The sequence below is a fragment of the Carex rostrata genome, chromosome 20 (assembly GCF_964058835.1).
Source record: "Carex rostrata chromosome 20, lpCarRost1.2, whole genome shotgun sequence".
In the NCBI taxonomy this organism is placed as follows: domain Eukaryota; kingdom Viridiplantae; phylum Streptophyta; class Magnoliopsida; order Poales; family Cyperaceae; genus Carex; species Carex rostrata.
In genome coordinates, this window is record NC_135937.1 from 8,311,401 (window position 1) to 8,416,615 (window position 105,215).

Below are 105,215 nucleotides of genomic sequence, written 5' to 3' on the forward strand. Positions count from 1 at the left end.
GTGTCTCTATATGGTAGGAGAATAGGGTATTTACAACCCTAATACAAAAGTCCAATTTGAGGTGTTTGCAGCACTGTAGTAATGTCACTTTATGGCAAGATAATAGGGCATTTACAAACCTAATACAACACTCCAAATGAATGTGTTTGGAGCACTCAAGTAGTGCATCAATATGGCATGAAAAGAGCGCAGGTGCACACCTAACACAACACTCCAATTAATGGTCTTTGCAGCACTCTAGTAGTGTCTCCAGATTGCAAGATAATAGAGCATTTACAACCCCAATACAACACTCCAACTGCAGGTGTTTGTAGGACTCATGTAGTGTCTCAATATGGTAAGATAATGTGGCATTTACAAGCCAAATACACAACTCATATTAAAGGTTTTTGGAGCACTGTAATAGTATCCTGATGGCGAGATAATAGGGATTTACAACCCTAATACCACACTCCAATTAAATATATTTGGAGTACTCTAGTAGTGTCTCTATATAGCAAGATAATATGTCATTTATAACCCTAATACAACACTCCAATTGAAGGTGTTAGGAGCACTCTAGTGGTCTCCAGATGGCAAGATAATAGGGCATTTACAACCCTAATAGTACAGTACAATTGAAGTTGTTTGGAGAACTCTAGTAGTGTCTCTATACGGCAAGATAATAGGACATTTACAAGCCTAATACATCACTCAAATCGAAGGTGTATGGAGTGCTCTAGTAGTGTCTCCATATGGCAAGATAATAGGGATTTACAACCCAAATATAACACTCCAATTGAATGTATTTGGAGCACTCTAGTAGTGTCTCTATATGGCAAGATAATAGGGCATTTACAAACCTAATACAACACTCCAATTGAAGGTGTGTGGAGAACTCTTGTAGTTTCTCTATATCGAAAGATAATAGGGCATTTACAACTCTAATACATCACGCCAATTGAAGCTACTTGGAGCACTCTAGTAATGTCTCTATATTGTAAGAGATCAGGGTAGTTGCAACCCTAATAGGACACACCAATTAAATGTCTCTGCAGCACTCTAGTAGTGTCTCTATATTGCAAGTTAATAAGGCATTTACAACCCTAATACAACTCTCAAACTCAAGGTGTGTCGAGTACACATGTAGTGTCTATATGGCAAGATAATTGGGCAGTTACAACTCTAATACAACATTCCAATTGAAGGTGCTCGGAGCACTCTATTAGTGTCTTTATATTGCAAGATAATTTTTTATTTACTACCGAAATACAACACACCAATTAAAGGTGTTTGGAGCACTCTAGTGGTGCCACAATCTAACAAGATAATAGGGCATTTACAACCCTAATACGACACTCCAATTGAAGATTTCTCGATGACACTTGTATTGTCTTTATATGGCAAGATAATAGGGCATTTACAACCGTATTACAACACTCCAATTAAAGGTATTTGGGGTACTCTAGTAGTACCTCCAGATTGCAAGATAATAGGTCATTTACAACCCGAATACAACTCTCCAATTGAAGGTGTGTCGAGGACTCTTGTAGTGTCTCTATATGGCAAGATAATATGACAGTTACAACTCTAATACAACACTCCTATTGAAGGTGTTTGGAGCACTCTAGTAGTGTCTCTATATGGCAAGATAATAGGGAATTTACAAGCCTAATACAACACTCCAATTGAAGGTGTGCCGAGGACTCTTGTAGTGTTATATAGCAAGATAATTGGACAGTTACAACTCTAATACAACACTCCTATTGAAGGTGTTTGGAGCACTCTAGTAGTGTCTCCAGATGGTAAGGTAATAGGGCATTTACAACCACAATACAACAGTATAATTGATGGTTTGGAGAACTCTAGTTGTGTCTCTATCTAACAGGATAATAAGGTATTTACAATCCTAATACAACACTCCAGTTGAAGGTGTTTGATGCACTGTAGTAATGTCTCTGTATGGCAAGATAATAAGGCATTTACAACCCTAATACAACACTCCAAATGAAGGTGTTTGGAACGCTCTAGTAGTGTCTCTATATGGCAAGAGAAGAGCGTAGTTGCAACTCTAACACAACACTCCAATTAATGGTCTTTGCAGCACTTTAGTAGTGTCTCCAAATTGCAAGATAATAGGGCATTTACATCCCTAATACAACACTCAAATCAAAGGTGTATGGAGCACTCTTGTAGTGTCTCTATATGGCAAGATAATAAGGATTTATAACCACAATACAACTCCAATTGAATGTGTTTGGAGCACTCTAGTAGTGTCTCTATCTGGCAAGATAATAGGGCATTTATAACCCTAATACAACACTACAAGTGAAGGTGTTTGGACCACTCTAATAGTGCCCCCAGTTTGCAAGATAATTGGGACTTACAACCCTAATACAACACTCCAATTGAAGGTGTGTGGAGGACTCTTGTAGTGTCTTTATATGGTGAAAGATGAGGGTAGTTGCAACCCCAATACAACACACCAATTAAATGTCTCTGCAGTACTCTACTAGTATCTCTATATTGCAAGTAAATAAGGCATTTACAACCCTAATACGACGCTCAAATTGAAGGTGTTTGGAGCATTCTAGTAGTTCCTCCAAATTGCAAGATAATATGGCATTTACAACCCTAATACAACACTCCAACTGAAGGTGTGTCGAGGACACTTGTAGTATCTCTATATGGCAAGATAATAGGGCAGTTATAACCCTAATACAACACTCTAATTGAAGGTGCTTGGAGCACTCTAGTAATGTCTTTATATCGCAAGATAATTGGATACTTACAACCCAAAACACTCCAACTGAAGGTGTTTCCAGGACTTCTGTAGTGTCTCTATATGACTAGATAATAGGTTATTTACAACACTAATATAACTCTCCTATTAAAAGTGTTTGAAGCACTCTAATGGTGCCTCTAGATTGCAAGATTATAAGACATTTATAACCCTAATAAAACACTCCAACTGAAGTTGTTTCGACGTCTCTTGTATTGTTTTTATATGGCAACATAATAGGGCATTTACGACCCTAATACAACACTCCAATTGAAGACGTTTTGAACACACTAGTAATGCCTCCATATTGCAAGATAAGAGGGCATTTGCAACCCGAATACAACACTCCAGCTGAAGGTGTTTGGAGCACTCCTGTAGTGCCTCAATATGGTAAGATAATATGGCATTTACAAGCCTAATACACCAATCAAATTAAAGGTTTTTGGAGCATTCTAATTGTGTCTCCTGATGGCGAGATAATACAACACTCCAATTGAATATGTTTGGAGCACTCTAATAGTGTCTCTATATGGCAAGATAATAGGGCATTTACAACCCTAATACAACATTCCAATTAAAGGTGTTAGGAGCACTCTGATAGTGTCTCCAGATAGCAAGATAATTGGGCATTTACAACCCTAATACAACACTCCAATTGAAAGTGTTTCGAACACTCTAGTGGTGTCTCAAGTTGGCAAGATAATAAGGCATTTACATCCCTAATAGAATAGTACAATTGAAGTTATTTGGAGAACTCTAGTAGTGTCTCTATATGGCAAGATAATTGTGTATTTACAACCCTAATACAACACTCTAATTGAAGGTGTTTGGAGAACTACAGTAGTGATATGGCAAGATGATAAGGCATTTACAACTCAAATTGAATACTCTAATTTAAGGTGTTTGGAGCACCTTAGTAGTGTCTCCATATTGCAAGATAATAGGGCATTTACAACTTTAATACAACACTCCAATTGAAGGTGTTATGGAGCACTCTAGTAGTGTCTCCACACGGCAAGATAATAGGGATTTACAACCCCAATACAACACTCCAATTGAATTTGTATGGACCACTGTAGTAGTGTCTTTATATGGCAATATAATATGGTATTTACAACCCTAATACAACACTACAATTGAAGGTGTTTGGACTACTCTAGTACTGCCTCCAGGTTGCAAGGTAATTGGGATTTACAACCCTATTACAACACTCCAATTGAAGGTGTGTGGAGGACTCTTGTAGTGTCTCTATATAGAAAGATAATAGGGCATTTACAACTCTAATACATCACTCCAATTGAAGGTACTTGGAGCACTCTAATAATGTCTTTATATGGAAAGAGATGAGGGTAGTTGCAACCCTAATACAACACACTAATTAAATCTCTCTGCAGCACTGTAGTAGTGTCTCTATATTGCAAGTTAATAGGGCATTTACAACCCTAATACAACACTCCAATTGAAGGTGTTTGGAGCACTCTAGTAGTGCCTCCAGATTGTAAGATAATAGGGAATTTACAACCCTAATACAACACTCCAATTGAAGGTCTGTCGAGGACACTTGTAGTATCTATATATGGCAAGATAATGGGGCAGTTACAACTCTAATACAGCACTCTAATTGAAGGTGCTTGGAGCACTCTAGTAGTGTCTTTATATGGCAAGATAATTGGGTATTTGCAACCCAAATACTCCAACTGAAGGTGTTTCGAGGACTTCTGTAGTGTCTCTATATGACAAGATAATAGGTTATTTACAACACTAATATAACTCTCCAATTGAAGTTGTTACGAGGACTCTTGTATTGTCTTTATATGGCAAGATGATAGGGCATTTACAACCCTAATACAACACTCCAATTGAAGGTGTTTGGAACACACTAGTAGTGCCTCCATATTGCAAGATAAGAGGGCTTTTGCAACCCTAATACAACACACCATTTGAAGGTGTGTGAAGGACTCTTGTAGTGTCTCTATATGGCATGATAATAGGGCGTTTACAACTCTAATACAACACTCCAATTGAAGGTGATTGGAGCACTCTAGTAATGTATCTATATGGCAAGAGAAGAGGGTAATTGTAACCCTAATACAACACTCGAATTAAAGGTCTTTGTAGCACTCTATGTAGTGTCTCCAGATGGCAACATAAGAGGGTAGTAGTAACCTTAATACAACACTCCAATTGAAGGTGTTAGGAGCACTCTAGTAGTGTCTCTAGATGGCAAGATAATTTGGTGTTTACAACCCAAATACTACACTCAAGTTTAAGGTGTTTGGAGCACTCTACTAGTGTCTCTGGATGGCAAGATAATAGGGCATTTACAACCCTAATACAACAATAATATTGAAGGTGTCTGGAGAACTCTAGTAGTGTCTCTATATGGCAAGGTAATAGGGTATTTTCAACCCTAATACAACACTCCAATTGAAGGTATTTGGAGAACTCCAGTAGTGTCTTTATATGGCAAGATAATAAGGCATTTACAACTCTTATACAACACTCCAATTGAATGTGTTTGGAGCACTCTAGTAGTGTCTCTATATGGCAAGATAGTAGGGCATTTACAACTCTAATACAATACTCAAATCGAAGGTGTATGAGACACTCTAGTAGTGTCTTCATTTGGCAAGATAGTAGGGATTTACAACCCCAATACAACACTACAATTGAATGTGTTTGGAGTACTCTAGTAGTGGTTATATGCGGCAATATAATAGGACATTTATAACCCTAATACAATACTCTAATTGAAGGTGTTCTAAGAACTCCAATAGTGTCTCTATATGGCAACATGATAGGGTATTTACAACCCTAATACAAAAATCCAAATGATGGTGTTTGCAGCACTTTAGTAGTGTCTCTATATGACAAAAGAAGAGCGTAGTTACAACCCTAATACAAAAACTCCAATTAAATGTCTTTGTTGAACTCTAGTAGTATCTCCATATTGTAAAATAATAGGGCATTTACAGCCTTAATACAACACTCCAGTTGAAGGTGTTTGGAGCACTCTAGTAATGTCTTCAGATTGCAAGATAAGAGGGAATTTACATCCCTAATACAACACTCAAATTAATGGTCTTTGCAGCACTCTAAGTAAAGCCTCTATATGGCAACATAAGATGGTAGTTGTAACTATAATACAACACTTCATTTGAAGATGTTTGGAGCACTCTAGTAGTGTCTCCAGATGACAAGATAAAATGGCATTTACAACCCAAATACAACATTCCAATTGAAGGTGTTTGTAGCACTCGAGTTGTGCCTCTAGATTACAAGATAATAGGGCATTTACAACCCTAATAAAACACTCAAATTGAAGGTCTTTGGAGCATCCAAGTAGTGTCTCTAGTTAGCAAAATAATAGGGTATTTACAACCCTAATACAACACTCCAATTGAATGTGTTTGGAGCACTATAGTAGTGTCTCTATATGGCCAGATAATAAGGCATTTATAACCATAATACAACACTCCAATTGAAGGTGTTTAGAGCACTCTAGCAGTGTCTCTATATGGCAAAATAATAGGTCATTTACAACCCTAATACAACACTCCAATTGAATGTGTTTGGAGCACTTTAGGAGTGTCTCAAGATTGCAAGATAATAGGGCATTTATAACCCTAATACAACATTCCAATTGAAGGTGTTTGGAGGACTCTTGTAGTGTGTCTATATGGCAAGGTAATGGGGTATTTACAACCCTAATACAACACTCAAATTGAAGGTGTTTGGAGCACTCTAGTAATGTCTCTATATCGAAAGAGAAGATGGTAGTTGCAACCCAAATGCAACACTTCAATTAATGGTCTTTGTAGCACACTATATAGTGTCTCCAGATGGCAACATAAGATGGTAGTTGTAACCTTAATACAACACTCTAATTGAAGGTGTTAGAAGCACTATAGTAATGTCTCCAGATGGCAAGATAATTAGGCATTTACAACACTAATACAACACTCCAGTTAAAGGTGTTTAGAGCACTCTAGTTGTGTCTCCAGATGGCAAGATAATAAGACATTTACAACCCTAATAAAACACTCAGATTGGAGGTGTCTGGACCATCCTATTAGTGTTTCCAGATGGAAAAATAATAAGACATTTACTACACTAATACAACACTCCAATTGAATGTGTTTGGAGCACTCAAATAATGTCTCTATATGGCAAGATAATAGGGCATTAACAACCATAATACAACTCGTCAATTGAAGGTGTTTGAAGCACTCTAGTAGTGCCTCAAGATTGCAATATAGTATGGCATTTACAACCCTAATACAATACTTCAATTGAAGGTGTTTGGAGGACTCTTGTAGTGTCTCTATATGGCAAGATAATATGGTATTTACAACCCTAATACAACACTCCAACTGAAGGTGTTTGGAGCACTCTAGTAGTGTCTCCATATGGCAAAATGATAGGGCATTTACAATCCTAATACAACACTACAATTGAAGGTGTTTGGACCACTCTAGTAGTGTCTCTATATGATACGATAATAGAGTATTTACAACCCTAATAGAACACTCCAATTGAAGGTGTTTGGAGAACTCTAGTAGTGTCTCTATATGGCAAGATAATAAGGCATTTACAACCCTAAGACAACACTCCAACCGAAGGTGTTTAGAGCACCCTAGTAGTGTCTCCATATTGCAAAGGGCATTTACAACACTCCAATTGAAGGTGTTTAGAGGACTCTTGTAGTGTCTCTATATGGCAAGATAATTGGGCATTTACAAGCCTAATACAACACTCAAATTGAAGGATGTAATAGAACTGGAGGAAGATAAAATACAACTAGTAGGAGATAAAAGACAACCAGTAGAACTTGAAAGACAACTAGTACAATATGAAAGTCAACTAGAAAAGAATGAAAAACAATTACAAGAAGATGAAAGGCAATAAGATATGGAAGACAACATATATAAGATGAAAAAAACAAGAAGTAGAAGATGAAGATAACTAGAATAAAATAAAAAATAACAAGTAGAAAAAGAAATACAATCAGTAAAAATGAAGGACAACCAGTACAAGGTGAAATAAATGAAAAATAATTAATAGAAGATGAAAGATAACTATAAGAAGATAAAATATAATTGAAAAAAGATGAAATACTACTGGAGAAAGACGAAATACAACTAGTAGTAGATGAAAGATAAAAATAAAAAAGCAAATATAAATATAAAAATATAACTGGAGGAAAATATGAAATATAATTAGTAGTAGATATTTTACTGATTGTATTTTATTTTCTACCAGTAGACAAAAAATATAAAAAAATATTTCTAATATTTTATTAGAATAAATAAAAAATAAAAAACATAATATCTTATATTTAATTGAATTAAAAAAATTCTATTTCCGTTGAATTATTCAACTGAAAGAGAATTCCAAATCCGTCAAATAATTTAGTGGAAATTTCGTTAGATTTGAAATTATTTTAAAAATAGATGTAAATTGTGAAATTTGATTATTTTTTGAAATATTGATAAAAATTTAGACAACTTATTAGTAAAAAAACTATATATGTTTGAAACTTTTATGAAAAAAAGAAAAACAATAAATTATATAAATTTTGCATGTGTACTTAAACGTGTTGTCGAGAAATGCCAAAGTCTAAGACTGAGCTTCAGAAATCATCCAGAAATCATATATAGAGAGGAATAGGGGTGATTAATGAGCGAGCATGAGCGAGTTAGGGTATGCTCATGCTCGCTCATTCAGTAATGAGCGAGTTGTTAATGAGCGAGTTTAAATGAGCGGATAAATGAGCGAGTTGTAAATGAGCGAGTTTTTAATGAGCGAGTTATGAGCGGCTCACGAGTTATGACTTATGACTCATAACAAAATTATATAGTGTGCTCACGCATAACAAAATTTGTTAAAAGTCATTATAACAAAATCCAACAAATTGTCATAATTCATTTAAATGAGCGAGTTGTTATGACTATTACTTGTTTTGGGCTTTAGGCGGAGGTTTTGGTTCTGCCAATTTACAAAAAAAAAAAATGAATATGAAACTATGAATATTAGTATATTACACATGATTAAATGTTACATTATACTCACTATATTACACAGGATTAAATATGAAACTATGCTCACTATCTATCAATCTTAATGAGGCAAGGTTGATGTTACACATAATTACATAGGATTAAATGTGGCAGGGATTAGATGTGGCAAATTCTTAATGAGCGAGTTATGAGCGAGTTGGGTCATGTTCATGCTCGCTCATTAAGTAAATGAGCGAGTTTAAATGAGCGGATAAATGAGCGAATTTAGACGAACTTTTAATGAGCGAGTTATGAGCGGCTCACGAGTTATGAGCGATTTACTCACCCCTAGAGAGGAAGGTGATCATCGCACCGCTCACCTCCGCACAATATTTCATACATTCTAAATCTCGGTAAAATACAGAGCATCGTTACTTCTGAATAGTATCGGTTCTCTTCCACTCCTCTTTACTTTTCTACTACTTCTGAAGCAGGTGATAGAACCCGAACACCTTAGAGTCTGATCGCTCTTCACCTCCTCTCTCTTTGCCTTTTCTTTAATAAAAGTCTTTCTCCTCCTCTGGAGCATGGCCTAAGGCACTGATATCGCCCAAGTCGCCCAAGGAAGCTGGATACAAGTAAAGCACCTCATGCACTCATGTCACATGATCTCCACTGTACCATTGACTGCCTCATCTCCTCTCTCTCCCACCGCCGTCATACTCGCCTCTCTATCCTCTACGCTACACGCTGCCTTGTGTCTCGCTCCTTTCCCTTCCTTTCAGACACCTACCTCTCCAACCGCCTTCTCTCTCTTTTATTAAAACTCGGCAGTATAGAAGACACACAGAAACTGTTCGACCAAATGCCGCACAGAGATATCTGCTCCTACAATACCCTCATTTCTGCCTGTTCCAATGCAGGACAAATTGATAATGCACGCCATCTGTTCGACAAAATGCCCCGTAGAGATCATTTCTCTTGGAGTACTATTATCTCTGCATACAACCGTAATAGATACCCTTTGGAAGCTCTAACACTCTACCGCCAAATGTTTCAGACAACTCAACCGTGTGAAATTTCTGAAGTTGATAACAGGTTCACAGTTTCTTCTGCACTGGTTGCTGCCACAGCTATTATGTGCATCAATTACGGAAAGGAGATTCATGGTCATGTGATTAGATCAGGTTTTCAATCTGACAAGGTTGTCTGGAGTGCACTGACTGACATGTATTCCAAATGCGGATATATGAAGTATGCATGGCATGTGTTTGATCTGGCGGCTGACAGGGATTTGATTTCTTGGACAACTATGATGGGGAGGTATTTCGATAATGGTTTGTGGGTTGATGGATTTCAGGTTTTCTCTGATATGGTAAGATGTGGGTTTAAGCCAAATGAATTCACCTTTACAGGTTTATTACATGCATGTTCCGAGCTATACCTAGAGGAGACCGGGGAACAAGTGCATTGCCAAATGGTAAAGCTGGGTGTATGGGGTCCGTCCTCATTATTTGGAGAAAGTGCACTGGTGCATATGTACTCCAATTGTGGGAGTATAGATGAAGCACGAAAGATGTTTGATGGAATGCGCGAACGGGACCTAGTCTTATGGACCTCTATAATAACTGCATGTTCTCAGAATGGACAACCTGAAGAGGCTCTCAGGTACTATGATATGATGGTACAATTACGCATCATACCCGACCATGTGACTTTTATTGGTGTACTCACGGCATGCGCACATGCCGGGCAGGTGGATAAAGGCCACATAGTTTTCAATTCAATTAAAGAGGTGTATGGTATGAACCAAACCTCTGATCACTATGCTTGCTTGGTCGATTTGTTGTGTCGTTCAGGCCAGGTGGATGAAGCCGGGGACATAATTGACAATATGCCAGTCAAACCCAACAAATTCTTGTGGGCTTCTTTGCTAAGTGGAGCACGAATCCACAAGAATCTTAAATTGGGTAAACGGGCTGCGGAGGCCTTGTTCAAGATTGAACCCGATAACCCCACAACTTATGTCACCTTAGCTAATATGTATTCTTCAGCTGGTTTATTTCATAAGGTAGAGAAAATTTGGGAGACAATGGAGAATAAAGGTTTGATAAAGAAACCAGGTTGGAGTTCGTAGTAGATGCACTAAAGAAGAACTTAGAGGTGCAGGTAATTTTTCAAAATTAAACTCTACATGTACTGCCCAGTAATTAATTAAGAAGAGAAAATAACTGATATATCATGCTTTTAACTTTCGTACCATGTTAACTACCCAGGTTTAGGCATTTAAGCTAACCAAAAAAAAATGATACTTCAAACAGTCACCATTCTTAGAACACAGCAGTGTTTTAAATGCTATATAATGTGCCACAAAGGACACTGCATAGTGCATATACAGATCTTATATATATGAAGATTTATATGCAGATAAATACAGTTTATTTTACAATTGGCTTATTTTTATTTTTATTTTTATTTTGGATGCACATGGTATGCAAGCAAATATATGTATATGTCGAATTTTTTTTTTATCTATGCACATATAATGCTTAAACTTGATTATGTTTTCAATATATTTATCAGTTAATTGTAATCTTTTAATTTATGATTAGTGACAAACAAATGAAAAAAAGAAGAAGATCTATTGACATACATAGCATAACATGTTAAAATACAATTTTAATTTTTTTTTTTAATTTTTATTCAATTTACATGAATATTCATGATTTTTAAATTTTTGAACGGATAATAATAATGAGAATGTTATTTGTAGTATATTTGTTTACAAAGGAAAAAAAATAAAACTTTATTTCTAAGAAATTTATTTTTGTTAAGTTGATATGCTTAGAATGTTCATTTTACATGTATAAGCTGGATTTATGATAATTATATCTATTTAGGCTAAAAAACATATGTTTTCAGCAACGGAAAAGTGACGCATATGTCACTTATTTCACAAAATAAAGTCTGAATGAAGTTATATATTATTTTTATTAATCATTAATATATCCATAATTGTATTGATATATAAAATGTAATGATAAATTAAATTATTATTACGTATGAGATTGAATGCAAAATATTTCATACATTATATGATTATGTTATATACAATCTCAATATCTCATGAACTATTGTTTATATTTCAAAATTTTGAATGGCTAATGATTATGAAAAATATTTGAGCATATTTTTAATTTTATACGGTTAAAATGAAGCTCTGTTCTTAAAACAGAAAAATAGAGAGACATTGACTTAGAGGATACTAATTTGGCTCTAGGTCTATCTCAATTATCTACGCATGAAAATTTCATGTATAATTTCCAATTCGTACTAATGGTACCAAGCCTCCTAATTAAATCTAAACTTAAAAAAGTTATTAATTTGAATTATCTAGAAGTGACTGGTACACGCATTTTTACCGTACCATATTGTACCGAACTGACTGGTACGCACTGCACACCTGATGTTTGAATAAAAATTTTAATCACTCTTGCTTTTCTATAGAAAAAAGGCAAACTAAATTCATTCCATGTGAGGCCAACAGTCCAATAATTGGTGTAGGTACTATGCTAAATCAATCGTCTTCCTTGCAGACTCAAACAAATATCTCAAAATCCTTTCGTCTCATCCAACAGTAAACCTCTACTGCCGATTCATCTCCCCTAAGGTACCCCACCATTTGAGTTTGAATTCGATCGGTTCGTCATGTATTGGCACAAATCTTAAAGCAACCCTTGGATTACATGTTTGGACGGACCAGATACAAAATTAAAAGGCGATGTGATGCAGAAGATTCTGACTCAGTAAAATACCAGGTGTTTTCTAATCAAGGGCAATAAAAAAACAAGCGTATTTTTTTTATTGAATTTCAAAGACAAAACTTGTATTATTTATCCATTTCATACATAGTTCAAACAAATCTATTGGAGTTCTCACTAAATGAACAACAAATTACACATAAATTACACATCAATTTACCATATTACTCGTGAAGAAAAGCCTATTTACTCACTCTAGCATTACATCACACCTTAGGTGCACAAAGGACATGGTACCAGTCCATTCTCATTGCAACCGAGACATGGTATTTTGGTCTCCTCCTCTCTGTCATAGAGACTATGACTACCGTTACATGCCGAACACATCATAAATTTCATCCCTCCACACCCCTCGCACGAAGCACCGTTACAACCAACCAAAAACTGCCTTACTAAAGGCCGCAGTCGCCCGTTTTCATGCAATCCGACCACCTCCTCTGCCCCTCCTATATACCGTCCAGTAATGAAAAGCCGCGGTGGAATTGCACGGAAGCCCAGTACTTCCCATAATTCTTCTCTGTAACCCAAATCCATGGAGATATCCCTTTCATGAAAATTAACACCCAAATTCTCCAATAGGAACCGAACCCGGTTGCATTCCTCGAACGTCTTTCTAATACCACGAAGTGAAGTTGTGTACAAAATTACACACTCCTTGCCACCTTGTGGGCATCTGATCTCAAAATCTGCTAATGGGTCCGACGAGCTGCTCTCTGTCTCGGTACGTGCTACCTTAGTTGGGGGTTCAAAGGTTTCGATCAGGTCTATATCTTCACTCATAGACCTGGTACGGGTTCTTGCTTCCACGTAACTCTGGTTATGGTCTGATACTGCTTGTCTGAAAGCTGCTAGCAGGTTCGGGTCAAAAAGGGTTGAAGAATTCAAATCAGGGCGGCGGTATGAAGGGAACCCGGATCCAAGATCAGCTCTTTTAGGGCTATTTTGCTCGAGTCCAACCGGCTGCTCAGATTTTTTGCTGGGTGTGCTTGGACCAATATTCTCTTTATCACTTGATTCTTCGGTGGCGACTTGAATCGGGTTGATAGGCGTGTTATGAAGCTCGAACTGGAGTTCTTTTTCTTCTAGTTCTTCTACTTCTTCTTCTTCTTCTTCTTTGGTGGTAATTGGGAGAGTAGAATGAGATGGAGAGGTGACCAGAGAAGGGGATGCATCGAAGAACTCATCTGACGGGGCTTCGATTAGGAGAACTCGGCCGTTTCCCTGCTTGATGGGGCCCACTTGATGAAAAGATTTGAGAGTTCTTAGAATTCTTGAGCTGAACCCCTTCATCTCCTCCTCTGTCCTTTGTTTTTGCGATGAGAATTGCGCATGGAAGAATGAAGAAGGGAATGAAAGAGAAGAACAAGAGAAGAAAAAGGAAAGTGCAAAAGGAAAATCTTCAGAGAGAGAAAGAATAAGAGAAGCGAGGTTGTGAGGGAGCTTTTTCAGAGAGGTGTGCTTTCTTTGTTAAGAGCTGACTCAAAGTGGGTAACGGCTATAAAGCTGGGTCCTTTATAAGAAAATAATAAAATATCCCTTCGAAAATTCGGAATAACGGGTCGGGGGAGCTAATCCTCTCCGGTTCGTAGTTCAATTGACAGCTGAAATATGTCTGCGATAGAAAAGAATTTGGTAGAAATGGATAACTCCGGTATTTAAAAATACAGAGGATTTGGAAAAGGTCAGTCTCGCGTGATTGCAACGGTCATGATTTATGGGACCCACAGAACATTGGATGCCCTCTTTAAGATTCCTGCTTTTTTGTTACACTTTTGTAGAACAGATTATCCTTGATTGTCTCTGATGATTGGGTCCCACATAATCATATTGCTTGGCAAACCTAAGATACATATTGGGCAATACAGTTGATTGGAACAGATAATCCAAGTAGACTGCTGGAAAAATAAACTATATATTATAGTTGGGTCTTCTGAGACTGGAACACGGTGATTTTCTGTACAGCGATACCGTTGATTGAAGTTAAAGATTTTCCTATGACATTTCTCAGAAAATAATAAAAAGAATAACGGTAAGAATAATAGTAAATTTAACGCTATAATTTATCTTAAAACATGTGATTACATGAACAAAGAATTAGTTATGGTAATAAAATTGTCGAATATTGTATTACATTCGTATATAAATTTATTACAGTGTATTTCTAAATTATCTTCGAGTTATGATAATTGTACTTAAGAGGAGAGAAATCACTTATCAATGATTAATTTGATAATTTTGACAACACTTTCTCAAACAATAATAAAAAAACATTGTTAATTAATCTATAGGTAATTTATTGGACCTATAGCAACTTTTTTAATCTTAAGTATCGGTCACAAGATAAAGAGAGAAAAAAAATAAGAAAATCAGTATAAAAGGCGGATAAATATTTCTCAGCTTTGAACCGTGGTCTTTCATTTTTGCAAAAAAGTCACTATTGAAGACTGAGAAATACTTCTCAGCTTGGAGTTGCGGTCTTTTATTTTTCTTGTTGTTATAGATCAAAAGTATCTGTGGGGCTTAAATTAGAACTCTCGTATCATTTTAAAACAATTTTGATGCAATTTATATACTGAAACAATAAGATAATACACATCCTCAGTCAGTAATTAAAAGGTACTTTTTAAGAGTGAAAACGGAGCGGATAATATTATATATGTATTTGATCCGTATTCAAAAATTAGATACGGATATTTGTGTGGATATGGATACGGATATCTATTTGGAAATGGACATAGTTTTAAATTTTAATTATCTGTATTTGAATAGTAGCCCACTTCTTTCAAAAAAATATGTTATTCACAGTTATAATTAGATAAATATTATAAATTTTAGTAATTTTTTTATAAATTTTATATATTTTTAAAAAGTTTGATCTTATCAGTATCTGTATTTGTATTCCTATCCACGTCTGAAAAATAAAAACGAATATGAATATAGGTTTATCACTATTCACTCCTTATCTGATTTGTTTTCACTCCCAGTGCCTTTACTTATTGAATAAAAACTCATTTATTTTTTCAATTCTTTAATATTATCTTATTGTTTTATATTTCCTACGAGGCAATATCTGTATATTAAGCTCAATTGACACTTTAGAAAGTTGTTTATGGAATAATAAATTGCATTGTTAAATAAAACGAGATAATTTTTGTACAGGTAGTGAACATAGAACTAAAGAAAAAATGCTATGTTTGAACTCTGATCGAGAGAGACTTAAAATAATTTTTAAAATCAAGTTGTGCCCTTTTTTCCGGCTTGATTTCAATCTCAGCTAAGAGTTTAAAACTAATTAGAGCAATGCTAAACAGTAAACACAACCCAATTATTTATTAAGAACCCGCCACAAGTGGGTACACAACAGGGAGTCCCAAAAATTTCAGCAAAATTCTGTAAGAATCTCACTAGAACTTTCTTTTTTTCCAAATAAGCTTTTAAATGTTTAAAATCATGAATTTTTTTGCTTCGACGTATAAAAACAGAAGGAACCAAATCTCCTGTCTCATGCGTGTGCCCCATACGCGGGGCACGAAATTTTTGCGCACATGATCAAGCCATCCATCCATATTATATTTGTTCTGATTTGAACGGTTATAATTAAAAAATAGAAAGTATTTGAGTTTTGAAAAAAATACAATTAACATTTAAATACGACCGTTCAGATAGAACATAGAAGCAAACATGAAATCGATGGATGGATTGAACCTGTGTACAGGAATTTCCTGCCCATAGGAGAGCAGGTGATTTGATTCCCCAAAAAAAAAATCTCCACGATCAAACTGCAGGATTGATTATTAATTTTGGGGAGGGCCGTAGCCTGTAGTAGGTATTATGGAGTGGAACTAGGGTTTCATAAGTTCACCAAGTTTCTTTGTGAACTTAACTCCAAAACTTATTAGATTGGAATTAAACGATGATTCCAAACTGTTTAAATCCTTCTACCTTACGAGTGATGCATCTACATACAAAAATTTTAAATTTTAAAATTAATTTTGTATAGAGTCAAATGGTCAAAAAATGTTCAAAAAAGAAATGCATTCAAATTAATTTATAAATCTTCTAATTTTGCTCACTTGGTTTTATATTAAATTAATTCGAAAGTTTAAAACTTTTGCATGTAGACTCATCATTCGTAAAGTAAAAGAGTTTTAACGGTTCGAATTCTTTGTTTAAAACCAATCCGATAAGGTTTTAGAATTGAGTTCACAAAGAAGTTTGATGAACTTAAGAACATCTACTATGTACCATATATTAAAAGTTTATTAATGATGGATTTTTGTTAAATTAAAATTTAGAATAATTAAAAAATAATAATTTGATTATATAAACTAATTATCTAGTCTCAAAAGAAGAGCAGGCTCTCTAAATTAAGAATGATCCTGTCATAGCATATTGTGCAATCTTGTCTGATGGTGTATATATAGTTTGTGTGTTTTTGGTATCAAGTTTGGTAGGATGAAATAGAAGAACAAATCAGGTAATCAATTCATTGTACAGGATAAGGATTGCTAGTTGCTTTTCATGGAAGAGAACAAACAGCTGGGACAATGGAAAGGCCCAGGAGTTCATTCTTCTTCGCTTTCAGTTATTTGACAATACATTGTGTTTTTTTGTTTTTTTTTTTAAGAAAAAAGTTGTACAGGTTAAGTTTAAGATAGCAGACTAAAATAGTAAATTTTACATTAAAAACAAACATTTTGAATATTCATTACCGGAATAACTAATTAAGAATATCAACTTTTCTTTTACCGGAATGGTTAATTAAGAAAATTAAATTACTGTATTTGAGACCAGAACTTGGTGCCAAATATTCAGAAGGAGAAATTGATTGTTGAGATAACAAATTATGGTTGGCTTGTTGCAAATGATTTTTCTGAGCCGTCTGATCAGTTAAAAATTATCAGATCCTACTTTTACTATGATCAATTAACAATCAAAATGGGTTAAATAGTAACTATGGTCGCTCAATTACACTTTAAATTATCCCAAATTAACCGTAGATAACAACGCACGGCTCATAGTTAGATCAGAATCAACTAATTAAATTAATTGGTCACAGAAGAATTTAAGCAAAAATTCCTTTTCCTATTAGCAATTTAGCATAGTAAAATTTAACCAATTTAATTTAATTGATCAGAATTCCAACTAATTAAATGCTTCTCAATGGATCAAGGCTTACGAACCAAATCATGAATGTTGAACTGTTTGTGCAAGCGGCACAACCTCGGCAAGTGGTGTCGGCACCGGGCTATTCAATGGTGAAGTCCGACAAACCGGACATGTCGGCCGTGACTTCAGCCATGTATCGACGCACTGCACATGGAACAGGTGACTGCACCCCGGCATTGATCTTAGTACCTACAATAATTACCAAACTTTTTCATGACCAATTCGAAAAAATGTACATGTAAAATTATCTGAATTTTATGAAGAAAATTACCTCCCCGTCCTTATAATCCACCAAACAAATAGAACAACACCCATCATTGGACGAACTGTTGCGTGTATAGGCCACCGTCGGATACGCCTTGAGCGTGTCATCGTCGATTCCGATTACCATCGTATCGTCATAATTCTCATACAATTCGACATCATCAGTTGCACCTGTGCTGCTGCTGTTGTTAGCAGTGGTACGGTTGCACAATGCGAATGCAAAAATGAAAGTGGTGATCAGCAGTAGTACCGCAACCGGGATGCCGACTGTGTAGACCGTTAGCATGGTTAGGTAAGAGGTTAAGTTCACCTTGTTCGCCGGGGCCAATGCCGCAGGACTGATCGATGATGCGTTCATTTCATTTCTTCATTTCTTCATTTGTTCTAGGTGAGATTGGTTGTTGGATTACTATGGTTTCATTTTGAATTTGATGAGAGCTTGTGATGTGGATCTGAGAAGTGGAGAAGGGAATGGCTTTGCGCCTTTGCGGGGAGGGGAGGTTGGAAATGTCAACGGTTTTGTTACATTGGATTGGAGTATATATTATGCGAGATTTTTGGGATTGGATGTCTCAAAAAATGTGTCATTTAAAAAGAAATGCCATTTTTCTTCCCGCTTTTATTTTTATATTTTGCCTCTTGAGTCTTGAGTCTTGAGTAATAGCAATATCTCCCCTGAACTAACAAATAAATAAATAAAGAGCTTTCGTATCCGCAAGCAAAAGCCCATTATATCTCATCCCACGCTACAAAATTATAGTATAGAGAGCAGATAAATTCCAACCGCTAGCACAAACGACAAAAAAATTAAAAGACAATTTCAATGGGTCAAGACTCTACTTGAATTAGTTTTCAAAAAAAAAAAGACTCTACTTGAATTGAAATGACAATGACTCGATAATTCTTGACCAGAGTTACCGAATTGATTCAGACTCCAAGCTACCGAGTCAAAATTAATTGATTTTTGTTCAATCAAAACCAGATAATCTAGATCTAGGGTTGTTACGTTTAGCTGACTGGAATACATATTTTCAGTTGTTTGTAATTTTTAATGTACGAAATTCAGTCAAAATTACTAACAAAACACATTCAGAACTAGAAATAATCTTATAGCAATCCTCCTTGAGGGAGTTGGGATTAAAAATTTAATTGGAGTGATTGTTTGGCTACGAAAGTTGCAGAGAGGATGAACTTTCTTTGCCTAGGGATTCGTTCAAGCATAGGAGAGACTTAGGACCTGTTCGGCAGACTCCTTGGGAAAGGGAACAGGGTATGAGCTGTGCAAAAATTGAACTGATTTTTACTGTTCATCTAGGAAAAAAAAATTTAGTCCAACTGAATTTTTGTTTTCCCACGTGAACAGTGGCGTTGAGAAAGTTGGCCGAACAGGTCCTTAGAAAATAAGTAAATAATAAAAAGACCTTAAGAAGCTTTTTAAACGAGGCAGAACTGTCAAAATAAAATATTATTTAAACATTAAAAGGAGACACTAAGGAATAAGTTTATCAAACTAGTATTCATTTTTGGAGAAAATTTTATCTACTCTTGAACAACTTAGGGTCTAAATTGATTAATTTACAGCAATTCACAACTCCCTAGTTGTGCCAGTAATTTTTTTTTACCTATTCTGATCAAAATTCCAGCTACACCCCTAGTTTGCTGGAAACTTTTTGTAATTATAAACCATTATCCTTTTTAATTTTACTCGAGCATTTAATAAATTAGATTTTATTTGTTGGGGTAGTTAAGTCAATAGTTATCCGTAAAATAGAGATATAAATATAATTGTGCATAACGCGAGGTTATCTGAATTGTCTAACCTTTTAGAAAAACTTTTAAATGAAAAAAAAAAGTTGGCAATCATAATTGGTACTGTTGAACTAAGGGGCACCTCTAATTGCTCAAAAACTGAAATTAAATTGCAATTGAAAGTAAATAAATGAGTTTAGAGAAATTTGACACGCGGGATGATAACGGAGTTCGGCAAAACAAAGGCCTACGTCTCCGGGGCTTCGCAACCTTGTGTGGTGCGCCTTTCTATTACCCAATACGAAAGGATTACAACTTGTGAACCGTTGAGCCCTTACACACCAAGCGGGAAGTCAAACGACCAACTCAAAGAGATGAGAACAAGGTCTCGATTATCTAGAAACACAAGAGAAACACTCAATAGATCACTCTAACCTAATCTATATCAAGATTAGTGAAGTAGGTTTGAGGTTGCTTGAGGGATTTTGAAGTTTTAAGCTCTCACAACAATGGAGTAGGCTAAGCTCTCAGAAAATCGCTTTAAAAATGATTAGGGTCGGCTGAGATACTTTGGGAAGAGATCCTATCACTCTATTTATAGTGTCAGCTCAAAAATGAGCTATTTAACATAAAACGTTACAACGTTTAATTCAAATGCGATTTTAGGGTTTTAATTTTCTGACAGCTTAGCAAAATGTTATAACGTTTGCAAAACGTTATGACGTTTTAACCTGTAAAAACTTGATCAAAATAGAAGTTATTTGAAGCTTAAATATACTTGAAACGTTACAACGTTTTATAAACGTTGCAACGTTTAATTTGAATTTTCAATCTTTGGTACAGCTGTACTTAAAATTCTGACATCCATAAAACGTTACAACGTTTCATGTTGGTACTGTACAGCTGTGCTTCAGTAGTTCTGTAGCTATTAAACGTTACAACGTTTGTATAATGTTATAACGTTATAACTTGTTTCTTCTTTTGATCAGTTTGTTGTTTCTGACCAGTATAAAACGTTATAACGTTTTGAAAACGTTACCAACGTTTTATCCCAGTTTAATCAACCTCACACAATTATTTACCAAGTTTCTGATTTTACAATTTGTATTCTTGATAAACGTCTTCGTGATTTCTTCAATCCAAGCATATTATACTGCAGTTCTTACTCTTTTTGGACCTACATAATCTCAAAATAGACGAAATCGTAAAATTCAATAATTGTATGTTTTTGCAAATTAGTCAAATAGACGTAAAATATTATTGTACGAACAACAGGTACTGCTCTGTAATCTGTTATGTATAAGTTGGTGAGTAATTGAAATTATTGATTGCTGTTGCTTGCACATTTTTATCAATTTTTAATGATACATGTTCCAGGCAATTACAGTTGCGTACAAGTTGAGCGTTCAAAGTGCATATATATTAATCAATTGAGAAAACCTGATCACGACATGGTTAATAAATTCCAATTCATAGTCTTCAAAGTTTGAACTTATTTAGTCAACAACTCAAGATTCATTCGTTGAATTTAATGGAAAGGATACATCGGCTTTTGGCTTTTGGCTTTTGGGGCTTTACCAATAATATATATGCCTCTAAAATTATCCAAGGTATAATTTATCATGGAATATTTTGGCTGACTTCGGATGCTTTGTAAATTGTATAATCATGAGTTATATAGTTATTAGATAACCAACCACCTATACCTATAATTATCTCTTTCCTCCTTTTTGTTCTTTTTATTGTTTTTTCATTTTTTTTTTCCTTTTTTTTTTCCTTTTTTTTTTTTTTTTCCTTTTTCGAACGTGCAAACGAATGACCTATACGTACTTTAGAAATAAGGCTAAACTACACAATTTTTATGCCAAGAGTAAGCATCTAACCCGAAATTTTTATTAATATCCAAAAAAAATTCTAAATTTATAAATCTACACTCTATTTGCAAAACTTTCGGAATCTATTCAAACCGGAAAATAATTTTTCAGATCCAGGCTTGACTTTCTGAGAAATTATTTCCAATTTTGGGAAATTATTTACCAGATTTAGGATTTTTTATTTTTATATTTAATTAAATAGAAACTATTATGATTTATTTATTTTTTGTATTAAAATATTAAAAATATTTTGTATTTTTTTAAATAGATGGAATAATATAATTAAATTTATTAGAAAGATTGCGACAAAACGCGGATCAACATTTTTCAGGCCGAATTTTTTGCGGTTGTAAGAGAAATTAAAATATTTCTTTCTATTTCATATTTACCTTTTGAAATTATAGATGCAACTGTCAGCCTTTAGTATATTTGGAATTTCAATATACTTAATGTAAAGAGGATATAATGAATACAAGTTGACAACAGCTGTTTGCATTTAATGACTGGGGTGTGAGAAGGTAACAAAAGAAATAAAATAAACAAATTGGTAGTGGGTTTTGCGGAGCAGAGAGCTTACCGGATATCCGAAATCTAAAAATTTACAGATACGGATAAATTATCTATATCCGCTTCTGAAATTGAAACTGTATCTGTATCCATATCCGTAAATTATTGTATTCGAATATCTGAATATGCAAAATTTTGGATACGGATCCGGATCCGGACGGATAATATCCAATCCGTTTGCACCCCTAATTTTGGCTCTGTCAAAATGTCATATCAAATTGTGTTTTATCGAAAATAGAAGGACCACAATACTTTTATTTATTTATTCAGAAGTGACTTTTGAACCGGGATCAATAACTGGGATCTACAACATTTTTGTTTTTTCAGTAACACACAAAGAAATATTTTAATTTTTCTTACATCTACAAAAAAGCTAGTCTGAAATATGTTGATTCGAGTTAAGTGTCACAGTCTTTTGAATAAATTCAATAATATAGTTATTCCATCTATTTTTAAATAAATATAAAAATATTTTTAATATTTCAATACAAAAAATAAATAAACCATAACATTTTCTATTAATTTAAAAAATTAGAAAATCATATATCCGTGAAATTATTTTCTGAAAAGAGAATTTTTTTAATCCAGATTTGAGCAGATTTTAAAAAAATTTGCAAATAGAGTGTAAATTTAGAAATTTAGAATTCCTTTTAGATATTAATGAAAATTTCGGGCATCTAACCTTTTTGTCTATGTCATGTTTCTGAGGTTCTCTTAAAAATAGATTAGAGATGCATCAAATTGAGTTATATGCTTCGTTCAATGTGAATGAAGTTGAATTTTTATTTTTTGAAAATTTTTAGTGTACCCATCCAAAATTTTAAAATAATCAATTTTCTCATTAATATGACATAATATTCAATATCTTCATATAAATTTAATTTTTTTTCTTCTATCTCCATTCATTTATTTTATCTTTAATTTAATTATTTTCAAAAATATATTGACCAATATACACTCCTCTACTCGTCTCTTCCACTTCTCTTTCACCGACACAGGTGCTTTTTATTTGAGGTTCTTTATCACAAATTCTGCTCTCTCTCCCTCTCTCTCTCTCTCTCTCTCGTCTCTTCTACCATCCTACACCTATCCTTTTCTTCTATTGATTTTTGGGCTCTCCTTCACAGTCTTCTACCTTTAATTTCATCTCTACACAAGGAATAAGTGAATAACAAAATGGCAACACTTTTTATTCTTGCAAGCTGAGTAGTGTACGTGTATGTAGGGCTGGCAAAAAAGTTCGAGGTTCGTGATTCAATTCGGGTTTGATTTGAGTTTAGTTCGATTCGAAATGGGTTCGAATTGAAACGAACTAAATCAGGTTCGGTTCGGAATTAATACAAATCAAACCCAAACCTAGCCTAGTTCGATTGAAATGGGTTCGATTATTTTTATGGTTCGAATCTCATAATAACATCGGCCGTCCATTTACCTGATGAAATTAAAATCTAAGATAGAGAGTCATAATTTAACTTAGCCGACACTCCCTCGCTCTCAAATCTCAATAACCTAGTTCTCTCTCCACCTCTCCCTAACTCACTCTCCCTCTAGATCTAAAATCTAGCTGACGCTCTCGGCGACTGGCTGTCTCTCCGACTGTCACTCCTCTCTCTTCGGTCGTCTCTCATAGTTCATACTAGAAAAGCCGTCTCTGATGTATTTTTTCAAGAACAATTTTTCAACTTAAAAACACTCATTTCATAGTTCATACCGGTAAAAGGAAGCCATGTGAATTGTCCCGCGAGAAAAAATTAATGTATAAACTACCGGTATAACTAGGACTGCTAAAAAATAATTTAGTTCGTGATTCGATTCGGGTTCGATTCGAAAAATGCATAGTTCGAAATGAGTTTGGTTCGAAATGGGTTCGGTTCGAAACGAATCAAACCAGGTTCGGTTCGAAATTAATTCAAACCAAACTCAAACCTAAGATAAGTTCGGTTTAGTTCGGTTCGTTGCCACCCCTACGTGTATGTACTTGCTTATGTTGTACTAGAGCTCTTAAACATACTCCAAGAACAAAGTGTTTCAAATATATATATATGCATAAATCTTAATTCTCTTCTTTCTTTGGAATCTTCAACAGTAAGAAAATGGGCGAGATCAGTGATATTACCTGCTCATATAAAAAAGTACTAATTTTCCATGAAATAAGATTTCATGCTATTTTTCAAAGTTGCTCGTTTGGATCCGTGAAAGAGAAGGGGAAGAGAAGGAGAGGGAACAAAGGTATATTGGTAATAAATTTTGTAAAATAATTAAATAAAAGAGAAAATAAATGAATGGAGATAAAAGAAAGAAAAATAAGTTTATATGAGGGTATTAGATATTACGGCCATTTTTATTAATATCTCTAAAAAAATAAAAATTTTAAAAATAACCCTGTCCCTCATTTTTTTTTTTTAAATGCCCTGACCGCCTGGGCCCAAGGCGGCCCAAAAACCATGTGAGGCGCCAGCCCCTGGGGCGGCCCACAAGACAAATGAGGCGCCACACCCTGGGGTGCCCCATAAGCCAAGTGAGGCGCCACACAGCCGGGCGCCCCATATTTAATCTGATTTAAACCCTTCGTTTTCTGCCTCTATCACTTACCGATTTGAGAATTTCGCTCGAGGCGAGAAACTGAGTGAATAGGTATGTTTTTTAATTATAATAATTAGTCATGAAAATGTAGCATTATACGAAACTAAGTGAATGCTACATACCTGCACCCGATTTGGGAAGCTGATGACTTATCAGATGGTGATGCAAATGTACCAGGTTTATCCAGGGCAGAAAAATTCCCGATTACAGGTCGGGGAAGTAAGCATCCGGTCGCCACATTCAACGACACCACAGCTTTCGAAGAGGCAGACATTAGTTTCTTCGGTCCTCGTGTTGAATACAATAAAGAACTTGCCGCAGGGCAAGTTTATACCAACATAGACGAACTTGTAAAGAAAATAAATGAGACTCATGTTCACGGCAACTGGGAATGTATAATACACAAAAGGGACCGAACAAGGTTAGTTGTGCTGTGTAAAACTCACCCGCGCTGCGAGTTCCGCCTTTTTGCAACCCCTGCGGGTTCAGGAGAAGCATGGATGATTAAGAAGTGTGAACCACCTCATACATGCAAGTCTGCGTCCACAAGGACAGACCATGCGCAGCTGACGACATCACTAATTGCCGATGCAATTGAGGAGGACATTAAGTTGGATCCATCGATGAGCATCGAGGCGGTGACTATGACCGTCAGACACAAATACAAATATGTAATCCCAAAATACAACAGGCTGTGGAGAGGTCGTGAACTTGCTATCTGCAGGATATTCGGTAGTTGGAAGGATTTGTATAGCTATCTGGCACCATTGCTCTAGGCCATGGCAAGTACAAATGGCTGCAATTGTAGAGGACACATTCTACAAGTTAAATGTCTGGTTTCAGGAACGGCGTGCTAAGGCCGCAGAATTAATAAGGATGAACCAGTTATTTTCAACAAGGGTGGAGGAGAAACTAAGACGACACAGGGACAAAGGTGCAACTATGACCGTTATCCCGATGGGTAATGATGGAACAGAATTCGAAGTGAAAAATTCAAATGAGTACGTTCCTACTAGCCGTAAACCAGATGGGACTATGGCGTTTGTCAAGAGGGCTTGCAAGTACGTCTCCGTGCCAATCATCTAGTTGCCAAGCCTCTACAAGTAATGCCGCACCTGCAGCTCATACCAGTACAACTAGTCGTTTGTTAGGTTTATTGAGACGTCGTGGTAGGGGCAGATAAACTTGCTATTTTGCTTGTGTGAACTTTTTTGTTTATTGTAATATATTTCTGACTGTAGTATTTTTACTATGGGACTGCTGTATTACATTGGCGCGCTTTATGTTGAATTTTTTAATGGTGCAGAATTTTAATAAAAACAGCGATTTTCAAACCATCTTAATAAATAGTAAAAAAATTCCAAAAAATGTAAAATTTGGTCTCCAAGCATATTTTATAATAGATTGAACATCTAACGGTTTAGATTTGTTGTTTGATACACACTAAAATATAACCCCGGAAGCACCTCGGCCGAAATGCTTCCGGTAGCCATACACATAATATTTTATTTTTTGACATACACATACACATACACATATACATAAACCCTAAACTTTTTTCACAAAATTATTCAAATCAAAATACTAAGATTTCTCTAAAAAAAAAAAAAAAAAACACACATGAGGCACCCTGGGGGCTGGCGCCTCACTTGTGCTATGGACCGCCCCAGGGGCTGGCGCCCCATGGGGAATTTTGGGCCGCCCTGGTCCCAGGCGGTCAGGGCATTTTTAAAAAAAAATGGGGAACAGGGACATTTTTAAAATTTACATTTGTTTTAGGGATATTAATAAAAATGGCCGTAGATATTATGTTGTATTTATGGAGAAATTGACTATTTTGAAAGTTTGAATGAGTACACCAGAAATTTTATTTTTCTTTTATTTTTTTTAACCCAGTAAGAATGTCATTAAGCTTCTTGTTTGTCATTTTGACATGTTTTCCAGTTAAAAGTTTGTAGAACTCCGTTGTACTTGGGCGGCAGACCACCTCTACAAAGCATAACTCGATTTGATGCAATAAAAGTTAAACCAACTTATTATATGACTATGAAATTCTCGCAACAGTTGCAACCAATGTTCTAAATAGCTAGCTATAGCTATACTATAGCTTTTTCGAACCCTGAAAGCTATGGCGCTATGAACGATATATAACTAACTATCAGCACTATAGCTAACTAAATCGCTAACTACTTAGTGCAATTGCTTATTTTTAAAACAAATTCCACTATACCACTATAATTGCTATTTAAATCATTGGTTGCAACCGAATCTCATGTAAACAGGAACTATCCATTCATATCTGAATGGTCATAATTGAAGTGCATAGTATAATGTCAAGTAGAGTAGCATCATCTCAAAACTTAATATTCTTCGTAATTGAATTATGACCATTCAGATAATGAATAAATGGACGGCTAAAACTACATTAACAAAGACAGAAGATCAAATGAGTGTATTCTAAACTAGTATGTTCTATAGATTAAGGCAGAATATTAAAGACTTGGAAAAAAAATGCTCTAAAGATTGCAGTTGCAGATAACAGGCCGTAGTAAAACTATTACTAACTACAAGAGCAGACAATATTTAAAATTGTATCCACCTAACACCGTCGTAAACCAGGTAAGTTATTGCTCAAATAATCTATAACCAAGGCTACCCATCAATAGTTTGTCAAATCCTCATTAGAATTGAACTTCACCGGTCGTCCTCCATTATAGTCAAAACAAAGCTAACAACAACAACAGTAAAAATAATTATAACCCATCCGATACAAAAAGAATTTCAAAGTTTCTACTGCTGAGCACACTGGACACGCTGGCCACCGCCATGCATGTCTTCATCGTCCTCATCATACGCCTCACGGGCCTGGTGTTGCTTGCGCCGCATCTCCTCCTCAATGTTGACATCGTGCAAAGTTGTCTCCTCACACTCATCCAGCTCCATATCAGTCATTGTTGAGGCAGGTTTTGGCGGTAGTACTGTCTCCAGCGCCTTAACCTGCTCCAGGGACAGTGAGTCGGGGAATTCAACAGTGAAGTGGATGTACAGCTTGCCCTTCATGAATGGGCGCTGGTACATTGGCATCCCCTCGTCATTTATGGCCTTAAATGAATCTGTGCATGTCAAGGCAACAAAACAAGTAATTAGTCAGCCAAAAAAAAACAAAAATCCAAACCAACAACAGATAGATAAATAGAGAAGTTGATGAGTTTCATACCAGGCTTGATGACCTCGCCGGGGTTAGATTTGATCAGGAGTTGACGGTTGTCGAGGTGCGTGAGCACAAACTGGAAGCCGCAGAGAGCCTCAGTGAGAGACAAGGTGTGCTCAACAAAGAGGTCATCTCCCTTTCTCTTGAACTTGGAGTGATCCTTCTGCTGCAGTACAAACACTATGTCCCCAGTAACTGTATCCGGCTGCACCATAAATCATTCATCAAAAATCAACCAATCAGTCCAAATTTCTATAGCTGTTCAACCAGTGGCAATCAAAACATAAAAGACAAATAATAAATCAATAGAAGCTTACAGCTTCATCGGCCTCGCCAGGGAAGGTGATCTTCTGGCCGTTTTGCATGCCCTTCTCAACAACAACCTCTAGAACCTTCTTCTCCTGGACAACCTTCTCGCCCTTGCACCCCGGGCAACGATCCTTGTCGGTGATCGTCTCACCTGTGCCCTTGCACTCATTGCATGGGTGCTGCATCTGCTGGATCATCGACGGGCCCAGCTGCCTGATCGTCACCTTCATGCCCGACCCCTGGCATCCCGGGCACTTCATTGATGCCCCTGACTTTGATCCCTTTCCCTTGCACTTCGAGCACAGCACATTGCGTGACAGAGACAGCTTCTTAGAGGTACCGTTGTACAGGTCATCTAGCGACACCTTCAAAGGGTGCACCACGTCTTCACCCCTCCTCTGCCTCCTACCCCTGCTGCTACCACCACCTGCAATGACACATTAATTTCATGTGTTATTAACTAGCCAAAAGTATAGTTGAGAAGTGTTAGTAATATACAATAAGGGAAAGATATATTACCGCCAAAACCTCCACCGCCAAAAAAGGAAGAGAAAATGTCAAATGGGTCAACACCACCCGCACCACCGCCTCCCATTCCTTCCTTGAGAGCATCTTCACCATATTGATCGTAAATTTCACGCTTCTCAGGGTCGCTTAGCACCTCATAAGCCTGAGCTAGCTCCTTGAACTGAAAATTGTACACCACATTCAAAGTTTTAGCAAGAAGTACTTTTAACAGTTTTTTACTTCACAAATTTAAGTTCCATTTTTGTAAATCAAGGTTCAGATTTTGGGATATTTTAACATCTCCTTTTATACTTGTTAGATGTTCATAAACAACATAGTGTCTCTCATTCTTCCTTAATTCAACCTCACAATATACCAGCTAAATCTTGTTCTAATTCTTGGTACAATCCTAAATGTTTAATTGCGATCAAAGACTACGGTTAAGTAACACCTATTAGATCTAGAACAGAGAACTGCAGAGCCTAAATTGTGGACAAATCCAACAAGTAAAAACAATACGCCCTTCAAAAGATCAAACCCGATCCCGTAAAAAGTTTTCTATCGTAGATCCATAACAAACAGGGGAAATTACTAAATTTTCCAATACAAAATGAGCACAACTAACGCACCAACGATCCGATTCTAACAACAATATGAAATCAAGAAAAAGATCCAAACTTTCTTCATACCTTCTCAGGATCGCCTCCCTTGTCGGGGTGGTTCTTGATCGCCGCTTTACGATATGCCTTCTTCAGATCTTCCTGAGAAGCACTCTTGGGCACGCCAAGAATTTCATAATACTTGGTATTATCGCTCTTTTTCATCCCTCTTCCAAACATCTTTACTCTCTCTTTTTGTTCAAATCTCTTGCTAAATTAACGCGATTCTGACGATTTAAACCGATCTCAAAGAACAACCCAACAAATCTCAATTCCCCGATCAGAGAAGCTTGGTAGAAATAGCGAAGAAATTCTCGCTTTCTGATCGGTCAAAAGTTGGGTACTAATAAAAGCAGAGTTGGTTCCAGGAAACTTATAAGAATACAGAAGAGAGGCGGTCGAGTAGAAGGATCTAGAAATACTCGGTTTCAGGGGAGAAAACGATATCTAAACCGTTGGATGGTAAATATACGGTCTGATATTCGACTCCAGAAATTTCGAGGTCCCATATTTCCTGTTTGAATTCAGATCCCCTAAAGTAGCACAACATTTAAGTTTCGATCGAGACCGTCCGATAAGTATTGGTAGGAATATTAAAGGGACGAATTGGTCAGGATTCCTATCGTGCGGTCCTGATACAATCTCAAAATTTTAGTTACTTGAGAGGAAACGCAACTCGTTTGTTTGGGGAAGGTTTCTATTTTGTTAACCCTAAAGATATTTTCTTTTTCTTCTAAAGTGGGCATTGGTTCCATAAACAAGTGAAATTGCCGTATATAGGTTTCTTAAAATTGGAGAAGATTCTTTTCTCAGATGTCTCTCCGAAAAGTCAGGAAAAAATATTTTAAGATATTCCAGAAAAAACACAAAATTAGGGTTTCAATACCATAGTCCATATATATCCAAAAAACCACAAAATTAGAGCTTGTTCACGTGGAAAAAAAAATTCAATCAGTAAAATTCAGTTCAAAAATTTTGTATTTCTATTCCTATATGTACGCCGAATAGGCCCTTAACGTTTCGAAACTTGCGAGTTTGCTGCTTATAAGTCATACATTTTTAGGTAGTCTAGTTTATCATATACCTAGCTAATATTTTTGTACTTGCAATATTTACTATGATATTAAAATAAGATTTTAAATATTTAGTAGTGATTAGTGCTTTAATACTTTTGTACTTTCATATTTACTTTGAATGTTTAAGATAAGATATTAAAATTTAGAATGCGCCATACTTCATAAACTATGATGTAAATTTTGATTTACTTCAGCTTTTCTAAAAGAATTAAGAAAAACTCACTAAAACTATATCTTAAAAAAATTCAAATTTTTATATAAATGGTTAAATAAATTTTTTAATTTGGAGGTTGACTTGGGTGAGCCATCGAATAAAACACGTTTGTACTCCACACCATATTTTCATTTTGAAAATTCAAACAACCAATTCGAACCTTCCAACATGTTCTATATATTGAAATGTGCTTGGAGACTAAATTTTACATTTTTTGAAATTTTTTTACTATTTATTAAGCTACTTTGAAAATTACTGTTTTACTATAAACAATAAAAAAAGTAAAAAAAATTTGGACCACCGTATCAGCGATTTTCAAAGTTGCTTAATAAATAGTAAAAAAATTTCAAAAAATGTAAAATTTGAACATCAAGCACATTTCAATATGGAGATCGTGCTGAGCGGTTCGGATCGATTGTTTGGATTTTTAAAATAAAAATATAGTGCCATGGAATAAAAACTTGTTTTTCTCCATGACTCATTTTAGCTTATCTCGTTAATTTGGTTCAAATTAATATTTTTAAATATCTAAAAACATAGTACAACTTAGTAGTGATTAAGTGCTTTAGGATATTTCAAGTATCGGATAAAAGTGTTTCGAGGAAGAACAAAGTTAAAACAACATAGTTTAAACATCAATTATCAAAATCCTTAGTTTTTTATGCTTTAATTTTCATATTTACTTACCACATAACATCTGAGGATTATTTTTTTATTTAAAAGTAATTAATGATTGATCAACTTTATTAATTTAATATGAATTAACCTCTACCCGGCCATTTTTATTAATAACCCAAAAAAAAAAAGTTTTTTACAAAAGTAACCCCAAAATCTGAGTTTTTCCAAATATAACCAAACCGCCAGGTATGCTGGCGGTCCACTTCTATAGCGGACCGCCAGGGACATGGGCGGTTTGCTAGGGACTAGACCGCCAGCGTTCTGGGCGGTTCGCTTTTTTTTTTTTTTTTTTTTTAGATATGATTTTTTTTTCTTAATATTTTCATTTGTGAAGTTTTAGTTTTTTTTGCTTAGAGTATTTGCCAAAAAATAAAATGATATATTTATAAGTGATGTCGTAACTCTTTATAACTTTCAATTGATTTGTCAGTTGGATATCACGAGTCTAAAGATAACACTAATTAAGGACTTGGCCTTGATTCAAAAAATTTCAAGCTCTGACAGCTTGTTGATCTTCTTCTCTATATTTATGGTACTAAAACAATAGTTTAGAGATACCGAGGCGTGTGCAGCCGGACAGGGAGCTCAAAGGCAAAGCAGCTGCTAGGTTCAGTCCCTCGGGGAAGAAGCATAAGAAATGATTGCAGTTTTTTTATGATGTATTTATTATGATTGCAGTTTTTTTATGATGTATTTTGGACTGTAGTATTATTATGATGAGTTAGGCTAATATGACACTAGTGTTATATCAAACTAAATAACACCACATCTTAAACTCTTAGATCTGCTTTAAGATTCGTACAAAATGAAGTGCTTGAACAGTAAAAGCGGATAGTACGAATCTTAAAACAGATCTAAGGGTTTAAGATGTGGTGTTATTTAGTTTGATATAACACTAGTGTCATATTAGCCTAACTCTATTATGATTGCAGTTTTATTTTATATTTCATATTGGTTTTTATGTTTTTTCTGCTTTACATCGAAACGGTCTTATGAAATTACAACGTATCTGTTTCGTCAAATTATAACTAATCAAGTGTTAAAACTAAGCAATTCCATCGAAACGGTCTTATACCTGTAGCAATCGCCTCAAAATCGCCCAAAATTATCCAAAATTGAAACAGTCTGCTATTTTTTTGGCAAATCAAATCAAACTGACAAATCAAATCAAATCACATCAAATCAAATCAAATAATAAGTTCATCTTTCACGACGTCGGAATAATAAGTTCACAAATACAATTAAAGTTCAACGATACAACTGAAGTTCACAAATATTCATAACTTAGTTCACCTAAGCAAAATAATAAGTTCATCTTTCACGACGTCGGAATAGACCCAATAGACGAGAAGATTTTCTGGTGCCAGCTGCAGGAGCAGCAGTACTTGTAGACCCTTGGCTACTAGATGATTGGGTCACAGGAGGTGGTTGTGTTCTACCAGTTGCTTCAGCAACAACTCTCGTATTTTCTCTTTCATTGTGTTCGTTTATGGCATCTGAACATAACAACAGAATTCAGTTATTACTATAATAAAATCATAAATTAATTCTGAAAAATGCTACATACCTGCCCTGCGCCTGTCAGAAATGGAACGGCGAGCCTGATTTCCCGATGGCCTCCTACCACCCATCTCGTCCATGGTCATTATAGCACGTTTGTGTCTCCTCCTCCCCTTCCTTATCCATCCTTCTGAAGGGAGTATTCTATCACCGACATACGCAGGCCACTCATGCTGGTTGGGATAAGAATGGAAAGATCCACCCCAAGTAGAAGCAAGGTAATCGGTACGATACATGTCAGCGACATAGTGATCCTCGCAGAAGTTTCTAACTCGGCATACCGCCATTACGTGACTACAAGGTATTTGTGTTAGTTGGGGTCCTTGGCATGTACAGATCACCTCTCTTGCCTCTCGGAATTGCACTACGTACTTGAAAGTCCTCTTCACAAACTCCATAGTGCCATTTGATCTACGGCTGGAAGGAACGTACTAATTTGGATTGTGCACTTCGAATTCTGTACCATCATTACCCATCGAGATCACGGTCATAGTTGCACCTTTGTTCCTGTGTTTTCTTAGTTTCTCCTCCACCCTTGTTGAAAATGACTGGTTCATCCTTATTAATTCTGTGGCCTTAGCACGCCGTTCCTGAAACCAGGTATTTAACTTGTAGAAAGTGTCTTCTACAACTGCAGCCACAGGCAACGTCCGGCTCTCCTTGAAGACTGCATTCAGCGATTCAGAACCGTTGGTGGTCATAATTCCCCAACGGTAACCTCCATCACGTGCTTGATATATTTTCTCGTATGCTGGTGGCTCTTGGACATCTCTGGGATTATTTTTGCCCACCTTCATTAAGTAGAGATTTGCTTTCGGCATATACTACATATAAATAAGGAAATAAAATAATATAAGTAAACAATTAAAATAAAAATATGTCCACGAAGTACAATAAGACATGTAAACAATTAACAAACACATACCTTTGCAAATTCTCTACTCATCTCTTCCACCCTTCTCGGCTTCTTCTTTTTGCAATTACGTCTGAATGTTTCTAGGACCCATGTATCGTGTCCGGTTGCCTTGCTAAGGTTCTCCACAACGTGTTGCATACACAACCTGTGCACACACTCGCCAGTATGTGTTGACCAACCATATTCTTCCCAATCAAAAACATATTTTATTCCTTTGTGCTGGTATGATATTACAGAGAAAAACTTTGTTGGCCCAATCACCCGTCTTCTTAAAAACTGCATAAAGAATCCCCAGTTCTCACCATCCTCTTTCTGAACAATTGCAAACGCCAAAGGAAACAGCTGGTTCTCAGCATCATATGCACATGCTATCAGTAGCCTCCCCTCGTAACGGCCAGACATGAAGCATGAATCAATGCTGATAACGGGTCTGATGAATGGCACAGCTTGGATACAAGGACCAAAAGCCCATGCTATGCCCTTGAATTGTTGAACTCCCTCTATTAGTACTCCATTACTGTCATAAATGGGGCCATGCCACCGCTGAAATACAGTGCCAAGATTTGTACTTGTCATGGCCTGGAGCAATGGTGCCAGATAGTTGTATGAATCCTTCCAACTACCGAATATTCTGCAAATCGCAAGTTCACGATCTCTCCACAACCTGTTATATTTTGGAATTACATGTATGTATTTGTGTCTGACGGCCATAGCCACCACCTTGATGCTCATCGATGGGTCCAACTTAATGTCTGCCTCAATTGCATCGGCAATTAGTGATGCTGTCAGATTTGAATGGTCTGTCCTTGTGGACGCAGACTTGCATGTATGAGGTGGTTCACACTTTTTAATTATCCATGCTTCCCCCGAACCCGCAGATGTTGCATAAAGGCGAAACTCGCAACGAGGGGCATTTTTGCATATCACAACCAATCTTTTTTATTCCTTTTTTTGTAATATACATTCCCAGTTGCCGTGAACATGAGTCTCATGTATTTTCTTTACAAGTTCATCTATGTTGGTATAAAGTTGCCCTGGGGCAAGTTCACGATTGTATACAACACGAGGACCAAAGAAACTAATGTCAGCCTCTTCAAAAGCTGTGGTATCATTGAATGTGGCGACATGATGCCTATTCCCCCGACCCCTGATTGGGAATTTTTCTTCCCTGGACAAACCTGGTACATTTGCATCACCATCTGATAAGTCATCAGATTCCCAAATTCCTTGGTATTCATCTCCAGTTTCCATTTCTCTTTCCGGTATGGCATCAATAGCATCAACATCAATATTAGTATTATTTCGATTAACGGATAACTGTATCGGTACTGACTCTGGTATAGCTGGAAATGTAGGGATTATGGGTGCCTGTCTGGGTGGTGGTGGTGGTGGTACAACTTCAGTAAACTCACGGGAGTTATGGTACCCCAGGTTGTCATAACAGGGACTGTGGTACCCTTGGTTGTCATGAGGGGAGTGGTGGTACCCCTGGCTGTCATGAGGGGAGTGGTGGTACCCCTGGCTGTCATGAGGGGAGTGGTGGTACCCCTGGTTGTCATAAGACGAATTGTCATAACCTGAAGGTCCAGCAGGGGGAGCCCTAGAAGGTCCAGCCCCAGCCGCACTAAAAGGTCTATCCCCGACCTGGGGAACCCTCCTGGAATATAAGTCTATCATCGCGACCCCCCTAAACTCAAATTGTTGGTACACAGCCTTCCAAAACTCCTCACCTGTTATAGGAAAACTCACAAAGTAAGGTCTACCCGCCCCAGCCCGTTGTGTGTCAATTCGGGTAGCCAATTCTAAGTCATACCGGTTGGGGTTTACACCAGTCTTTTCGTATACTAGTTGCTTAAGTTCAATAAATGTGGTTCTTTCATTAACCTGCAAGCCGAATGAGGCATCTTTCGAGTAATACACGCCCTCTACACCCTTAGTTAGCTTACCGCCCATGTACAGTGCAACCAGCATTTTTTCCTTAACAAACTACATTTAAAAAAAATCATAAGAATTACAGTATAATAGATTCATTATTTTTTGCAATTTAAAAGTTAATTATAATATTAATTAAAGAATAATTTATAGTATTTACATACTGCGGGTATAATAATTATTAATTAAAAATTAATCAGAAAATAATTAAATAAAAAATAAAATACCTGTAGCAATCGCCTATAAATCGCCTAAAATCGCTTCAAAATCGCCAAAATTGCTCTCTCTTTCTTCTCTGTGGTTTAACAAATGAGACTGTGTGCTGGAGAGAGAGAGAAAGCGTGCTTATAAGACAGCTAGCGGACCGCCAGGGATACTGGCGGTCTGGTCCCTAGTGGACCGCCCAGGTGCCTGGCGGTCTGCTATGGAAGTGGTTCCTTAACAAACCAACATGAAATATAAAATAAAACTGCAATCATAATAATACTACAGTCCAAAATACATCATAAAAAAACCGCAATCATAATAAATACATCATAAAAAAACTGCAATCATAATAAATACATCATAAAAAAATTGCAATCATTTCTTATGCTTCTTCCCCGAGGGACTGAACCTAGCAGTTGCTTTGCCTTTGAGCTCCCTGTCCGGCTGCACACGCCTCAGTATCTCTAAACTATTGTTTTAGTACCATAAATATAGAGAAGAAGATCAACAAGCTGTCAGAGCTTGAAATTTTTTGAATCAAGGCCAAGTCCTTAATTAGTGTTATCTTTAGACTCGTGATATCCAACTGACAAATCAATTGAAAGTTATAAAGAGTTACGACATCACTTATAAATATATCAAATGTTTTATTTTTTGGCAAATACTCTAAGCAAAAAAAACTAAAACTTCACAAATGAAAATATTAAGAAAAAAAAATCAGATCTAAAAAAAAAAAAAAAAAAGCGAACCGCCCAGAACGCTGGCGGTCTAGTCCCTAGCAGACCGCCCATGTCCCTGGCGGTCCGCTATAGAAGTGAACCGCCAGCATACCTAGCGGTTTGGTTATATTTGGAAAAACTCAGATTTTGGGATTACTTTTGTAAAAAACTTTTTTTTTTGGGTTATTAATAAAAATGGCCGACCTCTACCTGACTTTAATATTACTTCAATTGGCAAATGCATGATTATTTTTTAGTCTATACAATATTTTCATAAAAATCATAATTGATGTATCAGGAAAGATAAATCTATGACAAAATTGTCCAATATACATAATTTTTTTGTTCAAATTGTTTGTTCTAATTTTACCGGCAGTGAGATAGATGAGGGTTCCATATCACATATTTTATATATTTATTAAAAAAAACAGAAATAGTTATTGACCGAAACAGAGTCTGTTTTAGGCCAAAACAAAAATGCAGAAATGTGGGTAGTTCGGGAATGACCGAAACAGTATGTTTTTGGACGAAATAGAGGACAAAACAGTCTGTTTTAGGCCAAAACATCTCTGTTCCTGGGCGGACCAAAAATGCAGAATTGTGGGTAGTTCAGGAAATGCCGAAATTGAGTCAGTAAACAGTTTTTAGTATATTAAAATTTAGAAACAGTTTTTTTAGTATAATTTAGCATATTTTGGATAATATAGTTTGTTTTAGTATAATGTTGTTAGCATATTTCAGTATAATTTAGATATTTTTAGTCTAATGTTGTATAACTTAGTTTAATTTAATATATTTTAGTATAACTTAGTATATTTTGAATAATGTAGTTTGGTTTAGTATAATGTTGTATAATTTTAGATAATTTTAGTATGATGTTGTATAATTTAGAACAGAGCCAATGAGGCCTGGCCAATTAGACTTCTACAAATCGGTTTTCTATGGACGGTCCAGATTAGATTAGACACATCCAAATTTAGATCGGATGGCATATGAACATATCACAGTCACAGAAAGAGAGAGAGAGAGAGAGATATATATATATATATAGACACAGAAAGTGTACCAGTACATATGTAATTACATAATGTTTTGAGGCTTGTGGAACATGAGTACTATTAATGAAAAATATGTTCCCACTAAATTTGGCCAATTTTTTTTCAAAATTAAACAATAAAATAAACTGAAAAGAAAGTATTTAAGGGAACAGTGCATATTAGTTTGTAAAGGTTCAAATTTTCCCAGAAAGTTTACTAGGAATTTGTGATTTCTGAACCATACAAACTCCACTACAAGAAATTAACTTATAGTTATAGGTAGAAGAATTGAATTGATGATACAATAAAAGATATTTCTTTATTTTTAAAACCAAGCACGACCGGTTAAAACTTCATTGCATACATAAAAGCAACAGAAAGTATAATTTTGGTTATTCACTGAAATAACTATTTAAATACTGAAACAGCATCCCATATAAACACAACAGGACTCTTCACTTGATGCTCTTTATTCTCCCAAATAACATACGCAAATCCGTACTCAACCGTTGTATTTGCACCGACCTTGCTTTTGAACTCGACCATGTACTCTCTCTTCTCGTACGCTCCGACAAAATCCAACATCTCTGGCCTCACTTTCACCAAAACCTTCTCTGCAGCCAAATTGACCACCCTTGCTGTATAGTTCTCAGGAAAATCCGACACCTTCATCAGGCTCCTCCTCCTCACCACTCGATGACCGGTATGATTTTTAAATGCAACTGCGAAAGACGGGTAGTTCAGGTCCCAGCTATGGTCATAGTGTACATGGCTGCAATTTATGGGCGTACCAACAAACCGTCTCATTTGTTCGCTTGTGTAATTTAGTTTGCACAGCCACTTCGCGTAGTCTTCAAAGCCGGCATCATACACTAGCCCGGGATCAAGTGCCGCTTGTGGATAGACATGACCGCCTCCAAACAACAACGGTGTGGCATCTTGCGAGTTATCGGTCGCTACTATAGGACGGTCTCTATTGTCAAGCACTAAGGCTGTGGTCATCATTGCAGAACGTATCATGGCCGGAGACCATGTTGGTTTCAGATGCCGAAGTAGTGCAGCAGTGCCTGCGATGTGGGGACAGGCCATAGATGTGCCTGACATTATGTTGAAGTCAGATCGTCTCGGGTCTGAGGGGTCACCTGATATGGGTGTTTCTGATGGCCATGCAGCGAGGATGTTATTGCCAGGTGCTAGTATGTCGGGTTTGAGTAGTTCCGGCATCTCATAGTTCGGTCCACGAGATGAGAAAAAGGCCACCTGTGGGGCCCGATTCTTGCCAATAACCGTATGGCCATCATACTCGAGTTGTGCCATTGGTTCCATTGTCGAGTTCAAATACGCTATTAACTTTCTACTCTCCTCATAACCCAGCGAAAGAGACGGAAAAGTGTAGCTCTGAGCCACGATATTTTCCCCTAATGAGGGATCGACATTAATTGAAACAAGCCCGGCCCCACCAGCAGCTTGAATGAGGAATCCTGTGCTCACGGTCGCGTCTCGGCACACAACTATCTTGCCCATAATTTCAGAAGCTATCAAGACATCACTGTAACAAAAGCTGATACTTATTATTGGGAGCATTTCCATACCACTGATAACCCCAAAATAGAGCGATTCACCATAAAGCACTTCACCAGAACCCAATGTTAGATTGGCTTGTAATGTTCGGTCAATCGAACCGGCAGCAACAGTAGTGATCCAAGGCGCTGTGTTGACCACTGTGGTGAGATGTGGTCCACTGTTGCCGGCTGAACATGCAACAAAGATCCGATGCCGCTCTGCTGCAAATACTCCAATCGCTATAGCATCATTGTAATATGGAATAAATTGAATTGAACCGAGGGATAGTGAGAGGATGTCGACACCATCTTCTATTGCTTTATCAACCGCAGCAAGGATGTCAGAGCTGGCACAGCCGATGGCGTCCCAGCACACCTTGTACATTGCAATCTTGGCATTGGGTGCCACCCCCTGGGCTGTCCCGGTCTCTTGGCCATAAAAGTTAGCTCCGAGAACAGGAGACCCAGTAGCGGTCGAGGACGTATGGGTCCCATGTCCCACATGATCTCTTGGTGACAGGTAGTCATTGTCACTGACCTGAGATCCAAATATCGCTTCCGCTCCAGCTCTGAAAAATCTTGCACCGACGAGCTTGTTGTTGCACATGCTTGAATTGAAGCGGATTCCGACCTCACATTCCCCCCGCCACCTAGTGCCCACAGGGTTTAGCCCGGAGTCATTGAAACTTTGGCTCTCTGGCCAGATGCCAGTGTCTAGTAGGCCGATGATGACATCATTGCCTAGATTGGATTCTTGCCATATGCCGTAGTCAGGATTAAGGCCAATGAATTCAGGTGAGTGAGTTGTATGGATGTTAAACATTACGTCTTCATACACCCCGATGACTCCGTCATTTTCAGAGATCATCTGGGCTTCTTCAGGTGTAAGTGTTGCGGCAAAACCTTGTATGGCTGTTTCGTATATGTAAAAGATACGCGGTTTGGGAACAGTTGCATCTGGCTTGTTTGAACGGGGGAGCGATCTGATAAGGAATGAGTACCACTCATTTTGAGTGAGGAAGTGTGCGGGGCGAGATATGTTAAGGGTGTGCACAATATAGGAGGTACGTTGAGGGACGAGTACTGGTTGTGAAGGGAATGCGCTCGACTTCCATGCGGTAACAAAAGTTAAATCGAAGAGCATGGTTAAAAAGATGGTTCGGAGGAAGAGGTTTATATGAAGGTGTAAGTAGGCCATTTTTTATGAACTATGTTGTGTATGTTAATAATGCTTATAGTTTGAGGAAGAGTGGGGGTATTTATATATAACTTTTGTAGGGTTTGCATACACATTAATTATAGCTGGAAAGATAAGTGCACACTTATTTCAGGTAATGTATGGAGTTTGAAAGCTATTACATGCTTAATTTGATATTAATCCACCAATTAACAATGCAGTTAGCATATAATTATTTGAAAGGAAAAAGAAAACTTCAATCTGTTAACAATAAAACATAGTTAGATCAAAGATACATTTCTTCGTTTTTTTTTAAATTCATTGTTACCATCTCCACTAGTTATATGTACTCATATCAAAAGTATCAAAACTATGTTTGATTCAGCTCAAATTGTTAGGAAATTCATTATCAAGGTAGCGCTTGATATGCTGCTAAAGTTGAGCATTTTTTGTAAGACAGAATGACCTTCAAGCTTCTTATTTCTATTCATGCACATACTCTCTCTCTCTCTTTTTTTTTTTTTTTACAAATAGTGGGAGTTACCCACTGATTTCATTATAGATTGAAACCATTCAACAGAGTACCGGTACCGAACAACTGGTACACAGCCTCTGAAAAATGTCTTTACAACACAACCTCACATAATGTTCTTACAAACAACATCACACAAAGTATGTAAAAAAAAAGGCATAACAAAGCCAAATACATCACAGAAAAAGAATTGTATCTTCAAACCAAACTTGTTTAAAAAAAAACAAATAAACCCTGAACTAAGTCAATTTCACAGAAAGGTTGATAGAGCATCGGTCTTTCTTTTCTTTTTCCTGCATATCATTCCCTGAACTGAATCAAAATCACAAAAATAGTTATTGTACTACTCTTCATTTTTAATTGACTGAAATGTTACTCAATTTTACCACATAAATCAGATTACTCTTAGGACCTTTTTTTTTAACATTATAGAATTAGATTTCAATAGCAGTACAAGTAGCGCCTACATATGAATGTTAACAAAACCCTGAATGCATTGACAATTCTTCTTAACTTTTTTTTTTTTTTTAAATTAGAGTTTGTTTCTTGTCACTGTCCAAAAGGGTTAATCAAGCATGAATCATGGAAAAATAATACAAAAATAATATGGACCCAACATAGCTAACATTATCCAACAAATTAAGCTGTTTGTTACATATATATATATAGTGGATTCTATATTAACTAGGAAATGGTGGGGATGCTTTCTTGAAAAAATATTACTAAATCACATGATTTCTATTAAGATCAATAAAAATAGCAAGTGCAGAAAGAGTTGTGGAGAAGAGTGAGCCTAATTGGGATATAATATGCTGATGCAATTGGCATTATACATTATTAATTAAGGAGAAATTATATGTGATCATATATATATATATATATATATATATATATATATATATGAGATAGGCTAATGTGCATTCGAATGTATATGGTCCGAAGTGTTTACGGTTCCAATTTGATTTTTCAAAATCCAAACGGTCGATCTGAACCGTTCATCTTGTTCTCCATATTAATATGTGCTTGGAGACCAAATTTTACATTTTTCTGAATTTTTTTACTATTTATTAAGCCACTTTGAAAATTACTAATCCAACGGTTTTACTGTTTTGTGCAGCCACCGTTGGATCAACAATTTTGTAAAATACTTAATAAATAGTAAAAAAATTCAGAAAAATGTAAAATTTGGTCTCCAAGCACATATTAATATGGAGAACAAGATGAACGGTTCAGATCGACCGTTTGGATTTTGAAAAATCAAATTTGGACCGTAAGTACTTCGGACCATATACATTCGAATGCACATTAGCCTATCTCATATATATATATATATATATATATATATATATATATATAGAGGAGGGATCAAGTTACAACATTTTTTGAGTTACAACAAGTTACAACAAGCATTGTTTACATTTTCAAAATCCAAATCGTCGATCCAAACCGTTAGATGTGATTTCTACAATAAAATGTGCTTGGAGACCAAATTTTACATTTTTTGGAATTTTTTTACTATTTATTAAGGTGGGTACAAAAACTAGTCAAATTCATACCATTGAATTTTGTACCCATCTTAATAAATAGTAAAAAAATTCCAAAAAATGTAAAATTTGGTCTCCAAGCACATTTTATTGTAGAGATCACATCTAACGGTTTGGATCGACGATTTGGACTTTGAAAATGTAAATAATGCTTGTTGTAACTTGTTGTAACTCAAAAAATGTTGTAACTTAATCCCTCCTCATATATATATATGCTATGGCTAATTTGCTGCCGGCAGCATTTCTGCCGGCAGTGCTGTCACTATTTTTTTATTTTGTGATGTCCAAATAATAAATCCAAACCGTTAGATGTTTAATCTATATTATAATCTACTTGGAGACCAAATTTTACATTTTATTAAGCTGGTTTGAAAACCGCTGATTTCAATGTTGCAGAAATTTACTGAAATCAGCAGTTTTCAAACCAGCTTAATATATAGTAAAAAAATTCCAAAAAATGTAAAATTTGGTCTCCAAGTAGATTATAATATAGATTAAACATCTAATGGTTTGAATTTGTTGTTTGGACATCACACGGCTAAATATAGCCCCGGCAGCACCTCTGTTGAAATGCTGCCAGCAGCAATTTAGACAAACCATATATATATATATATATATATATATATATATATGAGTGTTTGCAGATGCATCCTTTTCACTTATAGATACCACATGCAGTACTATTTGTTACTAATTTAAAATGTTAATGCCTTCAACATTTCAAAGTTTGTGGCTTTAGCTATATATATACACACACATATTAAAACTATAATACACTTTGCCAATTAACATGTTAACTTGAAAGCACTTGTCTATTACTATATTGCTTAAAAGCAAGTGATGCAATGTATATCCTAACATTCTAACAATGTTTTCTTTTTTGAAGGATAATTGATAATAACAAAGACCATTTTGATTTTTTTGAAGGTATAACATTACAAATATATACTTTATCAAAAAAATTTATTGTTATGAACACCACAATGCAAACTAAAAGAAATGAACTGTCATTCTATATTTAGTGCCAATCATAGTGGGACTATATTCTTGGTTTGATAATTAATTTGAAGAAAATAAAAGAGAGTTCCAATTCATCAGGTCACAACTGAAAATGCATGTCTCAGAGCTCTTTACTAGTACGACAGTTTGTTTGTTGGTTTTAATCTTACCTTAAAAAAACACCTCCTATTTTTAAACGGGTGAACAGAAAGCATGATATATCCTCTTATCATCAATTAATTAATTAAGCATTCTAAAATGACCTTCCTTTATATATTCTCCAAAAAGGTGAAGTGTGTTACCAATCTACATGTAACTATTGCCTAGAAAAGAAGCTCATCACCTAAAATCGAAAATAAAGGAAAGTACCAATAGCTGGTATGGCACTGGGTGATGTTATTAATTAACACTATTTTTTTTTATTAACACAATATGATCTAAACATTTTAATATATAGATAATTTTATCTTTTATTAATTATTCTTCAAAAACTGTTTCTCTCTCATATATTATTATAAGATTTTCTTTTCTTAAAAGTTATGTTCATAAACTATGTTTTCTTTAAATTTGTCTCTCTAATATAATATTATCATACGATATTTTCAATAAAAGTTAGATTTATAATATAAGAATTGGGAAGTTTCGTTATTTTAATTTCGCTACATCTTTAAGATTTTTAGAGAGAAAAAAATACAAGAGTGAAAGAATATATTATATTATAAAAATCTAGCAATATTGTATATATTGATTTATTTATTTTACCAACTACACAAATTTTATTGAAAATTTACTTTTAAAATGATATTTTGGCAATTAAATTTTTTGTTTTTTTTTCAAAAATAATTAAAGAAAATGACATTGTTACTTGTATAAATAAAACGTGAATTAATCATAAAAACATATTGAATGGGAATTATCGTGAATAATTTTGACAATTAACTTATGAATAAAGAATAAAAATAAAAATAAAAATAAAAATACAAACCTAATGCTAAAACTAACCTTTCGTCTAGTGGCAAAGGCACGTGTTCTCGGGTGGTCGTGGATTTGAAATCCGAATATATATATTTTTTTAATAACAAAAGTTTGAGAGTAGAACTAGGGTGTTCTTAAGTTCACCAAGCCTCTTGGTGAACTCAAGTCTAAAAACCATCGAATTGGCCTCAAACGACGAATCTGAACTGTTGAAATCCGTCTACCTTACGAGTGATACGTCTACATGTAAATTTTTTTTAATTTTGAAATTAATTTTGTATAGAGTCAAGTGATCAAAAAAGGTTCAAAAAATGAATGCATTAAAATTAATTTATTAACACTCTAATTTTGACCGCTTGACTTTATACTAAATTAATTCGAATGTTTAAAATTTTCACGCGTAGACGCATCACTCGTAAGGTAGGCGGATTTCAACGGTTCGGATTCATCATTTGAAGCCGATTCGATGTGTTTTAGACTTGAGTTCACCAAAGGACTTGATGAACTTAAGAACACCCTAGTTCTACTCAAATTTTGAAAAGAGCGTTGGTGGCTTGACTCCCAACTAGGGGTGAAAACGGTATGGATAATATCCGATTTGTATTTAATTCGTACTCAAAAAATTAGATGTGGATATTCGATATCCGAATATCCGTGTAAATATGTTGATATGTATTTACGTTTCAATAAAGAAACATGTATTCAAATAGTGTGTGTATATATATATATATATGAGGAGGGATCAAGTTACAACAATTTTTGAGTTACAACAAGTTACAACAAGTATTTTCTACATTTTCAAAGTTCAAATCATCGATCCAAACCGTTAGATGTGATCTCTACAATAAAATGTGCTTGGAGACCAAATTTTACATTTTTTGGAATTTTTTTACTATTTATTAATATGGATACAAAAACTAGTCAAATTCAAACCATTAAATTTTGTACCCATCTTAATAAACAGTAACAAAATTCCAAAAAATGTAAAATTTGGTCTCCAAGCACAATTTATTGTAGAGATCACATCTAACGGTTTGGATTGACGATTTGGATTTTGAAAATATAGAAAACATTTGTTGTAACTTGTTATAACTCAAAAATTGTTGTAACTTGATCCCTCCTCATCATATATTTTAATATATATCATATATTTTAATATATATTATGAAAAAAATATGTTATTCACCATTATAATTGAATAAATATTATGATCTTTAGTATTTTTTAATATTTTTTTAATAAATATCTGTTCTAATCCATATATGTATATATATCCATCTAATATTCAATCTGTATCAGTATTCAAAAAAAAAAAAAAAAAATATAAGTATAATTTTACTACTATCCGCTCCGTTGTCACCCCTACTCCCAACTCTCTCATTAAAAAAAAAATACCACCTCATGCTATAATAAACAAATTACATTGTTCACGCTAAAATTAAGTAAAATCAACTTCACCCCTAATCTGCTTCTTGTAATGCCCTATTGGTTCAAAATTTTCATACATATTCAATGTAAAATAAATAAAAAATGAAAAAACTATATAGTAATTATGGAAATTAAATAATTACTAAATTATCATAACATTAATTATATTTTGGAAAATTATGGCAGCTGGAAAGATACATAGGATCAAAAAAATTTATGCATTTAAATTTGCTAAAGAGATGTGTAAATTTCATGATGAACAACATAATAATATTTTTAATTTTTTACAATAACTGTCTTGTAGATAGGTAACACGATTCATGTCAGACACAAACTGGTGTATTAATAGGATAAATTGATAAGACATTATTACTACATGAAGATTCGCACATAATTTCAACAGCAGTAAAAAAAAATAGAAATTATGTGCAGGGTTTTGAAAATTAAAAATTATTCATGTGTTTTTGAAGTAGCATGCAGGCTTACCTGATAGTAATTTCAATAAAATAAATTAAAATTCTTCATGTATTTTACTATTTATTTCAATAGGAAATCAACCAGACTATTAAATGGTCCAAAATTTTTAAATCAATATAATTTCTCTTTCTAAAAAAGAACAAAAAATCTATAAAATATAAAATTTGCTTTTCTCCAAGATTTCAAATTTCGAAAATGAAGATTGTGAGTCAAAGCACAGATTCAGAAGCATTACAGAGCATATTTTTAGAAAAGAAAAACATATTAAATTTCTATAAGCCCTTCGTCAAAACTAAATTCAAATAAACGCGATGAGGGCAGAACTAAAAAATTTGAATAGGAGATTAAACTATAAAATACATAATATTGTGAAAAGACAAAAAAAAAAACAAATGTAATTAGTGGTAATTGAAATATAACACATACATTTGTCAATTTATAAAAGAAGCTAAACTATCTAAAAACTTTAAACAAAAGACAACCTTGCCATTAAAGGTTGGGTTGGGAATCCTAAGTGCCAATTTTGTTTAATGCATGAATCCATTAGTCATCTGTTTATTAATTGTACACTAGCACAATAAGTCTGATTTTGGTTAGCTAAAAACCAATTTGTAATGCACACATAGACAACTTGGAATAGTGTACTTAAATTTGTCTATTCTCTTACTGTCACTTATAGAACATATTTTTTTTTTTACTTAGTGCTGTTAGTTGGACCTTATGCAAGCACATAATTGACGTTTGCTTTACTACATGTGCTATCACAAGTGCTAAAACTCTAATCTTGCTATAAATTTTTGTGTTGTTATTGGACAGGGACCATGAGCAAGAAAATCAAAGATGCTATTGGATAATGACTTTCAATTATAGAGGATGTCATCCCTCTGAATCAATACATGCCAGTGGAGATGGTGCCTTTCCAACCAGATGTAGAGGCTCCTACCCAAGGAGGAGATTCCTGGGATGGCTTAGTAAAGATGAAGATACCTTATAATTTTGTCAAATAGTAGTAGTTAGCTTCAGTCCAATACTTTGTGGTTTAGTATTAGCAACTTTAAAATACATCTGTGCCTTACTAATAGCAACCTTTGGCTACTGTATTTCTTTCTCATTAGCTTTCGATATGTAATGAGTAGATTGTAAATGTAGTGATCTGAACTCTAGCTTACTGGATCGTGTATTTAACCAAATTTTAGAAATGAAATGTGCATACTTTGTCTCTTTTAAAAATATATATATATATATATATAAACTTTAAACAAATAAAAATTTAATTTTAACCGTCTACACTAGCAACAACGTAGTTACTACTATACAGTCTACACTATTCTGGACATGTTGGTTAGATTTCCTGTGATTTGCCAGATGCGCTACTGTACGAAGTGAACTCAGTATTAGCTTATTAGCTATTGGATACGAAAGCAGAAACACCAATTGATACAAAGAAAAGGAAACAAAAAAGAGTAGAACTAGGGTGCTCTTAAGCTCACCAAAGTTTTGGTGAGCTTAACTCTAAAACTCATAAAATTAATTTCAAATGACAAATCCGAACCGTTGAAATCCGCCTACCTTATGTGTGATGCATCTACATGTGAAATTTTTAAATATTCGAATTAATTTAGTACAAAGTCAAGCGGTCAAAAGACGTTCAAAAATGAATGCACTAAAATTAATTTATTAACCTTCTAATTTTGACCGCTTGACTTTATACTAAATTAATTCGAATGCTTAAAAATTTCACATGTAGATGCATCACACGTAAGGTAGACGGATTTCAACGGTTCAGATTTGTCATTTGAAATTGATTTTATGAGTTTTAGAGTTAAGCTCACCAAAACTTTGGTGAGCTTAAGAGCACCCTAGTTTTACTCAACAAAAAATATTAGAACATCGGATGGCGTGGGTCAAAATGCAACCAATGACCTTTTTGACCCGCTTCATTTTTTGTTATACCACAGGAATAGTAAAAGAAAACCAATAAGATGGTCAAATCCTTTTCTTTTTTCTTTTTTTTTTGTTGTGAAAATCGTCAAATCCTTGTCGTATGTTAGTTGTAACTTGTAACCTGATTCGAAGCCTTCTCTACCCGCCACATCTTTAGTTTCACAGTTTTGTCATTTGTGTACTGATAGATGTAAGAAAAAGAAAGGACAAATCTGATCCGTTAATTCAGATTCTGACACGAATCTCTGGGTAATGTACGGTCCAGATAAATCATAGATGAACGTCGTTCTCATGCCAGATTCTTTTGTATTGTTTTGTTTTTAAACATTGACAATGTGTGCCAAAAAATTTGTATGTAACAGCTAAAAAATTTGGTAATTCAAAACCTAGGCCTGTTTGGGAAATAATTTCAAAAATACCAGGCCCCTGTTAAGAGAATTTTCAAAAATAACTGATTTGAATTAGTAGGAATTCTATCAATCTAAATTTTTAAATTATTAAGAATAGTACAATTTCTACTAATCTTTCTACGAATAAAAAATCTAATATAATTTTTTTATTTTTCTCTCTTCCTTTTTTTAATTTCTATAGAAAAAAAAAATCTCTCCGGTTAATGTCAGATATATCCTTTAATCCTTTTTGGATTTCGCATTAATTCATCAACTTTTTATACATCGTACATATTTTTTAACAATTGAACCATTTTTATTAAATTTATCTCATAGATGCTTCAACTTATTAATCATTGCATAATTACTCATGAAATTAAATAATCATTTATACATCAAAATATGGTATATGAGATAATTTAAAATAAAATGAAATAATAGTCCCTTTCCTGACCAAAGAAATTAACTTTCTCTAATTGTTTTAAATTTTTCTATGAAAATAGTTACAACAAAGGAGCTTTTAGTAAAGGACATATATATTTTTAGAAAAAATATAAAATAAATACAAATAAAAATAGTTATATTTAGATAAAGAAGAATAACTATGTCAAATCATTTTAAAACCATACATAAACTATATATAGATTTTGAGGGGGGTTCAAATGCCTCTATGTTTTGTGTCTCCACCATGCCTTCATTTTTTAAAAGTTTAATAACTCAAAATTTAAAACTTAAAAGTTAAAATAAAACTGTTAGATGTGATATATGTTATTTTTTCTATGTGCTCATAAAAAATTATCACATTTCAATTTTGTTTTTATGTGAATCAATAAGTTGAAAAATCAATGTCTATAAATTATCCACATTAGTATATTTTTACAAACTCTTGATGACAACCAAAATAAAATTGAAATGTCATAATTTTTTACACGAGCATAGATAAAATGATGTAGATCATATCCAACGTTTTTATTTTGACTTTAAAGTTTTAAATTTTAAATTTTTAAAAAATAGAAGCACGATGAAGACACAATAAATGAAGACATTTGAACTCTCCTCATAGATTTTATGCATACAATATTTTTTTTTAATAAAAGGCTTATAGGCCTATAGCCCATTTCATTAACATGAAACAATTAAAATTACAAAAGTGAAGCCTAACAACTACCGATTTTATGGATACTAACTAGAACTATATATGAATTTAACTTCATGGATAAATATGAAACGATTCAAACAATTAAAGGATGTACAAGAAATCAGCAAGTTATCAAAGTACCAATGGGCCTCAAAATATCTGAGCTAGTGTGACCTGAGGCCCATGATCCATGCAAGCAGTTTGGGGCCGATACAGATGCGTCTGGGGATTGTATGAAAATTAAATAGGTGTTTGTTAATTGCACTTCTATATCATTATAATTATAAAAAATAAACAAAATTAATTGTTTCAATCATTTGGTAAAATATAAAATTAGCAGCCATTTTAAAATCCGCAAACTTGCCTAAAAAGTTGCACCTATTAGCATGTTGAAAATTTGCTCAAGATATTAATCATCAAACAGTGAAAAAAAATACATGAATCCTATTAATCATCAAAACGTGACAAATACATGAACATCGATCGATCCTATACTTAGAAAAAGGAAGAGGAGGGGTTTTGACTACCGGTTATTTCTCTAATTTTGCACCTGGTTCAATTCATAAGGTCCATTCATATTTTATTTCAAATTCTCATGGTTTCGGCACTAATCAGAGAAGGCACCTTTTGGTTTAGCACAAGAGTTTCAACAAATCAAAAACACTCAAGCCTTAGCCAAGATTATACAATTTTCAAAGCCGGTTTAAATCGAGCACAACAACATTAACCAACTTCATAAATTCAAGAACATTGTATTAACCGACAATAGCACAGAAAATTCAGATTTGATCATGAGCGACATTTTGCGTTAAGCCAGCAATCCATAGTTCAAACACAAGAAGGGGGCTCAACCCACTATTCAAGAGTAACACCGAGCAAAGAAACAAACATGGTCTAGACAGTTTACCGGGAATTGCTTCCAACTTGCGAGTAGGGGTGAAGGTCGGTACCAAGGTCGCCGTGCTGCTCGGCAACCTCATCTCCTGGCCGTTCTGCTATTCCATGAGCATAACAACATCGAGAAAGAAGCGAAAGAAAAACCCGCAACAGGTTGAGTGTTGAGCAATTATCAGAGAAGAGAAAGAGAGAGATTGAGATAGTGTTCTCCAAGTTGAGACTTGAGAGAGAGAAGGGAGATATAGGCACTGATAGAGAGAGAGGGCCGTACTTGACTGTCGCGGAGGGATGGTGTGCATACGAAAGTCGTCGCTCCGCGAGGGAGAGAGGGTACACTCACGTACGGAAGAGAGGTGGTTTGTTCAGTTTCCTTCTCCACGAAGGAAATGGAGAGGGAGGAAGAGAGGGTACCTTCAGTTTCCTTCTTCAAATTTTGAATGTTTAGTTGCGTAATTTCTAAAGTTTAGTTATAACTTGATTTAATTTATTTTAATAACCATATTAATTTGGATCCTGATAACAATCCTCGCAAAAAACTCCGCGCATACTGTCACATCCCAAGACAACCCGCCACGTATTTCTACGTAAGGCGCATTTGCATCACATACATTACCAATAATAAAATATAACATGCCACAATTGTATTCATTAATTGAGACAATATGAGTCTAAACAAATGGCAAAGACAAACATGACAAGTAGCACATCTGCTGCTATACTTATTCATCAGTGTTTCAACAATTCAAAATAAAAACATAAAATCCTAAAATCAATCAAGTGACATTTCTTTATTCCTTCCCATTTATTCTTCCATTACTCTTTCCTCGTCTCTAATTCCTCTTTTGTGTTACCTGGAACCCACATAAGAGTGGAACGGGTGAGAGATCGAACATTCTCTCAGTGCGGGATTTAGTTCTAGCCCGGAGATTTGTAAAATCTTTCCTTTTGATCATATACTAAACAACTTTATTTAATCAACAACCAAAATGCAATCTATATTATCCTATCATGCAATAACTATCATTCATGTAAGCACTTGTTACTTTAAAATCTTATAAATCACTGACCATTACTTTGTTTGTCATACGTTATATCTCAAACCCAACCGCGACTAGCAATCCCCGCTTATTGGTCCCGACCACGACTAGCAGTCCCCGTGTATCGGCCTTTCCAATATCGAACCCGACTGCGACTAGCATTCCCCGCATATCGGTCCCGATCGTGACTAGCAATCCTTGCGTATCAGCCTTTCAAATATCGAACCCGACTGCGACTAGCATTCCCCGCATATCGGTCCCGACCGCGACTAGCAGCCCCCGCGTATCGGCCTTTTCATTCATCTCACAGCGATCGTTCATTTTCTTATGTTAATGTGATACTCAATCGATATATTTTATTCATGTTATATGTTCCAAACGAAATAATCATATTCTTTATTCTCTAAACAAAGCCAAAGGAGTTGTTCGAATCAACATGCACAATTTTATAAGTAAAAATATAATGCACACAAAAGAATAAGTAAATAATTTTACAAAAAGTCTAGGAAACCCGCACCTATTAGTTTAGTAGATTCTTGATCGTTACTCACGTCTCCAAATTCTTCTCAAAGCCGGACTAAATATTTGAGCACATATTTTAATTAATAATATTTCATGTTGTGTTCTTATTTCTAAAGTTCCTTAATACGGCTTCATATCATGACCAAGTTTTATTAATTCTAACTCCTAGACTTTAGTCAGTCTAATCATTTGGTATCTTGGAGGAATTAATCAAAAGAGGAAAAAAAAGCGCATCTGAAGGTCAAACCAATCAAAAGCAATATTCTTTTTTGAAAATATTGGTAGAGGCTACCAATGTTTACAATCTTACAACAGCATAAGTGACAACATCTAGTTTACTACCCAACCTCCCTCCTTATTAGAGTTATATGTTATATGTTTACTACCCAACCTCCCTCCTTAAACGAATCAAAAGCAATATTCGAAACTTTATTAGAGTTATATGTTACGGACTAATTCTAAATCATTTAGTAAAATGAGTCCGAAACTTTAAATGTTACAGTCATAATATTATTTTAAATATTATTGCAAACAAATCTGAAATTTTCAGTTAGAGATGATATTTTAATATTGTTTCATTTAAATTCAAGAAGGGTCAACTAAAGAAAACATATATGAAATCTTAGTAAGGTGTATCATGAATCTAAAAATAAATATAATCATTTGTACACATCTATTACATTCTGACTGTATATGGAAATGAATTTAAAACGAGTAACTATGAATAAAGAAATATATCTTTTAATTATTACTGAAGGTGTTTTCCAAATTGTCGAAAACAAACAACAAAAATTAAATCTACATAATTAAAAATGTAAACTTGATTATAAATATGTTGTTGAAAGAATAGGGTAACTAAACTTCAATAACCAAAACTTAACTTTTATATTATAAAATATGATGATAGAAACAAAAGAAATTTAACATCTTTTAAGAGAACAAAGGAAATGCACGAATTCTATTACATTCAAGTAAATTGAGAAGAAGAGTTTCAATCAATAAACTATGGAAATTTCTCAGATTTTGATATAATTAATTAAAGAAATTCTTATATATAAATTAAATTTCAGATTATAATATGACTAAAGAAATTCTTACCAACAGTCTAAATTTTCGTATTTTAATTAAAGAAATTCTAAGCATAAATTTCTCAATCTAGGAACAATAATTTATTGTAACTAATATATCTACTTATCATATCCTAATTAATGAAACTTATCATAAATACTTATCATATCATAAAATGGTTACATACAAAAGATTTCAACATGGAGGTGGGTTTTTAATTTAGAAGGAGACGGTTTCACAGGGGTGGCGCAATTTAATTTAGGAAAACTTTATAATTAAGGTATACACATAATTAGACTTTATTCTATCAATCATGTAAATTAATTAATTAATTTTATTAATCATGATAAAAGATACTTCCCTCTTTTGATCACCAAATGTAATAAGATTAATAAATAATTTCTAACATTACCGATTAATTTGGATTTCAAATTAATTAACTGTGTCGTGGTTACTAATCAATTAAACTACTGAATTGAAATTTTAAAATAAGTCATACTTATATAAATTTTATATAGCATTACGTTATCTTCTTAAATTTCTTAGATTATTTTATGTCAATAATGTTAAATAAATAAATTTTAAAAAAAATTTAACGTGACAGAATTACATCCTCCCCCTTAAAATCCTGTTCAGTCCTCTGAACAGACCCGAATCTAAGCGTACCGAATAACTTTGGGTAATGTAGGGTACCAGATGTTTTTTTTTTATTTGAAATGTTTTGTCGGTATTCAAGGCGGAGACATTACGTTCATCATACACGTCCATTCTACAGGCTTGGTGACTACAAAAGTAATTTATTCGGATTTTCAGATGTACTTGCTAGTGGTCCTGTCGATATCTCATTCTCTTCTTTGTTAATTCCGCACATTCCTCTACTTTGGTATGGTTGCAATCACAGCCATATACATACACCCCTACTTGCCTTCCGCCCTGGCTCACATTCCTTCTCTTGTTAGAATTGTTGTAATTATTGTATCCGCCTATTGGTGAATTCCTAGTGTTGTTACTCATGTCTATGGTTGGTGGCCTCATGATTTCTCGAATCATGTCTTCGTTCGAAACCATTTTGTTTTGAGGAGGTGTGTTTGGGCATTCTCTAGCGAAATGTCCTGGTTTAAGGCATCTGTGACACAAGCCATTTGTGAAGCTGCATTGCTCTTTTGTATGAGATTTATGGCAACGGTTGCACCAAGGTTTTTCGTTGGAGTAGAAGTTGGTCTTCGGCTCCGTGCCATTACCCCAAATTGGAGGTAATGTTGGAGTCTCCTCCATCATTGGTTGAGTATTTCTGACACCGATTAGTTGATTGGCGCGTGTTTCATAGGATTATGCTATGGTAGCCCGCAACATAAGATCAGTTAACTTGTCAATTCCTGGTATGTCAATCAATTGAGCGAGACGAGGGTTTAACCCGCAAAGGTATTGTTGTCTTACTCGAAATTCATCCCTGATAATGTCTAGGGCATACCTCATTAGGTTTTCAAACTTAGAGTTGTACTCAGTCACCGGACTATTTCCTTGCCTGAGGTTGGTGAATCGCTGCCTCATTACTTCTCGTGAGATCATGTCCATATTCCTCCCTTCGAAATGGTTTTCAAATTCGACCCTATGGGGGGACCACTCAATCATTAATACTCCGCAGAAACTCTTAGTATTTAACTTGAAGCATCAAAGTATTTATCTTGAATTTTTGAAGTATTAATCCCTCTGCAATGATCTCTATTTATGAATGAATAAATCAATCTATTAGTTGTCCCCACACAAAATTTTCTTTTTTTTTTGAATCGTCCCCGCACAACTGGGGACCATTAAATAAACAATCCCCTCATAAATACTTGTCATTTATCCCTGCACAAAATTTCCTTTTTTTTTTCTGAATTGTTCCCGCACAACTAGGAACCATTAAATAAACAATCCCATCACCCAATGATGAATACTTCTTAAACATAATGATAAATACTTTATGTTACATGGGTAAATACTTTATGTTACATGGGTAAATATTTTATGTTACATGGATAAATACTTCTCAGACATAATTACAACTTTCAGTAAAACATTAATGATAAATACTTCTCAGACATAATGATGAATACTTTATGTTACATGGAAAAGACACTATTCACAAGGAAAAGACGAAAACCCGTAAACACAAATTTTCAGCTACTTAGTTTAACAAATAAGCAAAACTGACATACCGCGAAATTCGGGAAAATACTATTCATCAATCCCGTAAATATACTTCTCAACAACCCGCAAGATTATACGTCAACTACGTATAACTTTCTTTTCTCAACCGAAACACTATTTGGGAGAGAAACCGAGAAAGAGAGAAAATACCGATTCGTTTCGACACGAAACGATACGAGTGAATTAGCGGTTTTTCTCTCTACATGCACCCCTCTATTTATAGGCTTTTGAGGAGGTTCGCAAAAGACCGAAATACCCCTCAACATATGCCTATTTACAAGATATGTCATTGAATGGATAAGGATGACATGTCATGTGGATAGGATTGATGACGTGTCATCTGGATAGGATCGATGACGTGTCATGCGGATAAGGACGAATCTGAAAAGACCCGAATGCCCTCGGCCCGAATACAAATAATATTCGTATAATTATTCTGAACAATTATATTTCTTGCGGTTGTTGTTTCGGTAATTTATACAACGTGTCCTGCACATTTATAAATTAACCGGTTAACTTTTATACAACGTAACGTGTACGTTTATAAATTAACCTTTGTTTTTGCTTGTCATCTGTATGACATTTATATATTAATTATAACAAGTATAATTAATTATAACCATCTTACTATTGATCATAACCAATTTATAATCAATCACAATAAGATTCTCCGATTAACTCCTATATGGTGTGACCTGATAGGATCTGTGTTATGTTGGTAAATAGAGTTAAAACTGTTTTAACTTCTATAATCATAGGAGGCATCTGGAAGTATGTACTATGACCATCCAATTACACAGATGATGCTGTACTGTACAATATCACGATCCAGTAAACAATTTACTCGTGTTAATTCTTTTGTCACATAGCTATCAGATTAGTTTCAAGGTAGGTGTGTGTCATCCTTGTAAACTTAATCTTTTCTTGATCTTGAGCATATTATCAAATATGATTACTCTTGTAATCATACCGCGCGCTGATAATCTTACTCTATCAAGGGGCCCAGTGATGCTATAGCTCGTATAGAGATACGAGGAACAATAGTACTTTTGGTAAACCATCACTACCTCAGCTAAGCCATGTATACCGAAGAGCTACCATTATAACTGCATTTTACCGACAGTGTTTGATAACAATTACATATATACATTTCTTAGTAGGAAAGATGAATACCTCATACTTTAGAACTTAACACTGAATGAAAGCATTAATGACACGAACACAATTCCGTATAATGTTTCATTCGGGGTCTGTCAGATATCATGTTCCTGGAACATATATCTATGTGATTAAAATGACAACTCCTTGTCTATGGTCTGTAAAACTTGACCATCATTTAATCCACATACTAACCTTATCGTGGTAATTAGTGTTCCTGCCAATTACCTTGGTCAGTGACCTTTTTAGAGTATATATCATCTATATTATGAAGTTTCACAATTCCAGTCATGAACTCGAAATGATTCATAAATATACATGAAGGGAAATATGCATGTTCTTTCACGCTCTTGTACCTGTTTGGCTGAGGTCCATAAGGGCCCTTAAGCTCTTAATCCACGTAAATTCGTCCGAACGGTGACTCCTTAGTTTAGATTAAGACCATGCTCCTTATTCTTGATTCTTAATCCTCCCCCTCCCTCTTCCTTAAGATATCAGACTCCTTGGAGGTTCCTTAAGAGTATTTTCAGATATTTTAGACTATTTTGTCCTCAGGCCATATTGCTTCTTAAGGAAGAATTCTTTCTTTATCATTTTTTATTTCTTCTCCCACATATGGAGACACAGAACCCTAGGAAGTTATCATTAGAAATTAACAATCAGCTTACCACCAACTCTGATGATATTCATGACCATGTTCAGTCATACTACAAAGAGTTGTTAGGCACCACTGGTTGCCCTTTCGGATCCTTAGGACCGAAGTTGTGGGCTTCTCAGGATCTCGTTTCCCCAACAGAAAACCAACACCTGACAGCACCCTTTGTTGAGAGTGAGATTCACCGAGCTGTTTTTGAATCTGATCCCCATGGTGCCCCAGGGCCTGATGGCCTCACTTTCCAGTTTTATCAATTCTTTTGGGACACCATTAAATCTGATCTGATTCGGTTATGTCATCAATTTTATGAGGGTAATCTCGAACTGCAATTCATTAACAAATCTATCATATGTTTGATACCTAAAGAACATGATGCTCAGCTCATCAAGAAATTTCGACCCATTAGTCTCGTTAATTGCAGTTTTAAGATTATCTCAAAAATTTTGACATATCGAGTAGAACCTATCTTACAACGGCTTATTGATCACCACCAATCTGCCTTTTTGAAAGGTCGTTACATATTAGATAATGTAGTCCTTGGTCATGAAATCATACATCATTGTAAAAGCATACACAATAAAGGAGTGGTAGTTAAAATTGATTTTGAAAAAGCTTATGACAAAATCAATTGGAACTATCTACTTCAGATTATGCAGGCCCGAGGATTTGGGACCAAATGGGTACATTGGATGGCCACATGGTTGGTCAGCTCCCAATCTTGTGTATCCATTAATGGCAACCTTACACCTTATTTCTTTTGTAAACGAGGAGTGAGACAAGGGGACCCCCTCTCCCCCTACCTCTTTAACTTAGCTGCTGATTCTTTGAGCAAAATGTTTCTGCTGGGTAGAGATACACACCGAATCATAGGACTAGGACCAGCTTGTGATCAAAACCGTGCAGTGACCAACTGTCACTATGCGGATGATACTATATTGTTTCTACAAGCTGATCCTAGGAATATTGAAATTGCATGGTGGACTATGGTGGCATTTGAATCCATATCCGGCATTAAAATGAATTTGGATAAAACTGAAATGTATCCAATTAATTTAGAGGATACCGAAGCTCACCTCCTAGCTTCCATCTTCAAGTGCCACTTGTCTAACTTTCCATTTAAGTACTTGGGCATTCCTCTCTCTGACTCTCCCTTGAAAGTAGCTAATTGGAATTTTTTGTTGGATAAATTTAGATATAAATTACAGGGCTGGAAAGGGCAATCTCTCTCCCTTGGGGGCAGAATTACCCTTCTCAACTCTGTGCTTTCAGCGGTACCTTTATATACCCTCTCTTTATATAAAATACCTCAAACAGTATTGCGTGAAATAGACAAGATTCGGCGAAAATTTTTATGGCAAGGTACTCATGATAAAAGGAAATATGCTTTAATGAGTTGGGAAGATTTATGCATTGACAAAACTTTTGGGGGTATGGGGATTCTTGATCTCCATCAGATGAATTGTGCGTTACTGCTCAAGTGGTGGTGGCGATATAAAGATCCTCACTACTCCAATCTTTGGAAATCTGTTTTAGAGGCCAACCTCCACGCCAATATTGCTCCCTCTATGTTCTGGCAAGCGGTCCAGGACCTTTCTCACTTTAGTCAGTTGGGCATGACCTTCTCTCCAGGCCAGTTAGGAGCAGTTCAGTTTTGGACTGATACTTGGTGTCACACTTGCCCTTTACAGATTACTTATCCTCAACTATTTGATATATGTACAACCAAATCTGTTACAGTACAAGAGGTGGTAAATACTCAGGGTAGTTGCTTGCAATTTAGGAGAGGTCTAAGTGGAGTATTATTAGAAGAATGGCAACAAATTTTGGGGTTACTACAGACTACCACTTTTACTCAGGACATAGACACACTTAAATGGCAGTGGGAATCTCATGGGACATTCACCGTTAGATCTATGTATTTGTTTCTTAATTTTCATGGAGTCCAACCCCTTACACCTTTGCTTTGGTGGAAACTACCCGTTCCACCAAAAATTAGGGCCTTTATGTGGTTAATGAGTAAAAATAAAATTCTGACTAAAATGCAACTCTTGGCCAGGGGTTGGCAAGGAGATATTAGGTGTCAGTTTTGTCCTATGTGTGAAGACTCTAACCATTTGTTTTTTCAGTGTTATTTTGCTAGGGCTATATGGTTTTATATGGGAAAATGTAAGGACCATAGACATACTTGGACATCTATTGATGATGTGTTACACTTTGCACATTCACTACCCAAAATAACTCGAAAAGCTCTATTAATTGTTGTTAGTGCAGTGGTGTGGTGCATATGGAAAAAACGCAACGATCTTTGCTTTAATCATTCATTAACACAACCTTGTCGGGGTACTATTATGACTATTATTTCTTTGGTTGTTTCTTGGACAGGTACTCAAGGGGAGCACATACAAGCTGCAGTCAATGAATGGCTGCCACAGGATATGGATGAGGTGCCTATTCAAATCGTCCCGATGGAGGACGCCAGGCTGATAGAGATGCTCTCTGATGACTATGCATAGCGTGTTGGATACCAAGGCTTTAATTGCTTAAATTAGACACCTGTGCGGGCTTTGTTAGCAACCTTTTGCTTGTTTCGAGTTTGTTGTTTTAGAATCTGATTATTGTTTCTGCTATGTTTGACGTATGGACTCTAGCACTTGGTTCGCTAGTCTTTCGCTGGTTTTTTTGTGTTCTGTAACTATGTTTCACGGTAATGAAACAGGCTAATGCCTTTTTTTTTTTTTAAAAAGAACCCTAGGAACGAAAATAAAATCATCTTCCTCCCTTCCGGCAAGATCGAATCGAAATCGATGTTAGCTGATGAAAGTGCTGCCCTCGCCACACCATGTGGAGCTGTTAGAGATTGGGATTACCCATCTTTTCTCCATTTGCTAGCTAGCCCTCCGTCAACCCTCCACTACCCTCAGCCCATAACACCACCCCCTCAACCCTCCGCCGCCCACTTGGAAACCACCATGCAAGACCAACCTCCAAACCTCGTCAACTCCAGATAGCACCACTTGGAAACAGCGCAAGACCAACTTCTGTGGACATGCACAAGACCAAACTTCATATCACGCGCGTGGTAGTAGACTGCGCCAACCCCCCTTCATTTTTCTACTGATCACCGGTTGCTATTTTGTTTTCTGGTATGATGTACCAGTGCCTTGTCAAAAAATATACCAGATCTAGTACGGTGTTGAATGTTGTTTTACAGTATATGATGAACTTGTAATTTTACAGTATTGATTTTTGGTTAAATTTACAGTATTGATGAACTTGTTACTTTACCGGATCTGGTACGGTGCTTTACAGTACATGATAACTTCGTCTAATTTTATTTCTTTTGGTTGATTTCTGATTTCAGAAGGAAACAATATGTGCATGATATATTGGCCTTTTTTCCACAGATTTCATTTTAGAATAAGTTCATTTTTTTTAATTAGGTTGTCTTTAAATTCGTGAATGAAATATATTGTGGAAAAACAATGAATTAATTAAAGTTATCAGTCTATTATATAATAGAGTCTGGCTAGTATGACGTCGGTGTCACATAACACTAGGAATTGGTGTTATATAGACTGAAATGACACTGATGTCATACTAGCTAGACTCTACATAACAATATGGGGTATGTCTTTAACTCTTGTCACATAATAAAATAAATTTTCTTTATTCATAATCCTTCTTCAATCTTAATCTTTCATTTGCTGAACATGAACCCCTTAGTAGAGCTTAAGCTCTTAGTCCTCTACCCCTTAATTCTCCCTGCCGAACAGCCCCCTTTCATTAAATGAAGTTAAATTGTATAATTTTAATGGCCTCGAGCTTATTGTTATTCATTACTGAATAAGCATTGATCCTTGTCTAATTGAGTACTTGTTATTATATATGCTGGTGCAAGGAATTTATACTTTTTACTATGTTTCTAGTTTATTTGTTTTTCAGTGATTAAAACAACTAAATTAAACAAACTGGAAAGACAAAGCCTTTAATCAAAGCAATTAGTTTGGTTATAAACAATATAATGTAACCAAATCAACATTCCTAACTTTATTGTATGTTATGAAAAATGTGAAATTACAGGCTTAACTTTAGGAAAGTTTCTTTTCCATTAAACACAAATTGAACTACAATCAAACAGTGCTGATCAAATACTTGGGATTTTACTTGGGATTCTACAATCAAGCAATGCTGATCAAATACTACGATTTTGCTTGGGTTCTTAGATAGGGTTGCTTGCACATGCAATCTTCCATGAATTATAACTGTTGGAAGTTTTGAAATAGAATGAAAGGGATTGATTTGGTTCAGTACTTTGAGTTTGCAACTTGGCAACAAAAGTTCAGCAACTTTGTCATTTCTTGTTTGACTTTGCCTTTGTTTAATTGTTGTCATTTATCGTGAATAACATAATTGATGGGGTTCCAACTGAAACTGTGTGAAGAATTGTGGTCTGTTTTCTTAATGGAATATGTTTCGGTTGAGAAGAAAATTGTTTGTTCTGTAACGGTGTTGATCACTGACTCAACAATTATCAAAATGAAAAAATTAAAAACTGTAGATTTGTTCTGTATGATTTTGTAAGTTTGTTTACCAAATATAGTGTAATTTGAGAACATGTTGGTCAACCGTCGAACGTGTTAAAAAGGGAAGGTTTATTATTCTTGCAATAAGTTTGATTGATGACCATCTCAAATCATAGAGAAGTCAACTGCATTTTTTTTTTCCTTTTGACAAATGTTGACATAAATTGTCATTGTTCTGAAACAAAAATTGGTTGTTAATATATCCTTCACTATTTTGATAAGGTTAAACTCTGGTGCAATTTAGGAAATATCATAATTATACCTCTCATTCTCAGTTCATTCTCACATTAGTATCATTAATTTTTCAGTTGGCTGTTGCTTCTCATCCGACGGGCATCGATAATGGTACCCAAGAGTGCACCAAGTGCAACCTAAGCTTTGGTGACAAGGGAGAGTACCTCCAACATCAGCTCTCATTTCACCAGAAAAGTCGAAAGAGGCGTCGCAATTGCGAACCTGTAGAAGATGGTGCTCTGGTGAAGGATGGCAAGTACGTGTGTCAGTTCTGTAACAAAACTTTTGACGAGAGGACCCGTTATGTCAGTCACATGGGGGCTCATGTCAGGTATCAAGGCCTTAACACAGATGAAAACAATTTTGGCACTGCTCCTATTGCCATTGAAGGTCCTCCAATGGTCAAAACTTTGGAAAATGAGAAAGATCCTCATAATGATCATGTTGTTCGAATTGAGGTTCTTCCCTCTATTGAAAAATTTACAAAGGAGAGAACTGTTGCAATTCAAGTCCATCCTTCAGCTGAAAACTCTAAAAATGACAAGGTTTTTGCGATTCAAACTCCTCCCCCAATTGAAAATCCCATAACTGACAAAATTAATGAAATTCAAGCTCAGCCCTTGATCAAAGACCCTAAGATTGATTCGGCAATGGTCAATCAAAGTTCTTCCTTGACCAAATTCCCTGAAGATGGCAAGGCTCCGGCAATTCTACCTCCTTTGATTGAAGAACGTAAAAATGATAAATCTGTTTCCGTGTCGGCTCCTACCTCGATTGAAAACCCTGATAATATTCAAACTTTCGTGGCCAAAGTTCCTCCAGTTGAAAACCCTGAAAAACACAACAAGTCTGAAGCTTCAGAAATTCAATTTCTTCCCTCAATTGACAACCCCGAAAATGACATAAAGCCAGAAGCTGCAATAATTGAAGCTTCTTCCTCAATTGAGAACCCTGAGAACCACACTAAGCCTATTACCATGCTACTTGAAAAAGATGGAAGTGTTGAAATGTCAGAACACAAATCTTTCGAGGGTAACAAAGGCAACGGTTTGACTGATCCTAAAGTTGAACAGGCAGTTTGTGGGCCTTTAGATAGTATTTCGGGTGCCAGTGTTGCATTATCTGGAGAAGTTTATCAGGATGGAAATGCAACAGACAGTAATATCCCACTTATGTTTGACAAGAGCAATTCGTCCCGAAGTTGCTCTCCTGTCACTTCTGAGAAAGACTCCGAAGTTGAAAATAATATGGAGGACGAACATGGTACTAATAATTTAGCTATGATTCATGAAGCAGGCAACTCTAAAACTAGAGAGGTTGAAGCTAGTGAAGCACTGAACCATGTGGAAGTTGAACCTAATAGTGGCATCTTTGATTCCACTTTTGCAAATGCAGGCACTTGCTTGTTGGAAGCCAGTCAACAAGCTTGTCCTGATATTGAAACTTTTGATCTTAATAATTATGATATAGACGATGATGGGTCCAAACCCGAAGATATCATCAGTGCTACCCATAGAATGCTCTTTGAAAATGACAATGGAGCAATGTCTGACGAGACCAGCTTTATGGACTGTGATTCAGTTGGTGAGCCTAAGGAAGTTGAGTTGACAGAAAGACCATTTACCTTCTCTGAATTGCTTGCAAATGCTAATGCACATGCAAACGCACCTCTAGCTGAGACTAACCAAACATGTCAGGAATCTGAATCTCTTGATCTCAACAATAACACTTCAGACAGGATCGACAATGATGAGATAGAATATGAGGTTGATAAATTAGCCAACAGTAATACAACTCCTAGTCAGACTATTCTGACCACCACTCCAACAGTGGACTACAACTCAGATCTTTTTGCAAGTTGTTTCTCAGATAACGTGAACGAGCCGAATGGGAGTGGGTTTGATATTAACTCGAGGGACTCATTGCTTGAGGAGTGGGAGAAACCGGACACAGGGCTTGAAACCCGTTTTCAAAACAATCCATCAGGGTGTGAAGATATAGTCAGTGGTGGCACAGGCCATAATTTTATGGAGATGATGACCATGCAGGAGAACTTGGAAGGTTATACTTCATTGGTTCAATCAGCAAGTACTGTTCCAGTAGCCAACATGATGCAAGATAAGGTAACCGACAAACTGTCATTTTAGCCTTGATCAATATAAATGAAATTTTTATTTGCGAACACTATTGTAATGCTAGGGAAAGGAAGTTGGGTCTGAAGTCAGGCTCTAATTCAGCTTAAAATGGCTCAAAATTTCCCAAAAGTTGCCTATTGCAATACCAATTTTGAACTTTCAAGATCATTTGTTATGATATTTTGGGATTCTCAAGGCATTGGTATAAGAAAGATTTGTCACAGGAACACACTTCACATATCCTAAGATAATTTGGAATTCAATAGCCTGTGGGATACTAATTTAAATGTGCTTCGTGGTTAAGTCAGTGCCCTGTGGAATCTGTATGTGTGAATGTATGCAATTATGGAGCTCTTTATGGCAATATTTTAAATATTTTACATGTCTATTAAATTCATTTTTTGGGGTTGTGTATCGGGATTTATGCATATATATATTAGGCAACCTCATCCATGGTGACAAATCTTTTGCCACGATAGAGTGTCTTCTTATTTTCTTAAGATATATTCTCCTTGATTAACACATGTTATTTTGCTTATCAATGAACAGTTGAATAATGTTGGGTACCAATATCTAAGCCAGAATAATGGTGCACTGCCTAGCTTCAGTGGGATGAGATTGGCTCCACCTGAACCTTCTGGGTACGTTGCCATGCCCAGTTCAAACAATCCTTTGCACTTTCCAGTGCCTCATCAAACCATGATGTTTGGTTATGCGCCACCTCAAATGATCAGTGGCATGGGTCTGCAGTTGGGTTGGGGCCTGACATCACCTCCTACCAAAATGATGATGCCCCCGGCCCCATGTCAGTTCACCTCTGTGTGTGTCTGGTGCAGCCGAGAGTTTAGGCATGATGGTTCATTGGCTGAGCAACAGTCAGACACAGTCGGTTCTATTTGTCCATCATGCAAGGATAGGTTTGCAGGTCATGGTCACCTTGGTTAATGAGGAACGTTGGGACTGGAGCATCCCCATTTTAGTGCTAGCTTGTTAGAAATTTAGAGAAACTGACTGTAGGGTCATTGGTCTTATTGAGTGATTGGGCCTGAACCATTTACTACCTCTATTATATTAGTTTTAACTTGGAGGTAATTTAACTCGGTTAAGCTTTTGTACAGCGTTAGCAAAATTGTGGAGATTTACCATTGTTATCATGCGACAATTGGTGGGAATTTTGCTTATATGATTTTGTGATCTGTTGTCATGTAATAGTGTTCTTATTTAAGATTAATGCTAGTTAATAATGTGCTAGACTTTCAGTTAGGAGCCCAAGTTGCTTTGTAAGCAGGTAATTAAAAGCATTTCTTACCATGATAATCAATCGTTCCAGAGAGCTTAAACTTCATTGCATCTCTTTCGAGAGAGCTTGATAAATTCGTTGCTACTCCCTTCATCTAGACCAAGTACGTGACGTCCGTTTCCTATAACTCCCAACAAACGACTTTCTCGGGCCTTGAAAGTTTTGCATAATTATTTTGATAATTATGCAATTAACTACCACTACAAAATTTAGCTAGTCAATAGATCAGGATTTAATTACAGCCATTACTTAGTGTAAAAGGAAATAAAGGAGAAATCGAAAGGGATTTCAGAGGTGACAAACTGACAAAAAAGCAAATCTCATCCTTGAAACAAACAAAATATTTTACTAGATAATAAGGTTCAACACCACTAAAAAAAGGTTAATTTTCTTCCTGAAAAGTCCACACTTGTATTTCCGCTTTCCTTCAAAAGAATACGACTCTTTTCACCATCCATGACACCCTACAGCACTCTCTTCAGCCTTTAAAAGGAAAGGATAAAAAGTAGGTATGTCAGTTACTAACTCTCAAATTGGGTGGAGTAAATGATCAACTACGAGTTTCTCTCAAAAAAAGAAAAAGAAAAAGAAAAAGAAAAAAGAAATTCAAAGCAACTGTTGCATACAATCCAATAAAAAGACATTGTCAGGGAAACTTAATAATTGCTGATTAATAAAACAAATGGATTGTTACCAAGGATCAGTGTATCAGCTAGTCATCCGCTTCTGTTGTAGTTTCTTTGTTAACAACCTGACACAAATATAATAATTTTTACAGAGAGACAGGGAGAGAGAAAAAAATATTGGTGTGCATCTTATATTTCTATTATCAATCCAAATTTCTGAAAATGTGGTCAGATTTGAGAAGGGAATTAACAAGTCATCAAAGTAACCACATTTGTAAACTAAAATTAAGAACTTGTTTTGTTATAGGTATTTCAGACTTGTGAAAAGAAATGTAAAAAGAAAACAAGTTAATTTCTTATTTGTCTCATACCTGTGCAATGTAACTTTTCAATTTAGCACTAATAGACTCATCCAACGCTCTTTCAGCAAGCTCATACATAACAGTATTGCCCTCCGGGCCTGCAACTTTCTCCTTTTGCAAGTATCTAACAATGATTGATATCTTGATAAACATATCCCAGTAGTAGATCATATATACTTAGATTAAAAAACAAGGAAAAAGAAAATTTTACCTTTGCTGGACAAGCAAATCCAAAGTTTGCTTAGTATTACCAAAGATGGAATTTTTTTCCTCATTTTCATTTAAGCCCAGTTTTCTCAATTGATGCCACATATTTTCTGAAAGCACATAAAAAACACATCATTTAAGTCCATTCAACTTTCTTTTCAGTTGTATTACTGTTCAATTCAGGTTTGCCTTATGCTTAAACATCTAGTTATGGGCTAATAAAAACTCGAGGGGATATATGACTGCATTGAAACTGCTCAGTGAGGTTCAGCACGGGTGTACCTGACCCTATTTTTAAAGCTTGTACAGTCAAGCTGAACCAAAATTGAATCCTTCTACTTACAACAAAAAAGGAAAATAAGGTTCTTTTGCAGACGCAGACAATATATTACCTATTTCCAAAAGGGCATGCAATGTTTTTGTATTTGCACTAAGGTGTATTCTTAGCTGTTAAAACCCATATCAAGTTAAACTGCCCATAACCTTTTCATATTAATTCAACCAAAATTCAAGTATAAACTAAAGACCACCACATAAATATAGTCCACTTGATCTTTTGATCAGTTTAAGGATGCCAGTGGCATTAGAGTAAAAACGTAAACACTTTTAAAAAGCCGTTTTTCCATAACCAATCTAATAGTATAATTCAGTGTTGCTTAATATTTTCTTAAATTTTTGGGTCTTATACAAAGACATGAAAAATGTTGTATACTGCTTAAAATTATACATGTTATGTTGCTTCAAACAAACAAACCAACAGAAGATAAAAGAAATACATACCTTCTGCTAATTTGCCTCCTGCCAAATGGACTATACCAAGAACGACAAAAGCAAAGCCAGTCAAGTAGGAAGATTCCTTATTCTCCACGTACTTCGTATATTCATCAGGAGGCAGCTGACTAACTATGACGTATGATTTTGCATCAAGATTACCTGGACATGTGCACTTTCTTTTAGGTTTGAGAACATTATACTGATATTCCTTGAAGAAGTGAAACTATCAAATATTTTCTTACATATTTGTAAAGTACAAAACAAGGAGTGCTTTCTGGTTTGATACTTGGTACTAATAAATTTATAAACACAAACAGACAGACTGACCAAAGATAATTCAGGCCGGCACCCAAAAAATTGACCAAAGAATAATTTCAAGTCCACACCTGTAAAATATCACAATTTTACGCACCCAATAAAATGGAATATATGATCTATGCTTGTCAAAAACAATAAAATCACACCACTCTATTAAAAAAGAAAAGAATCTCATACACTCATATATATAATGTTGTTTACATTGTTTCTTGGCAAAACTGCTATGGAATTGGATTTTTAGTTTTTTTACTTGTCATGCTTTAATTTTAAGTATGATAAAGATTTATTTCCTTTAATTAGGATGTTGAACGGAGAGCAAAATAAAATGTTTCCAAGGGTTCAAGTGCAATAGTGTTAGGATAATTGGTGCTTTAATAGTTTTCTTGGCAAATTTTTTGGGGGCTGGAGCTCACAAGGGAGTCTTGCTAGAATTCTTCCTGACGACATCTCAGCTTTACTACTGCAGTTGGGCCCACTTGCATTGACACCTTAACTGACATAATTACCATGTGAGAGTGATATCTTTGCCGAAAAGGGGGGGTGCTACAACAGTGTTATTCATGTCTTTAGTTGGAAGTGGATGCATTTTGGTAATTTTAGATGTTTCTTTGGTACTTGTGCTGTATTGGACTTAATGCTATTATATCTTTTGTATTTTGGCTTTTACGGTTTTCATGTAGGGTTTAAGGTTTCTTGCTTGGATCTGCACAAAAGAGGTTAGGTACCAGGTGTTATCAGTGTTGGGTTTATGCTAGGTTTAGGAGGTTAGGTACATCACTGGGTGAATATGGCTCATCTGGTGCAGTAGTAAATTTTTTTTTGTGATGACTTCTTTATTTTGGTTTATTTTACTAATGAACCCTGAGGCTGCGTCTACTTTTCTCAAATAAATAAATAAAGAAATAAGACTCTTATCTACCAACTTCTTAAATTATAACTGAAGTGACCATCTTTGTTCCCTCATTCTAATAAAATGGAACTTTTTTCTGCTAATTGTTTTCTAACTATTTATTGCAGTTTCCAATAAAAAATATTTAAACTGGTAAAAGAAGGACCTCTTCTGCATCAAGTTTTTGGCAATCTTTGAATAAAAATACAGATGTCAGGGGTAAGAGGACATTTTTCTGTGCTTCGTAGTAGCCATGATATCTCTACTATACCAGCATCATTACAACAATTTGGTGACCTAAAGGGCCATCCTGAAGTTGCTCGAATAAAAAAGAAAATTCATGGTTTTGAAAGCTGCTGACATTTTCCACTAAAATCATTGCAGGCATTCAATCAGGGTTCAAATGAATTTTCCACTAAAATCAATATTGGGAAAGGAGGTGATATCACTCAGATATACGAGTCTTACTGTGAAGTAGGTATAGCTTTCAGAAGGTTATTTAAGGGACTTGTTTAATTTAGTCACAATTAAATGGATAAAAAAGCGAGTCGAACACTGGCAATAATAGAAGTTTTCAGCCAAAGGACTCGCCCTAAAATGTCTTCCACACTTATTTAAACTAAACTCGCACACCCCTGTGAGTGTTGGTATCTGTTGAAGAAAACAAGAAGCCACTTTCATTCTTGCAAGGTTTTTTACATTTTTCAGCTTGTAGGGAGAATTCATGCAACTTTATATAAAATAACAATAACTCACTTTGCTGAGAAGCCCGAGCTGCCGACCGATTAGAGGAAGGTCGCATGCGATTCAATTCCTTCATATCAAAACCAAAAATAGAAGAGAGCTTCCCTCTGGCCTCATTGATCACAAGCGTCGGCAGAGACCTCTGATGGTAGTTTTTGGTTACAATCTGGGTCAATTCTTCCCTCCTTATGGGGCAACCTGAGCTCTGATGCGTCTTAAAAAGCACATAGCGGATCACCTCTGCCACCAGCTTGTCCTTTTCCTAAAATTTTCACACATTTTACACAAGTATGAACCTTCACAAATCAAGCACACATGACACAAGAGAAGAGCCATGAAGAACATTCTTTTGTTCTGCTAATAACACCTCATATTTTAGGAGATTTGCAGATAGATGCCAACATTCTTTCACCATGGCAAATAAGTACTCTTTTCCACTATACCCACAAAGCTCCTTTCTTTTAGTAAGCCCAACATAAACTAACTCAGAGTGAGTTGAAGTGTTCATTCCCTCTGTATTACACAGTACCAAATTGATTTGCTGAGTTGATATGAAACAGAACAGGGAGTCATTTTTTTTGCCTAACCTTAGTTGAATGGTACAATTTTCTTCACAATTGCAAACAAGAGAAATATTGATAATTAGCAGCAAAGAAGCAATAAATGTGTGGTATTCATTGGAGCTCCAATTTAAAGCAATGAAAAAGAAAAACAAAGAAACTTATACCAAAGATAAAACCTACGTCAATAGCCGGTACATGTCTGGTCACTACCATGTGCAGGAATTAATGCATGACGCTAGTGGTTTGCAAACGGGTTACCCGTGACCCGTTCCGGGTAACCCGTTAGGGGTAACGGGTAGGGCGGGTAGACGGGTAGGATGGGTACGGGTACAACCCGCAACGGGTAGACGGGTAGTTTTCCCAAAACCTCTACCCTACCCGTTTATTACCCGTACCCGTTGCGGGTTGACGGGTACGGGTATCCCGGGTACGGGCGGGTTTTTTTTTTTTTTCTTTTCTGTTTTTTCTGAATTTTTATGCTTTGAGATTCGTGCCAAGTTAAAGGACATATCCCGAAGTCCGTTTTGAGATTCATGCCAAATTAAAATTAACGACTCAGATCTCATTCTACTCAGTCAGGTATTGCACTGGATCTGAATTCTATAGGGGTCAATTTGAGATTCATGCCAAATTAAAATTGACGGCTCAGATCTCATTCTACTCAGTCAGGTATTGCACTGAATCTGAATTCTAAAAGTAGGCCGCCAAAAATATTTTGAAATTCAAATTTTGAAACGGGTCAGGTACGGGTAGGCGGGTAGACGGGTACGGGTAGGCGGGTCCGGGTAGACAGGTAAACGGGTACGGGTACAACGGGTTTTTTTTCAAATTGGGTTGTCCGGTCCATTTATTACCCGTACCCGTCTACCCGTCTACCCGTTTGTACCCGGGCAACGGGTACGGGTACCTCGGGTAACGGGTACGGACCGGGTAAAACGGGTTGAACCCCTAACGGGTTTAGCAAAACTCTACATGACGCTATGAAGAGAATATTTAAGGTAGAGTATAAACCTGTACAGAGATGTCTAATTGCGAATAATCTTCATTACTTGCCATCCTGTTGTGAATTCACATGAGGAAAATATTAAAAGTATTTATTTTCTGCTTGATTACAACAGCTTAAAAAGATGCTCATTTGCAATTTTTACTCCGGGTGAAGCAAGAAAGAAGAGGAAAATGTTGATAACTCTGGTGGAACGACAAATCAGAAATGAGCAGGTCTGAATGATTACCCTGGTGGAACGACAACCTTGTCCAAAATCTAGAGTTATTGAGCAACAATTATCTCCCTGTACTTAGGAAAAGAAATTAATTTCCTAAATAATTCTCTTGACCAGCATTCCAACAGTAAATTTGTAACTCTAGTGTTCCTAATTGTCTGGTTAATTGGGTCACAGGTCGGACCAAATATGGGAGAATGGACAAACCTAAGTTCTTCACGCCTCAATATCTTCTCAGTAAGTATATCTACTCAGTGGCGAAGCTAGGAATTCAAACAAGGGTAGGCAAGCATAACTATATAAATAGTTGTAAACAAAAAATTTAACATAAATGAACATCAAAAGAGTCTAAGCAAGTACAGAGGCAATTCTAATGGTAAGTAGACCCAATAAGTAGACCGAATCAGACTGAATTAACAAGAAATTCAAGTCATTTAATTGTAATCAGATTCTAATCAATTCCCACTTGTTCAAGTCATTTGGGAACTGAATCAGATTAAAAATCAATTCTAATCATTTAATTGATTCTGACAATTTGCCAAACTCTGAAAATAGCATTAATTTCAATTTTTTTCTCTGGTTATTACCATTGCACCTTGTCAGTTCTAGGAAAGGGCAGGTACCGGTCTGACATGAGAAAATTATGATCTAATTCGAACTAAGTGACTCCACACTATATTGAAGGACCTATGGATAGTTGAATTGATGAATGAAATCAAATTTCGTATTGATATCTAAAGAAATAAATTTGGTACCAGTACCAGTTCCGGTACGCGACTTAGATGAATTTTTTCTGAAAATATTAAATCAACGATTCAGGTATATGTTGAACATGTAAATGACGTTACATTCATAGGAAACAAGAAAGGGAGGCGGGGCTTCTTCTCTTCACGCAGCGGCTGGCGGAGTGGAGTCGCTTCTTTTTCCTTTCCTTTTCCTTCGCGCAGGAGTTCTCGGAGCAGATACGTTAAGTTGTTGTAGACAAGTCCAGTGAAAAAGTCTGGTCCAAAAAAAAAAAAAAAAAAAAATTCAGGGGTAGGCACTTACTACCTACCTTCACCCCTGTATCTACTTGATATTTTGTTTGCTTCTCAAGTCGAAGGTGTTGTAAAATGCATAGATAAAATGCATATTAGACTGTTTGGTGACATCTACACATTGTGAAAGTGAACAGTGAGAAATTAAAAAAAAAAAAATCTTCTTGACAACCTAGGAATTTTTTTCAAAATCAGAAATAAATGAAGAAAAATTAAATCCAGCAACAACTGATACAGATTTTAAATAGTTTGGAGGGGGTTTTTACCTTCAGATTGAGAACCCTTGTGCTCGCAAGAAATGCTTCCAGACCAATGAGATCGGAATGGTAATTGTTGGTAGGGGTGTTCAAACGGTCGGTTCGGTTGAAACCGAACTAAAATAGACAAACCAAAGTTTTGTTCGGTTTTCAAAAATAGAACCAACCGACCGAACTAAAATTCTCAACCGAATTATAATCGAACCGAACAAACCGAAGTAAATTTCAATTTGTTTTGTTGAACCAAAATTTAGCAGACTCAAGTAAGAAATCCAAAAAAAAAAAATTGAACTACTGCCAAATTCGATTTGACTAAAGCAAGAAATCTAGCAAGAAATTCGAATTGGATAAATAACTGATCAAGTACATACCTTCTTCGTTTGAGATTAATTAACCAATAAATAACTGACGAGTTTTTGAGAGAAGAAATATTAGAACCAGAAAGGAGGCAGAAATTCTGAAAATGGAGCATTGATTAGCTCTTCAACGCATGGAGTATAGATAAGGGGTGGAATTCTTTCTCTAGCTTCTTGCGGAGATAGAAGCTTGAGGCGGCGCTAGAATCCAAGAAGAAAGAAAGGGGTGAAAAGAAAAAGGGGGTGTCGCAAAGTATCAAAATAAACCGAACCAAACAGCGTGCGATAATTTGGCGATTTCATTAAACCAATTCGGTCGGTTCGGTTCAACCGATTTCAAAAGTTTCTAAACCGAACCGAACTAAATAAAAAAATGAATCGAACTGATCCATTTAAATCGAAAAACCGAACCATTTAAACCGAATTTTATAGTTCGGTTTAAAATCAAATAAACTGAACCATTTGAACACCCCTAATTGTTGGATTTATTAATTGGTACGCCCGTTATGGGAAACCCGAATCCAAAACCTGACCCGTTATGAAGAGATGCTGACCCGTTACGAGGAGGTGCAGACCCTTTATATTTGGAGCACTGTATATTTAGGTATCAACTCATCATTCTTGTTACTTCGCATTTCTTTCAATTGTTACTAGTTGTACTAGCCCAAAGAATGCTTAATAGTAATTAATGCGGGGATAAATGAAAATTCGTAGTGGAATTAATGGGGGGATAAAAGGTAGTTAGGGAAGTTAATTTGGAGAGAGAAAGTGGGGGATAAATGGAGGAACAGGGGTGAGGGGAATGATGGAATTATTCTATTAATTTTTATCAAGCATCCCATTCTTAATATATCGTACTTATCAGAATCTCACATGTAAAAATTAATTTTATTAATTTGTCTTAATACACAATTCTATATATTTTAATTGTTCTTTTTAATTTGCTAATATTTATTTTCCCTATTTTTAAACGTATCGTGAAATTTGTATCTTAAATTACGTAAACATTTAACCTTCTATCGTTACATTTATTTATTCCGAATCTAATGCTTCGGATTAATCTTTCAGATTTAATTTAATAAATCTGAAATCTATATGTTGGTTTAATAAATATCTTTAAAATAAAATTTATTCTTATATTAACTAAAAAAATTTAACTAGTTGAGAATTTTATTATCGCTGATTTGTTTAAATATGTTATTAACCATGTTTATAATTATTTAATAATAATTAAAATTACGGGTTATAATAGTTTCAACTCAAATGTATTATGCATTTCAATTTTAATGTAGATACAAATTTTGTAACTACAAATTCATCAATCAAATGTGGGCAAAATTCATATTTTTTTTTCTCAAAAAATTAAATTTCCCTTCTCTGCATACTTTGTATTAGGATATATATTTACTAAGAGTCATTCTAGAAAATTTGAACAAAAGTTTCGTTTTATTTCTGACTGAATTATATATCTTATTGGTGAAGGAGAGAGATGAGGGATCAAAATAGATTTGTTTTTACGTGAGAAGTTATTTTCTTTATTAATTGTTTCTTTTGTTAACTTTGAATTAATTGAGATTGATAATGAAGAGAGAAAATGGAAGGGTACAATAGATATTTGGTGAGAAAAATTTCTCTCATCGCTCAATATTGTAAAAACTTAGCTCAAAATACCACTCTCCTAGTACAGTTGCAGATTGTGAAAAGAAAATAAAGATGAGCATTGCTTGCTATAGAAGAAAGACAGAAAGCAAACTCTGGCGCACTAGAGGCACTCTTTAGTCTTTACAGAGGCCAATAAGCAATATAAAGCCAAAGAAACCTCTCAAAGCTTAGCTTTTAATCATTTGAGATGTATAAAAAAGAGGATATGATCATATAAAGAAACAAAAAAGCAAGATCTAAAAACCTTAAAACCATGCAAGGTCCCCTCTTAAGTATTAATGATGTCTCCAGTCTCATACTTTAATAAGGATTTGCCAATTTGCCATCAATTATGAACCCTGGCCCCTTCTTTAATTAGGAAAATGATTATTTCACTAATCCTAAGTAAATATATATACATCCCTCTTGTGTCATCGATAAAGGAAATAGCTAGTCTAGCTAGCTAGTTGTTCTATTAAAATATAATTAATCATCTTAAACATGCATGATGAGATGTTAGATCTGCTACAATAGGTTAATAGTAAATAGCTCGGAACTTTCCACCACACTAGTAAGTAATGGCCAAAATGAAAACAAGTATTCAAATCACATAATCTTACCCTATGGTACGTAGTACAACTTCATCAATTCCCAGTTGTGCTGCGCAACCTTTCTGAACACATGGTAGACATCTCCTTTACCTGTATTAAAGATTAATTCCCTAAATTGAATTTTGGGGCAACTTATTAAATCGAATTTGTATAAACGGATCAAGAGAAAAGATATCAAAAGGGAAAAAAAATACCAATTGACTCTCCTGTCTAAGAGCCTTCAAATGAAATAGCGGTCCCATTTTTTTCTTTTGTTTTTTAAACGGCACAGAGACCAAGGTTTCGCCAATTTCAATTGCTTTTTTTTTTAACGGCAAAAAGATCAAGGTTTTTTTTTGTTTGTTTTTTAGTTAATAAATTTTATGTAAAAAAAAATATGGAGCCGCTATTTCATTTGGAGGCCTCTATACAAGAACTGCAGGGTCAATTGGCGATCTCCAGCCACATAGATGTTTGGTAACCGGAGTATTTTTAGAATTCTGATCAAACGAGACATTTTTATTTTATTATGGTATAAATAAAATTTTCGGCTAAATAGCCGAAGGAAGGAAACAAAACAAAGAAAAAACAAGAAACTAGATACCTTAGTGGCCAAGAACTCAAAACATAGAAAAATACATGAACATCCTATACATATAATTTGTATTGGGCCGACAAGCATCAATTAATATCGTTAACTCTTTTTTTAAACATAAAAAAATATTTATAACCTTATTGTTTCGGTTGTTGGATCATTATCAAACGGTCAAAACAAAACATAGGAAAAGAAAGAAACTAGATACCTTGGTGGCCAAGAACTCTAAAGTCTAAACCTAAACCCTCAAAGAAAAAAAAGAAGAAAAAAAAGAGCAAAAGCAAGATAATCAATCTCGAGCAAGGAGCATGGTGAACCCAAATCTAGAGTGCAGGATGTATGAGGCGAAGTACCCCGAGGTGGGCATGGCAGTGATGATCCAGGTCCACCACATCACTGAGACGGGTGCCTACGTGTCGCTTCTGGAGTACAACAACATGAAGGGAATAATTCTCTTATCCGAGCTGTTCCTCCGCCGCCGCCGCCGCATCCGCTCCATCTCCTCCCTCATCAAGGTGGGCCACCTAGTGCCTGCTATCGTCCTCCGTGTTGACAAGGAGAAGGGATACATTGACCTGTCAAAGAAGACGGTGTCAGAGGAGGATGTACAGGCATGCGAGGAACGGTACAACAAGTCGAAGCTGGTGCACTCCATCATGCGCCATGTGGCAAAGATCCACTCTATCGACCTAGAGGAACTCTACACCACAATCGGCTGGCCTCTCTACCGCAAGTATGGCCATGCCTACAAGGTACTTGATCAACAATTTTTGTACCTAGAATCTTTGGCCTTTTCTAATTAGCTTCTCTGTCTCTTGATCATAGGCCTTTAAATTGATAGCTACGGATCCCGACTCTATCCTCAATTTTCTTACAAAGGAAGTAAAGGAAGCTGGTCCAGATGGTGAAGAGGTGACAAAGGTGGTGGCAGCAGTTACAGAGGAGGTGAAGGATACGCTGGTGAAGAACATATGGCGCAGGATGATGCCCCAGCCTGTCAAGATCCGTGCTAATATTGAGATCAGATGCTACCAGTTTGATGGTGTGCTCCACATACAGGTCTTTTATCTCTTTTGAATCCAACAAGTCTTTGATGTAGATACATCCAATTAGTGCTAGCTAGTTCATAATTGATAATCACTGATTGATTTAGTGACTGGAATAGTTCCTGACAAACATAATATATATTTCAATTTACTAATGCCAAATTGCCAATGCTCTTTTTTATTGCTATTATAAGAAAGCATTGAGGAAAGCAGAATCATTTGGAAATGAGGATTGTCCAGTGAAGATAAAGCTGGTAACAGCTCCCCTCTATGTTTTAACCACTCAGACCCTTGACAAGGTTTCTAAATCATCTCCTCTTCTCTTCTATTCATTATCCATTTTGTGCTTAATTGTCTTCCATAAGCTTGTTTCCTTTCTTGTTTTACGGTTATATTTCTAAATGCACAGAACAAAGGGATATCTGTTCTGACAAATGCAATCAAGGCTTGTTCAGAAGAAATAGAGAAATACAAGGGCAAGCTGGTAATTAAGGAGGCAGCTAGAGTTGTAAGTTTTATTCTATAATTCTAGTTACTCTTACTCTCCTCATGATGAATAATAATCATAATTAATTTTGAAGTTAAATCTTTTGGTTTGGTTTTTGATATTTTAGGTAGGTTAGCGGGAAGACAAACTATTAGCAGATCTGATGGAGAAGATGTGGCTCCAAAACTAGAAAAATTAAGGGAAAATTTCCAGTGTGTCCATCTAAAATTTTGAAATAGCCAATTTCTCCATCAAAATACCAAAATATCTAATATCCCATCAAAACTTTGAAATAGCCAATTTTCATACATATTCAATGTAAAATAAAAAAAAATACTATATAGTAATTATGGAAATTTAATAATTAATAAATTATCACAACATTAATTATATTTTGGAAAAATATGGCAGCTGGAAAGATACACAGGATTAAAATTGTTTATGCATTTAAATTTGTTAAAGAGAGGTGTAAATTTCATCATGAAAAACATAACAATAATTTTTTATTTTTTTTTATTTTTTTACAATAACTGTCTTGTAGATAGGTAACACGATTCATGTCAGACACAAATTCTTCATGTGTTTTCGAACCGTGAATATGCGAATTTCTAAGCATCTGGTGTATTAATAGGAGAAATAAGACATTATTACTACAAGAAGATTCGCACATAAATACATAATTATAACAGCAGTAAAAAAATATATATAAATTATCTACAGGGTTTTGAAAAATAAAAAATTCTTCATGTGTTTTTGAATGTAGCATGCAGGCTTTGCCTGATAGTAATTTATTAATTTCATTAAAACAAATTAAAATTCTTCATGTATTTTATTATTCATTTGAACAGGAAGTCAATCAGACTATTGAATGGTCCAAATTTTTAAATCAATATATTTTCTCTTTCTCAAAAAGAAAAAAATCTATGAAATATAAAATTTTCTTTTCTCCAAGATTTCAAATTTCGAAAATGAAGATTGTGAGACAGCACAGATTCAGAAGCATTACAGAGCATATTTTTACAAAAGAAAAACATATTAAAATTTCTATAGACCCTCATCAAATTACTAAATTCAAATAGATGAGAACGGAACTAAAAAAAATCCGATTTTTTTATTTATATCCAAAAAATAAATAAAATTATAAAAAATAACCAATTCGGTTCTGCTTTTCCAAAACTATCCAAACCAGAAATTTTTTTTTCCGGTTTCAACATCCAAAACCGGAAAAAAAATTTCCGAAAACTCAAATCTAAAACCAGATAAAAATTTTCCGGTTTTGGATCCGGAAATTTTTTTTTCCTGTTTTTGGTTCCCAAATCGGAAAAAAAAATTCTGGAAATGGGATTTTCCAATTTTTTTTTTTTTATAAACTCATTTACTATAAATATAAATATATACATGTATTATATTATATTATATATACATATATTATAAAAAATAAAAAAACCCAAATGACGTTAATAAACAAAATACCGATCGTTGTATGCCTACCGTTTGCTCGGAGATAATTAGATTATTTGATTATTGTCGACATATACCATTTGCTCGGAGATAGGCAAATGAACACAATAAATAGTAAATATATTTAAAAATAATTATATGAATAATTATTGAATAATCTTAGGCTTTTGACTAAACAAAATACCGATCGTTGTACGTCTACTATCGAACGAAAACTTAAACTAGATTTTTGAGGCCCTAAATAACGTTTTTTTTTAATTCTGATGCTTTGAGTACCCGGGGGTGATCTCCTGGGTGATATTCGGATCCATCATCCTCCCCTTTCCGAAAAGTCGTCATACGCACAAATCCAACTTTCCTAGCAAAAGTTATGGCTGTTTAAAGTTTTTTCGACAGTTGAACTTTGGAAATTCATAACTAACTATAGAAAAATCCAAATAAATTGAAATTTGTCTCAATTCTATGTATTTTTGAATGCTCTCCATGCTAGTATAATCACTTTTATAATTTGGTCCCTGTATCAATCCAGACTTACTGATTTACCAGAAGAGGTCTAATTTGATGTTTTTAGTGCGTTGCACTATACCAGCGGCCTTTGCCTAGTGCTTGGCTGCTGAGTTTGGACTTGGTACCATACCAGAGGTCAGTTTAGGGTGCTATAGCGCGCTATTGCGTGCTATTTAGAACCTTATTTTCGTTCAATGGTAGACATACAATGATCGGTATTTTGTTTATAAATGTCGTTTGGATTTTTTTTATAAACTCATTTTTTTATAATATATGTATATATAATATAATACATGTATATATGTATAGTAAATGAGTTTATAAAAAAAAATTGGAAAATTCTATTTTCGGAAAAAAAAATGTCTGGTTTTGGGACCAAAAATTGGAAAAAATTTATCCGATTTTAGATTTGAGTTTCCGGAAAAAAAATTTCCAGTTTTGGATGTTGAAACCGGAAAAAAAATTCCCGATTTGGATAGTTTTGGAAAAACATAACCGAATTGGTTATTTTTTATAATTTTATTTATGTTTTTGATATAAATAAAAAAATTGGAAAAAAATTAAATAGAAGACAAAACTATAAAATACATAATAATGTGAAAATACAAAAAAAAGCAATTAGTGGTAATTGAAATCTAACACATACATTTGTCAATTTATAAAAGAAGTCAAAAACTTGTATAAAAACTTTAAACAAAAGACAACCTTGCCATTACATTAAGGTTGGGTTGAGGATCCTAAGTGCTAATTTTGTGTAATGCATGAATTCATTGATCATCTGTCTATTAATTATACATTAGCACAACAAATTTGATTTTGGTTAGACAAAAGCCAATTTGTAATGCACATATAGACAATTTGGGATAGTGTACTTAAATTTGCCTATTCTCTTAGTGTCACTTATAGAACAGTTTTTTTTTTTTTTTTTATTGTACTTAGTGATGTTAGTTGGACGGTTTGCTTTACTACATGTGTTATCAAAAGTACTAGAACTCTAATCTTGCTAATTAAATCTTTGTGTTGTTATTGGACAGGGACCATGAGCAAGAAAATCAAAGATGCAATTAGAGAATGACTTCCAATTATAGAGGATGCCATCCCTCTGAATCAATACATGCCAATGTAGATGGTGCCTTTCCAACCAGATGTAGAGGCTCCCATCGAGGGAGGAGATATTTCTAAGATGACTTAGTAAATATGAAGATACCTCAACAATTTTGTCAAATAGTAGTAGTTAGCCTCAGTCCAATAGTTTGTGGTTTAGTATTAGCAACTTTAAAATACTTTTGTGCCTTGCTAATAGCAAGCTTTGGCTACTGTATTTCCTTCTCGTTAGCTTTTGGTATGTAATGAGTAGATTGTAAATGTAGTGATTTGAACTCCAGCTTACTGGATCAAGCAAACTGGATCGTGTATTTAACCAAATTTTAGAAATGAAATGTGCATACTTTGCCTCTTTTAAAAAAATATATATATAAAAACTTTAAACAAATAAAAATTTAATTTAATTTTAATATATATAACTAAAATTTTAAAATTATAAATATGGCTTAGCCAAATTTAGCTGCTTAGATCCGCCCCCGAAATTTTTAAATATACCATTTTAAGAAAATAAATAAACCAAAACACCATCGGTGGCTGGATTTAATAAAAATAGCATGGCCGCTTTGGCGCGAAGCGGGTACCCTGAACGTGGCCGCTATGGTGGGAATCGGCCACTATATTGGGCCGGCTTTAGGCCCAGCGGGGTGGCCGCTTTGGGGGGTAGCGGCCAGGGCCGCTTCCTGGGGTAGAGGGCACCCTGATAAAATATATATATATACAGAGTTGTATTATTGAGGAGAGAGATATTCATTTGACGCACAGAGGTCATATGCCACTAGTGCCGCTTCAGCTGTAAGTATTTTATTTTCTTTCTTATAAAAAAAAATTAGTATTTATAATTAATTTAATTAATTTTTAATTTTAGGTTTTCTTATACTCATACCAAATGGCTGTTATGGTATCTATTTACACTGGTGGTGAGATTTTAACAGGCCCTAATGGGGTTTATTACAGTATCGGGCCTGTTTCTGTGATACCTGTAATCTCGGGTACTGATTTGTTGGTTCTGAAATCGATTATTTCTCAGAACCTCGGATTGAATCAGGATCGATATGACCTTGATATTCAGGCCAAAATTAGCATGCCCACTGGTTCAGGCCAAACTTGGTTCCAACTTTTTCCTGTTCAGAATGATGGAGTCTGGCAGGTACTGTACAACCAGACAATTAGTTTTTCTGGGGGTGGATACAAGATAATTGAACTCTTTGTGGAGATTAACCGAGTCCAGCGTCCTAACCCCCTTGCAAGGTTAATCCGGGGTGCTATTCGGGCTAATGCCTCAACCTCCTCAAGTCCAGTGTCCCAACCCCCTTTCCAGATTGACATGCCTGAAAGTAGTAATGCCCCAGTTCAGGAGGGCCGACGGTCTACTAGTCGGCCCTCCTGTCGGTCCCGAATCCCTTTGCCGATTGACATGCCTGAGAGTAGTCAAGCCCCAGTCCAGAGGGACCGACCGTCTAATAGTCAGCACTCCCATCGATCTCGAGCCCAGCCTTGTGATCCGGAGGAAACTGAGGAGACGGTGGATCCAGAAATACAAGAGGCAGAGGAAAATTGGGGGGATGTTGATCCTGATTGCATGAGCCATCACAGTGACACAGCAGATACGAGGCCTGTGCTCGGGCAGACAAAAAAATTCAAGGTTGATAAAGGGTTTCGGATAATGGGTCGCGGGGTTGAGCACCCGATTGCAGCTTTCAATGACCTGTCAGGTTTTCAGGAAGCAAATGTGGGGTTATTTGGTAGACATGCAGAGTTTGAAAATGAATTGTCAGAGGGACAAACCTATGATTCAAAGGAGGAAATGAAAGCTGCAATTTACAAGTTTCACATTCTTTGTAATAAAGAGATTAAGAATACGCACAGTGACAAACAACGGATTAGGTTCAAGTGCAAGGACCCCAGATGTGGTTGGTACATTAATGCAAGGGTCACTGGTTTTGGTACACAATGGAAAGTATCCAAGTGCCCAACAAAACATGTTTGTCATGCGGATGCCACAAGAATAGATCATGCACAGTTGACCGCTGCTATGGTTGCCGATTGCATCTCGGCGCACATGAGAAATGACGTAGATTTAAGTATCACTTCTGTCAGAATAGCTTGTGCACAAACGTACAACGGTCAGGTACCAGCGTACAATAAATTGTGGCGTGGAAGGGAGTTGGCAATTGCCTGCCAATTTGGTAGTTGGGAGGGGTCATATGCGCTTAAAGTCCCCTTATTGGAGGCAATTAAGCGAAAAAATCCAGGTACATTGTTTGATGTTACCTCATATCCAACTGGTGAGCCTGGACCTTACAGGTACTTTAATAGGGCGGCTTGGGCATTTGGACCATGCATAGAGGCTTTCCAACACCTGAGACCTGTCATCACTGTTGATGCTTGTTTCTTAGCAGGCCGGTACAAAGGTAAAATGTTGATTGCAACCGGGTACGATGCAGAAAATCAGCTCCTCCCGTTGGCTTTTTCATTGGTAGATACAGAGAATTTTGAAGATTGTGCATGGTTCATGCAATGGTTGAGGCGCAATGTAATTCGCTCCAGGTTTGTGTGTGTCATCACTGATAGGGGTAAGGGCATAAAAAAGGTGTTTCGACAGGATGATCTGGGATGGAATGAGGAAGATGAGGATGAGTGCGTTCACCGTCTTTGTGCTACTCACATAGCAGAAAATATGAAAAAGAATCATTGCAATGAAGAAGCAATCAAGTACTTCAGGATATGTGTGGCGAAGAGAAAGATGAGGAGATATGAGCAAGGAATGCAAGCAATGGGAGATGTATGTGATCGGGCTCTGAATTGGTTGGATGGTGTGGGTAAGTATCTAGATCAAGATGAGAACGAATGTCCTAAACCATGGAAGATATTTCAGGCGTTGGATGGGGGTTTCCGTTGGGGAATTATGACGACGAACGGGTCCGAGTCGCTCAATAATGTTTTTAGATCTTCTCGTAGGTTGCCGGTAGCAGCAATAATTGAGGACACGTTTTACAAATGTCAGCAATGGTTTGCTCAAAGGAGGGCAAAAGCGCAATTTGAAGCAAGCCAGGGTCAACAGTTCTCATGTCGTGTGCACGAGGTATGTTATTTTAATTAAATTATTTTATTTTTGTAATTTTTATTAATTTCAAGCAATGTATTTTTCGTAGTTGATTAACAAACGGTGCGGGAGGTCACAATCTATGACGACGCTCGGTGGATTTGGCAACTGGAACGAGTTTGAGATAACATCCACACAAGAGAAAGTTAATGCATACATGAAAGACGCTTCTGGCCGGTCTACCAAAGCGAATTATAAATACACGGTGGTAATCATGGATGAGAACACGGTTACATGCACATGCCAGAAGCCGCAATTAAACAGAATACCGTGTTCTCATGTTCTGGCAGTGTGCCGTCTCCGTGGCATTGACCCTGGAAGGTTTGTACATTACTACTACCACATACAGACACTTATCAACACATGGCTGGGTGAATGGCATGTGTATGACAATCAGTCTGATTGGCCGGAAAATGAAGGCCCAATCCTTGTTCCAAATGACAAAAATATTACCTTGGGTCGAAGGCGAGTTAATAGGATTCCGATGTGGCTTGATTTACTTCATAATAGAAGGAGAGGACATCAGACTCGCCGGGATACACAAGAACAACAAAATAGAGCTGCTCGAGATGCACGAGGTAGTTAACTCATACATTTTTGTTATTAAATTTTCAGGTTGAGAAAGAGGAGTAACAATACATTTTTGTTATTAAATTTTCAGGTTGAGAAAGAGGCAAGCAATGTATTTTTATCCGACGGTCAAGTTTAGATTTGTGATTTATTGTTTGTTTACTCGTTTATTGTATTAACATGCATACACCTATTTAGGCGCACTATTATTGTTTGTTTTGATTTATTTGTGATTTATTTGTTGTTTTATTGTTTGTTTTACAAATCGTTACGTTCAGATTTACTGTGACGAAAAATGTTGAAAGATAAAAGCAAAATAGTACAATAAATAACAACATGAAAGAAAGATAAGCATCCTGATATAACAAATCACAGTATATGACAACACTAGAGTAAAAAAAAGTACAAAAACAAACAACAGGGTGAAGCGGCACTAGTGGCATATGACCTCTGTGCGTCAAATGAATATCTCTCTCCTCAATAATACAACTCTGTATATATATATATTTTATCAGGGTGCCCTCTACCCCAGGAAGCGGCCCTGGCCGCTACCCCCCAAAGCGGCCACCCCGCTGGGCCTAAAGCCGGCCCAATATAGTGGCCGATTCCCACCATAGCGGCCACGTTCAGGGTACCCGCTTCGCGCCAAAGCGGCCATGCTATTTTTATTAAATCCAGCCACCGATGGTGTTTTGGTTTATTTATTTTCTTAAAATGGTATATTTAAAAATTTCGGGATCCGCCCTGAAGGCATGTAACATACATTCCATTAATATTAGAGATCAAAGAATCGTACAAAAATCGTACGATTTTTATGAATTACTTCCCAACAGCGTATTTTAACCGTCTGATCATGATCAGGTAGATCAGATCCTCTAGAAAGAAACACTAGCAACAGCGTACTTACTACTAACTCTACAGTATTTTGGACATGTTGGTTAGATTTCCTGTGATTTCCCGGATGCGCTACTGTATGAAGTGAACTAAACAATATTAGCTATTGGATACAAAAACAGAAACACCGATTGATACACAGAAAAGGAAACAAAAAATATTAGAACAGCGGATGGCGTGGGTCAAAATGCAACCAGTGACCTTTTTACCCACTTCATTTTTTGTTATACCACAGGAATAATAAAAGAAAACCAACAAGATGGTCGCTCAAATCCCTTTTTATTTTTTTGTGTGTGAAAATCGTCAAATCCTTGTTGTAAATTTGTTACCCTTTGCGAAGACTTCTCTATCCGCCGCATCTTTGGTTTCACAGTTTTGTGGAGAAAAAGAAAGGACAAATCTGATCCGTTAATTCAGAATCTGACACGAATCTCTGGTTAATGTACGGTCCGGATAAATCATATACGAACGTCGTTCTCATGCCAGAATTTTTTGTATTGTTTTGTTTTTAAACATTGACAATGTGGGCCAAGAAAAATTGTATGTTTTTTTTTTTTTTTTTTTTTTTTCTTTTTTAATAAAGTGGGGAGTGCCCACCAGTTTCATTACGAAACAACATAGTTTTTACATCACTAAGTACTTGAAAAACTAAAACATAAGTAACACACTAAAGGGAAAGCCTTTAGGAGACATCTAAACAATTATAGGCAAGTTTGCAAGAAATTAACTAAAAATAAATTATCTAAACCAAGAAAGTAGCCAACAACAGCTGAACTATCAAGAGAAGATGTAGCCTTAGTTAGAGGTGTACAACGGGCGGGTCGATGATATTTTATTAAAATTTGAATCCAACCCGATTACACCGGGTTAAAAAAATTATTTACTTGACCCACTCATAATCCAACCCAACCCATTAATTTTTTTATATACAGGTTATTACGGATTATGCGGGTTAGAAGGGTTAAACGGGTTATAATTTTGATAGAAAATCTATTATATATCTTTTTACTATTTTTATTAAAACTAAGTACAAATAAAAGTGACAAACATAAATAAAATATAAATAATTTAGCATATAACATTCATAACAAAAAATACATATCCATAATGTAACATCCTAAAAAAAAGGTAGCGACATATAACAATCGTATATAAAATCCATGAAATAAAAAAACATAGCAATTCAAATTCAAATTAAACTTAAAACTCTTAAACTTAAAACTTTTAAATATCCTCATATTGGGTAGAAATAAAGAGTGCTTTAAACGTGAGGGGAGGAGTAAATAGAAAGAGAAGTTATGTAAAAATGTAGAAACGTAGATTTAAGGTCGGATCCGAGTATAAACGGATTATTAAGAGCAAACCCATGACCCGACCCAGAGTAACGGGTTTGTCAAAATCCAACCCATACCTGACCCAGTAACATCTCAAGCCAGTAAAATACGGGTCGGGTCGGACGGGTCAGACAGATCAGGTGGGTCGACAGTATTTTTGTACACCCCTAGCCTCAGTAATGTCAAACCCTACTAACCCAGTATCACCTAGAAGTAAAGCATCCATAGTATAAAACTCTTCTAACCCAGGAGTTGGATCTTCCTTCGAGTTCAAAGGGCTGCTTACCCTTCACTAGGTATCTGAGTCTGAAAGTGTTATTAAAGAAGCTGCTTGGTTTAAAACAGTAACATCCATAGGTAGAATCAAGGTTAATTTAAAGAAAGATTCATCTAATTTAGATTTACAGCAAAATGTAGTAAGAGCAATAATTTTTAAAGCTAAAGAACTACTAGAGGAAATTGGAGTATGACCAAAACAAACTTTATTTCTAGCTAACCATATAGTCCACATAGTAGCTGCTCTAATCATCTCTAGTAATAATCTATTTTTAAGTGGTATCCAAGCATCTAATAGCCATAAATCAAAAACAGATGTACAATTAAAAGTAAAACCATTATGTTGTGCAATCCAAGACCATATGGACTTAGCTATAGGACATGTGACAAAAAGATGATTAGACGTTTTCAAGTCTGAACAAAAAGGGCAAGAAGGATCCCCTCGCCAATCTTTATTCAGTAAATTTGCTTTAACTAAAACTCTATCCTGCATGACTAGCCACATGAAAACCTTTATCTTGAGAGGGGTATTAGCTTTCCAAATAGTGTTAAAAGTATTATTGGGAATACCCCCAAACTCTAACCACTTATACATTGAATTCACAGTAAATCGACCATTAGGGCCCCATCTCCAAGTAACTAAATTAGATCTAGAAGTGTCAGTAAATACCTTATCGTAAGTAACCAAAGAAAATAATTGAAATCATTCAACGCGGAGAACACCTATCAACTGTCTACAAAAAGTAATCATTAAACTTGAATTGAAAAATGCTGCTGCTACAATAATATTTGGGTCTAAAACCATCCTAAATAATTGAGGGAAGGAACAATATAAAGAACAATCACCAAACCATCTATCTAACCAGAAAGATGTGTTATTACCATTACCAACACATTGAAAGAAAAATTGTATGTAACAGCTCAAAAATTTGGAAATTCAAAACTTAGGCCTGCTTGGCAAATAATTTCAAAAACACCAGGTCTCTGTTAAGATATTTTTCAAAAATAACTGGTTTGAATTAGTAAGAATTCTATCAATTCAAATTTTTAAATTATTAGGAATAGTACAATTTCTACCAATCTTTCTACGAATAAAAAATCTAATGTAATTTTTCTATTTATCTCTATTCCTTTTTATTAATTTCTATAGAAAAAAAATTATCCCCGGTTAATGTCAGATATGTCCTTTAATCCTTTTTGGATTTCACATTAATTCATCAACTTTTTTATATATCGTACATATTTTTTAACCTTTGAACCATTTTTTATTAAATTTATCTCATATATGCTTCAACTCATTAATCATTGCATAATTAATCATGATTTTAAATAATCATTTATACATCAAACTATGGTAAATGAGATGATTTAAAATGAAATGAAATAATAGTCCTTTTCCTGACCAAACAAATTAACTTTCTCTAATTGTTTAAAAAAATTTCTATGAAAATAGTTACAACAAAGGAGCTTTTAGTAAATTAAGGACACATATATATATTTTTAGAAGAAATATACAATAAATAAAAATAAAATTAGTCATATTTAGATAAAAAGAATAACTATGTCAATTCATTTTAAAACCATACATAAACTTATATATAGATTTTGAGGAGGATTCAAATGCCTCTATGTTTTGTGCCTCCACCATTTTTCCATTTTTTTAAAAGCTTAATAACTCAAAATAATAAACTTAAAAGTCAAAGTAAAACTATTAGATGTGATCTATGTTATTTTTTTCTCTGTGTTCATAAAAATTATCATATTTCAATTTTGTTTTTAAGTGAATTAATAAGTTAAAAAATCAACATCTAGAAATTATCCACATTACTATGTTTTTTACAAGTTCTTGATGACAACCAAAATAAAATTGAAATGTCATAATTTTTTATACATGCATAGATAAAATGATGTAGATCATATCCAACGGTTTTATTTGATTTTTAAATTTTAAATTTTAAATTATTAAAGTTTTAAAAAATGAAAACATTTGAACCTTCTGCAGAGATTTTATGCATACATTTTTTTTTAGTAAAAGGCTTATAGCCCATTTCATTAACATAAAACAATTAAAATTACAAAAGTGAAGCCTAACAACTACCGATTTTATGGATACTAAGTAGAGTTAATATATGAATTTAACTTGATGGATAAATATGGAACGATTTAAACAATTGAAGGATGTACAAGAAATCAGCAAGTTATCAAAGTACCAATGGGCCTCAAAAGTGTGCGAACAAAATATATCCACTAGCGTGTGACCTATGGCTAGGGCCGCAAACGAATCGAATCGAATCGAACTTATTCCAGTTTAAATTTGGTTTGAATTAATTTCAAACTAAGTTTGATTTGAATTAATTTCAAATCGAATTTTTTGCGAACTCAATTTCGAATCTTTTACAATTTTTTTACAACAAGGAAGAGTGATTGTAGTCACCAAAAGCAAGAGGTGAAAGTCATTTAGGGTTTTAGAACTGAGAACGAGGGTTATGACTTATGGCTGAGCGGCCTTATGTTTTAACTTTTAAGTCATCAGCGGAAATCAACGGTTCACGTTACTTTGAGATTCAAACTAAAACAGTTTGTGAACCTATTTCGAACGAACCAAGTCCAATTTGAATTTGATTTGAATTAATTTCGAACTATTTCGAATCGAATTTTTTACGAACTTTTTCGAATCAAACTCGAATCGAATCACGAACTACGAACTTTTTGTGCAGCCCTACCTATGGCCCATGATCCATGCAAGCAGTTTGGGGCCGATACAGATGTGTATGGGGATTGTATGAAAATTAAATAGGTGTTTGTTAATTGCAATTCTATATCATTATAATTATAAAAAAATTAACAAAATTAATTGTTTCAATCATTTGGTCAAATATAAAATTAGCAGCCATTTTAAAATCCGCAAACTTGCCTAAAAAGTTGCACCTATATATTAGCTTTGTTTATAACCAAGTCAATCGGCCTAGCATGCATGTTGAAAATTTGAGAAAGATATTATTAATCATCAAACCGTGAAAAATACGCAAATAAATCTGCAGTGATTCTAAAGGGATCGCAGGACCCTGTTATTCTAAATCCATCAATTTATCTGTCTGGAGATTCGTGAATAAAAAAATAAGTGTTGTTAAGATTTGTGCATTCCAAAAAGTGAAAGGCTGGATTTGGAATCACCATCCCTTTAGAATCACAGCAGATTTATTTCCGAAAAATACATGAATCCTATTAATCATCAAACCGTGAAAAATACGCAAATAAATCTGCAGTGATTCTAAAGGGATCGCAGGACCCTGTTATTCTAAATCCATCAATTTATCTGTCTGGAGATTCGTGAATAAAAAAATAAGTGTTGTTAAGATTTGTGCATTCCAAAAAGTGAAAGGCTGGATTTGGAATCACCATCCCTTTAGAATCACAGCAGATTTATTTCCGAAAAATACATGAATCCTATTAATCATCAAAACGTGACAAATATATGAACATCGATCCTATATATATAATTTGTATTGGGCCGACAAGCATCAATTAATATCGTTAACTCTTTTTTTAAACATAAAAAATTATTTATAACCTTATTGTTTCCGCTGTTGGATCAATATCAAACGGCCAAAACTTTACGATTCTTTTTTAAAACACTAATATTAGATGCATTTGTAAATAGCCGAAGGAAGGAAACAAAACATAGGAAAAAAAAAGAAACTATATAGATAACTTGGTGGCCAAGAACTCTAAACTCTAAACCTAAACCCCCAAAGAAAATAACAACAACAAAAAGAGCAAAAGCAAGAGAATCAATCTCGAGCAAGGGGCATGGCAAACCCAAATCTAGAGTGCAGGATGTACGAGGCGAAGTACCCCGAGGTGGACATGGCGGTGATGATCCAGGTCCACCACATCACCGAGACGGGTGTCTACGTGTCGCTTTTGGAGTACAACAACATGGAGGGGATAATTCCCTTATCCGAGCTGTCCCGCCGCCGCATCCGCTCCGTGTCCTCCCTCATCAAGGTCGGCCACCAGGAGCCCGCTATTGTCCTCCGTGTCAACAAGGAGAAGGGATACATTGACCTGTCAAAGAAGACGGTGTCAGAGGAGGATGTACAGGCATGCGAGGAACAATACAACAAGTCGAAGCTGGTGCACTCCATCATGCGCCATGTGGCTGAGATCCACTCTATTGATGTAGAGGAACTCTACACCACAATCGGCTGGCCTCTCTACCGCAAGTATGGCCATGCCTATGAGGTATATACTTGATCAACAATTTTTGTACCTAGAATCTTTGGTCTTTTTTTAATTAGCTTCTCTGTCTCTTGATCATAGGCCTTTAAATTGATAGCGACGGATCCCGACTCTATCCTCAATTTTCTTACAAAGGAAGCTGGTCCAGATGGTGAAGAGGTAACAAATCATATTGTACTGCATGAAAAGAAAAGGGAGCATCTAGACTTAGAGAGGTTTTTTATTTTTTATTTTTATTTTTGAGGTGACAAAGGTGGTGGCAGCAGTTACAGAGGACGTAAAGGATACGCTGGTGAAGAACATAAGGCACAGGATGATGCCCCAGCCTGTCAAGATCCGTGCTGATATTGAGATCAGATGCTACCAGTTTGATGGTGTGCTCCACATACAGGTCTTTATCTCTTTTTAATCCAACAAGACTTTGATGTAGATAAACCCAATTAGTGCTAGTTCATAATTAATAATCACTGATTGATTTAGTGACTGGAATATATAGTTCCTGACAAACATAATATTTCAATTTACTAATGCCAAATTGCCAATGCTCTTTTTATTAATTGCTATTATAAGAAAGCATTGAGGAAAGCAGAATCATTTGGAAATGAGGATTGTCCAGTGAAGATAAAGCTGGTAACAGCTCCCCTCTATGTTTTAACCACTCAGACCCTTGACAAGGTTTCTAAATCATCTCTTCTCTTCTCTTCTCTTCATTATCCATTTTGTGCTTGTTTCCCTTTTTTTCTTTTTTTTGACGGTTATATTTCTAAATGCACAGAACCAAGGGATCTCTGTTCTGACAAATGCAATCAAGGCTTGCTCAGAAGAAATAGAGAAATACAAGGGCAAGCTGGTAATTAAGGAGGCAGCTAGAGTTGTAAGCTTTCTTCTATAATTCTAGTTAATTACTTTTACTCTCCTCATGATGAATAATAATCATAATTAATTTTGAAGTTAAATCTTTTGGTTTGGTTTTTGATATTTTAGGTAGGTGAGCGGGAAGACAAACTATTAGCAGAGCAGATGGAGAAGATGTGGCTCCAAAACTAGAAAAATTAATAATTAGCAGAGCATCTATAGTGCTGCTTCATTTTTGAGTTAATTTGCTGTTATATTTTGTTTCTTATTCCAACAAGTTGTACTAGATATTGTCTGTTAATTAAGTAGGATTTTGGTTTTATTTTCGTAACTTGATTAATACTTAGCCAGAGAATATTAAATTAGATGGAGGGGTTCAAAATGTCTTCTATCATTCTATTTTTTGTTTAAAAATCTTTAATCACTTAAAATTTTTAAAATTCAAATGTTAAACTAAAATTGTTAAATATGATATATAAGAGGTATATTATTTAATAATATATATATGTATATGTAAAAGAGTACGGGATTTCGACTTTCTTTTTTCTTTCCAATATTATGTTTATACATGAAGACTTATTCTGTAGCAAGGGGGGGTAAATAAGAGAAAATAAATGCATTTGTGACTTACAGTGGGCCCAAACGTACGTAGAATAAATTTAAGTCACTGAGTGGTATTTGATTGTCCACTAAAGCTAATGAAGTTTAATTTAATTATTTCAATTTAGAGTTTTAGACCAATTTAAATTATTCATATTTAATTGATATCTAAAGTTATATCTAAGTTATTTCTTATTTGATAAGAATTTTGATGATTTAAGGCATGATTTGATATTACAAATTATCTTGTTTTATAAAATTTGTAATATCAATAATAAAACTATTCTTCATATATATATATATATATATATATATAGAGTACGGCTAACGCGCTTCCTCTAGCATATGGGCCGAAATGCTTCCGGTGGAAATTTGAAATTTCAAAATCCAAAAAGCCGATCTGAACCGTTCATCTTCTTCTCCATATTAATATCTGCTTGGAGACCAAATTTTACATTTTTCTGAAATTTTTTACTATTTATTAAGCCACTTTGAAAATCGCTGATCCAACGGTAGCTTCTGATTTTTACTGTTTGGTAAGCCACCGTTGGATCAGCAATTTTCAAAATGGCTTAATAAATAGTAAAAAATTTCAGAAAAATGTAAAATTTGGTCTCCAAGCAGATATTAATATGGAGAAGAAGATGAACGGTTCAGATCGACTTTTTGGATTTTGAAATTTCAAATTTCCACCGGAAGCATTTCGGCCCATATGCTAGAGGAAGCGCGTTAGCCGTACTCTATATATATATATATATATATATATATATTTTTCATTTTGATTGAAAAAAATTGTACAAGAATATAGAGGATAGATCCAGATGGCTTAATTTAAACTGGCCGAAAGTTAAGACTTATTAGCGCCTAGTTGGGCCGAACAGTACTTGCCTTAATTGGGCCGAACAGTACTTGCCTTAATTGGGCCGAACAGCACTAGGCTTAATTATTCCATCTTAGTTAAGGCCGCCTCCTGATTTAAGACGATAAAAGAAGAAACTCTTCAAGACCGACACCTTTATTTATTTACTTTTTTATAAAAAAAATGCTTGCATCCCACTTTTGAGTGTTAATCATTTAGTTTATCATCTGCTTATTAATTTCTGATTATACCACATTATGTTAAAATTAGTTATCCTAATTATGACATCTTTTTTTTTCTTCAAAATATATCCAAGTAACAAGTGTCGGGCAATATCATAGTTCTAACCAGATTGAAACAACAAAAAAGGAAAAAGAAAATATCATGAAAGACAATTCTTAAATCATGTCAAATGTTACATATTACATAATTCGTACTACACATTACCAAATCTTAGTTCTCAAACAGATCATAAAACACAACAGATACCAAACAAAACAGCAAACTTAAGCTACAAAATTAAAGAACGAACCAGTTCATAGTTTCTGGTATTTTATTACAAAGCACATACCATGATATATTATAGCGAGTCAGAGACTAAGATTAGACAAGTGACCCGATATTTACAAGTCATGAAGCCACCGACAGAACTGTTAAACAGATCCGAAAGATGACCCCAACAAATGCCAAAGCCAAGAATGAATTGCCTTGAACCAGAGTGTACCGTCGCCGGTTATTCCACCTGGTCCTATCAAGCTCAGGAGAAATAACAGTTTCATTTTCCAAATTTAAAAATTCAAATTTGGAGACAACCAAACCTCTCCTGAGCTTCCTCTCTCTACACCTTGAGAAGGTCATAGTGGCCATCAGCTCCCATGGCCCACTTCACAGAGAGACCAACAGGAGTGACATGATCACTATCCAGTAAATTCTGCATTGGGTGATAAAATGCTGCCTGGTAATGGTCCACATGGACCATGTTTTCCCGGGTGTACACACTTGTTACCTCTGATCCGGAAAGGCTGCCGGACCGGGTGAAGGAGTTGGGGTTGGTCACAATTTCAGTTGTCTGAAGCACCTCAGAACTGGGAGAGTTAACAAGTCTGGTCTGAGGTGCATTTGGATAAGTAGAATTATTAATTTTTGGAGGGAGATTTGTGAATGGGTTGGAATTTTCACTATTACTGTTCTTGTTATTGCTCTTGTCACCTTCTGTTTTGGTGTTCAAAAAGCGGCCACCAGCTCCTCTGACACGGCGCATAGCATGAAGGTGGCGCGACTCATGAAGGTAGGGCTGAGAAACAATACATATACATACTCTTTAGATTATTCTCTCTTTTGGGACTTTCTTTGCACAAAAAATGTATGCAAATAGGGATTCAGGTGTATATAAAGAGTAAAGACAAAGGCTAACATTTTCTAGAAACAAATATGAAGTTACACCTTTGCATCTAGGACCCAATCTTTTTAAGTGGAAGCGAGGCGCATCCGATGGGCATCGGAACCGTCCGATTCACTTCAAATTTCGTGCATGCCGCTTCAATATTCATGTGGATCAAGCAGGCATGAATTATGAAGCGAATCGGACGGTTTTGAGCGGGCATCAGACTCAAATGCCCGTCGGAAAAGCCCTGCTTCCTTTTTAGATGATAGCCCAGGTATATGCTGTCAAACATCAACACTATCCCCAACTCTACGACTTTATTTTCCCCTAAGCACAAAAAGTAAAACTAAAATTCAATGCAAAACAATTTAAAAATGTTTGGTTTGAAATATATATAAAATTGCGGTAAGCAAATTTTAACCAATATTGATGGGCAAAAGGAAGTAGCTGCAAGTTGCCTAGTTGGTAAAGTATTGTTTGGCTTGAACCTTAGTTTCAGAACTTACAGGAAAATATTTGGCATAATTTAACCTTCCAATTTTTTTTTTTGCATAATTAAAAAAAAGGAGGACTATACCTTCCGAGCTTTGGCAGCCTTGTATGCCTTCTCAGCCTTTGCACGGGCCTTGCGGCGCCTCAAAATACCATTAAACTGCTTTGCATTTACATAAATTGGCCCCTCACTTGTCATGCTCAGCGGCAACAGCATTCTTCCATGCTGCATTTGTTAAAAGAGAACAAAATAAACATCCATAAAAAAGGAATAAAAAAGAAATAGAAAACCATAATTCATAACTAAAGCAAAAAAAAAGAAAAAAAAAATTTACAAACCATTTGTTGAGCTCCAAAGGTGGGATAGAGGCCATAACACTGGTCCGCATAAGAGAAGCTTGGGGGGACCTGTTTGACAGTGAAAATTTGTCAAGGTAAACTGTACTGAAATAAACCAGTTAGCTGACTTGGAGAAAAGTAGTAGTATCAGATCACGATGTAGCAATGATCACTGTACCAACATGTACTAGTACACGACTCGGCTGGTAAGAGATTACACCATTACCATAGTTGGTATCCAGAGTGTTATTAATCCCCTGGAGTTCGAAAGAAGCTACCAAAAAAAATAATAATCAAAACAGAGGTAAAGACCTTAAATTCTAGGATGGTACATCATACTACGTACCAGACAGTACACATCTCAGTGGCACCAGTTCTGCCATGCAACACTTTGCTTCGGGTGGTACTCAATTTCTTTTTCTTTATAAATAAGCATAGAGCATTGCAGCTATTGGTTTAAAAAAGCAAACATGGAAAGGTTCTAACCATGGATTGACCAAGGCCTAATTCAAACCGGCCTTGAAATTCTGGATAAGAAGGTGGAGGAACAGCAATAGTTGGTTCCATAGATTTCTGATCTTTTCCCATATCAATGTTCCCTAATTTAAAAAGTGAAATAAAACTGTATTAGATAATTTCTCATAAATTTAAAATTTAAGAAGTAGGATGACCAAAAAAAAAAGTAGAACACTGAAGGACATGCCCATTGCCCATAACTCTAGGGAGACCCCCCCTCCCCCCCACCCAACCCCACACCAAAGAAAGAAAAAATAATAAATAAGAACATATTAAAAAGGAAGAACACTTTTCAAGAAAAAAAAGAGGGGAATACATCTTATGTTAGGTAGTACCATCATATTTCGAGGTACTTAAGAGGTGCCCAAAAAAGTTTCCACTAGAAAATGGCAACTTTTATGCTTGTAATTTTGGGAACTAGGATAAAGGTTATTTAACAGTGTCTAGTCAAAAGGCCATTAAGCATCTTTTTAAGTGATATGCAACAAGGGTTCCACTAAATGATTTGTCTACGAGAGTTAGAGATTTGCTCTCAGGTAGGGTACGGGTACCTCAGGTAAACCCGAGACGGGTAACGGGTAGGGCAGGTACTCGGGTAGGCGGGTACTCGGGTAGGACAGGTACAAGTAGGCGGATTTTTTTTTTAAAAACTCTACCCTACTCGTTTCATATCCGTGCCCGTCTCGGGTAGGGATAACGGGTAGGGTCCGGGTATTTTTTTTTTCTGTTTTTTTTCTGTTTTTTGTCTGAACCGACGGGATTTTTTGAAAAAATTTGAATTTCAAATTATAACGGGTTAACAGGTATGGGTTAAACGGGTAAAGGGGTGCGGGTACAACGGGTAAAGGTGTTCGGGTACGGGTACAACAGGTCCGGGTAGGCGGGTTTCAGGTACGGGTACGGGTTGGACGGGTTTTTTTTTCAAATGATGGTGTCCGGTCCGTCTCAAACCCGTACCCGCCTATACCCGGGTACGGATACGGGTACCTCGGATAACGGGTACGGGCGGACCGAGTTCGGGTAACCCGTTAGGGGTTTTAGCAGAACTCTAACGAGAGTATCAAGTAACAAACATTAATATAAAGAAAAGTGAAAAGGACTTTGGAAAAGTGGGTTCCACTAAATGATTTGTCTACGAGAGTACCAAGTATCAAACATTAATATAAAGAAAAGAAATCACTATAACAGTAAAAAGGACTTTGGAAAAGAACTGCCCTTTATGGAAGAGCAGTGGACCACAATACCACTTTAGTGGTGTTTTCAGTTATATATATATATGAGGCTCAAGTGCTATGGATAGCAAAAGACCTTCCGTGCTATGGTCTTAAAAATTTATTGTATAAATTTCAATCTAAATAGCTCATTAAATTGTTTACGTAATGAACTTGCAGAATACTAACTTTTACTATTTTTAGAATTTTTTTTACTATTTTTATGATTTATGAAAGATGACAAAAAATGGCTTAAAAATAAAAGAAAATTACCAATGTTTTAGGCCATTTTTTGTCATCTTTCATAAATCATTAAAAATAGTAAAATATTCCAAAAAGAGTAAAAATTGGTATTCTACAACTTCATTATATAACTAATTTACTGAGCTACTTAGATTGAAGTTTAAAGTTTATACAGTAGATTTTTTAGGCTGACTTAATTTATGCTATCGATAGCACTTAAGTCTTACTATATATATAATATATATATAGATAGAGAGAGAGAGTGGCTAACGCGCTTCCTCTAGAACTTCAACAATGTGTTTCCGACCACCAAAACCTATCTAATCGGCTTCAAATGACAAATCCAATATGATCTCCTTAATGAAAGCTTTGTTTCCATATTAAAAAAAAAAAATCAAATTTATTTACTATTAAGTCAAGCGGTAAAAAAAATGAAGGTTTTTAATAAAATAGTGCATTAAAATGTACACGAAATCTTTCATATTTTGACCGCTTGACATGATAGTAAATAAATTAAAAAAAAAAATTATATGGAACGGAGCTCTCATTAAGGAGATCAGTTTGAATAGTTTGGATTTGTTGTTTGAAGCCGATTCGATAGGTTTTGGAGGTCGGAAAACATGTTGTTGAAGTTCTTGAGGAAGCGCATTAGTCATACTCTATATTGGCTGCTCATGTGTCTTTTTAAAGTTAGAATAAGATGGAAAAATCACAACATATGATAGTGTACAATTTGCACAATCATGCTCTATTTATTACTAGTACTAAAACCTATCATGGTTTTCAATATTTGAAGATAATGTGACACTTGAAAAAGCTGTAAAGGTCTCTGTTTTGCTTATAATAGTTCAAGGACCCCAAAAACAAGCATTACACTTTTACATTATTACCCCAATAAAAGCTCAAATGTGAGGAAAAACATACCATAGAATATCCTTAAAATACCCATTAAAATAAAGGGGTAACTGCTAAACCTAGCTATCTTGCAAATTGCAGAATTACTCCAATTATATTACATATTTATTGTAAAAGTAAACCCTCAAAAAGTTACCTTAGATAAAAGTACAAATTCGAGCATTAAAAGGGTACAAATGCAAAGACCAATAAACACCAATGAACAATGGTCCATCAAAAAAATTTAATGAATGGCCTAAAAAGGCACCACAATACCACATAGTGGCCACCACAGCCAGCGGGAGCTTAAAAACAAAAAACAAAAGCTGATAACTTTTTACATAAAGGTACCTGGAAATATGGAGAATTTGAGGCCAGTATCAGCCGCCTTCTCCAGGCCCGGCTTAGGCAAGGGATCCATGACCTGATGATGGCTCTGTCTCGTATAAATTGCAAAATGGTCCCCGCAGTTTGTGGTTTCAAGAGATAGGGGCTTCAACTGGCTTGCTAATGGCTCGGTGTACATAACCTGAGACCCGATCCACCACGGCATGGTGCTTCCATTAGAGCTCATTGTTGCCAAAATAATTATAAATTGAACAGCTGAAATATTGAGAAAAATGATTTCAAGTAATTAGCAATGATTCCAGTTTTGGGTTTCTTTCTTCTATTAGAGGGGGAGGGGTTGTATTACCACAACAAAACATGCATTCACAACAAAACAAAAACAAAAATAAGAAAGAAGAAGAAGAAGAAGAAGAAGAAGAAATGGAAAATCAACATATAAGAAATTGATTTCTAACATTTTGAAGAAAGCTCACATCAGAACAACATCGAGAAAGGAGAGAAAATATTAGAAACTTGTAAACATGAAAGAAGAAGCCGGTACTATGCACCTAGCTAGGCTAGATTCATTTCTAACAGGTCAAGGAAAGAAACCCATGTCATAAGATGATTGCGTTTACCAGAAACCTTGTTATGCCTAAAAATTTGATCTTGACAAGGGAAGCCACACATGACTTACATTACACAGGGGATGAAGGCACGAATCGCAATCCCTTGACCCACAGAGAGAGAGAGAGAGAGAGAGAGAGATTGTACTGAACTCAAGACAGAGAAAGGAGCCAGTGAGGAAAGGCTTTCATGCTAGACTCTCTCGGGCTTAGTTTTATTTGCCAATTTCCCATTTTTTTAAGTGCCAATTGGCTAATTCTGGATTGTTATATTATTTTCAAATGATTAGCATCTCTCGTCCCTCATCCCTCTCACCATCTCCCTCTCATCCAACTCAGCTAAATGGGTCTTCCCCAAAAAATAATAATATAATAAAATGAAAAAAAAAAGGTTGTTTTTAACACCAAAAATATATCTTGGGTAGGGATGTCAATGGATACGGTAAGAGTTAGGTAAAAGCATTTTCATACACATATCTGTTACAAATTGTATTTATCCGTATTCTATTCTTACATGTTATAAATTATTTTTATTTGTATCTTACTTTTGTCTGTTATGGTTGTCGAATAACAAAATGATAGCAGGTAAATAACAGTTAATACTAATTCTTAAAAAAAAAAGAATCTCATTTCAAGTTTTTTTCCTTATGAATTTGTCTTTTCATTTCAAGCTTGATACTTGGGTGGAAAGTGTGTTTGATGGCTGCATTAAATATAGTTGTAATGTTTGCATTGTTTTTTATTTTATCTACCATCATATTACTTTGATATAATTTACAATTTTATTGCAAATATGCAATTTGCTAATACAAACCCCAAAATGAAATATTTTAAAGAGTACTACAATTTCATATAAATTTGCACTAATAACTAATTTAAAACATTAAGGCGATAATTTTGACAAGTTTGATGATTATAATAAGTCATTGACAAATCTCGTTTGCTGAATTGAAAATACTTTTATCCTTATAAAACTTTGATCTTTATTCAAATTATTGATTATTATCTATCTTCAAAAAAGCTTTTATAAAGATGTTATTTAACTTCTTCTTCTATAAATAATGTGTTATAATTAGTGTTTGAAAAACTATACTAAATACAGATGGAAAAAAAAAAAAAATTTGTAAGCCTATAGTTTTCGGGCCGAAAATTTTAAATATACCATACTTTCAAAAAAAAATAAACCAAACAATCACAACTTCTGAAAATTTCGATTTTTGACATGGCCGCATCCCCTAGGTGCGGCCACCTCTTTTCGGGCCGCATCTAGGGGATGCGGCCACCCTTTTTTTTTCTGTTCAAATTGAACTGCATGAAGAAGAGAAAAAAGCAAAAAAAAAAAAAAAAAAGTTGGCCGCATTTTGGGAATAAAATTCGAAATTTTGAGAGAAAGTGGTGATTTGGTTTAATTTTTTTTGTATAATGGTATATTTAAAAATTTCGGGTTTTCTGGAGAAGGTTATCAGCCCCCACAACTCGACCATTTCTTCCGACCTTTCTCTGAGGGAATTTTATCTCCTACTTGTAAAATTGATCAAGCTCAGTACTTGACATTAAAAAAAAATGAAAAAACAAAGAAAACCTGTTAAACAGAGCGTTAGATTTTGGGGAAGTAAACGGTCCAAGTCAGTATGGGACTTCTTAATTGATAATTAGTTCTTCCAAATGCCAATTTTGTCCCCTCCTGCTCACGGATTGTTTCTCTGTAATTATGTTCATTTGAAAACCCTACAATCGTCTACCCTTGATAATTAAGTAGATAGCAACAGCTAAATTTTTCTCTTTTCTTGAATCTATCTGTCAACACTCAAGTCAACAGTGTTTGTTTTTTGAATAATTAATTTTCTTTAACCCAATACAATTAACTCAAATCATTCTTTTAAATATTTTGGACACTATAAATAATTCTATAATGATTATTATTTCTGCATAATAACTACCAATCCTTTTAATCTTTTGTAATCAACAATTCGATTTAAGAAAAAATCAATCAAATATAAATTTAATAAGAAAAAACACTGAACTACCATTAATTATTATTTTAGTAAAGTTGGGGTTAAGTCACCCACTAATTCAATATTCACAAGAAATTTATCCATTCAGGTTTCGAACCTACCACCTCCCGCAAAGAAAATATTGCCTTTGCTACTAGACTAAAGACTGATTCTCAATTATCATCATTAATTATTTTTTCAATATGTTCATTATGAGTCTTTTGAAATCAACAAATTGATAAAAGATAGTTGTTGATCTTATATAAAATTAATTGTCTAAAATTAATTTATAAATTTACATCATATATAGTTTAACATGTCTTGTGAAGTGCAAAAAAAAATTACCCATCAACCCATATGCACAATGCACTTCAATTGCAAAGCAATTGTAGAGAGTTCTAAGTTCTAATGATGTTAAAACAATAGCTTAGGCATCCTTAAAAGTACATAAATCAAACGAATTAGAGCTATACATATTTTGATTTGAGTCAAAATAGATTGGTCAGACAAAAACAATCAATTATCTCTCTTATTGATTATTAATTTGATCGGACGGCTTCAAATTATAAATCAATAGAAAAGTTCTAATGATGGTAGTTAACTTCTGGTCCCGACCAAATAGAAATAGGTTACTCTTATGTTAATGTTTAATATCAGTTGAGAATCTGGCTTGTGGGCCAAAGAATCCAATTCAAAGTTGACACAAAGAGGTAGAAAATATCCACCAACTTTATAATCACCATTTACCAACGAGGATGTGGCCACTAACCCATTCTTTTTTTACTTTAAGTTGTTTTTTTGGGGTTTGATTGATTGTTTGTTATACTAATTTTTTATACATCTATGGACTGATTTATATTTTTTTTAGATTTAACTGTTGAGGTCTTGAGGAGCTGTTTGGCATGCTTTGTTATTTTTTAAATATCTATAAACAGATCCTCACTTAGATCTGAATCTACAATCTCCGATCTCCCGTATAGAGATGGCAATGAGCTGGGTTCTGTTTGAAATCGTCACGAGTTGGCTCGCTCGAGTCATGAGCGAATTGATTTTAGAGATCCGAGCTAAAATTTCAGTTTGAAATCATCACGAATTAGACCGAGCTAGCTTGTAAACTGACGAGCTGGCTCGCTGAGTCTAATTAGATCTTGTTTTAAGAAGAAAATAAGTTGTTGAACTTATTTTCTACAAGCTAGATGGACCAAGATGGGCACACACATGGGTTTCCCCACTTTTTGGACCGAGATAGACAGTATAAAATGCACACACATTCATATAAATTCACAAATTAATATCTAGCCGAGCTAGCTAGGGAGTAAGTTAGGCTCCAGCTTGAACTCGTTAATTCTGAACCGAATGAGTGGCGAGCTGGCTCGTTAATAGCTCGGTACAGGAACAAACGAGTCAGATGCAAGCCACCATTGAGCCACAAGCTAATTAAGTTTTTTTTGTGTCACTCCTTAAATTAGCTTCTTTCTGTGGATAAAGATAATTAAACTTGAGCTCATCAGTGTAGACTAAATTCAAGAAGACTAATGAAAAAATAAACTCAAATTTCAGTTTCTCACCAATAATATAGTATAAAGTACATAATTAATATGTAATCTAGTGGTTCGTTCATGTAGAAGCCTAGAAGGTCACATATTTGATATTGTTTAAAACTCCAATGTGGATTTTATATAAGTATTAAATAGTTAGACGATTTGATCTTTAATCTTTATAAAAAATAATATACAAACGATTTAGATACAAAAATATAATTATAAATTACTAAGGCTTAATCCAGTTTTGCTAAACAGATACATAGTCATTTCCTTTTCCGTAAAGTTTCGTTGGAAACAAATGGAAAATAAGATTGAAAAAAAAAAAGCAATTTAAAGTGTACAACTAGTAAAATTTAACGTGAATGGGGATGTCAATTTTCGACCCGATCCGAATTTAAATGGGTCGGAGAATCTGACATATTTTATTGTGTTTTGTTAGATTTAGTTTAAAATTTAGTACAAATTAAAGTTTGTACATACTAAGTAAGATTATTATATATATATATATATATATATTTTTAAGAAAGTGGGAAACCCGTCGATTTCATTAGAAATCATATCTCAGTGTTATCTAAAAAGAGTTCCAAGCAACTTGAACGCTTCTCAGAGTGATTACAAAACTGAATGACAGATTATAACTACAGTTAACCAAAAACAACACCTACAATCTATTGTACCAGCAACTGGTACCTACTAACCTAGAGTAACAATATCTAATCACAGAAAGCAGCAAGATATAGGTAACATCAAAACAACCAAGTATCAGCAAACATATCCCTACAAGGCAGAAGGGGGTGAGACATAACAGAAGCCACATAGCAAGTATTGGCGACAGGTCAATCAGTAGGCTGTTTTGGGTCTGTGCCAGGTATATGGGTTTGCTGAACTCCCATATCCTGAACTCTTCCTCCGCCGCTCAATCGTCCACTAAAGACTTGTACCAAAATGTAGCTAAAGAAATAATCTTGGCTCCAACTGTTTGCACAGATGGAATGGAAGTATTCTGAAAGCAAATTTTATTTCTTTCGAGCCAAACAATCCACAGAATGGTTACCCTAACCAATTCAACCAAACATTTATCTTTTAAGAGGGATTGAAGTATCAATCCATCATAAATCATCAAGAGTTACACAAACAAAAGTAAAATTATTATGAGTAGCTATCCATGTTGAATCAAGTCGGGTCGGATCGGTAAAAATAATAAAATAATGTTGATTAAAACTGAAACCTATCCAAGTGGACCCATTAACAATTTAACAACACAGTGTGACTGTGTGAATAAAACAAATAATGTGGTCCCTCGTTGCACATGATATATATATATATATATATATAGCAATTCAATGCTTAATTGCTTATATACATACATCTTGCAGCAAGTTTAGTTCCAGAGTTTCAGATCTAGAGACCACTAAAATTCACTTATAAATTGTTAGTCTAATTTGGAATATTAATTTAAGTGTTTAGTCTATTAATAATGAGTTATGTTATAACAAAAACAATTTAATTAGTTGATATTTTTATTTTTGAAAACTGATACAAAACTTAGTGATCAAAATTTAGATATGTTGTTTATTACCTTTGGGGTAATTTGAAAAATTATATACCATTTATTAAGGAATTTGAAATTTTAACCAATTAGTTTTATTCACATTTTATCCGTAATCAAATGCGTTTCAAATTGTATCAAATTTAATATATACTGTCTGCCTATAAATTAAAAAAATATATATATTGAATTTTTTTTATTTTCAATTTTGACAGATTATAACATCCGTTGTCAATCTTGTTGGAAGAAATTGGTTATTAGCATATTCCTTCACATTATTAAGCATAGTCAGTAAATATGTCGAATGAAAAACTATTTTTAAAATAAAAACAGTTTTTATAGGAAAATATTTTAAATTTAAACTTTTTTGGAAATAAATAAATATATTTTTTTTTAAATAAAATCATATTAAATGATAAACAACACAATTATTTATGCAGTGTTTCTACAAATTACTCATTACTTTTCCTCAGGTTTCAGGTGAGAGTGGTCCATCAAAATTAAAAGAATAAAAATAGCTCACGGGGTATACCTCACTATACAAATAGTGAAATAGTTCTCGTCTTATTTATTTTTTGGCTAGTAATAATAGTCCAAATTTTAATACAAAAAAAAATTTGGAAATTTGAAGACCAAAAATAGAATTTGAGTAATACTTGAGGTCTATTTGTACAATTTACTTTGCTTTTTATTTCGTAATTTAGTAAATTAATTTAGTGAACTCAGGTGAATATATAGGTGATACATTAGACTAACAAAAGATACACTAGTGATCGATTAATGATTTTTCTATATAATTATTAAGCCTCCCTCCTCTCTT

General features: G+C 35.0%; 11 protein-coding genes and 1 pseudogene across 18 annotated transcripts; 6 read left to right on the plus strand and 6 right to left on the minus strand.

The window, feature by feature from the left end:
- Nucleotides 1–9,344: 9,344 nt before the first annotated feature.
- Nucleotides 9,345–11,292, plus strand: LOC144572349 (Pentatricopeptide repeat (PPR) superfamily protein). The gene has a single exon (XM_078321888.1). It carries the CDS (start codon nt 9,419–9,421, stop codon nt 10,895–10,897), a length of 1,479 nt encoding a protein of 492 aa, XP_078178014.1. The 5' UTR covers nt 9,345–9,418; the 3' UTR covers nt 10,898–11,292.
- A 1,289-nt stretch (nt 11,293–12,581) lies between these two features.
- LOC144572601 (uncharacterized) lies at nt 12,582–14,066 on the minus strand. Its single transcript, XM_078322242.1, has one exon. It carries the CDS (start codon nt 13,869–13,871, stop codon nt 12,795–12,797), a length of 1,077 nt encoding a protein of 358 aa, XP_078178368.1. The 5' UTR covers nt 13,872–14,066; the 3' UTR covers nt 12,582–12,794.
- A 3,509-nt stretch (nt 14,067–17,575) lies between these two features.
- On the minus strand, nt 17,576–18,408 carry LOC144572623 (RING-H2 finger protein ATL70-like). The gene is made up of 2 exons (XM_078322270.1): nt 18,022–18,408; nt 17,576–17,939 (listed from the first exon to the last, which is right to left on the minus strand). Exons 1-2 carry the CDS (start codon nt 18,370–18,372, stop codon nt 17,769–17,771), a joined length of 522 nt encoding a protein of 173 aa, XP_078178396.1. The 5' UTR covers nt 18,373–18,408; the 3' UTR covers nt 17,576–17,768.
- A 9,006-nt stretch (nt 18,409–27,414) lies between these two features.
- Nucleotides 27,415–29,902, minus strand: LOC144572094 (dnaJ protein homolog). The gene is made up of 5 exons (XM_078321494.1): nt 29,504–29,902; nt 28,827–28,995; nt 28,316–28,734; nt 28,005–28,203; nt 27,415–27,900 (listed from the first exon to the last, which is right to left on the minus strand). Exons 1-5 carry the CDS (start codon nt 29,651–29,653, stop codon nt 27,578–27,580), a joined length of 1,260 nt encoding a protein of 419 aa, XP_078177620.1. The 5' UTR covers nt 29,654–29,902; the 3' UTR covers nt 27,415–27,577.
- An 8,318-nt stretch (nt 29,903–38,220) lies between these two features.
- LOC144572232 (subtilisin-like protease SBT1.8 pseudogene) lies at nt 38,221–40,518 on the minus strand (annotated as a pseudogene).
- Nucleotides 40,519–62,265: 21,747 nt separating this feature from the next.
- LOC144572431 (uncharacterized) lies at nt 62,266–65,665 on the plus strand. The gene is made up of 2 exons (XM_078322016.1): nt 62,266–64,447; nt 65,009–65,665. The coding sequence occupies exons 1-2, from the start codon at nt 62,639–62,641 to the stop codon at nt 65,402–65,404; spliced, it is 2,205 nt and encodes a 734-aa protein (XP_078178142.1). The 5' UTR covers nt 62,266–62,638; the 3' UTR covers nt 65,405–65,665.
- A 289-nt stretch (nt 65,666–65,954) lies between these two features.
- LOC144572709 (uncharacterized) lies at nt 65,955–73,275 on the minus strand. Of its 6 annotated transcripts, XM_078322378.1 has the most exons (8): nt 72,311–72,744; nt 71,670–71,725; nt 71,254–71,299; nt 69,692–69,941; nt 67,735–67,887; nt 66,959–67,064; nt 66,757–66,871; nt 66,370–66,510 (listed from the first exon to the last, which is right to left on the minus strand). In XM_078322378.1, exons 3-8 carry the CDS (start codon nt 71,296–71,298, stop codon nt 66,472–66,474), a joined length of 708 nt encoding a protein of 235 aa, XP_078178504.1. In that variant the 5' UTR covers nt 71,299; nt 71,670–71,725; nt 72,311–72,744; the 3' UTR covers nt 66,370–66,471. The 6 variants fall into 6 exon arrangements, with proteins under 6 accessions (XP_078178500.1, XP_078178501.1, XP_078178504.1 ...); XM_078322374.1 differs by lacking the exons at nt 71,670–71,725; nt 72,311–72,744 and adding an exon at nt 65,955–66,242 and having other exon boundaries at nt 66,454–66,510; XM_078322375.1 differs by lacking the exons at nt 71,670–71,725; nt 72,311–72,744 and adding an exon at nt 65,955–66,246 and having other exon boundaries at nt 66,454–66,510.
- A 2,998-nt stretch (nt 73,276–76,273) lies between these two features.
- On the plus strand, nt 76,274–77,607 carry LOC144572428 (eukaryotic translation initiation factor 2 subunit alpha homolog). Its single transcript, XM_078322012.1, has 5 exons — nt 76,274–76,690; nt 76,764–76,997; nt 77,179–77,283; nt 77,394–77,496; nt 77,603–77,607. The coding sequence occupies exons 1-5, from the start codon at nt 76,274–76,276 to the stop codon at nt 77,605–77,607; spliced, it is 864 nt and encodes a 287-aa protein (XP_078178138.1).
- Nucleotides 77,608–82,575: 4,968 nt separating this feature from the next.
- LOC144572233 (uncharacterized) lies at nt 82,576–83,643 on the plus strand. Its single transcript, XM_078321698.1, has one exon. It carries the CDS (start codon nt 82,576–82,578, stop codon nt 83,641–83,643), a length of 1,068 nt encoding a protein of 355 aa, XP_078177824.1.
- A 56-nt stretch (nt 83,644–83,699) lies between these two features.
- On the plus strand, nt 83,700–84,435 carry LOC144572098 (uncharacterized). The gene is made up of 2 exons (XM_078321508.1): nt 83,700–84,224; nt 84,308–84,435. Exons 1-2 carry the CDS (start codon nt 83,729–83,731, stop codon nt 84,310–84,312), a joined length of 501 nt encoding a protein of 166 aa, XP_078177634.1. The 5' UTR covers nt 83,700–83,728; the 3' UTR covers nt 84,313–84,435.
- Nucleotides 84,436–90,494: 6,059 nt separating this feature from the next.
- On the plus strand, nt 90,495–92,037 carry LOC144572427 (eukaryotic translation initiation factor 2 subunit alpha homolog). Its single transcript, XM_078322011.1, has 6 exons — nt 90,495–90,965; nt 91,044–91,121; nt 91,207–91,353; nt 91,533–91,637; nt 91,738–91,836; nt 91,947–92,037. The coding sequence occupies exons 1-6, from the start codon at nt 90,531–90,533 to the stop codon at nt 92,007–92,009; spliced, it is 927 nt and encodes a 308-aa protein (XP_078178137.1). The 5' UTR covers nt 90,495–90,530; the 3' UTR covers nt 92,010–92,037.
- Nucleotides 92,038–93,644: 1,607 nt separating this feature from the next.
- Nucleotides 93,645–99,534, minus strand: LOC144572706 (nuclear transcription factor Y subunit A-10-like). 3 transcript variants are annotated; one of them, XM_078322371.1, is made up of 6 exons: nt 99,380–99,534; nt 98,707–98,958; nt 95,978–96,090; nt 95,492–95,560; nt 95,238–95,378; nt 93,645–94,570 (listed from the first exon to the last, which is right to left on the minus strand). In XM_078322371.1, exons 2-6 carry the CDS (start codon nt 98,927–98,929, stop codon nt 94,115–94,117), a joined length of 1,002 nt encoding a protein of 333 aa, XP_078178497.1. In that variant the 5' UTR covers nt 98,930–98,958; nt 99,380–99,534; the 3' UTR covers nt 93,645–94,114. The 3 variants fall into 3 exon arrangements, with proteins under 3 accessions (XP_078178497.1, XP_078178498.1, XP_078178499.1); XM_078322372.1 differs by lacking the exon at nt 99,380–99,534 and adding an exon at nt 99,159–99,322; XM_078322373.1 differs by lacking the exon at nt 99,380–99,534 and adding an exon at nt 99,177–99,318.
- Nucleotides 99,535–105,215: the final 5,681 nt, after the last annotated feature.

Bases quoted from the DNA above. Each gene is read 5' to 3' on its own strand.
- LOC144572094 (XM_078321494.1), bottom strand. From the start codon at position 29,653: ATGTTTGGAAGAGGGATGAAAAAGAGCGATAATACCAAGTATTATGAA. The intron at 28,996-29,503 runs GTATGAAGAAAG...TACAATTTTCAG, and splicing joins AGGGAGGCGATCCTGAGAAG to TTCAAGGAGCTAGCTCAGGC. The intron at 28,735-28,826 runs GTAATATATCTT...GTGTCATTGCAG, and splicing joins TGGCGGTGGAGGTTTTGGCG to GTGGTGGTAGCAGCAGGGGT.
- LOC144572428 (XM_078322012.1), top strand. From the start codon at position 76,274: ATGTATGAGGCGAAGTACCCCGAGGTGGGCATGGCAGTGATGATCCAG. The intron at 76,998-77,178 runs GTCTTTTATCTC...TGCTATTATAAG, and splicing joins ATGGTGTGCTCCACATACAG to AAAGCATTGAGGAAAGCAGA. The intron at 77,284-77,393 runs GTTTCTAAATCA...CTAAATGCACAG, and splicing joins CCACTCAGACCCTTGACAAG to AACAAAGGGATATCTGTTCT.
- LOC144572623 (XM_078322270.1), bottom strand. From the start codon at position 18,372: ATGAACGCATCATCGATCAGTCCTGCGGCATTGGCCCCGGCGAACAAG. The intron at 17,940-18,021 runs GTAATTTTCTTC...TAATTATTGTAG, and splicing joins TGGATTATAAGGACGGGGAG to GTACTAAGATCAATGCCGGG.
- LOC144572098 (XM_078321508.1), top strand. From the start codon at position 83,729: ATGACGACGCTCGGTGGATTTGGCAACTGGAACGAGTTTGAGATAACA.
- LOC144572706 (XM_078322371.1), bottom strand. From the start codon at position 98,929: ATGAGCTCTAATGGAAGCACCATGCCGTGGTGGATCGGGTCTCAGGTT. The intron at 96,091-98,706 runs GTACCTTTATGT...TTTTTAAATTAG, and splicing joins CAAATTCTCCATATTTCCAG to GGAACATTGATATGGGAAAA. The intron at 95,561-95,977 runs GTTAGAACCTTT...ACTGTCAAACAG, and splicing joins TAGGCCTTGGTCAATCCATG to GTCCCCCCAAGCTTCTCTTA.
- LOC144572427 (XM_078322011.1), top strand. From the start codon at position 90,531: ATGGCAAACCCAAATCTAGAGTGCAGGATGTACGAGGCGAAGTACCCC. The intron at 90,966-91,043 runs GTATATACTTGA...TCTTGATCATAG, and splicing joins AGTATGGCCATGCCTATGAG to GCCTTTAAATTGATAGCGAC. The intron at 91,122-91,206 runs GTAACAAATCAT...TTTATTTTTGAG, and splicing joins CTGGTCCAGATGGTGAAGAG to GTGACAAAGGTGGTGGCAGC.
- LOC144572601 (XM_078322242.1), bottom strand. From the start codon at position 13,871: ATGAAGGGGTTCAGCTCAAGAATTCTAAGAACTCTCAAATCTTTTCAT.
- LOC144572349 (XM_078321888.1), top strand. From the start codon at position 9,419: ATGTCACATGATCTCCACTGTACCATTGACTGCCTCATCTCCTCTCTC.
- LOC144572709 (XM_078322374.1), bottom strand. From the start codon at position 71,298: ATGGCAAGTAATGAAGATTATTCGCAATTAGACATCTCTGTACAG. The intron at 69,942-71,253 runs GTTTATACTCTA...TGAAAATTTTAG, and splicing joins AATTAGACATCTCTGTACAG to GAAAAGGACAAGCTGGTGGC. The intron at 67,065-67,734 runs GTATGTATTTCT...ATGTGCTTTCAG, and splicing joins AGGAGGCAAATTAGCAGAAG to AAAATATGTGGCATCAATTG.
- LOC144572431 (XM_078322016.1), top strand. From the start codon at position 62,639: ATGGGGGCTCATGTCAGGTATCAAGGCCTTAACACAGATGAAAACAAT. The intron at 64,448-65,008 runs GTAACCGACAAA...ATCAATGAACAG, and splicing joins CCAACATGATGCAAGATAAG to TTGAATAATGTTGGGTACCA.
- LOC144572233 (XM_078321698.1), top strand. From the start codon at position 82,576: ATGGTTGCCGATTGCATCTCGGCGCACATGAGAAATGACGTAGATTTA.